This window comes from Camelus ferus, chromosome 2 (genome assembly GCF_009834535.1).
Source record: "Camelus ferus isolate YT-003-E chromosome 2, BCGSAC_Cfer_1.0, whole genome shotgun sequence".
NCBI lineage: Eukaryota > Metazoa > Chordata > Mammalia > Artiodactyla > Camelidae > Camelus > Camelus ferus.
The window spans coordinates 15,813,802-15,957,980 of NC_045697.1; the positions used below are offsets into that span (position 1 = coordinate 15,813,802).

At 39.7% G+C, this 144,179-nt stretch overlaps 1 protein-coding gene across 3 annotated transcripts; it reads left to right on the top strand.

Moving 5' to 3' along the window:
• Positions 1 to 17,391: 17,391 nt before the first annotated feature.
• On the top strand, positions 17,392 to 119,555 carry LOC102509016 (cytosolic beta-glucosidase). 3 transcript variants are annotated; one of them, XR_004325253.1, is made up of 6 exons: positions 17,392 to 17,595; positions 51,586 to 51,813; positions 63,455 to 64,251; positions 64,981 to 65,104; positions 67,649 to 67,886; positions 118,528 to 118,656. XR_004325253.1 is itself a non-coding variant. In XM_006185590.3 (5 exons), the coding sequence occupies exons 1-5, from the start codon at positions 17,538 to 17,540 to the stop codon at positions 118,728 to 118,730; spliced, it is 1,410 nt and encodes a 469-aa protein (XP_006185652.1). In that variant the 5' UTR covers positions 17,398 to 17,537; the 3' UTR covers positions 118,731 to 119,555. The 3 variants fall into 3 exon arrangements, 1 of the variants encoding a protein (XP_006185652.1); XR_004325254.1 differs by having other exon boundaries at positions 17,393 to 17,595; positions 67,682 to 67,886; XM_006185590.3 differs by lacking the exon at positions 67,649 to 67,886 and having other exon boundaries at positions 17,398 to 17,595; positions 118,528 to 119,555.
• The last annotated feature ends 24,624 nt before the right edge of the window (positions 119,556 to 144,179 follow it).

The window sequence follows — 144,179 nt, forward strand, 5'->3', positions numbered from 1 at the left end:
GTATCAATCTGAAGAAAATAAAAACACTAATTTGAAAAGATATTCACACTCCTACATTTACTGCAGCAGTTATTCACAATAGTCAAAATATGGAAACAAGATAGGTGTCCATTGATGGGTGAATGGATAAAGAAGATGTGGTGCATATGTAAGTAGTATGCAATGGAATACTACTCAGACATAAAAAACCCTGAAATCTTGCCAATTACAACAACATGGTTGGAGCTTGAGGGTATAATGTGAACTAAGTCAGACAGAGAAAGACAAATATCATACTATTTTAATTATATGTAGAATCTAAAAAACAAGACAGAGAGTAAAGAAGCAATCCCTTTTAAAATCATATCCAGAACAGTAAAATATTTAGGAATAAATCTGACCAAGGAGGTGAAAGACTTATACACAGAGAACTACAAAACATTGATTAAGGAAATTGGAGATGACTTAAAGAAATAGAAAGATAAAAAACAAGACAAGTCAAACCGAACCAAGTCAGACTCAGACTCATAGATACAGAGAACAGATCAGTGGTTGCCAGAGGGATGGGGGGTGGGATGGGGTGAAGTGAGTAAGCCAGGGTAAGGAAGTACAAACCTCCAGTTATAAAATAAATGTCATGGAGATGTGAAGTACAGCATGAGGAATACAGTCAATAATATTGTCATAACTTTGTGTGGTGATGGCAACTAGACTTACTGTGGTGATCATTTCACAATGTCTGCAAGTATTGAATCACTACGTTGTACACCTGAAACTAATATAATATTGTATGTTAATTACACATGTATATGGGAGGATGTCTTTCTTGGGCTTTTATCTCAGTGACCCCTACACTGAAAACCAGATAGTGTCCCCCCAACTCTGCATGGCATTTTTTTCACCCATCAATATAAATACACAATCCCAGCCCAGATGCTAAGCCTCCTCCTTTCCAGCCACCATTTGTTTAGAAGAGTCTGGATTTTGCCAAAATGAAATACACTGATATTTTAAAGATGCAGTTTCACAGGAAGAATGAATATGGCCCTGAGGCTTGTCCTCTTGCTTAGGAGTGAAGAGCTAAAATCTTCACACTTTGAAGATGAGCTTCAAGTGTCATGATTTGGGGCAAAGCCAACAGGTCTTATTGTCCAAGAAATCCCCATGCCATTCTTCTTCAGCTTTGAGCTGAGAAAGTTGCTGAACCTGGGTAACCCTCCATTTCTAAATATTTAAAAAGATAATGAGACTTGTTGGCTGTCAGGATTGCTGTGAAGAGGAACTACGTCTGCTTGGCCAAGTGGGTAGGATGATGCTTGGTCTACACCTGTTGCTTCTCTCCACGCTTTCCTCATCAGTCTCTCATTTCACCGTGCAGAATGGGAAGAGCTTTAAGGTGAAGTGCCTAAAGTAGGTGTGGGCTTTGTGAACCCACGTCATGACATATCGACACAGGACATCTTGCCAGAAGTCACTGAAGGAATGACATGTCTCTGTCTATTTTTCTGACCACTCCCCCTACCCCCAAACATCTGTAGTTTATTTATAAACTTTTTGCACTTATGTTAGGTATTGATGAGGAGAGAAAGATGAGGAAGGTAAATGGTCAGTTCTTGGCTTAGAAAACCTACTGTGTACTCTCATCCAAACCCGACCTTGTAACACAGGTTCTAGAATCAGGCTGTGTCCTGGAACATGAGGTACAAGCTGAAGGGAAACTTGGGGGCTGATCTGATGGAGGGAACCGTGACTTTCTTCCTCTCTGTCAAAGGCGAGCTATCTGGCAATCTTCAAAGAAGTATTATTCCAATCCACATAAATTTATCCAAGTATAGATTCTTTGTCTCTTTATAAAATCATTTATATCATGGGGAAAATTTTTAAAAGGCATTTTGGTGTTTGTTTTTTTTTTAAAGTGTGATGTTGATCCAACAAAATGGAGTGCCAGAATTCTGGTTGTATGTTGACCCTGGCAAGAGATACTTGTCCAAAATGTGCTGATCACTTGAACTCTCCTTCTCAGTTTGGAGGTCTGGTTCACTGTTTTCTCATCAGTGTGTTACCAATTCATTTCGGGTATGCCGCAAAAAGTTATGAGTTTCCTTTATTCTAGTGTGTGAAACTCAGTGCCAAGCATGTGTCAACACGTATTTTCAGATTTGTTTCTCCTCTTGCCATTTTTACCAGGGAGAGAGGGGGCAAGAGTAGAGGAGGTGATTAAAAAGTAAAGCATGTGGGGTGGGGTTCTAGCTCAGTGGTAGAGCGCATGCTTAGCATGCACAAGGTCCTGGGTTCAATCCCCGGCACCTCCATTAAAAAAAAAAAAAAAAGGCATGGAGTGAAGAGACTGTGGCCCAGAGTCGAATTTTCATGATCCTTTTGGTTATAGTTAGCTATATGCCTGTTGGAAAGTGGAACTACCAAGTAAAGATTAAGTGCCTGTAAAAAGCTAGAAAAAAATTAAAGAAATTTTGGGAAAAAAGCTTTGAGTACAGGCGCTCTATGGCACCAGCATATCCTGCCTTTGAGAGTAGTAATCAGTTGTATTGTCAAACAAAATGGAAATGCTGGAAAGAGACAGGACTTGGAATGGGAACACCTGGACCTGAGTCCTGGCTTTGCTGCCTTGTAACAGTGCTTTTCCAGGCAAGTCCCTGGCCCTCTTCTTTGTTTATAAATGATTGCATCTTTCTAAATGACCTTTAATATCATTTCCAGCTCAGAAGACTCTGTGACCCTGACTGAGGATTCCTCTGCAGACTCCATGAGTAGAGCCTTTTCAGTTCTCTGTTTCATGATTCTGAATGAAGGTCTTACTTTCATTGGACCACTGTGGAAAGGGAAGCGGGAGGTCTGGAAAGGGACTCTGGGTCCCTTTCTGTGATACCATCTGACACAAAGAGCAGCTGTACCACCAGCATTTCTGCTTCCTAAAAAAAGATGATGTGCTGACGTGGACAAAAAAATACCCAAGAATGAAGGGCCGAGGCCCCCGGAATGTTAGCTTTATTTAGCCCCCAAGACTGGCCGCCAGCTGTGACATTATTACTCAATGCATCTATGTGGCCTTTCAAAACAGTTGTTGCAAGTGCTCAAGAGAGAACAGTAGGCCTGTGTAGCTCATTTTCTCTCTCTTCCAAGGGATGGGGAGGAAGGCTCAAGCAACTTGCTTTGAAGAATATTAGTGGTTAGAATCAGGGTCTGGTGATGCTTGGTAGAATTTCTCTAAGTTCTCATGTGGTCTCATTTAAAGAAAAAATGCTTTCCCCTTTGTATATACTTATTGTCGAACAGATCATAACCTCAACACCAAGACATAACCGCATTTTGGAAATAGATCTTGTAAGAAATACATCAGTAAGAAGCCGAAGGAGCATGAGAGGTTGTAACTACATATGTACACGTATGGAAATAGACCTGGAGACATTAAGTTAACATTTGCAACGTGTACAGATTCTTTAGACTCCACCACACATCCTCAGGGGCTCAGCTAAATGATTCAGAAGAGTGAAAGCGTTGACGTTCAAAAGACAAAGTGAGGACTCATGATAAGGCAATTTTGTTCTCTATTTCTGAGAGAAGAAAAGAATCACAGTGCACACCAGGAAAATAATTTTGGAAACTCACTTAATTGTGAAGGTGATGCTAAGCCAGCTTGTGGTTCAATACAAAGGAAATATTGTTCACGTCCCGTAAATGATTTCCCATATGTAAAGTGAGGCTGATCCTAGCAGGTGACTTCAGAGATGTGGAAACATTTAACCGCATGTGAGTAAAACTTGCAAACCCTTTTAAAAAATGCAAAGTATGACTTTTAAACTAAATCGTGGCTGTCACATTTTGAGACTGAAAGCTCTGAAAGAACAGCTTGTTTATACCAACCACAAAGGCCAGGGACCTGTGGCTTTATTGGATTTCTCATCCCAAGAAAATATTTACACTTGGAGGAGATGATGTGTTTTTAACTATAAAAGCCACACGTAGAATATTTGTGCAGAACACTGCAAATAATTTTTTTTTCCTTTCAGCCTGGAAAAATTGACAGCTCTACTTAAGGCATCAAAAAATAGATAAAATAAAGAATCATAGTCCTTCTAAATGTGTGAAATCTAAAAATTCTTAGTGGGGAGGTATATGGGTGATTGCCACGAAGGAAAGAAGGTCTTTGGTGAGTTTTCTGCTTTCTACTGCCACAAAATTCTGGTCACTAGAGTTTTTGGAAACCCAGATACATGAGAGGGAGAGAAAACACCACCTCAAGACAGAATGAGGAAAAAAAAATTTAGTATAAACATACCTCAACAGACCAGAGACAAAATGGAATAAACGAACATTGTAGGGAAGTATAGGCGATTTGGGGGAATTTTAAAATGTTTTCCATTCCATCACTGACAGTCCAGTTAAAAACAGAAACAATGATTGATTTAGGGGTCACTTGGTTTGGGGAAAGAAAACCACTCTAAACTAAATGTTTGCCCTATGCATTTAGTCATTATGCCATAAAATGAAGTCTTTATTTTTAGCAGGAGCCTCCAGGCTTCTAAATAACAGAGGCAGAAATAAAACAAAAGCAGCAAGCTGGGGAAAGTGGTCCAGAAAAGGATGAGGCAACACATGCTGGTTTTTTTGTCCTAACAAAAGTGATGTCCAATTGCACTAGAATAGAAGGGGCCAGACCTCATCCTTAATATTCCCTATTGCTTCTCTCACTTTTATAGTTTCTGGCTGCCTCTCTAAAGAATATAAGGCCAACCTCATGAGAAAACTACATAGAAAACTTCTCAGACTGTATTGTTGGACTGAGATTTAATTATAGCGAATGTAGCAAATATTGCTTGGAATATAGAAATAAATGATCCCAAGGATTCAGTGTTTTTTAGATTACACTGATGTAAAATAAGGTAGACATATATATGTGTTTCTCTGGCTCCAGTTCCTGACACAGAGCTCCTACAGCCCTGTAACGCCCTGAATTTCAGGAGCATTTTTATCCTAATGGGGTGACTCTTGGTGGGCTTCTGGGTGGGGGCTGATCATGAGGAAGACCAAGCCATTCGTGAGGGAGGGGGGAGGGGCTGGAAGTGGAGATAATAACCGATCACACCCGTGTGATGAAACCTCCATAAAAATCCCTGCAGTATAGGGTCTGGAGAGGTTCCAGGTTGGTGAACACGTCCAAGCTGGGATCGTGACACACCCAGCGCCATGGGAACAGAAGGTCCTGCCCTGGGGACCCTTCTGGACCTCACTCTGTATATCTCTTCATCTGGCTATTCATCTGTATCCTTTATCATATCTTTTATTATATAGTACATTGATAAACACACGTAAGTGTTCCTCTGAGTCTGTGAGCTGTTCTAACAAACTGTTGAAACCAAGGAGGAGGGTGCAGGAGCCCCAGGTTACAGCTGGTCAGTGAGAAGTACAGGTGACAACCTGGGACTTATGACTGGCCTCTGAGGTGGGAGCAGTGTGTGGGAGCACCGACTCGTGGGATCTGATGCTAACTCTAGGTAGATGGTGGCAGAACTGGTTCCAATTACCAGACACCCAGGTAGTGACAGAGAATTAGGTGGGTGTGAGAAAAACTCACACATCTGGTGTCAGAAGTCTTGTGAGTGTGAGAGTAAAGGAAAACTGTGCGTTTTTCCTAGACAAATGAGATTTTATTTTCATAGTGTTTGTTGGACTACTATGCTGGACTTTGATTGGAATAACAAATGGCAAAAGGCCACAAGTCCAGCAAGAGGTGGGGCACCTAATGCCTCACATTAATCAGAAAGAGTTAACAGGGACATTTTCCTCTTTTTTCTTTTATTGAAGTAGAGTTGACTTACCATGTTGTGTTAGTCTCTGCTGTACAGCATAGTGATTCAGTTATACACATGTATATACTTTTTCATTATAGTTTAGTACAAGGTATTGAATACAGTTCCCTGTGCTGTAAAGCAGGACCTTGTTATCTATTTTATATACAGTAGTGTGTATCTGCAAATCCCAAACTACTAATTTATCCCTCCCCCACTTCCCCTTTGGTGACCATAAGATTGTTTTCTATGTCTGTGGATCTCTTGCTGTTTTGTAAATACGTTCCTTTGTATCATTTTTTAAGATTTCACATATAAGTGATATCATATGATATTTTTCTTTCTCTTTCTGACTTACTTCACTTAGTATGATAACCTCTAGATGCATCCATGTTGCTGCAAATGGCATTATTTCATTCTTTTTTTATTGCTGAGTATGTGTGTGTATATGTATATATATATATATATATATACATATATCTCACAGCTTCTTTATCCAGTCACCTGTTGATGGACATTTAGGTTGCTTCCATGTTTTGGCTGTTGTAAATAGCGCTGCTATGAACATTGGGGTGCATGTACCTTTTCAAATTAGAGTTTCCTCAGGGTATACGCCCAGGAGTGGAATTACTGTATCATATGGTAACTCTGTTTTTAATTTTTAAAGTAATCTTCATACTGTTTTCCATAGTGGCTTCACCAAATTACATTCCCACCAACAGTGTAGGAGGGTTCCCTTTTCTCCACAAGCAGGGGACATTTTTCCCTACACCCATGACTTCCGTTCTGCCTCAGTTCCTTTGCCAGATTTGTGTAAACAAGAGCAGGTGCTTGTAAAAGTGGGAGAATTCACTTCAGAGAAGCGGCGTCTAATGAGAGAAGCCCTTCACTCACCAGTGTGAGCCACGGAAAAATATTGCTCCCCTACACCTCAGAATTGTAAGTTTTAACACTTTAAGTCTGGAGATGTGTCCCTCCCACCAGACCCCCTCCCACTGCCAAGTTAAATTGACTGAGGGAATTAGCTTCGTTTGGATGTTATAGCTCAAAGGATCCCCGCCCAACCCTGCTTACCACTATCTTTGCAGCCCTCTGAACGTCCAATGGCTGCTTTGGATAAATAGCGATGTCTGAGCCAGGACTGTTGTTGGTGAAGTGTCAGCTGCGGGCCTGGCACTTTCTCAGGGCTTCACATCTATCATCTCATTTAATCCTCACAACCGTCCCGTGAACAAGAATGATCACTCATTCACAGATGGGAAAGCCATTGTTCAGAGGGGTTAACAGGTGCATTGCATGCAGCCTACGTACCTAGGACGCAGCCATGCTGTCCTTCCCTGGGGCCCGCTGGTTGACACCCAAGCCCACTCACCTCTGCTACTTGCTGTCTTGGAAAACAGGGATCCCCTGTAGTTTGGAAATACTCAATATTCCAATTTCCTCCCCAATAAAAACCCCAAAGGGCAAGCTGATCAACATCTTCCTTACTGTCAGAGTGCACGTACACAGACAAGAAATTCACGTGAATAGAGGGGAAATTAATCTTTGGCTGCAGGTTTAGAATGGGTGAAAATAATGGCCGAATGCAGAGTTTCACACATTTCAGGTATTTGGTTACCACTTTTAAAGTGATCGCCAGATACCTGCATTGATGCTTTCTTTACACGGACTCATTTTTATTTTTATTTAAAAATGTATTTATAAAGAAAAAACGTTTATCACAGTGATGTGCAGAAAACTAGCACAATGCATTATAAGTAAAAGGTAACCGGGAAAATAGATAATGAAAACGTGGTGATTTTATTCAATTTTAGCTCTTTCCTTTTTTGGATTTCCTCCCTCGGTTCCCAGTCCCTCTTCTCACTCGAGCTCCTTTTTGTCCCCCATCAGGCCAGGAGGACAGAAACTTTCTGCTTGAGTTCTCTGAGGTGTGTCCTCAGGGTAAACACCTTTAAAAATGGATCAGGCGCTGGTTCACTTCCCTTCTTTCATGGTCTGAATCTTCCCCAGTTGCTGCCCACTTTGCATCATCTTCAGCTCCTTCAGAAAGTTGCCTTTGATGTTATGTTGAGAGATTGCTATTGAAATTCACAATCAGATAATTCTGACATAGGTTACTCTACCATGATTGGAAGCTAGAACATCTGTTTTTATCATAGTTATAAATAGATTTTTGTGGGTTTTTCTTGTTTGTTTGCTGATTTGTGTGTATAGTGTCTGTCTCCTTGATGAAACTCTAAGCACATAAAGTGAATGTTACAAAAAGAGACCTTCAGGGAAGATCTTTGTCATAAGCTCCTTCTCACTGACCTGAACCTTCTCGGTATATTTCAATGGCCTCACGTTGATTTCAGGAATAATATTAACTATATCACTCATTATTTATGCATTTTGATTATTACACAGGAAGGTTACAATGCAAGAAGTCATTAGGCAGAATGCAATGCATAAAACTCACACATGAAATGAGAATATAATAATCTTTTAGAATCACTTAAAATGGGCAGAGTATATTTTTGCTTTAAATGTTATAAAAAAAACCCTAAGTTGAGGACCAGTGTTGTGCCATGTACCACTGTACCCAAGGAAGAGGGTCCCAGAAAAGGGAATGTGGGTACATACAGTGTTGCCTTCTGGAAGACAGGAAGGAGGGCTCTCTGGCTAGGTCAGGGGCTGAAAGATGTCCAGCGCCGTCAGTACACCACATTGGCTGGGTGGACATTTGTGCCATCTGTCCTGACTGAGAAGCTTCACAACTTTTATGATGGATTTCTCTGAGGAGCAGACTTACTGTCTGCTCCCTGAGCCTAAATCCTAAATCCACTTCCGCCAGTGGACCCAGAGGGTTCCTTTCTTCCTTGATGACTTCACAGGCAAACAAGGCGAAAGCAGCATCCCATGGTTTTCGGTATCCTTTCTCCTCCCCCCGTCCATCCCCTTTCTCTGCTCTGAATCTGTAAGGCATTGGGAGGACTGGCAGCAATACACTTAGGAAAGCTGCAGGTAACCTTTTACTTTCTCTTTGATTCTTCCCTGAGGATCTTGGGGTAGAAATGGGATACTATTAGAACAAAGTTGGTGAACTTTAATTAGTAGTTTGGAAGATGATTCAAACTCTGATTGTATGTTCAGGGACTGGCTTGGTTGGACTCATCAACCACTTTCTGTAATAGGGAAGAACAAATCTGAGCCTATATTAGATCTGTTTCTTTTACTTTAATCTTTATATTCTATTGCTTGTTAATCACTAAAGGGATTGTTGCCTATCAGCTTAAATTGTACATAATGGTCAATCTCTGGGAACGCTGCCTCCCAGGTAATGCGTGTTAAACTAAAATACCTTTGTTAGCTCACAGGAAACATCTTGATCAGGCCCACCTGCTAATGGCTGTAGGACGGAAGAAATTAACACTTTTTTTCTGGAGTCTGGCCTGAACCAGGACTATACCCCTTCCCCTTTTAGTATAAAAGAAGCCTGAATTCAAACTCGAGGAGGATGGATCTCTAGGACATTAGTCCACCATCTTCTTGATCTGCTGGTTTTGTAAATAAAGTCATCATTCCTTGCCCCAACACCTCATCTCCTGATTTATTGGCCTGTTGTGCAGCAACAAGAATGAGTTTGGACTCGGTAACATTTCCTCCTAGGGTTTGGTATAGTGCTTAGCTCATTATAAATGCTGACTGTTCATTTGGTGAATGAATCAATGGATTTAGGGAAAAAATAGACCAAATGAGCTTTTCATTCTTAGCTTTCCTGCTTAAGGCAATCCCTGCTCTCAGAAAAGTTATATGTTAACAGGAAAATCAGACAACTAAACACATTTGAAAATGAAGTACCATGAGTGTTGTGATAAGGGATGCACAAGGTCTAATGGGAACACGGGACAGGGGGACCTAACTGTTTTTGGGGAATGTGTCCTTAAAAAAGCATCCTTAATCTCACCAAAAGTAGGTGAGTAAGGGTTAGCCCAGGCAAAGGGAGAAAAAGTTCTAGGCAGAAGAAACATAATTTGCCAAGAATCATTGCTGAGAAAGAGCAAGGAGCATGGTGGCTTTGAAAGGCTGGAAAGGTTAGAAGAGCTTCTGAGAGGGACACTGTGTGAATGTGGATAGAAGGGAGGAAGGAACCAGGCTTTGCATAGATCATCAAGGTCGAACTTCGGGGTCAGAGAACAACCTTGGAACAATCTGTGTTTCAGAAACATGGCTCAGGCTGCAGTAGGATCGGCTGGATGGTAACACACCTGGAAGTTGGGAGTCCACTTGGAGCTTTCCGGGTTTGAGAGGATTCCCACCGACTTTGCACAGAGAAGAGGCTGCAGAGAGGAAGGTAAATGGACATATGGAAGGCATTTGTCAAGGAATGAGAGTCAGTGGTGTTTGGACACGGGCTGCACATGGCAGGAAGGAGGAGGTCAAGAGAAGGGTTTGATGTGGTACCCATGCTACGTGGTGGTCTTTGATTGAGGCTCCAAGGGAGAGAGGTCTGGGCAGTTTCTTCTAGACCGTCTGTCACAAGCTACACAGAGAGCAGTGCTTGCTCTTCCAATGTAGCTCATCTGAAATAATTTGATGATCATGGAAATTGTTCTTTTTCAGTCTGATTTTGTATTTTATTTGGCTCAATTCCACTCTTTAATGCGTCCTTTCCAGATTGTGGTCCTCCACTGCACCTCCTTTGTCACTATGGGAAGAAGATGCTTTTGAAGTTCCAAACCAATCCCTGAAAGGAGATTAGCAATCAGAGATCCTCTCATATGTGCAAACACTCACAGGATTTAGGTGGATTAGCTGCAGTCTGGTCCCGAGGCACGTGGCACACCTGCGCATTGCCACAGTTTGGAGATAAAACCTGCTCGTGATCTGCAGCGAGGCCTTTGAACCTGAGTGATTTCTTTCTGGTATTTAACACCACGGCCAGGGCTGAGAGAGAGAACCTTCTTGAATTTAGCACCCCACGCACCACGCTTGCTGCTCCCTAATCCCAGCTCCGTTTACCACTTCTCCAAAGAGTCTATAGGAATACAAGTGGTGTGTAGGTTGTCATGATGGAGGCATGTTTTTAGGAGGAAGATTTGGGTGGCTAAAGCTGAGTTGGTGGCATAACAATTCTGGTGAATTAAAATCACGTCGATGAGGTAGACAGACTCACTGGCAGCGACACTGTGAGTAATGTCCTGCGACAAGCTCCTGCTCCACTCTGACAGCACAGCTGCGGGTGTGCCCTGGAAGGCTCCCAAAAGGCATTCTGCGGGCTCTGCCTCTATGGACTGCCTTTCGTTCTTAGAACTCCTAAGCCCAGCGGCTGAGCTTTGAGTGTATTGAGTGCTTTTTGTGATTACTTGTCTGCCATTGTTAGTACCGGCCTGTCAGCACCTTGAAGGGCAGAACATCTTTTGTTTGTTTTGAAAATTACTCCATAGTAAATCCTTAATTATATAGCAGTATGGCTTTTGGAAATGTTGAGTGATGCACTGCTGCTGTCTTATATTGCTTTCATGCTAAATCTGATGGAGTCTATGGCCTTCAATCAATAAAAGTGAGTGATGTTTAACTGAATCCCACTTGAGCCGGCCATTAATTATCTCACATATATCTTCATGGCAGGGCTGGTGATATGGGCCAATATTCAAGACAGCTAGAAAAAACACTCGGTACGTTTCCTTTATTTGGAGGGGATTTATGCTATATAGATACACATATGAGTCAGGTATACGTATACACATCCACTTACATCTACACTCACATACATCTACATCAAACCACATGTGGGGATAAACAGATGTAAGCATGCAGATACATATAACAGATACGTATACATATGCATTTATATGTATGTATATACAGACATAGATACATGCACATACACCTCCAACATGTCTGCTTACTGTATATGCATCTTTTGGCTGCAACTAGCAGGAAGCCCAACCCAAATAGGCCTACACCATAAAGGGAATTTATTGGTTCTCAGAGGCTCAGTTTCTTCCATCTTTCCTCCATATCCCAAAGCTAGTCCTGTTTATGTTTATAACAGGCTGCCGAAACCTTCCAAATTCGTACATCGTAGGAAGAGCATGTCCTTTTTAGATAGCTCGCATGGAAGAGTGGGAACCTTCTTTCTCAGAAACCCTAACATCCATTTTCTCATGTCTCATCGTTTGATTGGGTTTCAAGCCCGACTCTAAATCCTGTACCCAATGAGATGAGATGTGAAGATGGCCTTAATTATTCCTTGGAGCTGATGGGTTGTTGGGTGGGGTGCAGTGTCAGCTTCTCCAGGAGCATATAGGCTGCACAGGAGAAAGGCAGAGACCCAAAGGAAGATCAGACTCCGTTACCAAGAGAATCCTGAGAGTTGACTGAATTCTAGGTGGCCTGGATTAATAAATGCCCTGACCCCGCTGCCTCCCACACACCTACACACACACACGTCATAGTTGTCAGAATCCTCACAATCAAAGATTCCTCTTACAACTGATTTACTTTCTGGACTTCATGTTCTGACAGATTCTATCTGCTAAGAAACTGAGAGCATTGTTATAACTAATTCATTTTTGCATTTGCATGCATTAGAAGCTGGTATTACCACAATGAGTTTATATAATTTCAGCTTAAAGCAATAAAATTGACATTTTAGATAGCATGGGAGACCTGATATGAAGTAAATGTACAATTACAATTAGAAATACTGAAATATTAAAATTAGCTTGATGACTCTCAGGAGTCAAGAGCCCTGTTTGGGATGCACTTTTGTAAAATATGCATCCTTAGGTCAAGATTTTTCTTGCAAAGGCAGAAAATCGAGGTGACTAGTCCACTGCACACACAACTGTGGATAGAATTGCCCTCTGGTTTGGCACATCCAACCCGGCCCCTTTCGCTTTCTCTCTCACTTCCTTTTTCCTCCAGGGATATGGTATCACCAGTGAGGCTCCCCTGGAAAAAAGTACTTTGAATTCACCAAATTTTTCCCTCTGGCTTTTTTTGGTTTAAAACATAGTCATTATTCAGTATTCAGAGAGTGTATTTATCAGCCACTCTCCAATCTCAGTGGCTTAGCAAAGTAAACATTTATTTCTCATTCAAACCGTAGAACAAAGTGGGTTGCCTCTGGGGTTGGTGCTGGGGCCTGCTCCGGGAGGTATTAGGGGGAACCAGGCTCCTTCCATCTAGGAAGTTCCTAGGACCTCTGAATTTTCCAGTGGTGCCTGTATATCAGGTCGGTGGATGTAGGGCAATGCTGACATATGGATGAAACACGGATGACTGTGTGGGCAGATTTCAGCGACCTAGCTTGGAAGTGGTGCACAGCCTTTCTGCCCACATTCCACTGGCCAGGACATGGTCATATGGCCACATTTAACTGCAAGGGAGATGACAAATGTGGTCTAATTGTGCGCTCAGATGGAAAAGGAACAAGGATTTGGCTAACACAGAGCAATCGTTGCTGCAGATAGAAAAATGCTTATTGATTCATTTATCTTCCCATTAAAAAAATTGAAGTATAGTCAGTTTACAATGTTGTGTCAATTTCTGATGTACAGTATAATAGTTCAGTCATACATGTACATACATATACTCATACATTTCATATTCTTTTTCATTATAGGTTACTACAAGATATTGAATATAGTTCTCTCTGCTGCACAGTAAAACTTGTTTATCTATTTTATACATAGTAGTCAGTACCGGCAAATCTCGAACACCCAATTTATCCCTTCCCACCCCCTTCCCCCCCGGTAACCATAAGTTTGTTTTCTATGTCTATGAGTTTGTTTCTGTTTTGTAAATACGTTCATTTGTGTCTTTTTTAAAAGACTCCACATATAAGTGATATCAAACGGTATTTTTCTTTCTCTTTCTGGCTTACTTTACTTAGAATGATGATCTCCAGGAACATCCATGTTGCTGCAAATGGTGTTATGTTGTCGTTTTTATGGCTGAATAGTATTACATTGTATAAATATACCTCAGCTTCTTTATCCAGTCATCTGTTGATGGACATTTAGGTTGTTTCCATGTCTTGGCTATTGTAAATAGTGTTGCTATGAACATTGGGGTGCATGTGAAAAATGCTTATTTAGAACCTTACTTTTCTCCTGATGCAGATACACAGGAAAATGTTGAATGCCAGGGGTTTTGAGTCTTGGCATTTTTACCTGGGAGGGTCAAAGTCTTGACTGATGGGGCTGACTCCACATTGAGTAACAGCTTGCTTTGTGGTTAACAATGAAAAGAGTTCCTGCAAGATTTATTTTTACCCCAGAGGGCACAGCATTTAGAGTGTCTTAGCACTCCAGGACTTGTAGAGCAAACTTGTAGAGTTTGACCTGTAGCCAAACTCATAATGCAAATAGCTTATATTTCCCTCCAGCTTAGAATGTGGCGGTCATGAATGGCAGGGTTTGGTGTGCTATTCTGTAGTGGTACCTTGGGGAGGTGGCAGGATCTCAAAGGGATTACTGTGTTTTGAAAGGGAGTTGAACCTAAAGCCTCAAATTTATACCCTTGGAAGATGCTTATGCCTCAAAAGCAGAGGGTCAGTGGACTTGAAGTGACCATGGCAGGCATGGAGCTTGGATATGGACATCTTGGCATTAACCAATAGGGACCAAATTGGGAGATGGGAGAATGGGGGCATCATTTTCTTCTAATTTCTTCTTCATAAGATCTAAATTTTCTTATATGGCCCTAAAATGGAGAGGAGGGGATTCAATGACAAATTAAATTATCAGCCAGTCTTACTAGACGGGGCCATGAAATCAGAATTCTTTTTGTATAAAGAAAACAAAAATTTAACCCAAGATTAGGGCTGCAAATTCATAAGTCTTTCAAAAAATTATTTTTTATTTTTATTTGCTTTTTGTGGGGGGTAGTAATTAGGTTTATTTATTTATTTAATGGAGGTATGAGGGACTGAACCAGGACCTCGTGCATGCTAGGTGTGCTTTCTACCACTGAGCTGTGCCCTCCCCCAGATTTATAGGTCTTGTAGCCATAAGGGCTTTAGTGTGGGGAGTGTTAGTAGAATGAGCTCTCTGCAAGGTGAGAATACGGAGAGACTGTAGGAAGCAATGGAAGGTACTGGAGAGAATGCCAGGAGAGCTAAGATTCCTCTGGGACCCTCGAGACCCTTTTGGGGGCCCATTTTTGTACTAAGACATGACTTGCCTTTTTCACTCTCATCTTTGTTCTTCTCTGAGTGTACAGTGGAGTTTTCCAGAGGCAGTGAATCAAATAAGAAGCAGATATAAACATCCAGCTGTTTTCTCTTAAGGCAGGCATAAAAGAGATTTGCAAAAATGCAAGACACTGTAAGTATTTTTTGCTTTAGATTATATGATTATTTTTCATAAAACATTTATTCTCACATGCTTTTTATTGCTATTTTAAATGAAGTCATAAGGAAATATTTTTAAAATCTCAGCTTCAATTTCAAAGAGAGTAAATATTGATAAATATCACCTATAATTAAAAAGGCTCTTTAGGGCCTTCAGTTCTTTTTAAGAACATAAAGAGGCCCTGGCACCAAATGCTTGGTTGGGGATGCTATACAGGAGAATCCCGTTAGAGTGAGAAAAATTAAATTCTGCCATTTGTGGTCAAATAATTTCAGAAAGTGTGGAGCGCTGAGAAGGCAGGTTCTTCTTTTTGGAGAAAAATCATTAGAAGGGCAGTAGCAATTAGCTAGGGGTAATGGGGTAGAAGGCCATTGGTGGGATAACTAAATTTTAACGACTCTTCATACATCAACTTGTAAACCTAAAAAAAATTGCAATACTGCCATCTAGTGTTCCATCATGAAAATATTTTAATATTTATTTTTTTCATTCAATTTATGATGATTGCTTCAGAACTGAGTGATTATAGAGGCTCAATTTAACAGCATGCCCTGTATTTTTGATGTTTATTTCACCAAACGTATACCCTTAAATGTCTTCCCTCATTTCCTTTTGTGGTTTACCTCTTCTTTTTTCTTAGGATTAGGATAAATGGAGAGGGTAGAATTTCGACCTAGCTACACCTCGTTCCAAGCTTGTGTTCCTGTCATTACACAGTGTAGGGTGATTTAGCGCTGTCTTGGGGGAACTGAATAAGTAACTTTCCTCACTTTGATTTTTCCTAACTCCACTCTCCACAGGCATTTCAAAAATAAACTTTTAATTCTGGATCAATTTTAGATGTGCAGAAAAGTTGCGAAGACAACTAGAGCTTTCCTGTTACCCCTCTCCCAGCTTCCCCCATTGTCAACTTTCTGCATTAACCACAGTCCACACACACTGCGTGGCTGGCAGAGTGGGTGAGAAGTTTCCCATCAAGGCACATGACTGTGAAACTTCAGGTGTGGGAGCTTGGGCAGCAGGGAGGGTGAGCTGGGGCACAAAACAGGTTACATATGAAAGGTCAGGCCTTGGAATGTTGTCCAGCATCTCGTGGTCATGCTGGAAGCTGGAAAGCCATAAACCAATGCTTTCAAAATTCTAGGTGAACATTATTTCCATCGTGAAATCCCATAGCAGCCAAACTACCTGTCAAATGTGAGCTTAGAATAGAGACAATTGCAGAACTACGGAGTTTCAAAAAAAAAGAAAATGTACCTCCCATTCCCCTTTCATCAGAAAGTTCTTCAAGGATTTGCTTCTTTAAAAGGAGAGAGAGAACAGCTGGGGGAGAGCCCAGGAGACCGGTGAAGGAGGCTGCAGACCCCATTGCTCTGCGGCTACCTAAGAAACCGACAGTGCGGGACGGAGCAGCAAAACAGAGGTGTCTAAACAACTCGGAGATTCGTGGCTCTATCAGACGGCTTGGGGATGATTTGGTGATAAGGATAGAGGAAGTTACAAATAAAAACCGGACAGTCAATGAATCCCAGAGAAAATAAAAAGTTGCATGTAAGCATGGTATTCCGCATGACTCAGCTCTGAACCGTACACAGTCACAGTGATGTAAATACTGGATATTTACTCAAACAGAAAAGATAGTCTTACCATGTTGGGTGGATGGAGGAGGGGAAGAGATCTCGGGCGCATGTGCTAGGGTTTTCCAGGCCTATATCCAGAAGTCAGTAGTTACTGTTTCAAACTGAAAAACAAATCAAGAAGCACCAGTCTCAGCCTATTATTTAGCCAACATAGGAATAAATACTAGAAGAAACAGTTGAAGATGGTTACCTTTAGGGAGTGAGGATGAGGAATTGGGTTTTTTTTTTCGTATGTGTGTTGAGGGGAGGTAATTAGGTTTACTTATTTATTTATTTATTTACTAGAGGAGGTACTGGGGATTGAACCCAGGACCTTATGCACGCTAAGCATGCGCTTTACCACTTGAACTATACCCTCCACCTTGGATGAGGAATTGGGAGGAATCAGCCAAGTGAAAGTTCTAGCAGGATTATGTAACTTTTAAAAACAATGTCCATGCATTTCGTTAAAAGGGAAAAGATTAGATAAATGGGTGTCCTGCCAAAGCAGGACTTGGTCAGCACCCGGGCTGATCCAGCTCTGTTAAGAATCAGAGAGTGCCCGGGGGAGAAAGTGCAAATTCTCACCCTGCACAAAGTGTCTTCGTATCAAGGCTGTAGCCAGTCTGGCAGGATCCTTTAACCAGGCTCCCTTGTTTGTATACTCGTTTGCTTTCCGAGACTTCAGGTGGTATGAAAGTTCACTTCCTGTTTGAGCAACTGCTGGGCAACTCTGATAAATTGTACAGCTCCGTTGTCTGTGTTCCAGTCGGCTGTCTTCTGAAAGCATGGCTTTCCCTGCGGGATTTGGTTGGGGGGCAGCCACCTCAGCTTATCAAGTGGAAGGTAAGGCTGGGATGGGTTACTTCTGGGGGCTTTGTACGCCTGGGGAAGAGGGTGGGGCCCAGGAGGCAAAAAGAAGAGAAGCCCAAGGATCCGAGTGCCTGTAACTGCATAAATGAAGCTGTTGCTTTTTGCAAAGGAGAGGCTTGAGCTCCCATGTCCCTCTCCTTAGGCACAAAGGTCGGGGTGGTGAGGGCTGAAGACCCAGCTACAGCTGTATTTTTGGTTAATTCCAGCTTATCTGAGACATTGGTGTACCCTGGACCAGCTGTTTTCATCACTGGTTTCTTGAACACATTTGCTGTGACCCCCCTAAAAAAGATAACAGTTTCTCCCATTGGCTAGAAAAGACTGCATAAATACCTTCAGAGGGCCCAAGGGACATCTTGAAGGTGGCTCCTCAGTTGAGCCCTGTTCTTTTTCTGGTGACCACAATGCACCTCCATTTCCTGGGCAGCTGGGAAGTAAAGGGGAACCCCTGAAAAAGCACTTAGAAGGGAGCTGGGCCTCTGAGTTCTCCATCCCACCATGAATGAGTGTGTGGCTCTGCCATCCTCCCCGAGCCTTCGTGTCTTCCCATGTAAAATGGGAAGATTAGATTAGCATTTCACATCTGTCTGTCTGTCTGTCTGTCTGTCTATCTTTTTCTACCCCAGATTGTTAATAGCTATCATGGGAGAATATTTATTTGGTCAAAATAAATGTGGAAAATACTTATTTGGTCAAATAAATGCGTTTAACCCAGAGTTAAACAAAGTGAAGAGAGTGTCTTGTAGCATTTTCCTTGGGCTGCTGTAGCAAATGACCATAAACTGGGAGGTTTAAAGACAGAGATTTATTTTCTCACAGTTCTGAGGGCCAGAACTAGCAGTTTGAAGACGTCATTAGCTAAGTGAAGATCAGGTCACACTGGAGTAGAGTGGGGCCTCAATCCAATATGACCGGTGCCCTTATAAAAAGAGGGAACTTTGGGCACAGACAGAAGTACATATGGAGAATGCCATGTGACAACAGAGGCAGGTATTCGAGGGGCACAGCAGTGAACCAAAGGCCACCAAGGCCCGATGGCCACCACTGGAAGCTAGGAGAGACAAGGAAGGGTTCTGTCTGGCATCTCAGAGGGAACATGGCCCTGCTGATACCTCGATTTTTGACTTCTAGCCTCTAGAACTGAGAGAGAATATGGTTTTGTTGTTGAAACCACCCCATTTGCGGTATTTGTTATGGTGGCCCTAGCAAACAAGTACATCCACTAAACCAAGTAAGTTAATAAATGAAGTAATTACCGCTTATGGTAAGTGCTACAGTGATAACAGGTTGTTTTGGGAAAGGGTTTTGTGAAAGAGGTTGGGTGATCAAGGACGGCCTCTGTGAGTTATTGTCATTTAATCTAAAACTTTAAGGATGAGGAGTCAGCCATTTGAAGATGGGGAAGATTTTTCTAGACAGAGTGCCGGTTGATCCTGGCATAATCCATGTTACTTATGATCCCCAGCCTCAGGTGCCATTTCCCAGACCTCCAGAAATGAGAATCAAGGAGCTCTGCTATAATAATTGCAGCAGCTGCCATGTAGAAGACATCTTCAGTGGGGACTGTGTACATTATGACGCATATATGCTCTGGGATATAAGGCACTTTCAAAAGCATGTCTGGGAATGTCCAGGTTAGCAGGGGTTCCATGTCACTTTGTCTCTCTTTGGCATCTTCTTTCATCTTTTCCCAGATAATTTCCAGTTGGTCATGGTGGGTGACTTGATGAGGCTGGCCCTCTAGGAGTGAATACAAGAGACACAATGTTGGCTAGTTTCCTTCTCAGAAGAGAGGGTAGGCAGAAGTGAGAAGGGGTAGCAGAGCCCTGGGATGGAGTGCACAGAATCAGATTCTAGAAGGAGCATAGCATGGAGACTAGGACATTGAGCTCTGGAGCCAGACTTCCTGGATCTGGGGTCCATCTCTACCTTTTCCCAACTCTGTATGACTCTAGGAAGGTTTCTCAAATTTCTCTATGCCTGCTTATCTGTAAGATGGGATAATTATGGTATCTACCTTATAATGTTGCTGTGAGGTTTATATAAAATGATATATGTTCGATGCTTGGTGCTTAGTAATTGCTCAATGTATGGTATTTATATTTAGGTAGGGGAAGTCACAAAAAGATTACTGAGAATGACTCACTATAGAACCCCACTGTTAACTTGTCTCAAATGCGCAATCAGTTATACAAGACAACACGGTGGGTTTCAGTTACCACCTTGCAGATCCTGCTCGCTCAAACCCTGGGGACAACATTACTTCCCTTCTGAGCTCCTCTCTTCACAGGGTCTCAGTGTTGCTGTGTCTCTTCTGTCTCCACTGGGCTTGCTGCTGCCTCATTTTAAGATCTTCATTTGTGGTCCCTAATATGCTATTGTGCTGTTAACTCTTTATCAACAGCTTTCAGAGGGGAAATTAATTCAATGTGCCTTTTCTTTTTGTCAACTCACAGATGCTTTTTGTATGTTTGCTTGGTTTCTACCTAAGAGCTCTTACCTATCCTTTTGTGCTGGGTTTGAATCCTAGCTCAGGCACTTCCTAGCTGAGTGACTTTGGGCAAGTAACTTCTTTAAGCCTCAGCTTCCTTATCTGTAAAATTTATGAAATGGTCATTGTGCTCTGTAGGTTTGTTCTGGGGATTAAAGAGGTCAGCATATACAACTGTCACACAAGCATGCTTGGCACGTAGTACCCACTCAATAGCAATTACAACAACAACAACGCTGTTAATTATAGTAATAGTAATAGTAACGATGAGGGCGATGATGCTGTTCTTTCTCCTGGCTGGATTCTCTCCCGCTCTGTACTGATAGGATCGTGTGCTCCTTTTACTGGGAGTGGTCACTTCTTCTTTGGACTGCAAATTAGAATTTACTCCCTTCTTGCTCATTCTTGGCCAGTTCTACCGGCAGCTGCTGGGAGAGTTACTGTTCAACTACCCCTTCCACCACTGCAAGGATCACAAGTGCGGGAGGTCAACACGTGGTTTTGTTAAATCAACATGGCCTGGGACTTAAAAGCTGAGGTCACCCTGTCGCTTTGTGATTTTGAGAATCTCTGAACTTTTGGGCTACCCTGGCCTTGAAAGTCTACAGAGCTGTTGGAAGTCATTGACACTCAGCAGGACTGAGGATTGAGCATGAATTGCATTTCTAAAAAAAACCCATCTATCTCTGTGATATATTATAAAACATCACTATGTATCTTTTTCCAGTGATTTTCAAAACACATTGTCTGTGTAGGTATCTTTGTTTTCAGACACCCTCTCTGGAGGAGCCCAGAGAAATAGCAGACTCCACCCTTTCCCCATCCCTCCCAGGCCCACGCCCCACCCCCACACAGAAATGGAGGTATTTTGACTCCGTCAAAGGCACTGGCCAGAAAGGGCAGGACAGGGGCACTGGGCCTCCGAACATACTGATTATTCACTTGCATATTTCACCAGATCCGTAGCTTTTCCTTCTTCCTGTCTTTGTCCAAGTCCCTTCCACCTCCATGCTGGCCACTCCTCTCGCTATGGTTTTTAAGACAAGTTTAATGTAATCTTTTTAATATCAGAGTTGACTGTGTGGTGCCTTGAGCCTTTTGAAGGAAAGCACAATATAAATCTAATAAATAAATAATAAACAATAAATAAATAAATAAGCAGGGGGAAAATTATGTGCTTCAGGTGAGTTGTAAAGAACATTGTAAACCCTGTAAAAATGAATTTGTTAGTCGAAGAGACAGGGAAGAAAATGCAGATAATCATCATTCGTACAGAAGGGAGTCAGTCTCCTGCAGTATTTTCAAGTACAGAAACAGTCCCATGATTTTTAACCCTTTGTGGAGCCGACTGTGCCAGTGCTTTTGGCTGGAGGGAACATGAGGCACAAAACAGCAGGAAGCTCAGTGGTATTTTGTTTACATCCTTGGTAGACCACAGAGGGACTATAAAAATAACATTTAGGACCTGATTCTACAGCTCTTAGGAGCTTATAACTCCCAGTGATTTCAGGGAAGGCTCTTAAGGGGTAGACATGCTCTGCAAAATCTCACAAATCCTAAGCAAAGTCTAAACTACCTGCTAACACCTCCTGTTGGGATCTGAGTTTGTGGTTCTTAAGGAAGCAAAAGTCTCAGTTTTATGACTGCCATTATCAACCCTTGACACTGCACTGTATATCAATGTAATGTTTATGCTTTGATTTAACGTTGACTTCGTTTTTATGTTGGTAGATATTGGGCTGGCCTCAAACTTTGACCATCTGTTTGCCTTGGTGTGGCAAAGATGAAATCCTATAGTTGAGGAACTTGGGGTTATTTTTGTAGTACACAAATGGGAACACAAACAAGGCAGCTGAATTCATTGGTTTTAGGCCCAGTTTGTAGTGATTTTATTCAGGCTGTTTCTTCCCTGTTACCTTTTAAAAACTCAACTGGTCCATACAAACCTGAGCTAGAGGCACATTTTATCCACCTGCTGTAGGTGTCAGCACAGACCCCGTATTTCTCTAGACTACTTCCTGTTTGCTTTCTCCATTCAATTGATTTTAGCTGTGTACCTTGTTTCTACTAAACCCCTTGGAGTAAACATCCCAGTTTGAGACTTGATCTCTTGGCTACCCTTGGTAATTTTCTAGAATGAGACTCATCAGATAGGTCTGCCCTTTGTGAGGACCACCTAAGAAAGGAGTGGGAACAGACTTAAAAGCATAGTCATTTAGTTCTTGATGTGTAAGGAAAAAGGAAGAAGAGAGGTGGGCATGTATCCATGAAATTTCTCATAGCTTAAAAGCTGAGATGACAGAAACTACCCTCATTTCTTTTCCCCAGTTAAAAATATGAGCTCCACAAAAACTCTATAGTTGTCCCCTATTTTGATTGTCCTGTGAAATTATGTAGGCATCATCGAACAAGTGCGGGCTTTGGCAGGGATGATATTCAGATATTCATTGGCTGATACACTGACCAGTCAGATGCTGGCAGTACACAATGGGTTAGGCTAGACTGGCACCTGCATTGACTATTGAGAGTGGATGCCAGTTATAAGCACCTGGCATGGGACAGACTAGCATCAGCATCTTCACTGACCATTAGGAGTAGAGGGGCTCTCACTAACTGATTTGACTAGCATGGCACCCACATTAACTAGTCAGAATGGGCGCCAGCTATAGTCAGGCCTTAGGGCCACCCTTCCACGTACTGACTGAATTTCAGCTTTGGGCTTACGAGTGGGATACATCTGGAATATATCACATTCTACCTGTGAACTGCTGGAGAGTCAATCACTTAACTTCTTCAAGGTTTAGATTTCTCACCTGCAAAATTCCTAATGCTCATCTCTTTTTTTGAAATTTCGTTGGATAAGTATTGGAGGATTTTTTTTTTTTTTTTTTTTTTTTTTTTACATTTTGTGCTTATTTGAATCTGTGTTGATTTCCTCCACTTTCTCTTCCAGAGTACTCATTTGGACATTAGTTTTGTTCATTCTATTTTTCATCCCCACTATTGAATATTTAATTATGGCAATCATATTTTAAAGTTTTAGTCTGGACTTTTGAAAATGAAGGTACTGGGGATTGAACCCAGGACCTCGTGCATGCTAAGCATACACTCTACCTCTGAGCTATAGCTTCCCCCTATTTTTAAGTTTTAAGAATGCATTCTTAATTCTTTAATTGCTTAATTTCCAGGAAGTCATGTTTTGTTTTTTTAAAAAAAATTAAGTTTTTTTCCTTTCTTGTATCACTTTGAAATCTTTGGGTTATTTGTTTATTTGGGTTCTTACCTTTCATGCTATTTGTTTTTGTCAAAAGGATGGTGATCCTTGAATATACATTTATGTTTCTGAATGAAAGAATATGTTGATATTAGTAGCTGAGCTAGGCTTCCTTTGAAAGTTAAGTAGTTCTATGAACTGAAACATCGCTGACTCTGTAAGCAGCAGGATTCTGTGTAAGCAGGTGGGACATGTTGACTGTCCGTCTTCTCCTAGAGGACCATGTGTGTGAGAGAAGGGAGCCAGGATTTGGGGAACCTCAACAATTGCCAGATAATGAGGACTTTTTAAAAAGTGTTTTTGCTTGCTTTTAAAAAATGTTTTTATTATGTCTTTCTTTTTCTTCAGTTTGAAATATAATTGATATACAGCACTGTATGAATTTAATGTGCAGTGTAATGACTTGAACTGTCAAATGATTACCACAGTAAGATTAATTAACATACATTATCTCCTTTAGATATTAAAAAAAAAGATAAAAAATAAAAGCTTTTTACTTGTGATGCAAATTTTTAGAATCTACTCTCTTAGCAACTTTCAAATATAGCACACAACAGTGTTCACTGTAGTCATCATGTTGTATGTGACATCCTCAGCATTTATTTCTCTTATAACTGGAAGTTGTACCTTCTGACCACCTTCATCCAATTCCCCTTCCCCCACCTCCCATCTCTGGAAGGCACAAATTCTTTTTCTGTAAGTCTGGCTTTTTCTGTTCTCTTAGATTCCACATGTAAATGAGACCATACGGTATTTGACTTTCTCTGACCGTTTGTTTTTGACTTTTGTTTCCCATCCCCACTCCCCTTTAAGTCTGTGTTTTGTTCTAGAGCTTGTTCGACTTTTCTTGATTGTCTCTGTACCCTTGAGAGGAATCCTTTCCTGTCAGCTCTTTCAGCTTTTGTTAAGCATTTCTTGGGACTTCCACATGGAGTGAAGGCAGCACCAACAGCTCTGCTTCTGGCAGACGGGAACCAACTAGGCCAGCAGTACGCCAGATAATCCTTTAATTAATTACTGATGATTGCTCTGAGGCTGCTCCACTCTCTGCAGTGGTGACCCGCAGATTCTCCAGGGTAACCCCTCTTAATCCTACTAGCCGTCTTCAGAGCGTGAATTTATGCTGCAATTCTTTGCTTTAATTTCTCAGACAATTCAGTCCTATTTTCTTTCTATTTGCCAGAAATACTTTAGTCATTGTGGTATTCTTTGGGGGCTTTTTTTTTTTTTTTTTTTTTTGGTTTGGTTTTGTTTTCAGCTCTGTTGTGAATCCTTTCTTTAAAAAATGTACTGTCATTTCAATGGGGTTGTGAGGGAGAGGAAATAACTATGTACTCTCCATTCCCCATCCTGAACTGGAAGTCCTTATTAACATATATTTATATAACAAAAGTGCTTTATAAACCATGTGGTATTATTCAAAATTAACAAATGAATTCCCTCCTCTTCTTCTTGCCCTTTTCATCCTCCTCATTATCACTAACACATCCAGCTTCTGGAAATTTTCTCGTCCTATGCTTTTTAGAAAGAGGATGAGATAACATGGAGCCGAGAATTTCAGACTATGAAACAAGAGAGTGAAATATTCAGACAGTGTGAGGACAGTCAAAGTGGAAGAAGGATGCTATGACCAGGAAAGGCTGTATGTCGAGATGCCTGCCTCTAGGGTCGGCTACCCTAAGCTGTTTACACTTCTCGTCATTTCTTACCTCCCTTTATTCTGGACACACAGATTCTCCATGTACCAACTTTCACAGTACCTCAGTCAGATTCATGGGCAGTGCTGAAAGGTTACCTGTTGCCATGGCAGTTGGCACATGCGGGTTATTTATTGATAACAGTCTGCCTGCCTGTGTATTCTTTTCTATCAGTAAAGTTCTAGATGCAGAATAGATGCCTATCACATATTTTTAGGAAAAAAAGCTTTATTTGTACTACGACAGTACTACAGAATAACTGTAGAACATTTAAAAGATAAAAACAAGCAAAAAAAAAAAATCAACCAGGGAGATATTTTCAGATTTTGAGTATGCACCTCTGTCTTTTTCTATACATTCACAGACTTTCATGGTATCACACACTGTTGTTCACCCTAATAGGAACGTTCTGGAAAAGGTTTTGGTTTCTGTAAGACGCAAATATCCTCATAAACTGTAACACGTCTGTCTCTTATTTCATTTTCTGGTGCCCTTTCTCCCTTTTCTATTTCTGTACACATGGATGTTACATAGAAAGCTAAACGTGAGTCAATATATTCAACTTTGAAAGACAAAAGAAAATTTGCTGCATCTCAATCATTTGTTTGGAGCAGGGTGCTATGTACTGTCCTGCACTTCCGTACATAAATTAATTTGTCACCGCCAAATTCATCAGTTAAGGTAGGACATATATTTACTTGGATGAGTATGTGCCAGTGTTGTACTGAAAAAAAAAAAAAAGAGGCGTTACTTGTACTGTTCCTTCCTGGGCCTGCCCATCTGGTAGGAGTTGCTTTCCAGGTAAGTTCACTGAAGCACAAGCTTAAGGGAGTCTTTAAAAATTATCAGGTCGTCACACAGTACCCAAGACAGAAATACGGAGCTCATGCTCGCCCCTTCCTCTTACTCTCTCCTTTAGCTAACCGATTACTTCTCATTCTGTCTCTGCTAAACCTCTTGGTCGCACCTTTTTCCTCTGTTACTACTCCCCTTCCCTGGCCTGGGGACTCACCATCTCTTGTCGTCTTAAACTCCCCTTCCCTCCCTTCACTCTCATCCAGTCTCCCCTGTACTTTGCTTCTAGCATGGTCTTTTAGAATTCTGACCACTTCGTTTTATTTCTTGAGAGACAGCATGAGCGTTGAAATCAGACAGACTAGGTTTGAACCCTGACTCCACCACTTACCAGCTGTGTGCCCTTCGGGGGGCATCTAAGCTTCGCATGCCTCATTGTCTCGTTTGTAAACTGGGAACAGTAAAGGTGCCTCTCTTGGGGTTGTCGTAAATATTAAATGTGTTTAGGAACATCAGATTTTCTGTATGTGTTCAATAAATTTGAACAATTATTTAAACTTTTTAAAAATTGTCTTTCTACAGAATAATTTCAAAACTTATTGCATGGCATAAAAAAAATTTGTAATTTTACCTTTGTAATTTTACATGCCCAGTTTCATCTCTTGTTTCTTCTTCATTTGTGTCTTATTCTTTGACCAAAAATGAAACACAGGTCATTCTCTAAATGTGCCATGACCTTCATGTACCGTTGCACGCACTGTTCCCTCTGCTTGAGTGCATACCTGACTTTTGGCATGAGCGCAGACCAGCAGAGGACAAAGATCCAGGCTTCCTAACTTCCAGGCTGCATCTTTTTTTCCTGCAGCACACTCCACTGCCTCTTTCATCTTCATCCTTCATGCTACTGTTCTGAGTGTGCTTTATGAACTGGGGAGAGACAGTAAGGGGCTGGGAGTGAGGAGTGGCAAATGAAACCCCCCAAAGAAGTTTTTAGTATATATGAACAATTTATTTTGATATCAACTATTTGGAACAACATGGACAATATGTCCTTTGACCTGGGGACATTTAGATGTAACTCCATGCTTTTAAAGACGTCTAACGTTATGAGAGGTATTGATATGACTATTGCGGCTAAGTGTTGGTATTTGGGATGGCCCGGGAGCAGCTGGGGCCCCCTTGTTTTCCTTCTACTATGCTGTGCGGGCCTCTGCCTTGAGGTGCCCTAAACAGGCTGAGCATTTCTGTTTTGGCCTTGGATCTTTCTCAAGGTGCCTGCCCTTCCTTTCATTAGTGTGAGTAATCAGAGTTTGATTGTAAAGTATGCCCGGGCCAGATACAAGGGCTTTTAAAATTGGCTGCTGTTTTAGATTATCCAGGCCACTGATCCCCCTTCCTTAGCATGGATAATTGAGAGTGGACCGGGCTGAAGAGTGTTAAGCAGAATCAATTGACAAAATAAATGAGATTTTAAAAAATCCTTTACATTTTAATAATAGAAAAAAAAAAAACAAGCTAGATTTTCTTCTTTTTTTTTTTAAACTAAAAGGGCCTATTTTATATTTTGAAACTGTAAATTCATTTGGTTTTAAGTTGATTCAAATTAGAAAAGTATTTCCTATGATGCACCCGTTTAAAGCCTATTTAAAATGTATACTAATCGTTTGTATCCTAAATATGTACTGAATGGAGTTAGGGGAAACACGGAAAATACAGACAAGAAGTTGGGCTGTTTCAGATTCAATGTCAAATCCTCTTATTACCATGTTTATGTTTCAACTAGATAGTGAGGAGAGGGGTGGGAGTTACTTCGAATTCTGAAAATTTCTCTCTTGAAAGAGGAGGCTATAATTCTTTGTCCCTAATGAGCAATAACCACGTGGAGAAGGGCAACTCTTGAATGTTTGTGTAAGATGAACAGGATTCTGATTTCTGGAAATACCCGATCTCAGTCTCCTCTCATTTTCATCCTTTCATCTTTCCTCATGCGTCCCTGAATGCAGGGAGAAATGAATTTACATGTCACCTGACTGGGAATTTAGAGGACATGCTCTCAAAGGAACAATCTTGTAAATAGGGGTTGGTGTCGCTGAATGCCCTTCAGGTGTGTAATGAGATAAATAGATTTTTGGGGGTTGGCCTGGGAATAATATAAGAGGCAATGGTGAGTGTCTGGGCAGGTGACTCGTAAACATGGTTTTTGAAACATTACCCATTTTTATATTGGGAATTGCCAAGCTAAGGCTTAAAGTCTCCCACAACACCCATGAATAATCATTTAAATACAGGCCCTGAGACTTGGGGAAAAAATGCATTATTTACTCTAAAGACAATACTCTTCCTTTGGAGTCACTGTAGTCCATCATACAGGCGCACACTGGGTGATCTTTGAAAGAGCAGTATTTCCTCTTGGTGGCCCATGCCTTCATAGATCCTATGAATTATTATCCAGGTCGAGCTGGCAGGCTCAGGTTAGGGATGCCCATCAGCCACTCTGCTCCAGCGCGTGGGAGACCAAGGCTCTTTCACAGGGTGGAGTACTGCAGAGTGGCTTTGGCCACTGCTTATTGTGTTTGTGTGAAGAGTAAGATGGCGACGAGGACTCTAGTGTGTCCTCTGGTTCCTCGTAGCACCAAGAAACTGGCAAAGTAGGCAAGCCATACCTTCTGGTTGCCCAGCTGATCTGACAAAAGGAGAACAGAGGAGTTCTCAGCATAGAAACTATACAGACATTCTCCAGGGTCATCCCAGTGAACTCTCTGTGGCTCAGAGAGAGACTGGATACAACTATACTAAAACTATAGTTTAGCTGGCTTGCTGTTTGAGGGTGGTTTTTCTCCTGGTTGGAGAGAAATTATGGAGGAAGATTCAGAAAAGGCGTATCTCCAGGTTGTACTTGGAGGCCTGGGTTCCCTGGCATGAATTAGTAATTAAATTGAATGGATATTTACTTGAATTAGTACTATGTAGTTCATCCCAATTGGATATTTATTTACTGTGGGTACTAGAGTCTGGAGGTATAAAAGGTAAATGAAACCATCATTTTAATCCAGCATTCTAGTGAGGGAGAGGGGCAGACGCATGGCTGCGATATGATGTGACAACTCTAACCGTAGAACAAACAAAATAGTTTTGGAACAAAGGAGGGGGGGGGAGATACAAGAATAAAGTTGGGGAGGATTGTATGGGCATCTAAATCAGGCTTTTAAGGGAAAGTTTGTTTTGTTTTCCTGGGAAAGACACAAGGAGGGGCATATTAGCAGAGAAAACCTTTTGAATCAAGGCACACAAGTATGAATGCTTATGTTATGTTTGGGTAATATTATAGTCACCTCTAGTAAAGTAGGTAAATGATTTTGAATTCTCATACTTTAGAATCTATTCGAATCACCTGGAGTTCTTGTTAAAAATATAGATTTCTGGGGTCTCATACCAGGTTAGGTAATAATGATATTTACAGATGGGACCCAGGAATTTACATTTATTTTTTTAAGTGCTCTGTATGATTGTGCTTAATTTGGCCCATGCTTTGAGAAAGCATGCTACAGGCTATGATTTCCGATGAGAGGGTGAATGGCAGGACCTGAAGCTAGGGAGGTAGGATAGGTCCATGTCGTGATGCAGATAAGGAACCAGGTTAAGGAGTTGGTACTGGGATCATGAGTGGTAGGTTCTTGGTAGCCATAATATATTCTGCAGCACAGGGAGTATATGATCAAGTCTGCATATTAGGAGAGTTTTGACAGCAGTGCGGAGGATGCCCTGAAGGAACGAGGTGGGGAAGCAAAGGGACAGCTTGCTAGTCTATTGCAGTCGATGAGGCAGATGATGACGAAGGCCTGAATTTGGGTGGCAGGGACAGAAAGGAGAAAAAAGCAGAAAGAGACATCATGGAGGGAGACCCTAAAGGATATGTTCATGAATACAGTGTAGGACGGGAAGGAAATAGGAGGAAGACAAAGGGGACTTGTGATAATAGTTTACGTAAGTTTTTGGCTGCTGTTGCTATGAATAGAAATAAAATACACAGGAGAGGGAGCAGGTTTGGAGTTTGTTTGGTAGAAATATAATTGGTTCAGTTTGGGTTTGAGAATCATTTAGGGTATTTAAATGGAAACGCCGGGAAGTGACTGGAGATGCATATCTCCATTTTGGGTTAGATTTCCCAATAGTTAGCAATGTAGAGCTGATGGTTCAGGTGATAAAAGATAGAATGCTTGAAATAGGGCTGTAGACGGAGACAAAAAAGGACGAAGTGGCAAAGTCAGGATTAAGTGCTGTCAAAGAATTCAAAAGACTCCGAAGAGCCCACAAGGAACTGACATTCTTCCTGAATATGAGAATGACCAGAACAAACTAGGAATCTTCTAGTCCAGTGGCTTTAAAACATTTTTAAGTGCAGCAGAACTCGGTTTTCAAAGAAACTCTAACTCAGAGCTTTAATAAAACAGATACAGATGGAGTTTCTCTGGTTGAAGGGAAGGGTGGGGAGAACCTGTGTCCATCCACCCAGTGTTCCCCTCATTACTGCTGCTTTCTCGCGTGCCAACTCCTGACTCCTCTCCAGGGAACATGGTTTTTAAAACATCGATGAACGTTCCTTATTTTGTAGAGGCTGGAGGATGATCGACATGGTCAATATCATGAGTGACAGAGGGGGAACATGATAGGATAAGGTCCACAAGAAAGAAAGCAACAAAAGGCAACATGGAACTCAGAGCCAGCCGAGTGATGCCAACAACAAGTGGTTTCAAGGTTGAGGAGTATGGTTAATATTCTGAGTTGTAACATTCAGGGAAGGGGTTGTGGAAGTGGTAGATTTTGAGAGGCTAAGAAAATATTTAGGGATTCAGTTTCTTGCCCATTTAAGAGTCAGAGCTAAAGGTTCGTGCTGGTTTAGAGAAAGTTAGAAAGTGGGTCTTTCCAGTTTTTACAAAATTGAGGCACTTGTCATATATGTTGCATCACAATTATTGCTCAGACCCCATCCAGATTCCAGTAGAAGCAGAATTTTAATGATGAGACAAGCTGACGAGTCAGTGAGGGGCAACAGTAACTTTCCTTTCATGCTGGAGGGTCTTTGGAAGGGACAACCTATTTGGGAGTGATGTCTTGATAACTTGTCTTAAAGTTCTATTTGCAAGGCAGGTGTGCTTTTCTTATTAGGATGCATATTTATGTAAGAAGACTCTTTTGGGAGGTTGCTGACAGAAGACACCTTTATACTGCCAACTGGCATACAGTAGAAACCATTTGTAGCAACTACAATCATTCTTTTACATGGAAACTCCAGAATACTCTCTATTCAGGGAGTTGTTTTAAGACATTAGCAGAAATCTGCCAAGACTGAAGACTGACCCAGTGATTCCTGGGGGACCTTGAAGAGAGTCAATTAGTTTATGAGTCAGAGGAACCTCAGAGTACTCTAAATGGCTTGTGCTGCCATTGGAAAGTTCTGTTCTGGAATTAGCAAGCTGCTACAATTTCCAAGCTGGTATCTTTTCTTAGAAAGACACTTATGGGATATAAATCCTTTTAAGTGCATTTTATTATACCAATTGTTTTCTTTAGAAAAAGCTGATTAGTTTTCAGAAAGTTCAAGTAAGAATACAATTTCTTACAAAAGTCTTAACTTACTACATTTATTATTTTGTGTATAATTATAACTATGTAATAACTATCCAGAAAAATTGTGCTGTGAAATATTAATACAGAGAAGTGATATAATGTAGGAGTCACTGGCACCAGTGCTTCTACACTTCACTGGCTTAGGAAAAACAAGAGTTCAAATTTGACTTTCACATGTCATGTGGTCTTGTTTTTGTTACTTAACCTTTTAAAGACTTACTTCCCTCAGGTGAGCAATATCTATATTTTGGAGGTTATTGGGAGTAGTACATGAAGTAATTTAGGCAATCTCTTAGCACAGGGCCTGATATTTTTTAAAAGAACTCAATAAATGTTAGTCCTTATCGTCGTTATCTTCACTACTGTCATGACTACCACCATCATCATCACCAGCATCACCACCACAACCATCACCATCACCATCATCACCATTAATGTTATCACCATCACCATCACTGTTATCACCATCACCATCATCATTGCAATCAGGTGATGTGTTAGTCTGGGTCCTCCAAGAAGCAGATGCCAGGATGCGATTAAATATGCAAGAAATTTATTAGGGGGAAATGCCCAAGAGAGAAACTGAAGTGGGAGCTGGGAGAGGCTGGGATGCAGGTCTGATGAGTAAAGGAGTGAGGGAAGGAAGAAGGGAAGTTAGAGTGAAGCATTTAGACTTAAGTGCGGCTCAAAGAATGTTCACAAAGGTCTCTGGGGAGTCCTTGATCCAAAGTCGCCTGTCAGAAGAGTCCTACATCTTCCTGGTCCAGGCTTGTAACACTATCCTTGCCACATTCATTAGTGACTGGGATCAGCCTGGCGAAGTGTGCCTCACAGCCAAATCCTGCACACGCAATGGAATTCAGGGCTCAGCAGCTGGGGCCCTCAGTCAATTACACTCCCTGAGATTGGGGGTTTGCAAAGTATGTTCTTATGGTGGTCACACTTGTGAGTAATTTATAAATCTTCCAAATTTTTGGTATTTTATTAATTTTTTTGTATGTCAATCATTTATTTTATTTTTTTGAACAATATAATATTTTTAATTGATTTATAATCATTTTACAATATTGTGTCAAATTCCAGTGTAGAGCACAATTTTTCAGTTATACATGAACATATATATTTTTCTATATTTAACCTGTATTGCTTTAGACTTGGGAGAAGAGAAGAAATAAAGAATTTAAAATATTTCCTTTTGCTTGAGTAACCTGAACTGTTTGAGACTTGCCCAGATCTCACAATAATTCCCAGCTTTTCACTTTGCTTGATTATTTTGGTACAGCTATGTTATTACTTCAAATGGATCTTTCTGTGAAAAGTTTTATTTTTCTGCTCCAACTTTAATTTCTATTTAGAAACCTGATTTTATTAAAGAGTGAAAGTTTAAGTGTTTGCAACAGGATTCAATTAAAATAGGTCATTCTTGGGGCTCTGAAAATGGTAACTGGCCTTGGGCAAATTGGAACAAAAGTTATAAAATTCAGTTGGATGCATCACAACATTTAACATCTTTAAGGAGGATGTTCTGCCTAAAAGATTCAATTTAGAAATATTTAGTGTAGGTCGTCAGCTTAAGCACCTAAAAGATGTGTTAGTTTGTTTTTTCTCTCGTTAGTTATAGCTGGGATCAGGACACCTGGACTCTAATCTACAAAATAAATTTGTGGTGGGACCTTGAAGAAAGTCAATTAGTTGCTGTGACTTTACCAGTAGGTTAAAAAGGAGATTGCAATATTGGTGAATAATGTGCTTAAGAGATGTTTGCATAAAAGATGCTTTGTCATTGTAAAGTATTATTGAATATTTATGGTCTACCAGACTGAGCCAAATGGCCCAGAGGAAAAAACAGTCAGATTTATGTAAACCTTGTTCAGTGTCCCAGATACTTCAGGATGGGTGCTCTATATATGAATGAATAAATAAATGGTGCAAACATTATTTTAAATTTTGAAAGTACATCAATATTATCTGGGGTGTTAGCCAGTGTGCCTGACCTTTGACATTGAAATGAAATGTCTGCCTCCAACTAACTATTTCAATCTCATAAATATTTTTTAAAGCCAGAGGAATTGACAGCAAGTAATATTTTCTTAGAATTTTGTGTCTGCAAATAAAGGTAAATTATATCTTTACCTAAAACCTACAAGAAATGATTGTCTTTCACCCACAGAGTTGCTCTGAGAATTCCCAGACTGAAATTGCATATCTTATACTTCTTTCCTTTTCTTTCTTTTAAAAAGTGTTTTACTCACTGTCTGCACAATAGTTTTCTATCAATTTATTGTGATAAATCTGAGCCTCAAAGAAATAAAAAAAAAAAAATTAGCCGTAAACACTGCCCAAGGACTTAATGGATCTCACTGAGCCACGCAATGCAGATGTATTGGGACATAAACAGGTAATAGGAGATAAGAGGCCCAGAAGCAATTTGTTTGGATTGGGTCACTGCTTAATCCAAATGGGTTCAGCCCAAGAATTCATGAAACTTGACAGTGGGCCAAGAGGAACTTGCTGTGACATTTCAGACTCCCCCACCTCTTCTAATTAACCATTTCAACTATAACAAAACTTAGATCACATAAAGATTTAGGAAGACCCATCGGTATCAAGTGTAGACCTGCCTGTGGGGGATGGATGGTTCTGCTCTCCTCAGGCAATGGACTATGACTCAGTAATACCTTAAGCTGGGCTTTTAATTTCTGTGATGCATTGATTCTGAACAGCATTTTTCTAAAAGACAAAAACCATAGCAGAGCTACCTTAGACACAGTCTGTCATTAAATGTGCTCGGATCTACTGCATGCATCTAAATATACCTTGGCAAGTTTCATGAGATATTTGAAAACCTAAATCACATATAGAAAAAGCTTACTATCATGGAGACAATGGGGATAATAACAATAACAATAATAGGTGCCTTTTTTAAAAACAACTACTCTTTGCTACCAGACCAGACATTTTACACATTTCCTATATAGTTATTCCTGGTTTAAAAATGAAGCCACAGATTTAAAGAAGTTTCATTGTTCAGGGTGAATTAGTATATGGGAGTTCTAGAATTTTTTAAAAAATTACAGACAAAAAAATAAACTCACATTCCTGTTTAGGCAGGTTGTCTGGAATACTTGCCCCAGTTAATTTGTGGGCTCTGCATTCTTTAGGTGCTAATATCTGGACATGACCCACCTCTCTTCAGGTCAGGCTCTCCAAGTCTGCCTACCCCCAGCTCCTCTCACTTCTCCTGGGAAACAGGAACTAGGATTTAATCCCCAGAGTCATGCCTTAGTATCTGCAGCATTGTATGATTCATAAATACTTGTTAATACGACAAAAGGCAGATCTGGCTGACTCTGAAGCTTGTGATATTTTGCTAGCTGAAAAGGATGCCATTTCCATGAATGCCAGATTTATATAGGTATTCTAGAAATGATACGTCAAAATGGAGTTAATTAAAATAAATCGTTTAAATTTAACTGACAAATAGAATTGATTTATCTGGCCCAGTTCGTAGAATAGATTTGGGGAGCCCATATTTTGCTTAGTTATGTTGTACAATGTAAATCTATAATTCGTGGCTGATAAGAAAATGAAAATCAGATTAGTGTTTATAAAATTCTTGGGTTGATTTGCTTCTGGAATTAGGCCAAATTCCCAGGAGTTGAGGTTTCCTGGTGTATTTGACGTCTCACACAGTGTCACTAGGAAATAACAGATAAAAGCATGCTGCTTTTTGTAATTTTCATACATCAGAGGCAAGAAAGAGTTAAAGGGTTTACTTAAGTCTTGCAAAGGGTGTTTCTTTTGGGCAACAGCGGTTTGAATGTAGGGCACTTTTTGCATTTTAAGCACTGTTTGATCCCTTATCCCATAGTTATGTAATAAGAGAATTTTATTATTACTATCTTTTAAAGGGAAACAGAAAAAAGGCAACTGGAAAAAATGCTTGCCTCCAGCGGGGCAGCTTTTACAGTGGATTCAGTCCAGGAGCCATTCCTTCTGCCCCAAAGTTCTGGAGCAGGATGAATGCCATTCTCAAGATGCTGAGAGGCCAGATGATGACGGACTACAGGATGAGGAACCGCAGAGCTGTGTGGGCAGGATTCTCTGGGCACAGCCAACACGTTGGGTGGTCACTGGCCTGGAGATCCAGCACAGCCAGGGGGTTAGCTAGTCCAGAAAAGAACCAGTGCTGTAGCCTTTGAGGAGGCCAGGAAGACAAGGTGGGTTCCCAAAAGGACTAGTTACTCTGAGATCTCTTCCTACAGAGAGCATATAGCCTGGAGTCATAGGTAAAACTACTGTTTATCAAAAACAACAATTAAACGCTGCCTCCAAGCTAGTCAGTTTTTTTTTTTTTTAAATTGAAATATAGTTGATTTACAATGTTGTGTTAGTTTCTGGTGTATAGCATATTGATTCAGTTATACGTATAAATTCTTTTTCATATTCTTCTTCATTATAGTTTATTGCAAGATACTGAATACAGTTCCCTGTGCTATACAGTAGGACCTTGTTTATTTATTTTATATACAGTGGTTAGTATCTGCTAATCCTAAACTCCTAATTTATCCCTCCATCCCACCTGCCCCACTCTTTTCCCCTTTTGGAAACCATGTTTGTTTTCTATGTCTATGAGTCTATTTCTGTTTTATTAATAAGTTCATTTTATCATACTTTAGATTCCACATATAAGTGATATCATATGACATTTGTCTTTCTCTGTCTGACTTACTTCACTTAGTACAGTAATCTCTAGGTCCATCTATGTTGCTACAAATGGCATTATTTCATTCTTTTTTATGACTGAGTAGTATTCCCTTCTATACATATATACCACATCTTCTTTACTTGTTCATCTGTTGATGGACATTTAGATTGCTTCCATATTTTGGCTATTATAAACAGGGCCCATCAAGTCCATTTTAAATGCCTTAACTCCAATAAGGCATTCAATAAATTTTCTCAGCAACACTGCCAAATAGGAAGAGATCCAGGTGTTATTATCATTCTTACTTTGCAGATAAGGAAACTGAGGCATGGAAAGGTTGGGTGAATTCTCTAAGGTCACAGAGATAGTGGGGCATAGATTTGAATTAATACGTAGAAAGTATGAATTGAAAGACCACTGAGTGAGTCAGATCACAGTCCTGGATCAGTTTACACCAGCTTACAGTTTTAGTTTCGCTGCTTAGTATCCCAGCTCTTGGATCTTCTCCAAATCCTTAAACTCAAGGAAACCTCAGATGCTTCATGTTTAAAAGGGGTAGAATCAGAAGGTAGAAAACACGTGATGGGGTTCAGGACACACTTGCCCAAAACATGGCACCTTGGAAACTGAAGGAGTTTGAGGAAGTGGCAGAAACATGAAGGTCGCTCTGACCTTCCCCCTCGGGAAGCAAGTCATAAAGCCTTCATGTGAGAGGTATTCTCCCTGTACCTGGAACGAAGGAGCACCCTTATCTCAGAAGACAGAGGGTCACTGAGAAGAATCTGAATAAGAAGCAGGCCTCGCTAGGTTCCCCTCAATTTAGTACACACAACTGTCCACACTTCATCAAACCTAGAATAAAAATACTGAAGTTTAACCATTTCATCTGGTTTCCATTTCCTTATGAAGGCTTCCATGTCATGTGAAGCTTTTATCAAGTAAATTTTGTACACTTTTTCCCCATTAATCTTTGTCAGTTTAATTTTTAGGCTCAGCCAAGGACCCTTCGAGGGTCATGGAAATTTTTTTCCTTCCCTACACCTGTAAAGTGCTTAGCAAAGCGCCTACCCCCTGGTAAGAACTTAATGAATGATAGCTGTTACTACGACCATGCTGCTTTTTCCAGTATACCATTTCATCCTCCCAGTGGATCTCTGATTAGCATAGTGACAATCAGAAGCTGAAGCCAGCCTAGATGAATGCAGTGCTCTGATGGATGAAAAGAAGAGTAGAGGTTTTCTTTCAAAGACAGAGAAGAGTGCCTTTCACTAGATAGAGTCATTCTGTGTATAAATGGCTGGATGCAAAGAGACTTAATTGAAAGATAAAAGAATAATTGCAGTAGAATAGCAGAGGCAAAAGCAGTGAAGACAAAAAGCTGCATGTGTTAAACAGGACTACAGTGAATGAAGAGGGAGTCTGAGAAGGCTTTGTAGCTGAAGACATTATGATTATGAGAAAACAAACAAGATGACAAGTACCTGGTTGGAGCCCAGGAGGTCGTGGCCCAGACCCAGGATTAAATTTCTTCTCACTATTTATTCCTAGAAGAATTGATCACTTCTCTGAATTACCAAGTCAGTAATTAACTTATTAATCACATTCTGTTATACATTATATTCATATAGTCAACAAGTATGACACTCAGGTCACCCTCATAAAAGTCAGTTTTATTTTCTTCTCACAGTCCCTTTACACTTAACCTAGTGGGGGTGGTTCTTCCCTTCCTTCTAGAAGAAAACACAGGTGGGTTTGGTTTCTCTGGTGGCCTTAAGTCTTACTGTGTACCAGATATTTTCTATTTGTCCATTGAGACCCACTCTCTACCTTTCCCTGCTCTTGGCCCTGGAAGCCAACCTACATGCCTAGCACTGACCTTTGGCTTCAGTTTGAACTTGATCAACAGGGAGCATTAGCAGGAGATGGTAGAGTCCAGATGGGAGGAGGGAGAAGACAAAGTATTTATTCTTCAAATCCCACCCCCCCCCCCATGCTGGATTGCAGCGTGCTGGCTCTACCAAAAGCTCCTCACCTGCCAGGCAGCACTCGGCAAGCCACTGCTCTCTCCAGGCTTTGGAAGCCAATTCTGCCCCCAGCCCCTTCCGGGGTGCTAACGACTCCATGCTTTTGCAAGCCTGGAGGTGCTGCGCCATCCCTTGCTGCTTTCCCCAAACCCTGCTCACATCGTGGTAGACAGTCCTGGTACGAAACTCTCCTCATTTACCCTGTTTGAGTGCCACCTGCTTCTTGCTGGGACCCTGGCCACTTCGATTGCAAAGCACGACCTCATTTTGATACTCAGAATAATTAATCTGTGAAATAGTTAAAACTCCAAATCAAATTCAACGTTCATTCTCTTTCTTAGCTTTCTTGGGGGAGAGGGCGTGGCCATCTTCTTTTTTCCCCCTGCTTCTCTTATTTCCAGTTGTTTACCAAAGCTTCTGACCTGGTTGAAGGCAAGTTGTTTACCAAAGCTTCTGACCTGGTTGAAGGCAAGGTATTGAAAAGCAAAGTTCTTAAGTTGGTTTCATACGTCTGATTTTGGCAGATATTTAGAGCTGATTCTTTTTCTCATAGACACATCTGTGGCTTCTTCAGAAACTTCCCCATGGCTGGGCAGTATCTTGGTACCCCAGATGCAGGCAAAGCTGTCTCCGCCAGCCCCCGTCTCTTCCTCTATTCAGCCTCAGCTCCCATCTGTTGAGGAAAAGTCTGTTCTAAAGCACTTAGCTGCATTAGAGATGTTTGTTTTCAGGTTTTTGCATTTTCTTAAGATAATTTTAATAACACATTTCCCCTTAAACCATTCTGCTTTATTTTCTATTTACTCCAAGATTTAGTTAGAATTAAAAAAAAAAACAAAAAACCAAAAACCAAGTGGATAGATTGGCTTATTCTTTGGTTGTTAAAAATCTTCCTCCCCTCCCTTCCTTCCTTTCCTCTTTTTTGTTTAATTGTCAGAGAATGTAGCCTGCAAGAATTCTAATATTTATGAATACTTCAAGGGTGTGAAGAAATAATTTTCTGTTGGTGAGTACCAATCCTTGTTTCTCTTGTTTGCATGTGTGTGTGTATCACATGTATAAATGTACATATATACATATGTACCTATATGCATAACGTCATACATAGACACCTAGCCATAGGAGAATAAGGGTATAAACTTTGTTAATCAAAGTCTTTGTCTTTGTCGATTTCTGAGAGAGTTTCTTACTGTGTTAATTAAGTTTCCAGTATATCCTGGCATTTGTGGGAGATTTTTACTTGTATATTTCAAGACTGTTGTTTGATGCACTAAAGTTCATGATTACTATGTAGTATTGGTGGACTATAATTTTATTAATATGAACGTATTATCTTTGTCCTATTTGATGTTTTTTCTTTGTACTCATTTTTATATCATATTAATGTTACTAAATTAATTTTTATCAGGGCTTACATGTAAATATTTTCCCCCTCTTAATCTTTACCTAAAACAGGACTATTTAATGGGCTTATAATTTTTATGATTACCAATATGCTTCAACTATTTTCTACCATTTTATTATTTTATCATTTCTAGTGTGATGGTTTCCTTTTGCTTTGTCCCCCCTCTTTTCTGTCTTTTTTCCTTTCTCGTTGTATTTTTCTTTACTCTTTTCTCCGTCTACTGCAATGTTTCCCAATAGGGATGCCATTGGCAGTTGATCTGGCCATTCCTTGGTGTGTGTGGCTTCTCTGTACTTGGCAGAACCTCTCTGTTGGCCCTGCCACTAAGTATTAGTAGCACCCCAGTCTCTGGGACAATCGAAAGCACATGTACCCATTTCCACCTGCCTCCTCCAGTGGCGTGCACTCCTAATTGCAAACCAGTGCTGACCAATTTGGGACTTCCATCTACCATTTCCTGTCTCTTGTGGTTACTCTTATTTTTCTAACTTGGCTTTTAGTTTTATCTTAGTAACCTATGTGCGTAGTTTGAAGACTCAAATAGTGCTGTGATAGTTACTGCGCCCAACAACAAAGATCTTCTACGTCACTCCTCTCGGCTTATTTATTTTCCCCACAGCCAACACTTTTGAGTCTTTTCACTTTTTCTAGAATTTACTTTTATGTTTCTGAATAGCGTGACTATACAGGTTATTATTTAGTGTCCTAGTTGAGAATATAACATATTGACTTCCTGTTGTGTCAGATTAGATTTTTTTTTTTTTTGGCCTGCTCACAGTATCTACTCACAAAGCAAACTTTCTCTTCTCCATTTTGCTAATGTGGTTATTTAACATTTTGTTTCAATTGTCATTTAGTTTTTGCATCAGAATTTATGAATATTGTGCACAAGTGAGCCACCTAACGTTCTATGATTGAGTTTCTTTTCTTGCACTGTTTTAATTTTCCTTAGAGTTAATACTTGTCTTTGTTTTTATTGGCTTCCTACTCTCAGATTCTTTCACTAATCAACCCTACACCATCTGCCAGAAATGTAGCTCACTTCTTGACATGTTCAAACACATCAGGTACTTCATCAGTTTCTTTTGTTCTTATTTTCTTGGAGACATCCCTTCTGGAACCTCCATCCTCCTGTGCCGTGACAGTGAAACGCATTTATTTCCATGTGGTTTGGTGGGGTTTTTTTGGTCACTTTTGAGGCCCTTGTTCCTTCTGGATTAGCTTCCAGCACTCTTTCTAGATCAGAGAGTCTTTGCTCTCTAAGACTTCAATGTTTCACATAGGATAGTTATATCTAATACTCTTAATGAACGCTAGTTGTAAAAATAAACGATTATTTTTATTTGAAAGCACACCAGATCCTAATTTATAAATGGCAGTTACTTAAATTTTAACTATATTTTCTCTTTCAAGTAAAGAATTTACAGTCACTTACAGACATGGAGATACGTTTTCCATATCTCTGTGAAGCAATGGCATAGTCAACACCAATATTCCTACTTACTATGTTTTGCATACCACACAGAGAGCATTTTAATCAGCACACAGTTTCCATGTGCCATTCTTGCTGCTGGAGAGACACAGATAAGTGAGTGAAAACTGGACCCTCCCTTGACAGAGCTCAAAGTGCAAAGGAGGCAAAAGATACTTTTAGTGATGACTCTACACCATGTGTTATTGGTCCCATGTGTACACTCAGGAGAGTGTGAGTATGGTGGAGAGTCAGAGAGTGCTATGAAGAAGAGGTAGTGTGGTAATGTCATGCTGGGGGTTTGAAGGAAAGTATACACATACACATACACAAACACACTTATCTATTTTTTGCTTGACATGATTTCCTTTGCACAGAGGACTGAGGTCTATTTAGTGTCTGCTAGACACTCAGTTGATTTTCATGAGAAGCCAAGGGAGTAGACACCATCCTCTCACTTTACATACAGAGATGTCAGGTAAGGGGTGGGGACAGAGCCAAAACTCACTGATGCTGGCTTTAGAGCCCACGCTTTTCCCATGACATTTTGTAGCCTTGGAAGTCTTAGATATTTAGGTTTGGAGGTAATATCAATATTTTATATTTTTTTTTGTGGGAATCCCTTCTATGTCCTCAGATGGTGAGAATTTCAGAGACAGTTTTATTTTCTTCCAAATTACTTTAAAAGCAAAATACAGGAGCTTGTCATTTCTTGCCAAAAATATTGCAATAACCTGTGAACTGGATTGGGGCTCCCAGTGCTCTCCTTCTGCAGTTCACCCTGGCATTGCCACCGAGTTACTCATTCGCTTTTCCCTTATCGGATCCACTGTGATAACTCCTACTCATCTCTCAGCACCTGCCTTAAAAAGTTTTCTTGTGGGCAAATCTGTCTGCCTCCCAATGATAGAAGTACATCTTAAGTGCTTACTTCTTAATTCTCCCGTAGTGTTTTTACGTTATTTTGTTACAACTCTTCTCTTAATGTAGTCTAAGACTTTATTTGTCTGATATCAACTAGACTGTGAGATCCTCAGAGGAAAGTGGATATGTAATTATTATTTGGGAAATGTGTGAAGGTGGAACAAAGCACTAATTCAAAAAGGAGGATTTCATTTTGCCCAAGATTCATCAAAGTTGTAGGTAATGAAGGAGTTTAAACTATTGATGTCGGTAAGTGTAGGACTGGTGTATCATGTTTAGATGTTCACAGTTATTAGCTATGTGATCTCGGAAAGTTACCCAGTCTTTGTGCTTTTGTTCTTATTGGTAATAATAGTACATCTTCTAAGGGTTATCTGTTTAAGGGACTACGGAGATCTAATTAATGCATAGTGAATGGCCTTTACTGTGAAAAATGAAATGTATTATAAAATTTGTTGGAAAAACAATAGATAAAATAGCATTTATAATTTATGTGTATAGAATAAGAAAAAAACGATATCCACATACTCACCATATTTCTAGGACCCCCTCCCTCCAGTATTGTCTCCTTACCCCCTTTCCCAGAGGTACCCACTAAAATGAATTCTGCATTTATTAATTCCTTGCTTTTCTTTATGGGTTTTGCATGTGAGAATATACAGCTAGACAATTTACTATTTTGCTTTACATGTTCTGAACATAATATAAATGGAAATAGGTTGTGTATATTTTTTTGCAATTTGCTTCTTCCCTCTCAATATTATATTTAGGAAATCTATGCATGTTCATCTGTACAAACGTAGTTCATTCATTCTTGCTCCTGCACGGTCTTTCACTGTATGACTGTTCTGTACTTTATTTATTCATTCACTGATTCATTGTCCTGACAAAGGAAATTTAGGCTGTTTCCAGTGTGGGTTTTTGTTGTTGTTGCAATCATGGCTGTGTATGTCTCCTGGTCTACATTTGTAGAAGCAGGGTATATGTTATAGTATGTGAATTACAGGGTTCTGATATATGTGCTCCTTCAACTTTACTAAATATTTCCATATTGTTCTCCAACCAGTAGTGTACAGACATTCCTGCTTTGCAACAGTCTCTCTTAGGCTCAATATTGCCCAACTTTTAAATTTTGTGCCAACTGTGTGATTGTAGAATGGTATCTTATTGTGGTTTTCATTTGCATTTCCCAGTTTTTACTGATCTACATGTTTTAAAATGTTTACTAGCCATGTGTTTCTCCTTCTGTGAAGGAACTGTTCACATCTTTAGTCCATTTTTTAATAGTCTTGTTGGTCTTTTTAATTGAAATATCTAAATATAATTGTGGATTTGTTTATTTTTTGTAGTTGAATCAATTTTTGCTTCATGTGTTTCAAATTTCTGTTATCAGGTGAATAAATATTTAGGCTTGTAAGTCCCCTTAAAAGATGGATCCTTTAATATTATAAAATGACTTTTCTTATACCTGGCGACATTCTTGCTCTGAAATCTACATTGGTATTAACATAGCTACTTCAGTTTTCTTTGATTAGTAATGGTATATCTTTTTTAACCTGTCACTATTAACATTCTTTTGTCTTTCTATTTAAAGTGGGTTTCTTGTAGGCAGTAAATAGCTGAGTCCGGTGTTTTTACCAATCTGGTAATATTTGCCTTTCAACTGGGTTGTTTAGGCTCATTTATACTTAATAATATTATTGACATGGTTAGGTTTAAATCTACCATTTTGCTATTTATTTCCTATTTGTTCTATCTGTCATTATTTTCTTTCTCCTTTTCTGTCTTTTTCAGATTTTTTTTTTTACAATTCCATTATATATTCTTTTGGCTTATTAGCTATAACTCTTTTATTATTAATTTATTAGCTGTAACTCTGGCTTTTTTCTAATACATGCATTAAAGCTTTATTTCTAAATATCACTTAAACTAGATCTCACAATGTTTTGATTTTTTTGTTACTTAGCTTTTGTTATTTTCTGGTGACCACTATTATGCCTTCTTTAATCCTTAACTATTCAGATGTAACTTTTCAGATTTCTGAAAGAACAAACTAATGTTCTTTACGTATTGAATTCTACCATGATTGGTCAGAGATTGGCATCTGTACTTCTCCAACCTTTTGAAATTTATGGTGGCTTTATTTATGGACCAATCCTGTGCCCGACTTTCATGATATTTTTCTCTGCATGAAGAGTTACATATTTTTAAATTGCAGCATTCATTGTTGTGTAATGCCATGTGTATCGATTAGATCAAGCTTGTTAATATGTGCCATCCTTATTTTCTCCTGTTTCAGTTGCTGAGAGACATTTTAAGGTTTTAGTATCAAGGTTATTCTAACCACATAAAATGAGTTGAGGAATTCTTTCTTATTTTTTGGAATAATTCCTGCAAGAGTAGAGTTGTTTTTTATTTGTTTGTTAAATGTTTGATAGAACTTGGGTTAATTGAAATCTCCCATTGTGGAGATAGATTATCTGTCAGCTTTACATTATGTCAGTTTTTGCTTCACGTATTTTGAAACCAGAGTCTAAGATGCATACATATTTATAACAGTGTGGTCATTATGTAGTGACCCATGTTACCTCCAGTAATGCCTTGAAGTCCTTTGCTTTTTTTAGGGAGGAGAAGGGCTATCTTTCTCTATAGTTTGACTTTCAATTTTTTAAATATTCTTATGTCTTAAGTGTGTTGGTAAATGGTATATCACTGGAGTTTTTAAAAAATACAGTCTGACAATCTTTGTCTTTTATCTAGGGAGTTTAGTCCGTATAATGTTAATGTCTTTCATCCCCTTCTAAACAGTATAAGAACCCAAGACACTTTAACTCTGATTTCTCACTTTGGTGCTTGCATATATCCATCCATATTTTTTGTCCAATATTTTAGCTCTATCTGGTTATTCTTTTTGATTCTCACAAAATAAGCATTTTATTATTGTTCCATATGTTAAAAGCTTGTTTAGATTACCCACATATTTAATAATGTATTTATTTACTATGCTGTCTTTTATAATGTTTGATATTATTTCATAAATTCATTTTCATGCTAATTAACATTAATATAGTAAAATAACTTAAAGAGTCAAAACAAGACTGCTTTAGAAACCATCAGCCCCTCATTCTCTCCCATGTTCCTCTCTCTAGAGGAAACCTCTTTGAATTCTTTTGTTTAATCGTTTTGGCATTAACTTCTATATCTTGAATAACATGCTTGTATTACTAGTTTTTGAGTTTTTTTTCATGTTATGGGTGTAATCTATTGACTTTACCCTGTGAAAGGTGAAGATGAACGCATTTGTCCACTTTGTCTCCCTCTCCCTTCCCATTTTCACTACCCACATCATAATTCCACTATGACAGAGAAGGGGAATCGTTGCTAAGTTGGTACAAAGTTTCAGTTTTGCACGATGAAAACTGTTCTGGAGATGGATGGTGACGGCCGCACAACACGGTCAGTGTACTTAATGCCATTGAACTGTACCCCTAAACGTGGCTAAGATGATAAGCTTCGTGTTATGTGCAATTTATCACAAATATTCTTGTCAGTTACAGTGTATACTGAAATGTTTACCACTGAATGAAGAAGCCTGGGTGGGACAGAGGTGAAACAAGATTGGCAAAAGGTTGGAAACTTCTAAAGCTGAACTACAGGTACATGGGGCTTCATGGTACTATTCTGCCTACTTTTGTGCAGGTTGACAATTCCATAGTAAATCTTAAAAAAAGAAAAACAAACTAGATATTCTAATAATATAATATTCTTGAAGAAAGATTTCCCATAGACTATGACATGCTTGAGTGGACTGGTTACTCCTTGGGTTTGCTGCACAGTGCCTTCATTCTAGAGATTTCTGCTGCTGAATTTCTCATTTTCTGGATCCTAGATCTTTATCTTCCTTGGTTTACATCATTGTTTTGGAAAAATTTATCCTCCAGTAATATCCAATGAGAGCCAAAATTCTTTCCAATATCCAGTGAGAGTGCTTGTATGTCTGCTAAAATCTTTTTCCACTCTCACACTTAATTAGCGGTTTGAGAGCTGAGTTGTGGTTACAAACATTGAGCCATAACTTTGAGTCAAGCTGCTTGTTTTGTTGTCTCTTCCCTAGGCAGAGCTTGTTTCTTGTTTATTCTGGCACAAGGTGTGGAGTCCTTGTGCCGTCAGATTTACGTGAGCGTCTCAACATAGGCTGCCCACCTTTGGTGAGCTTTACTCTTTGCTTCTTTTCGCTCTTGTCCTCCATGGCCATTAAAATGGAAGCTCACATCACCTGGGCTTCTCAGATGCTCTCAGGACAGAAGCCTGTATCACTCCTCACTGATGCCTCTGAATTACATCTCTCACTTTGTTTTGAGGTTGCCTAACATCCTGCCAGATCAATGGCACATTTAAAATATATACTTCCTGTATTTCACCCAGCAATCATAATTGTTTGAAGGATAGCTCAAGATATGTAGTCTCCCTGGAAATGGTAATCTTTTTCCTCATAAAGAACAAACTTTTACAATGTGGACATAATTTTATCCTGAGAAAATCCCTGTTGAACAAATAAGTTATTAATATCATTCATCCAGGAAAATGTACATTCAAGTTCTAATAATAATGGTCACTATATATTTTTTAATCAAAATTTCAATTATAATGGTTAATTTTCAAGTCATATTCTAGTTTCTCACAGAAACATGATTGCTTAGATATGCTTCATCTAGCTAGTGTACAGCTAGAATGAGCTACTGCATGTAAGTACATTTTCCTGCTAACTGACATTTACTTCTTTATTATTTATTTATGTTGAAGTATAGTTGATTTACAATGTTGTGTTAGTTTCTGGTGTACAGCATAGTGATTCAGTTTTATATATATATGTAGGTTATACTATATTAGGTTATTACAAGATATTGAATATAGTTCCCTGTGCTATACAGTAGGATCCTGTTGTTTACCTATTTTATATATAGTAGTTTGTATCTGCTAGCCCCAAACTCCTAATTTATCCCTCCCCACCCTTTCCCCTTTGGTAACCATAAGTTTGTTTTCTATGTCTGTGAGTCTCTTTCTATTTTGTAAATTAGTTCATTTGTATCACTTTTTTGGGATGATATTTACTTCTTAAAGTTGTCAAAACTTGTTTTAAGCACTTCAGATGGAGTGTTTTCCAAAATGTGTAAGTTGTTAGGCTTTGTAAATTGAGTAGCATGGGCATAAGTTGATTCTTCCTTTATCAGTCAGTCCTTGTTACTAGGAGCAGCATGGTCCAGCGGAAGGACTTGGACATCAACATTAGACAGATCTAGAGACGCATCTTGATTCTACTACTTAATAAGAGTGTGATCTTAGGTAAGTCACTCGTCAGTGATGTGGTGAAGCCAGCTTATAGTGACTCACCAGTGCCTGTTAAGTTTTCAGTAATTTTATGAGCTGATTCTTAAACACAGCCAGCACTAAAAATTCAACTATAGAAACTTGTAAGTAAATAATTTGGATTAGAAACAAAGGTAATAAATGCTCAAAATCACTACTCCCTAATTATTTTACTGCTTTTTTTTTTTTATTAGTTATGCCCTTAAGTTTATTTAGATTTCTGGTATCTGTATAGAAGAAATACTGTATGATGTGCTCATCTTTTCACGACTCTGCCTTCAGTGCTATCCCATTGGTTCCCTGAAACTGGTCATGTGGAGTGTTTACACCAAAGAAATTGGCAAGTGCTTACAATTCAGTATTTGATTTATTGTCTTGTTGGTTGTCTGGACCTAAGAAAGTGATAGAGAAAATATTAATAATGCAGAGTAAATGTATGTGTGTCAGGTCTGTAACTGTTACATTTCGAGTAGACAAAAGATTCTGGGCAGTATTTTACCAGTGTTTGAGAACTGTTGTCCAATTCGGCAAAGAAGTTGCTCAGTGTCACTGATAAACAAGTGAAATTCTGGTATATCTTTGTTATTTTCTTTTCACTGTGCCTGATAATTTAAGCAAAGACATTTGCCAACAGTTACGTAAGTGATAAATACTCCCATTTGTTAGGTTGTGTATCATAGGTTGGCTACCAATGTAAGAATTTGGCAAAAATGTAAACAAGCATTCTATGAGAGTCAATTGGCTGTATAGAATTTACAGTAAAGAGCATTGCATATTATTATTTGGAAATTGAATATTACACACCCCTTATATCAGTAAAGTTTATAATAAACGTATATATACATATAGGTATATACCTTTTAAAACATATAGCCAGTTGCTAATATTTATAGCACACCATTGCCTAAGCTCTCTGAGATTAAGCTTCTTCATTAATTTTAAATAAATTATCCAAAACTATGAGCACCATGCTTGACCAAAATTGTAGTTTAGTATTCATACCTATTTCCTTCTAAGATTGAAGACCAGTATTTTTTTCTCCCTCCCTCTAAACCCCATATATAGACATAACTTGAGAGCCATTGGGATATATAAAAATTTTGCTTCTATGACATGGCTCCAGAGTACAGTCAGCTTTATTATTCATGATTTCTTTGTGCAGATCTTTGGTACCCTACCTTGACATCAACTGTCATTTTTGCTTTTTTCAGATCTCCTCCTTTTAATAGCCTCTCCTGTCTCCCCAGGGTTCCGTTCCATAAGGTACAGCCCATCTTGTCTTTTTGCTGGTCTGGAGACTACACTTAATCCTAGGTATGGGTAAATAGATGCTAAGTGAGGACCTAAAGGGCTTTCTTGTAATTGCTTTAGTCTACTTGATTCTAGCTGTGACCTCTTTTCTTACATGAAAGTCATGAACTATTTTGGGTATAAAAAAAGGATTGTGTATAAAGTAATCAACAGCCGTTAGCCCACTTAAGGAATGAAACACAGAAGATGCAAAGGGCCCTCATGCTCCTCCCTGTTTCCACACACCTCCCTTTTCTCCCCAAAGGGAACCACTAGCCTGAATTGATCACCCCCAGACATGTTGTTACACATTTACTTCATACGTATCTGTTCAGAAAATCCAGGGATTGTTTCACATATTTTAAATATATAAAATATGATAAATGTACTATATATATTCTCTTAAAAATTAATAGCCTTTATATTTTGGAGCAACTTTAGGTTTATAGAAAAATTGAGCAGAAATTAGAGTTCTCATATATCTCACTTCCCCAGTTTCCCCTACTATTAACATCTAGCATTCGTGTGGGATATTTGTTACAGGTGGTGGGTGAATATTGATACAATATTATTAATAAAGTTCATAGTGTATGGCTGTTGACAAATAGATAATGTCTTGTATCCACCATGATGGTATCACACAGAATACAGCTGACCTTTGAACAATGTGAGGGTTAGGGCACTGACCCACCGCACAGGGTGAAATCCGCATACAATTTTAGCAGTTTCACTGCCCTAAAATCCTCCTGTGCTCCATGTCTTCATTCCTGCATACATCCTTTGGAATCTTGATTTTTTTTTTTGTTTGTTTAACATTATAGTTTTAAGGGTGTCGTAGTCCATTTGGACTGCTATAACAAAATACCATAAATTTGAGGGTTTATAAGCAACAGACATTTATTTTGCACAGTTCTGGGTGCTGGAAATTGGGGATTAGGATGCCAGCATGGTCCTCTTATGCATCACAGACTTCTTGGATTCTCACGTGGCAGCGGGAGCTAGGGAATGCTAGGGGTTCTCCCTTTAGGAGCCCTAATTTCATTCTTGAGGGCTCCACTCTCATGGCTTAAGCCCCTCTCCAGAGCCCCATTTCCTAAGACCATCACATTGGGCATTAGGATTTCAACATCTGAATTTAGAGGGACACATTCAGACCAGAGCAGAGGGTTATCTATGCTCTGATTCATTCACTGAATTTTTAAATTTTATTTTATTTTTTCTGTTTAATCCAAATCCTTTGCCAGCCTAGGAAGTTTTCTGACAATGAGCAGAGACTATAAAGAGCCAGACACTAAGTCAATGTAAAATCACGTTGCGGCTGGACATGCACATTTGCATGGGTTTAAATTTTTCGTAGAAGGCTGTCTAAACATAATTCTCTCATATGGACGCCATATCACAGGGCCCACCACACAGATTCTGGGCAAGCTTCAGTTCTCTCAATCCAGTGCCCTACTTGGTGGAACCTCTCCCTAACCCGTCTCATAAACAACACAAAGGTTGTCACGTGATGCGTTCACGCTAACTTGCTGATCAGCATTTTCTCTGTGGATGTGCCTCAAATTAAAGATCTGTTCTACTGGTGACAGGACATAGGTTGTTTCTAGGACTTTGCTATTACCAAAAACTCTCCTTCAATCATCTCATTTACTCTCTTTGTGAGAATACATGAGCGTTTCTCCAGGGTATGCCCTTAGAAATGGAATTAGGGAGTCATGAGATTTTTAAAATTAATCCTTTATACCATAAAGTGGATAATAACTACCATTTTAAATAACATTTCTATGTGAACAGATATTTCAAATCTGTTGTAATTTTTACTGTCTGTCCCTTTAACGGGTGACCCTCTCTCTTACCTCTTGGGCTTTTTCTGATCCTAGCTCTTTTTTTTTTTTTTTCTCCCTACCTCCCAGAAATTCACCTTGATGATTCAACATTTCCTTTATTTTTAAGTCTAGGAGTCACTTCTTTGAGAGTTCTGACTCCAGCCCACATCTGGATAAACACTCCTCCCTGGCTTTCTTGCAAGGGTCCTTATGTCAGCTGTTTTATAATTGCATGTAGCCAAGTTGTCCAAGGACAAAAAGCACGGCAGAGTGCACCCTTGTATCCCCTGTGCTTAGCATCCAGTCTGACACATACATAGCATTTGTTTGTTTGTCTTTGACGGGGAGGTAATTAGGTTTGTATTTATTTATTTATTTATTTATTGATTGATTGATTGATTGATTGATTGATTGATTGATGGAGGGACTGGGGATTGAACCCAGGACCTCGTGCGTGCTAGGCACACATTCTACTGCTGAGCTATACCCTCCCCCCGCATTTATTGAATTAAAGGAGATATGAATGAATGAATGTAGGATATCAGAGTCATCTCAACAATGGCAGAAACTAGTGCCCTCCCCACGGTAGCTGACTGGACCATCACGGGCTCCATTGTCAGATGACAGGCGGATAGGGTTCAAGTGTTGAGGGCCAAAGATAAGGTCCCAAGACTGCTTCCTACCCAACAAGGACAAGGCGTGTCAGTTATGGCTGGGAAAACGTGCACAAGGAGGAGATGTTTTCAACTCAGACATTCATAAGCGGAGTCCTGCCTCTGTCTACCAGCTGAGAGATCTTCAGATAATGAACCACGAAAGCCTGCTATGCAGCGGCCTTATGCAGTCATTTTTCATTTGCCACCAGTCAGCTTCAGGGATCAAGGACAGCTGTTATTTTATGCATATATGCCGCTCATGCATGTTATTTTAAAGGCATATTTTAAAGTTATAAATATGGTACATTGAGTTAATGAGGGATGTTCTTTTGGTGGCAAATATTTGCATTCCACATATGCCTCTTGATGTCAAGAGTGTAACCATTTCATTTTCTTCTTTTTCTCAGGAGGCTGGGATGCAGATGGAAAAGGCCCTAGTGTCTGGGACACATTCACCCATCAGGGAAGAGAGAGAGTTTTCAAGAACCAGACTGGCGATGTAGCTTGTGGCAGCTACACTCTGTGGGAGGAAGATTTGAAATGTATCAAACAGCTTGGATTGACTCATTACCGCTTCTCTCTTTCCTGGTCACGCCTGTTACCTGATGGGACGACAGGTTTCATCAACCAGAAAGGCAAGTGTTTCTTAAAAATAGAAGGTTGCAGCTTTAATTCAAGGTTATTGCTGCAGTCTGGCATAATTAATCCAGGATGCTATTCTGCAGTGTAGCTTTGAAATGGCAAGTTTTTAGAGTGATTATAGGATACATTTTTTGAAATGGGTTTGCATTAGCTGTCTCAGTACTGTTCTGGTTTTCCTCATCTGGGGCTCTTTGCTGGGAGAGGTGGAAATAGGGAGGGGGTTGGAGTAAGATGTTATTTGAGTGTTAACCTGAAGGTGAATTTCCAAATGTTGTGTATAAATTATTTGCAGTTGTGTTAGGCTGTGATGCGTCATGAAAAGCCCTGCAGAATTTGAGAAGATTCTGAGCTGAACTGGAGCAGAGTTAGTGGAGCTAATTAACTAGCACAGAGGCTAGTACCAAAGCCCCGGGAGTCTGTTTACTTGGGAGTAAGTGCCAGCAATTTCATTTACTATCTGTGTGAGCATCTCTTGGGCATTGCTTGGTGCCTCAGTTTCCCCGTGAGTAGAAAGGTATGCTGTAATAGTCTGGACTTCAGAGTGTTGTTGGAAGGTTAAATGAACAATCTTTCAAAGTGCTTTACACAGAAGCCTGTATATTGTAAAAGCATTCAGTCAGTGTTAGCTATTATTCATATTATGACTTGTGATTAAAAAGACCACCGCCTTATTTGAAAACCTATTATTTATGAGGCATTTTACATACATTTTTTTCTAATCTCCACAAATCAACGAGGAAGGTATCATTATCATATTTTACAGAGGTGCATGTTCAGATCGAGAGATTTTATAAATTTGTATTTTTTGATGGATCTGGAATGTAATCCTAAGGTTGGTTAGCTCCTTCCGAACAACAGAGTTGACAAAGTGTGACCCGAGGGCCAAACTTGGCCTGATCCTATTTTTGTAAACAAAGCTTAATCGCAGTGTGATCGTGCCCATTCCTTACAGGTGGTCTCGGGTCTCTGGTCTTTCCCACTACCACGGTAGAATTGAAGACAGCCTGCAAAGCCTGGTCCTTTGTAGGGAAATTTTTGTGACTCCTGCATGACAACGTAACGACTTCTTAATAAAGAACATTTATTTCTCCTTTGTTCTGGAAAAGAGCTTACATTCCTCCTAGGGTTGGGACTAGGGGTGACGCAAGGAGGTACCTAATGTACAAAATTCAAGAGGCCTGTACTCTCAGCATCTCACAGCTGCAAGCTGGGCACTTGCAGGGCCCTGTGTGAAAGCACCGGCCTGTCTCACCTCCCTTCCAGCTCAGAGGGCCCGCAGAGATACTCAGGGGTTCTTTTTGAGGCAGTTATCTCATTGCCTGCAGAGCAGGGGCAACCTGTGACAGCGGTTCCTGGGTGGACTTGTGCCCTTGCAGTGTAATCTCTGTACTGTGAAAGGGGACCACAGCTCATGGACTCCCCTGATAGCACGCGGCCTTAGCATGGCCTCCCCCAGATAAGGACAAGATCAGCAGGCCCTTTACTTGATTCTAAAGACTTTAGCCTCTGCGACTAACTGCTGTTGGTTAAAGGTCTACTTTCTTGGTATCACTGGCCAGGTTTTTGTTTTTGTTTTTTTTTTTTTTTGACTTTGAACAGTGAGTAATTTGTTGTTCAGTTTAAGAATTAACTCATAATTTCCTACCATGCTAACCCATCATCTGTACCCTCTCTTTTCTTTAGCATCATCGTAACCCTCAAGAGTCTAAAAACTAAGGGTAATTTTTGAATCTGCTGTTTTCTTTGCTTCTGATGTCTAATTGGTTGCCAGATACGATCCATTCTCTGTATGCCTCTTAAAAAAATTTTTTTTGGAGGGGGGAGGAGGCAATTAGGTTTATTTCCTTGCTTATCTATTTTAATGGAGGTACTGGGGATTGATCCCAGGACCTCCACATACTAAACATATGATCTACCACTGAGCTACACCCACCCCCTTCCTTATTTCTCCTTCACTTCTCCCCTCCTGGCTGTCTTTCTGTCCCTGCCCTGGTTCAGGTGCTTGTCATTCTCATCAAGGGCTTTTTGATATACCCTTGATAGGCCTACTTACTTTCATACTCTTTCTTTGTCCTTTAATCCTTTGTACAAAATGCCACCACAGCAATTTTCCGAATGCTTGGCCCAAGTCATGCTGGCCTGCATTGTCTTCTGCTAAAACAAAGCAAGATAAACATGTCTTTAGTTATCTAACTCCTTCATGTATCATTCCAGATTTTATTTGACTTTGTCTTAACTCACCTCTGAAACATTACAGGCTGGAATTAATTCCGCCGTGCATGTGGTCCATGCAGTTTCTCCACACAATGCCCTAAGCACATAGCCCACTTCTTATTAAACATACTATGCAGTTGTCCACCTTTGTAGAGATTCTCTTAAGCTCTTCCTTCTGCCTGTAATGCACCCCCCACCGTTTTTTTTAAACTCTCAACTATACCCGATGAATGTTTAGTCTCCTGTTAAAGTTTAGCACAGATGTTTCCTCCTCTTTAGAGTCCTTCCCTATTCCAAGACAAAAAGAAATCTTTTTTTTTTAATTCCCATAGCACTTTGAAAAACTCTTAGGTACTTCTTACATTCTTCACTCTTAGCATTATTACATCCCCTGTTAGATTGTGACCACTTTGAGTTTAATTCAGCTCAACAAACACATATTAAGTGTCTACTATGTGTCAGGGACTGTGCTGTGTACTAAAAACACAGTTGTAAGACAGTCCCTGAAATTGTTTGCAGAATAATGGGCAGATAATTCTGCCTTGTTCATCCCTGTGATCTAGTACAGTGTCTTGCAGGAGGAATTCAGTAAATACTTACTAATTTACTTGCATTAGGTCAATAACAACCATGAAAATCACCTAAGGGTAGCAATGGTTGTCTTTTACTGAGCACGTAGTATGTGCAGCTCACTGTGCCAAGTACCACACCTGCTTTTGCTGACTTAATGCTCCTAACAGCCCTGTGAGCAAGGGTCTTCTCTACACAGAGAGAATCATGGTTCTCTGGGGTATAAGGCTGGGGATAAATTTGCCAAGATGACACATTTAAGTTAGAGCTGAGTTCAGCCTAGGTCTGCCTGCTGTCAATAGTGTAGGTTCTTGTCCAGACAATTTACAACCTCCTCAAGCCGCTCATACCACTTGTGCCACAGTTTCCCTGATGGTAACGTGAAGGGGGCGCGCTGTGTTACTGAAACTCTTTCCAGTGTTCTAGCCTTTGGTTCTAGGAGTTGGAACTTTTCCCTGAGCTTCCATGTGGATACTAAACAACAACAACAACAACAAAAATTAAAGAAAAAATAAACCAACCTACCAACTTGTAATATAGGTACATAATCCCTTATCTGAAATTCTAAAACCATAAGTTTCTGAATATTGAATCCTTTTTAGTAAGTTTATTTCTGAAACAAACTTGGCAGCAAAAGCTGACCTGGGTTGATGTTAAACAACCTGGGTTGTTATCATCTCAGTTTATTCTGCTTGGTGAGAATATTTATATATTTTACTGCAGGAATATTAAGGGATACTGACCCAGACCTACCAGGGGTGTTAAACTTAATAGTATTTACTTTGTGTTTCTTTTCTAACCCCCCAATTCTGAACACTTGACTGCCAAGATTTGCAAATAAAGGATTATGGACCTGTACAATATGTCAGCATACCCAATTATTTAAAACCAACCTAAGATATACAGAAGTTCATGGAGAACACGTATTTTTTTAAATTTTTTATTGAAGTATATAGTTGATGTGCAGTGTTGTGTTAGTTTCTGGTGTATAGCATAGTGATTGAGTTATACACATACATATATTCTTTTTAATATTCTTTTTCATTGTAGATTATTACAAGATATTGAATATAGTTTCCTGTGCTATTCAATAGGACCTTATTGTTTATCTATTTTTATATATAGCAGCTAGTGTCTGCAAATCCCAAATTCAGAATTTATGCCTACCACCTTTCCCCTTTGATAACCATAAGTTTGTTTTCTATGTCTGTGAGTCTGTTTCTGTTTTGTAAATAAGTTCATATTTATACATATGAACGATATCACAGGATATTTGTCTTTCTCTGGTTTATTTTACTTAGTATGATAATCTGTAGGTCCATCTATGTTGCTGCAAATGGCTAATTTCATTCTTTTTAATGGCTGAGTAGTATTCTATTTATATAACACACACACACACACACACACATACACACACCCCAGTCTATATCTATTTATCTGTTGATGGACATTTCGGTTGCTTCCATGTCTTGACCACTGTAAATAGTGCTGCTAAGAACTTTGGGATCCATGTATCTTTCAAATAAGTGTTTCCTCTGGGTATATGCCCAGGAGTGGGATTGCTGGATCATATGGTAAGTTTATTTTTAGTGTTTAAAGATATCTCCATACTATATTCCATAATGGCTGCACCAAATTACATTCCCACCAACAGTGTAGGAGGGTGCCCTTTCTGCACACTCTTATGGAGCACACTGTAGATCAGCAATCCAAGAGCAGGGCAGCAGAAAAACTAGAGGGTTGTCATGGTGGTGGGGCTGGAGTCACTGGGGCCACCTGGACAACGTCGGGGGATCACTTGTGCATTTCTTGTGTAGGGGTCACGTGATCCCAGCACCGAGCTTTTTATGTTTGGCACCAACTTTTGTAAAGCCATATCTGATTAATATTACAGACTTTTCCACGAACAAGAGGGCACTGGAGGTGATTCCAGTAGGCAGAATTTCAATAAGTGGTTGCTCACTCTTGTGCAGTGATCTGTTGAAGCAATTGGAACTGTTTTAACTCAGAAAGGCCATCATTTGTTTTTTTTTCTGTTTAAACATTTCCTCAAAGAGCACATAAAGAATTAGAGCCCTTGTCACTATCCTTTCCAAGGAACCCTTGATTTTTTGTTTGACTCCTTATTTTAATGCTTGATGGGAGGATACTTGGAAACCTGTAACTAAAACCCTGTGCTCCCGAATTGGAAGAGTATTTTACAAAATGGAATTGTTATGCACCCTTTCTCTTTCAAATGTCACGTTTTCGTGGTTTAACAAGAGGAGATTGGGCTGGCAACTGAAATCACATACTTCTGTCTTTCTCAGCTGTTCAAGTGCATTTTCATATCTGCCACAAATGTAAGTTTTAGGGGAACAGAAGACCCAAGTATTGGAAACAAAGAGAAAAAGGAACGTTTATGCAGAATTTCTTTTTCACTTCAAGATTTAAAATATGAGCACACTTAGCAGGAATGGCAGTTCAGTAAACAACTAAAGAAGCATTTATTAATCTCCTGCTCCATGTGAGGCAGTGTGGTGGGCTGAATAATGGCCTCTCAAAGATGTCCACATCCTAATTCTTAGAAACTGTGAATAGACAATCTTAAATGGTAAAAGAGACTTTACAGATGTGATTAAGTTAAGGATCTCTGGATGGGGAGATTATCCTGGATCATCTGGAGGGTACCAGAGTAATCACCCAGATCCTTAAAAAAGGGAGGCAAGAGGATAAGAGTCAGGGAGAGAATATAGGACTGAAGCAGAGGTGAGAGGAGACGAGATGTTTCAGGACTGGCTTTGAAGGTGGAGGAAGGGACTGTGAACCTTGAGAAGCTGGAAAAGGCAAGGGAATGGGTTCTCCCTGGGAGCCTCCAGAAGGAAAGCAGCCCTGCTGACATCTTGATTTTAGCTCAGTGAGAACCATTGTGGACACCTGATGCCCAGAACTGCAAGATAATAACTCGGTGTTGGTTCAGGCCACTAAGTTTGTGGTAATTTGTCACAGCAGCGATAGAAAACAAACCCAGGCAGAGAAAGTGGTGGTGTGGGTCCACAGGGGCGTGGACATAGAGTTATCTTACGTTTGCCACATGGTAGGCACTTGGTCAAAATTAATCCTATGTTAAGACATTTACAGTTTGACTAGGAGAATTTCAGTGGTTATTTTCTGCGGTGAGACATCACCTTTGCAAATTTCTGCCGCAGCTTCTTTTGAGGGAATCTCCCCATTTCTTTGTTCTACATTATCCTGCTCCGCTCTTGGCCACAGCTGACTAGACATGGGAAAAATTTAGTTTCCTGTGACATATAATTAGTGTAACCTCATTAAAAAGCTAACCCTGCCCAATTGCCTTCCTCTCTTGGGGGTGTTTAGAATTGAGGGGCTGGAGGCTGAGTTCTTTGGTAACCGGCACTAGGTCTATGTGGTAACATTGTCAGATGGACTGGCCATTTTGAAACTGTAGCAAATTGGATGCATGAAGGTTCTTTGAGCAGGAGAGGAGTGGAGTAGATGTGTTGAGAGAAGCTGGAATGGGAGACACGAGTCTTTCCTGAGAGGCAAAGATTTTCTCAGCCCCCAGCTTCAAATCCCTTGAGTTCCAGTTGCAATTATTTTCTGCCACTGGGTACCTGGTGTCTCTCTATCATTTCAGATAGTGCCCACTGCCTCCCGTGCTGCTCAGCCTCTTGTCTCTAATGCTGTCTTTATATTTGAGTTAACCTGGGTGGGCATCTTTTCCCTATTTCCAATAGACCAAAAACTTAAAAATGTTTTCTATTTTCAAAGATCAAATAAGAAGAAAAGAGCTTCATTAAAATAAAGAAGGTGATAGTAACTATGAAAGAAAGCTCTGGAAATTTTAATACTTAAAACAATCCTGCCCTAAATATCCAGATGCAGAACAGGGTCCATATGACCTCTTAGGGCTTCAAGATCCCTAGATTAGTAACAGATGCTCATGTTAAAATACATATTTATGCATAGAATTAGTTACCCTGAATTGTCTGATAAAGCTGAAGAATCCTGTTTGTTCTCATTTGATATGCGCAACACTTGTGCGGTGGCACTATTAATATTCCTCTTTTACAGACGAGGAGACGTGGGTGTTGAGAGACCATGTGATTTGTCCATGGTTCCTTGACTGAATTTTCTGACTTCGGAGCTCTGCTCTTAAAAAATGGGAAAGTTTCATTACAGCACCAAATACACTGTACGGACCAGAAGCAAAGTGCTCAGTTCTGGGATGATAAATATTAACTATGCAATGCTCTGTTGCTTTGCCATGTTGATGAGGGGGAAAAAGTTTTACTTAACATTTTTTTTTATCTTCAGTTCGACTGGATCATCATGTTGTTTGAATTCCATTGATTGCCATCATCAATGCTCATGCCATATCTAATTATGCTTATGAATCATTAATTCCTCCAGAAATTAAACAAGAAACCCTCTGATATTATGAATCAGCTCCAAAGTAGGTGATTGTTAAGGCCAGTAAAACAGTCAGCATGTTTCTGTTTCTGAAACGTTCGTAAGTGTGAAAAGGGGAATGTTGTAGTGGGAACATTTCTGTCTTTGTAGTGAGACAGACTGGCTGTAAACGGTGGTGGTGTCATCGTACAACATTCTCACTTTAGGTCCATTACTTCCTTTCTGGATCTCAGTTTTTTCATATGCTTGTTGAGAATAAAAATGCCCACCTCTTGGGCTTAGTGCTTGGATTAAACAAATTGTGTGACATCATGTACATATAGTATGAATGCAATAAATGAAAGCTGTTGTTTTTATATTCAAAGCAAATAGAAGGAGTTGGCTATGAAAACCTTACACATACCAATCCCAAGATGATCCTGTACTGGTGATCTCTGGATATTCCACTTTATAAAGGAGGAAATGTGGGCTTACAGAGGCCCAGGGGTGGTGGAATGCCCTTTTATTGAGAGAGAAAAGAAAAGCTTTATAAACTTTACTGAGTGCATTAGTTTTCCATTGTTGCTGCAACAAATTAGGACATGCTTGCTTGCTTAAAACAACACACATTATTACCTTAAATTTAGGTGGGTCAGCAGTCTGAGGTAAGTCTCTCCAGGATAAAACCACAGGACTTACAGGGCTGCATTTCTTTTTCAAAGGTCTAAAGGAGAGTCTGTCTCTTGGCTCATTCAGGTTGTTGGCAGAATTCAGTTTCTGGGGTTGTATGACTGACGTCTCCATTTCTTGGATGACTGTCAGCTAAGAACCATTTTCGGCTTCTGGAGGCCACCTGCTTTCCTTGGCTTGTGGCTCCCTTCTTCCATCTTCAAAGCCAGCAATAGTAGGTTGAGTCCCTTTTATGCTACCATCTCCTGTGTCTCTTTTGTTGTTGCATCTTTTCAACCCACTCTTCTGCCATCCCGTTTCACTTCTGAGGACTCACGTGGCTAGATTGGGCTCACCTGAGTAATCTAGAGAAATCTTTGCATCTCAGGATCCTTTACCTGAAGCACATCTGCAAAGTCCCTTTTGCTGTGTAAACTCATGTTCTTCCATGGCTCATGGATTACCACATGGAGATCTTGGTCATGGGGTGGGAGTACTTAGTATGTCCACCCAGGGAGTAACAGCATACAGATGGGTCTTCCAAATATGGGCTTGCTTGGAGTGATTTCTATTTTGTTCCAGTTGCACAATAAGTGAACTGTTGTTAAAGTCACCCACTCTTCCAGACAGACAGACAGGCAACACAGGACCTTGCATAATTTGGCTTCTGCTTGCCTTGCTTACCACTCACTATTTTTATTCCTCTCCTGATGAGCTATACCCTCTCTTTAGAGTCAACTTGTAGTTCCTGGAAAGAGCCACTCTCTTCTAAGAGAATGCGTATGTAAGCAAACAATAGTCAGGCCATATATGACAGTGAAAGTCTGATCCAAAGGGAAGCCCGGGAAGCCAGACCACAAGCTCTGCAGCAGCTGGTCCAGAATAGTCAGAACGTGGCCAGAAACGGCCAGCTTCTCTGTTTTTCTGCTCCTCTGCCTCCTGCATTGAACTCAGGAACAACCAGAAAAAGCCAAGCATGCTCCCCAAACCAACTGCCTAGGATGCCCTGGTTCTAGTGAGCCCAACTCCGGCCTCCCTGTGCTAACAACAAGGTCAGAAGGTATCTGAGTCCTCCCCCTATTTTTTTATTATGAAGCTTTCCTTCTTCCCTGGCAGCCTTTGAGTATCTGCCAAATGCAATTGATGATGGCCGGCTCCTTGCTACAGCAAATGCTGTCTAAACAGACCATTCGCCTCTGGGTGGCCTTTATTTCCATTCCTCCTTTGGTCTTTGGCACATTTGTTTCCCCTTTTTCTCTTGCTGGATCACTCCTCCTTGCCTCACTTTCTATTCTTCTTTTTGAGTATCAGCTTGGATGTCACACTTGTGACAACAATAACTATAATAATTATTATTAGAATGATCACTAACTATGCCAAGAACTGTTCTAAGCCCGTTTGATTTATCAACTCCTTAAACTCTCACAACAATTATTGAAATAGGTTTCTGTTATTGTGCACAGTTTACAGGCAGGTAGAGATAATTCAGAGAGATGAAGTAACTTGCCCGAGGTCACTGAGCTAGTAGGGAAGGGGCTGGGATGGAACTTTGGCAGCCTGTTACCATAGTTCACTTTTGAAATTATTATGCTCCACTGCATTCAGAATAGGTTTTCAATTGCCCTCAGTTTGGGATGGGGACTTCTCATCATATATTTCAATAGCATTCTGTACTTTATCTTTACTAATAGTACTGTATTATAACTGTCTATGAGTTTATATGTAGTCCCTACTAAAATTTATGGTTCTTTTTAGGACAAAGACAGTGTTTATCTTATGTTTATAAGTCTGGCATATAGTGGCTTCTCTATAAATGTGTATTTGAGGACTGAATACTTTAGTGAATGAATGAAACACATGCAAAAGTCTGAATTATTACATTTAAAATGGGAGGATACTAAGTTTTAAAAAAAGAGATAAACAGACCCTACTCATTTGCAAACTTTGAGTGCAACACAATTCTACGTATGCATTTATAATTACTTTTCAGGAAACAACCTGTCAAAACAAAACAGCTTCTCCTTGGCTTAAGTTTTCTATACTCTTAGACATAAAATCATATGAAGTACTAATGTCAGTCTCAGAATGTCTCTTCCAAGTTCAGAGTCATTTTTAGGTTGGACCCAACATCTTCTTTTCTTCTTCTTCTTTTTTTTTTTTCTACATTCGTATGTATGTTTTTTTTCAGATTCTTTCCCATTATATGTTATTACAATAAACTGAATATAGTTCCCTGTGCTATACAGCAGGTCCTTGTTTATCTATTTTATATATAGTAGTGTGTATCTGTTAATCCCAAACCCCTAATTTATCCCTCCCCACCCTTTCCCCTTTGGTAACCATAGTTTGTTTTTTATGTCCCAACCCAACATCTTGGCATTGGTTTCTAAGGCAGAACATTGCCAACTTAGTAACATTCTTCTGAACCCTGCCACATCCTAAAAACTCTCTCTCAAATGCAGTGCTGAGAGAGCCAGCTGAGAGCCAGGGGTGGCTGTATATTCCCAAGGACTGTGTCAGAATTTAGGCCAAACTCCCCAACTCAGTGTTCCTTAATGTGCCAAGCCCCTAGCTCCCTGCCCTTGTAACCCACATCGTGGGACCAATGCTCAGCTCTCATTCACACTCAGTGGGTCTCCTTTCCTAGAGACTGATGGGTCCAGAGAAGCTCGAAGGCAGCCACTGGGTTCAGTGTCTTTATATTTAATACCATTGAGATCTATTCATTTATTCAACCAATATTTATTGAGTATCTACTAAATTTCTGGTATTGTTTCAGAATTTGGAGGATCCAGAAGTAAATTAGACAGACAAAGCCCCAATTGTCATGGGGCTTGTATTCTAGTAGGGTTGAGAGACAAGCCAAACACACAAACAAGCAGATGACATAATTTCAAGAAGTGTGCCGATGACATGAAGTTGTGTTGTAGTGACTTGCCCAAATGACTCCCTTTCAGAACAAACATCTTCCACAATTGTGTCATCCCCTCCCATTCCCCTCTCTGACCAGCTAGGCTTCCTTGGACGTCTCTGTGTTTCCCACTAACCTTTAATTGATTATAGGCAGGAAGTAATAAATCTTATTTGTTTTTAAGTTGAGAATTATGTTTTATTTGGGGCATTACTGAGGATTGTAAGTGAGGAAGGCAGCCTGTTACATAGCTTCTAGGGACGGTTCCCAATAGGTAAGGAAAAGAGTCAGGATATATAGGAGTTTTTGCTGAAAAAAACCATGTAGTCAAACATCGAAAGTTTATTGCTAATAACCAAAAAACCCCACCAAAAAACCCCCAGACATCTCTGTTTCTGGACTCTCTATTTTTCTTCTGTTGATCAATTCATCTCTTCCTTTACCAATACTACACAGTCTTGATTATTATAACTTTATAATAAGTCTTGAAGTCAGGTAGTGTCAGTCCTCCAACTTTGTTCTTCTCCTTCAATATTGTTTGCTGTTCTGGGTCATTTGCCTTTCTATGTAAACTTTAGAATCACTTTGTGAATTTTGTGTTACAGATTTACAGAAAAATGGAGTGGAAAGTAAAGAGAGTTCCCACATACTCCTTCATTCCCCCACCTACATTTTCTCCTATCATATCTTGCATTTCTTACAACTGATGGGCCAATATTGATCTGTTATTAGTAACTGAAGTACTTATTTTACATTAGAGTTGAGTAAGTCTTATTTTGATGGAAGTTATTTAGGAAATTATGATTCCTGATCCTTATGTATTATCAATATACTAAAAATAACTTTTCTTCTCATACTTTCTTTTGTTTTATTCCTAGGAATTGACTATTACAACAAGATCATTGATGATTTGTTAACAAATGGGGTTACACCCATCGTGACCCTCTACCACTTTGATTTGCCTCAGGCCTTAGAAGACCAAGGAGGTTGGTTGTCAGAGGCCATCATTGACTCCTTCGACAAATACGCCTGGTTTTGCTTCAGTACGTTTGGGGATCGAGTCAAGCACTGGATCACCATAAACGAGCCAAATATGTTGGCCCTGGTGGCGTATGAATTGGGTGCATTTCCTCCTGGTGTCCCTCAGGTTGGAACTAAAGTTTATCAGGCAGCTCATAATTTGATTAAAGCTCATGCCAGATCCTGGCACAGCTATGATTCCTTATTCCGAAAAGAGCAGAAGGGAATGGTGTCTTTATCAATTTTTGCTGGCTGGGTGGAACCAGCAGATCTGAACTCAGTGTCTGACCAGGAAGCTACTAAGAGAGCCATTGCTTTCCAATTGGATTTCTTTGCTAAACCCATATTTATTGATGGCGATTATCCTGAAGTTGTCAAGTCCCAGGTTGCCCTCATGAGTAAAAAGCAAGGCTATCCATCATCAAGGCTTCCAGAATTTACAGAAGAAGAGAAGAAAATGATCAGAGGCACTGCTGATTTCTTTGCTGTGCAATATTATACGACTCGTTTAGTTAAGTACCAGGAGAGCAAGAAAGGAGAACTGGGTTTACTCCAGGATGCAGAGGTCAAGGTATTTCCAGACTCGTCTTGGATAAATTTGGACTGGGTCTACGTGGTGCCATGGGGAATACGTAAACTGCTGAAATACATTAAGGTAAATGCACAATTTGTTTGCATCCATGTGCCCCCAAACATGGGAAGACAGGCAATATGTCTGTGTGTGTAAGAACCTGAAAAAAAGAATGACTTAGGCAACAGCATATACACTTGTTGACCTGGGAAGAGAAGACTGTATTTAAGTTGATGAGGAGGAACTAGCTGATAAAGGGCTTCAAAACCATGATTGAAGTTAAGAGGCACTGTTAAATTCAGTTGTGGCTACAGTAGTGGCTTGGACATATTTTTTCAGGTTAGGGTTACAACTGTGATTACTAAAAGGCAAAATGGCTGGATCCTTTTCGGGTCTTTTTCACTCTGGATGGCATTAAGGTAGCTGTCATTAAAATTTTTAAGTTACCAGTTTTTAGGATGCCCACTGTTGGAAGATAGAGAGTGTGGTTGCTGGGGAGGCGGGTGGAGACCAGGGGGTTAAGGAGCAGTGACAACCAGCAGATGCTGACGGAAGAAAGATATTTCTGTCTTCTCATTATTGCAAGAGTCATTTGACTGTCTTCATGCATATTTGCACAGTTTTTCTTCTCCATTGTTAGTTATAAAAGGTCAGCATGTGGAAAATTAAGTTAATAGGGTCAGTGCAATTTGATGAAAACTAGTTTTGGGGTTGTAGCTTAGAGAAGATAGAGGGTAAATGCACCTGATTTTATGAGATTTTTTTTTTTTAAATTTACTCTGTTTGGAATAAAACTTCTGCTTCTTATTCCAGGAAACGTATAATAACCCTGTAATTTACATCACTGAGAATGGGTTTCCCCTGGATGAGGCCCCATCTTTCGATGACACTCAGCGCTGGGAGTGTTTCAGACAGACATTTCAGGAACTGCTCAAAGGTACCATGTGAATGATGAAAGATCAATTGTGCAAACTTAATATGATTTTCCCATGTGCCGATTTGCATTCAGCAAAGACCAATGATGTTGAAAGCTGAAATTATGTAAATCAGTGTAAAGCCATGTAATTAAGAGAGAGAGGAGAAAAAAGCTGAGAATTTCAGCCTAGCTTCAACCTCCCGAAATTTAATCAAGTAAAAAGCGACTGTCTTCAGCATTTTGTGACTCCTGGGTGAAGGTGACATGAATAGGAGGAATGGTGGCTTTTGGGAGAGAACTTTAGTTATTACAAAAAGATCATGACTGACCAACTAGAGCAGGCTTATTTGCATATTTTAATATCCTAACTATCAAGAAATACATTGAGAGAATTCTTAAATGACCCAAATTAAGCATTCATGCAATAAACTTTAAAGGGGTATGTGTTTTCAATCAATGTATGTTTCATTTAAAACTGTAACCAAACAGCCTGGTTAGGAACTTTTTTTTTTTTTTGTCGTATAGAATCTATGAATTTTGTCAAGACAGTATCATTATTCTGGTAACTCCTTTCCTCCCTTGGAATTCTTTTCATGTTTGAAAACAAACATGAAGGAATAATCTTTAACTGGTAACACACATTTCTACACCAGTTAATATTAACTACCACTTGGAACACTGTTGCTTCATCAATTTAATTTCTCCTCCCTATAAAGGAATCATATCATGGCAACAAAATCCAATGCAAAATGAGACTTTCACTTGCTTTTTTTTTTTTTTTTTTTACCATGATAGGCACAGTTATTTCTCATCATTTTGTTTGAGAGGTCCTGGAATGATTCTTTCCAAAATAAATCAGTAATATACTGGAATCAGCCAGAAGGAATTCTGGAAAGTGACACAAAGTGATTTCTTTCCAAAACCTAAAATATATTGACTGAATCCCTCACCCAGGCCTGGAGTTTATTGGCAGAGGGTGATTGGATCCTTCCAATTTGATCCAAGAAAAAGAATTCTTTTGTATTAGGCACAAAACAAGTTTTTCCTCTCTGTTGAAATTCCCCTTCTGATAAGAAAGAGAAATCTCTAGTTTTCTAAGACTCCTCCTCACTTCTCCCTGTAAATGACCCTATTCATAGTTAATACACTGGTGTTCCCATCTTCATTCTGAGAGACAAGCGAGCAAGTTACCATCATCAGATTTACGGACCCCATAGGGACCACAAATGACCTGCCCAAAATTTTAGGGAAAAGAATGAAAAATAGGAATTGGCTTTTTTATTCCCAGCATGGGCTCTGTTTAGTGATAATATACAAGGACATTTCACTGCTCTTTGAAATCATACCAACTACTTTATAGAGTCCCTTAGCTCTTTAACACTAAAAACTCAGTGGTGGACCCACAAGCTAAAATCACTTAAAGACAGAAAAGTAACTGAAGGCGAGAGTAGAAAATGTGAGATTTGGGTTTCTAAGGGATAGGAGAGAATAGTAGGGTTAGGGACAAAATTCTGTTTTTGAACTTGTTGAATTTCTATTGCACTTTTGAATTGATGTAAAAAATATCATGCACATTAATTGTTCACAACATTACATTCTCTACTGATTCTTAACATTAGGTGATTTATATTCACTGTAATTAACACATAATATTGTATTTGTCTTGCTTTTTAAAAATATAGCCTTTCAAAATATGCAGACATCTACACATTGATACTTATATTAAGTGTATCCATTCTGGACTGGGTGGGGTGATAGCTGTTTTTCATATGCTGTTGTAGTGGACACTAATTATTTCATCTGTAGTAAAACTCTCTTTTCTAGTTACCCTTTTTTTCTATCAAATGCCCAGTTTCCCCTATCCTTAGGCTTGCAGACAATCGATTGGTCTAGATGTAGGCACATGACATGAGCTGGGCCAATCCCAGTTCTTTCCTGGGATTTAGAACTTGCACTAGTCAATTTGTTTGTCTCATATCGTGGCTTGGCAAGGGGATGTAACTTTGCCGGCCATTGGTGGCTATGCGTTGCCATGTAAAGCTTAGGAGTAGTGAGAGGGGAGCTGCAGGTGCCTCTAGGGAAATAGAGGCAAGTAGTGAGGAGACCTTCAGGGTGACACTTGCTCCTCTAATTCCAGTTTTCGTCAGACCCAGCTGTATGCGCATTCTTGAGAGATATTACTATTATTTGTAATTAAATGCACTTTCTGCTTCACCTGATTCCATTTCTATTGGATTTCAATCACTTGGAATGAAAAGTTTTAATGGATGCTGTCATCTCATTTCATTTTCAAAAGAGTGAGATGAGATCAGCACTCCTATTTTACAGATGGGAATACTGAGTTTCAAAGAGGCTAGGTCATTTGCCCCAGATCCACAAAGTGGCTAAGTAATATTTACTGGAACAAGGTAGAATGTGTATATTATTATTATTACTGCTACAACTAGTCCTATTTTTGTGTCTGTTTGGTAAGATCTGTGAGTCCACGGCTTTCTGACTCAAAGTGCTTGTTTGTCCCACCACATGGAAACTTTGTCTCACCTTTGGTGCTCTCGGCTTGCATAGATTCTTTGAAAGTGCTTCATGCTGCATCTGCAGGAGCTGACAGGTCCTCGGATGAAGCTAAGGCACCCCCATCCTGCCTCAAGTCAGAGGAAGAGAGCTGAAATCACTAATCGATTTCCTGAGACTCCTCCGAGGTAGAGCTGATCTTGATTGGCGAGAACTTTACCAGTAAGCAGCACCCTGTGAGCAATTCAGAATAACAGCAGGCCAAGGAAGACGCTGGTGGGAAGCGCCGCAGGTGAGAGCCCGCAGGAACCCGGGGAGTCAGGCGGATGATGGCTTTGTGATTCCCAGGAACAAAGCCTTCCTTCCAACAACACACATACAGACGGGCGCATAATGACACTAGAGTTGAATCAATGGTGTCTGCCTGGAGGTCTTACTAATCTCTTCAAGTAAAATCCCACAACAATGAATTGAGCAGTAAAAAGGAAGCTAATGTTTCGGTTTCCTTGTGGGAAAGGGGAAAAAAAAAAAGAGGAAAGATGTCATTTCAAGGAAAAAAAGATGCAGTGAATGCCTTTTTAATCATTGCATTATTCAAAAGCCTTTAAGTAGGTTGTGTTTTAATTAATGCAGCAATGGATAAGAGAAAAACAACGCAGTGGAGACACAAAAACTTGAAATAATATGTAACTGAGCTTGCATTCCAGCTCTGCAGGTAATTCAATGAGGGGCCTTTGGCAAACTGGTCAACCTCCCAAACTCTCAGTTTGCTCATCTGTGAAAATGGGGTATCATGTTCCCTGGCAGCGCTGTGCAGATTTCATTTCATAATGATTGTGTTAAACACCCCTGGCAATATCTGGCACGTAGCTGGCCCTCAACCAATGGAGATTATTATTGTTACAAAATACACCCTCAAGAATATATTTATCACCCCAAGTTATTTTCCTTGTTATTGAAAAAATAGAATCCCAAACCTTCTTTTTTTAATTCCATCCCTCTCAAGTCTCTGAATTATGACAGCATATTCCACCTTGTCTGCAGTTTTCTCCATCATTCTTTTTGGGAAGCCTCTGTATGAGTGTGGTATCATTGGCCTACTGGCTACTTACGATTGAATCTTATAGAGGAGAAAGCCGCCAGGACCTGCCTCCATTCATTATTTCCACGGGAGAGGTTGCCTGATGAGGTGAAAAGTCAAATCATTGGTGGCAGAAACAACCGAGTAGCTGGACTTGCTCTGCCACGTGAATTTTTGTCTAAGTTCAGGAAGTGGTGATCTTCAAAGGGTTAAGCTCCTTTCCCATGATACGACTCTTTGTCAGAGTCATAAAATTGCCACCCGTCCTTGCTGCTCTGGAGCTAGCAGGCAAGTTTAAGTTCTTAGGGAAATACACAATAATCTGAAGGTTGCTGAGGGGGTGAGGAAGGGTGGGAAGCCAGGGGAGGCTGTTCCCCACGGGCCATACTTGAGGGTTCATCCTGCTCCTCATCCAGACTGAGTATGCGCCTGCCTTTGCTCAGCCTGGAATGCCACAATCTTTTCCTTCTTCCTGGCCCAATCCTGTGCTTTGGAGTACAGAAACTAGCTTGAAGTCAGGCAAGACATGGGTTTGAAACCTGGTCCCGGCACTTACAAGTTTCATGATTTGGGGAAAAATCTTAAACACACACAACACTTCAGCGATCTAATCTTTACAATGGGGATAATCAGAACCCCTGTCTTCTAAAGAATGGGGAAAAATGAATATGGTGATGCTTAGAGAGCCTCAATACGGAGTGTGGCACATGACGAAGGATTCTGTCAGTGATGCTAATTTTGGGGGGCATCTCTGAACCTTCGGAGAATTGGAGCTGTGTCTTTTGTATAATTATATCTTCAGCCCCAAGCACCGTTTCCGTCAGATAGTGGCTGTTCTGAGCACGTTTGTTGAATGTGATTGTGTCTATCAGAGAAGAGCTAGTCAATGGATAATGGGAAATAAATGATTAAATGATGGGGAGCTATATTTTCTTTCCCTCAAGAAATAGAACCTACACAGGGAAAAAAAAAAAAAAAAAAAAAAAAAAAAAGCAGCCTTCTGGAAAGTTTCTGAGCCAGCCCAACTTTCGAGTCAGATCCATGCCTGAGTTAGCCCAGCGGTAGATGATTGCAGAGAAGGTTTGTTAATGACCAGCTTTAGGCTTTTAATGACAAAACCCCTCAGCAAGATGTCATCGAAGTTATTGAAGACTTCACTGAAAGTGTTGAAGCTGATGCATTGTAACGAGAAGGTTATAAATCTTGCAGCTCGGGTATACCACCAAGACGAGATGCTGAGCGGAGAATCACCCTGCTGTTGTCTGTCAGCGTTCCCCCTCCCTCTCCTCTTCCGCTTCCCACGGAGAGCCGGCAAAGGAGAAATACATCCATTTCCCAAAGTCAGACCTGGCAGCCACCTGCCTATGTCAATTTCAGATCACAGAAGCCCGTTTAACTGGACCAAAGGTGTTAAGCACCTGTGTTTTTCTAAATGTGCATTGAAAAAGAATCCTAAGAATTAAGGAAAGATCTCAAAGGTTGACACACTGACCTTTTGGAAAAACTCGCCAATTAAAAATCCATTGCAAGCTCAGAACAGAGGCTCAGTTACCTGAATATAGAGTCCCACTCCAGATCTATTGTTTTATTGCTTTTCAGAGTAAACCTTTCTCAACTTAGCCCAGTGGAGCAGTTCATCCCGTAGCTCATGGAGAGCTCACAGCTTTGGGTATGTGTGGGGTGGGATGTCAGATTCACTTGGGACTGTTGCTGCTGGCTGGACTGGATGGCAGCTAGCAAAGAGGAGTCAAGGTCAGATTTGAGAAGGATGAATGAGATTTGAAGGCTTTGCACAAGAATTGTTAGTGTGTGCCAGTGTATAATTTTGTGGAATTTGAAAAGTCATGAAGAAAATGATTTCTAATACGTTTGTATCTTAACAACCTACATACACAGACCACAGATAAACTCAGACAGCCAGAGTTTACACAGTTCACCTTAAACAGATATGCTAGATGACTTTCCTCTATTGCTTCTCCCCTACTTCTGTTCAGTGGCATACTCTCCTTTGTCTTCCATCCCCCATATGAAGTATGGCAGAGTGGAAAGTCTACAGGGTCTGGGGTGTGAAGACTGAGTCCCATGTTCTGAGGGTGTGCTTTTGGGGAAGTTCTCTCTGCGTGTCAACTTCCTCACCTGTTCGGTGGGACTGATGCTCACTTCCATTCTGCCTAACCCAAAGTCAGCTATGAGAATAAAGTAATTAATATATTTGCATGACCTGAACACCTTAAAATGTTAACTGTGATTTTTGTGTTTGATATAATTGCTTTATACCTTAAGGACATCCATCACTCTGGCCAAAATACATAATCTGGATCTTAGTGTTCTCCGCTGCGAAGAGAAGGGATTGGTGCTCATTATCCAGTCCTGTCAACTGCAGTTTTCAGATTCCATGGGTTTTATTTTCCTGCACATTTCTGTAGTGCTATGATGGTCAGTTTAGGGGGTTTAAAGAACATGTTCTATGATCAAGTGACTGGTGGAGTCACACACACACACACACATTGTTGTAGTTGAGCTACTTCACCAGGCTTACCCAGGGGAGACATGTTGATGTGATTAGGAAGATATAACATTTAGCAGGCACACCCTCTTAGAAACATAGAACCTGGTGCATCTGCTTCATGGGAACAGGTTTCATGGAGCTGTCCATGTCAGAAAAAGCTCAATCATAATCAGAGAATCTATCCTTGTGCTTCCTGATTGGAAACCATTCTTTATCATCTCTTTCCATAGCATTCTAGTGCACACTCTCTGCCCCTGCAGATGGACGTTCCTTTTGAGCTTCTTTTTAATTCAATCCCAACTGCTTTGAGGGGATAATGACTTAAGGTCCCCCATCACCCCAGGCCCAGTGAATTTTAAGACTGCTATACAGCCTTTAAAAAATTTTTTATTAGATGATTCCAAACTCACCCTCCATTTTTATGACAATCTGTCCAGTAGTTTTTTTTGTGTAGAGCAGCAAACAGAAGTGCAATTCTATTTTTATAACTATAATAGAGACCTGTAAAATAAGGAAGTATAATTTATCTGAAAAAAAATCTATTTTTTTAATATAAAGAGTGGATTCAGTAGAATCTCGAAAAAGGGGAAAAGAAGGATTTGATAATTTTTTAATGAAATTGATGACAACATGTTGATTTGAAACATTTATATATTATAATATCATTACCACCGTAGTGTTAGCTAACACCTCTATTAAGTTACAGAACTAATATTTCCTTTCTTTTTTTGGTGGTAGGAACAATTAAGATCTAGTCTCTTGGCATCTCTGAGGTTTGTAATACCTTATTGTTGACTATAATGACTACATTGTGATTAGCATTAGCTGTCCAGAACTTACTTATCTATTTATTAGTCCCCAGTTTGTACCCTTAAACAATATCTCCTCCCACCCCCAACCTCTCGTAAACACCATTCTACTCTCACTTTTTACAAGTTTGACTTTTTTAGATTCTACATTTGAGTGATTTTGTACAATATTTGTATTTCTATGACTTCTCACTTAGCGTAATGCCTTCAGGTTTCATCCATGGTGTTGCAAATGGCAGGATTTCCTTTTCTTTTTCTCATTGTAGAATAATAATCCATTGTGTGTGTGTGTGTGTGTGTATATATATCTCACAACTTCATTATTATTCATTCATCTGTTGACCTGTTAATCATCTGTTGATGGACACTTAGGTTGTTTCCATATCTTAGTTATTGTGAATATTCCTGCAGTAAACACAAGAGTTCACATATCTCTTGGCTGTCATCAAGAAGACAGGAGATAAGTGCTGGGAGGATTTGGGGGTAAGAGGACTCTTGTACACTATTGGTAGGAATGCAAATTGTTTTAGCCACCATGGAAAACAATATAGAGGTTTCTTGAAAAATTAACAATAGAACTACCGTATGATCCAGCAATTCTACTTCTGGGTATATATCCAAAGGAAATGGAAACAGGAGTTTGAAGACATAATGACTTTTGTTCACCTGTTCCAGGAGGGAGCAATGCTGGAATATTCAGGTGTTGAGAGGACTATTGGAATTGAAGGAGGGTGATGTCTCAGGTTTTCCCCTGGGGCTCAGGTGAAGTGTTCCTCACTTGAATGTCTGCCTACATTAGCTGTTATTTCCTGATCTCCAAAATAAGCTGACACCACCTGGCCTCTTAGTTATCTAAGAACTTGCTTTGAAACAAGGCTACTAGAATTGATCTTAATGTGATTGGCAGGGGGTGCCTGGATAACTGTGTTGAGAAGGATTCTGTCGGACAGCTGAGGGCTCAGGAGAGAAGGGGGAGAAGAGGATGGCCAGGGGTTAGACTTCACTACTCAAGAAACTCAGGAAACTTTTGGAAAAGGATATTCCCCACTATACATGATTACACTGACATTACATCTCGTAAGTCAAAGACTTGTGAGTTCATCAGTAGGGATTAGCTCTGGGTGCACTAAAGAAAAAATGCCTCTGGATTTGCAGTGTTGATAATTAGACCTTAAGCCGTGTTCATCTCACCAGTTCTATGGCCTTCCTCTCTATGGTCTTATCTTCCCTACTTATAACTTCAACATTACTTAGGGTGGACATTCACTCTACAGTGATATAAATACTGTTTCTAACAGCTTTCCCAGGCTTGTAATTGGGTAAATTACTGGTTAACTACATCCTAGATTATTTTTTCAATAGTGAGGCTGACACTGTATAGAAGAAAATCAACAATATTATGAATAAAACATTAAAAATAGATGCCATCACTGCTCGTGGGATCCTTGCACAACAGTGGCCCTGTCACAATTCAGTTCTTGTTGAGTAAGACAATTGAATACATGGAACTTGAGACACACTTTGATTCTTGATATTCCTTGAAAGGAAGTGAGAAAACCATTTTAGGAGAAAATGGAAGTTATTAAAATGTATAAGCACTCATAAGCAGAAACAATGTGTAGTAAGATTTTATTCCCCATTTTTTACAGACAAAATTCTGACTACAATGCAGTTTTGGAGTTTCAAACTCTATACTTAGCATTCAGTAAGTGCTCAGTAAATGTTTAATGGGTGACTGGGAGATCTGAGTCTAGATGGGCAGGAAAACGGAATTTCTCCCAGGAATTTCAATGAAATATTAGATTTATAACACCACTTTGCTTTTTAAAATTTTTTAAATAAATGGTAGATTATTTTTACTTATTTTGAGAGCAATTTTTATGCATCAGTATTATGCATGGTTGTTAAACTTGGGTTTGCTTTGCCAATAATTGAAATCTGCACTGAAGTGTTTTAACCTTCTTTCTAAATATGCACTTAACCTCTCTGTGCCTCAGTTTCTTCATTTAAAAAATAAAAAGGTTAAACTAGTTATTCTTTTGGGATCCTTCCAGTTTAAGAATTATGTGACCCTTTAAATATTCTTTCTAGGCAGGTATGTCAAGGATCATATTTTATTAGAACTCTTGATAATTTCTTAGGCTATAAAATTAAATCTAAGGAATTATAATTAATAGTCTTCTTTAAAAAAAAAAAACTTTCTTCATTCTTCTTATCCAGCCACTTAATTTGAAATGCGAACACCTTTTTAACCCGGACATAAAATTAGACCTTGCTCTTCAATGAACTGTTCCTATTGATATTGATTCAGTTTCCAGGTAACATTTTCTTGACCTTCAATCTGGGTGTTTCCTCTTTGATTCATTCATATTGAAAATGAATCTTACTTTTTTTTTTCCCCTGAGAAAGTTATGCCTTGGAGTTCCAAGTCAGAAGGGTCACCTCAGATTCAAGTTTAACAAAGTTACTGTGGAGGGAATAAAATCTCAGAGAGGAAGTTGAGTGAACAAATCAGTTCAAAACATTAGAGTAAAATTCCAACTGAACAACTTCACCACAGTTACAATCACGAGCAGTGAAATCACCTTTCAAAACACGATCATGGCAAGCACCACCTAATCTATCAAGTTTTAAGACAGTAAAGTATGATTCTCAAGCTTCGCTATCAACACATAATTCAATTCAGTTAGGCAGTGCAGTAATTTTAACTTTTCTTAAATTTACCTTGAGCACGAAACTTTTGTCTCTGGGCAGGATCCTGAATTAGAAGGAGGGATAAAATTTCAGAATTACCTTCCTGCCATAATTCTGTGTAGAGACTTCATGTATGGCAAACCTGTTTTTCTATTCTGAACTTTTGAGCAGAGACTTAACTCCAATCAGGACTCCTTTTATCTCCAGTTACTGTTTAAGTAGCATTTTCTTCAATACAATGAAAATATCAGCCAGGTGTTAGAGATGAAACTAGTTTCTTTTGCAATAGAAAGTAATTCTTTAGGCTTATCTGGAACTGCTGTGTGCAGAGGAGGGAGGGGAAGGCCAGTCTCTTTGACGAGGGTCGTCTCAGAACTGCAAAGTCCCTGTGTGTGAATGAGATTAGCTAATGAAACAGTACGGTGGCCTGAGATGATTCTGTGCCCTTCTGAAGTTCAGCTGCATTTCCCCGTTGTTTGTGAAGTTCCATTATAGGAATCACTGCCTGCTTTAAAGATTAGTGAAACCATGATGGGTGGAGGAAGAAAAGGCATCTGAGCCTTGAAGAATTCTAATTGGCATTTGTGAGCAGGTGAACAAGAAGCCACAAGTGTCTCAGGTGAAATCATGAGTGAGTTTGGGACTAAAGAGTAGATGATGGAAGAAGAATTGTATCACATCTGTTCATGAGATAACTTCTTTCTCCCCTAATAAGTGGAATTTATTGATTTTATAGATGTAAACCAGCCTAAAATCTTAAATAATTTTAAATGACTGTGTTCTTTTACCAGCAATAGGCAAGTCAGATATGTTTTAGAGTTTAAAATAAGTGGAAGAACACAACAGTTAGATCATTGAATAAAATATGAGCAAATTAATGCGTATTAAGTATATACATTTGCTGGTAAATTATTTCGTTATGTGGCTGGGGCTGTGCTTACTTAGTGTCTTAAAATATTTTCTTCCGAAGATGTTCAGGCTATGTTCTTGACCCTTTGAATGAGCAGTTGGCCTTTTGTTTAAAAAAAAAAAAAAATTTCGTGGCTAAAGTTTTCTGCTCTCGTAAATACATGGTTGCAAGAACGGCTCTGAAAACTTCTTCAGCACGTCTGGAAAAACAAACAGTATGACGCACCAACTCTGTGTAAGTTTTATACAGACAGGCAGCAAATTTTCTGAGTACTTTTACATAGCAAGGATTTGCTTGTTTGGCATAGTGCAAGAGCCTATTCCTTAAAGATACAGTTCTGCCTTCAAAATCTGGCTCTGACACCCTTCTGTGTTGTATAACCTTGGACAAGTTATTCTAACTCAATGAATATCAGTTCATCATCTGTCAAGTTTTATTTCTGGTGAGGATTAATGATATCCTTCATATCCTAGCAAAATGCCTGGCACAATAAATCCCCCAAAATGATAACGAATGCAGTGAATTCTTTGTTACCCAGCATCTATTAACCAGGATTTTAGAAAAACTGTGACTTCCTGCACAGTCATCAAGCACTGATAATTTATGCTTCTCCTGATGACCCTGAAATGCATTCTGAATAATTAGAGAAAGATTAAATTATAATCAGTTTAGTTTCAGTGTTAAGTGTATTTTAATTTATTCTCATTCTTTAAAAATTTGTAATCCTTCTGCATGTGGTAACAATTAACAAAAAATATTTGATTAGCTGGAGCACTCCGTTTCCTGACTTTCTGACTAATAGAGAGTCTGTTGCATATTGCTGGAATCCAAGCTCTGCCCTGTGGATCAACTGGGCATTGGCTTTGTGGGTTCACTTCACACTGGTATTATATTCACTCTTGGAGCCAACGTGTTGACTTTATTGGCTGATGGAAATTCTGAAATTAATCTTTAAATATTCTTAAACAATATCCTGAGTCTATACAAGGCCCTCTGCATATTTTTGTTCACAAGGTCGTAATGCTGGTCATCCAGTCTGATTTTGTGCAGATGAGTAACTAAATCTTCTAACCCTGAGAGTTGTCTCTTCTTTTCTTGTGGATTTCTAGAGATGGACATCTCGACTGGCATCAGTAATCCATCTATCTTGGTGTTTCATCAGCCTTTACTCTTATCCAATCATGTTTTCGATTTCTTTTCACTGGGCTTTTTAGGCTGTATAACCTTCCTAATGGAACTTCACTGTGCATTTAATCATTTCTGTGATTCTTCTTTGAATTTTCCACATTTTTTTCCATTTGTCTCTTCCCTCACATAACATCATAGGCTGCTTTAAAAGATGGCTTAACAGCTGACTTGTGTTAGAAATAAAGACTTTAAAAATTTATCCGTATTGTTGTTTCTTTGTGGTCTCAGTTAGTAAGGTAGGATCCTATTCAGGCAAGCAGATGATTTTAGTGGTTTAATTGAGCACCATCAGACACAGTAGTCATCTGTCCTCCTCTGTCTGGCCTCATTCTGCCTCCCCTTAAATCTCTGCCTCACCCTGAAATCTCCCCTTCCAACCCACAGTCTTCTCTTCCATAATATCTTCACATCCCAGTTGGTATCCCCAGTACTTAGTGAGTGCAATGGTGGCTGCAGAAGGAGGCTGACCGTTTCCTTTAAAGAGGGAGCAAGGACAGGGCAGCTGGTGAACAGTTAATTTTGCTTCTCAGGGATCAGGCAACTCTTGGTCCTGGTATGAAGCCAGGATTGGGTAGGGTGCTCTTGTCAAAATGTGAGGCCTTTCTCGGTGATGTCTGGGTTCATGCTCCTGGCCAGAAAGCAGCAGCTAGCACTCTACTGTAACCCTGTGATGTCTCTGAAACTAAACTCACTAGGTAGCCATAGTTCAGTTGATAAAGTAATTGCCTATTACTACTACTGTGTGTCATTTCACCCCAAAGTGATTTTTCTCATTATATAGACATATATTAGAAGCCAGCCACTCAGTGGTAATCTTATCACTGTTTCTTTAGCTATAGCAAACCCATGTCTGTTTGACTATTGCAAACATGTTTCATGTTTGACAGACCACACTTACATTATAGGGCTATGTTGAATATTCTGGGAAACATGATTTTGAACTTTGATATATTACAACAGTCAATTGCAGTGTTTTATTGAGTAGGCGTCTTTAAGAAAGTGTGACATTTTCCTAAGTATAGCAGCAGATCTCCTTGGCAGAACAAATGAATTTATGTTAACGTAAAATGTTATAACTTAACAATGTTCACAAAAATGAAGTTAAAATATCTTCACTAGCTTTCTGTACCAATACATTATTAGTCACAGAAATGTCATGTTGAATATTTGTATTGGTCAGTAGTTGAAGGAAGCTTATATGACGTTTCTTATTCTTTACCTTAAAATCTTGCTGTTGAGGCGTAATTGACATGTAATGTTATGTTAGTTTCAGGGGTACAATATAATGATTCAGTATTTGTATATATTGTGAAATGATCCCCCAAATAAGTTCAAGTTATTTTTTTTTTAACTTTTGACATTCCTGATCCTGGATTCTCTTATAAATATGGATAACTGCATTCAAGCCAAGTCATTTATTGCTTTCCTTTTATTTAAGGGAGATTCACCTTTAAAAAAATCATCTTTGTTTTGCATTTCTATCTTTAAAAATATTTTTTTGAATAACACAAACACTTAAAGCTCTGTCATTCAGAATAATGGTAGGGAGGATAGTTAAATGCCAGTGTAACTTGTGGAGAGGTATTCATTTTAGTCAGTTTTTGAAGATGGTCCATTTTATTACATTCAGGTTCTTGATGAAAAGAAATATCAGTTAGTAAGCCAGAACCAGGAGGGTAGGGAGAATGCAAGTGTCCTGACCTTGGATGTTGACAGAAAGCTTGAAAACTGGTGCATAGCTCTCTGGCATCTGGGTCCAAAGAGCTGCACCATTCGTTACATCAGTAGCGCTCAGAGTATGCACTGTGGAGCCTTGGGTTCTGCAGAGAGATCTTTGGGGACTGTTACATTGCATAGAGAGAAGGTGAGAAATCAGGGCTCCGGGGCACCTCAGCTTTCATTGGTTGTTTGTATTAGGAATCCATAAAAATTTTCATTTGAAAGCAAGACTCTGTTGCTAAAAAAAGAAAAATTGGAAAGCCACTGAATAATAGAGATCTCATTATCAGAGGGGAAAAGACATAGTAGCTCCTTTGGGGAAATGAAACTTCACTTCCTTTCTCCTTCACTTAAAAAAATGTTTTTCAGACATACAAAAAAAATGTAGGTACCCACATAACTGTGACCCAGATTTAACAAATGTTAATATTTTGCCACATATATTTTACATTAAAAAGAAATAAAATACTATTGACCCAGATGGAACCCCTTTGTGCCCTTCCCAAATCTCCTTTCTTCCTTCCCTCACCTGGGATGACTCTGATCCTGAAAATGATGTGTATAAACTTGTGCACTAGCTGTGCATTTTGCTACAAAGTACAGGCACCCATAACCTATTTATACATTGTTTTGTGTATCTTACTATTTATATCAATGGTATGGCACTATGCATAGCTGTTTTCAACATTACATTCTTTAAGATTTATCCATGTTGATACTTCTAGATTTAATTCATTTTTTAATGGATCTGTGGTATGCTGATATGTGACCAGACCACATTTATTTATCCATTCTCTTGCTGATAGACCTTTGGGGTCCAAATGACAGACTTTTTTTTTTTTTTTTTTTACACTTTTACAAACAGCACTGCACTGAATATCCTTGAGTAGCTCAGATGTTGGAAAGGCATTTCCTACATGGGAGTTTATAAAACAGCCACACAGTTAGTCCATCCAGGGCCTTTGTACCATTTACAGTGAGACTCCCTTTCCTCAGAACACTGCGTTTTCTGTAAAATGGTCCCAAAGTCTAAACAAATCTACAATGGCTTTATGTCAAGGGTGTTCCCTAGAGCCGTGCAAAGCACGACCTGTGTAATCATAAGCAGCAGTCCTGTATGTAGGGGGTGATGTAAGTGTGAAAACCTGTAGGCTAAATAGACTTTGGGTGAGTAAGTGTGTTTAATAGCTTGGCAACTGTAATCCGAATAGAAGATTTGTGCTTAGTATTTACTGGATGCTTTTCTAGCTAAGAGCAGAGGCTGGGGGAAATTGTACCTTCTTTGGAGATAATATGTTGCAAACAGAGAACACAGAAGGATGTAAAAGGCTTTTGCTTTCTCCAGGTCATGGAAGTTTGGTGGCAGGGCCAAGTGATAACCGTGTGGAGGCATTATCCGTATTTCCCCCTTTCCAGAATACTGCCCTCAAGCCCCTTCTATGTAGACACATGGACAGTGCAGCCTCTCCCTGGCTTCATTTGCTAACTCAACAGTGTGCTACCAAGGAAAGCTAGTTGAGCAGGGAAGGCATATCCACCCTTGCTCTGGGAAAGGAAGTTTGAATTGTATTGGGCTGAGAACCGAGCTGTGAACCTCTCACTGGGGCTGGTGCTACAATTGTCAATACATTGAAATGTGTTCATCTAAAGTTCCTTTGGTCCTCAGTAGGTGGCTTTGCCTGGAAAGGAAAGCAATCCCACAGCAGGCAGTGCAATGTGTCCTCTATTATTGATGGGAGCTTAGTAGGGGAGGAATTCTGCCCTGCTTTGCAAATCCTGAAAGCAGATTACTTGTTTTGCAAAGCCCTTGTAATCAGATATTGCTACAAGACAGTGGAGAAGGAAACTCCTAGGTATCTAAAGTTTCTTTCTTCTTGACCCTGCCCAAGGCAACATTATTTAACCAATGCTTGGGGTAAAGAGTTGAGGGAATGCGTTTCAAATTTGCAGATGACGAAAAGCTCGTTTGGAGAGAGCAAAAACATACTTTCTGCTACTTTGATGATGGTTTGTGCATTTTCATCAAATAGGTCTTAGCTTAAATTTCACCTTCGCACAGAGACGTTCCCTGTGGTTCTAATATATGGCCTCCATTTCCAATCAATTTTTACTTTTTTTTTTTTTAAAATCTGAAGTTGTATTTCTTGGTTGTTTACTGATTTTCTTGACACATCTTCATATGCTATAAGCTTTAGGAGAGAAGGGACCATGTTTCTCTGCTTGTATTTGGTGCCTCAGGATATAGAATAGTTCCTGGAACATGATAGGAACTTAATACATTTTTGTTGATTGGAAGAAAATTGTGGCAGTCATCAAAAATATTAGGCAATAAAGTGACATGATCAGATGCCTGGTTTAGAAATGAAACTTGGAATGAGTCAAACTAGAAGCTTGATAGAAACTGTTGAATATACTCTACGAAAGCAAACACATATGTTTTAGTCATTTACAGTTTTGCCTTACTTGCATTCGCAGTGTCACATCTCATGATTATAAGATGGAAGAGCATCACTCTCAGTTTATATCTGGAATGTTATCTCTTGTCCGTGACACTGTTAAGCATTAACGTTAATATTAACAATCTAAATCATACCCAGAAGAGAAAGTCCAGGATAACCTCATATAGGGAGAGCTCTTTAACAATTTTATTAAAATTTAACAAATATAACAATTTATTCAGATTGTTAAAGAGATATCATGTAAAAGACTACAAAGACTCATTTTGTGTTGTTGGAGAGGGCAGAGCTCAGGCCAGTGGGGAGCCAGGCCATGAAAGTAAGTTTCAGTTCAAAGTCAGACAGAGTTTTCTAACAATTAGTGGGGCTGAGTAAGGGAATGGATGTCCTCAGGAGATCATTAGATATCTGTCAATAGATGATGTGGAAGCAGATGCCAGATGCCCATCTGTCAAAGATGCCATTGAGAGGATGTCTGCCCCATATGGGACGGTCATTCCACAAGTGTGTGCAATCACCTAATATTTATTGAGTACCTATAGTGTGCCTGCTTCCGTGGGGGATACAGAAATATGTAAGGCACAGCTGCTGTCTGGACATGATCACCTTCCAGTCCTGAACTCTGTGACTCTCAGGGAGTTTTAGCCAAAACCTTAATATGATTCTCACAAATTCCACATTAGAGCAGTTGGAAGTTATGAGGTCTCAAAACACCACCAACGCACCAGTAATACTTACCCTTACGCCCAGCCAGGAAGAACATGGCTCAGAATACCACTTCACAGCCGAGTACTACTTTTGTTCCTCAATTTAAGCTCTGGCTTTGCCTTTTTCTTTTTTAATTGAAGTGCATTTGACACATAACATTGTGCAAATTTAATGTGTAAAACATGTTGATTTGATGCATTTATATATTGTAATACAATTGCTATTGTAGTGATAATTAGCTCCCCTATCACCTCACATAACAATTTCTTTTTAGTTTTTGGAACAATTAAAATCTAGTAGCTTTGCTTTCGTGACATGAAATATTATAGCATATAAAAAGTTGGTTTCTTTTCTTTGGTTCACTTCTCTTCTGGTCTTTAAAGTTAATATGAATTCTGAGCTCAGGATGATGTGTGTTGGTTTTCTTTAATCAAACTCTGTCGAGATAAATATTTTTGCATTAGAATTGGATCTCAGTGATTCTCATTGATGATAAAAACATGAATTATAAAGTAGAGACTTTCTGGAATTATAAGTAAGCACGCTTAATTCTTTAAAGTCAAGTCTGCCCCGATCAATCACAACGTGTTTGACTTGGAAACCTCCTTCAGTGCACGAGAGACGTTAATAAATAAATGGATGAAACAGTTTTGGTGGTTATATTTGTATGTCTTATTATAAAGCTAAAATTTCGGTCTCTGGGTTATACCAAAGACACGGCCTTGGCTGTTGCCTGGATCTGGCCTTTCTGCCTTCACACACTTCAGAAAGGAGTGTAAAGGGTCTCGTTAATGTGTTTCCTGCAGTCACTGAGCCACGTGCTCTCACAGTGACCTGAGAGATTGATATGCTTCCTTAGGCAACTTACCATGACCCTGGGAGCCACTTTGACCCTGAGTTGATTGTAGCCCCAGTATTTAATGCATGCTTTCATAATTGCATTAGCAAATATGCAAGATACTTGGGCAGTCTATAAAAATATTCCTTTGTCATATAGTCTGGGGACTTAGTTATTTCCTCTATTGGCCAAAGCCCCTCTGTCTGTCTCCTTTCCATTTGTTGATCTTGAAGTTAATCCAGTGTAAAACTATGTTCTCCAAATGTAGTTCAGATGAATGTGTTCTGAAAAAGGGATACAGTACTGAAGGAGTATGTGGTGGAGACAGCTTTCCTAAACCTTTGCTTCAGAGTCGCTAAGAATGATCAGTCAGCAGGGCCTGAAGTTTCCACTTAGGATGACATGCAAGTGTTTTAAGAGGATCTTAGCTGGAAAAGCAAAAAACTGAGAAAATTAAAAATACTAAAATGGAAGTTTGCATATTCTAATCTTACTCTTTTTAAAGTACTCTATTTTTTTTTTTTTTTTTGCTCTAATATAGAGCAAAAATTTTGAAGCATTGCTTCTTAATCTTGGCTGCACATTGGAATAGCCTGGGGAGACTGAGAAAAAAATACTGGTTTCTACCTGGGTTCTCTCTCCCAGTGATTACAATTTATTTTTTCTAGTTTTTTTTAAAGATATAATTGACATATAACATTGTGTAATTTTAAGGTGTACAAAGTGATGTTTAGATACATACGTATATTGTGAAATGATTACAATAGGATTAGTTAGCACTTCCATCACCTTTTTTGTGTGTTTGTGGTGAGAACATTTAAGATCTCCTGTCTTAGCAACTTTCAAGTACACAATGCAGTGTTGTTAATTGTAGTCACTCTGCTGTATATTGAGTTTCCAGAACGTATTCATCTTATAACTGGAAGTTTGTGTCCTCTGACCAACATCTTCCCATTTCCCCCACCCCCAGCCCCTGGTAACTACCATTCTATTTTCTGTTTCTGTGAATTCAGCTTTTTTGAGTCTGCATGTAAGTGAGATCTTAATATTTGTCTTTCTCTATCTGACTTACTTCACTTAGCATAATACCCTCAAGGTCTATCCATGTTGTTGCAAATGGCAGGATTTTCTACTGTCTTGTGGCTGAAAAATATTACAATATATATTGTATGTATATATAAAAATAGTGTATAATATACTCTCTGTATACATTGCCCATATATACACACATACGCATATATGTCTTATATATGAGATCTCTATCTATATTTATTTCACATCTTCGTTATCCATTCATATGTAGACAGACACTTAGGTTGTTTCCATATCTAAGCTCTTGTGAATAATGCAGCAATAAACATTGGAGTGCAGAAACAGAGATTCTAATTTAAATGTAGGGGGTGTGGCCTGGGCATTAGGGGTTTTACAGGTTCCCCAGGAGAGTCGAATGTGCAGATAATGCTGAGAATCACTGACTTAAGGGCTTTGATCTCCTAATATTAAAAAGACCTCTAAAAACTTCCATGTTATTATTTGTGGTGCATCGTTTGTGTAGAACATAGACTCTCTGTGGATCTGAGAATTGAAAGAGACCTAGTTTCTAAGAGACACTTCAGACCAATGTTCTCATTTATGCTGAGCTGTCGTGAGATGGTAGAATCTTTTCAAAAAATGCTTCAGGAAGAGTTTTATGCAGGTTTCATGTTTTCATAGCACTTCTGAAATGCTCTGTTTGAGAGTGCATTTTGTTTGCCCTTGGGTGTGAGTAGCAACTTGTATGCATCTAAAACTTCTCTTCCTTTCCTCCCCCTCCTCCCCCTCCTCTTCTTTTTTGAATTAAGAGATTGATCCGTTTTCTTCTGGATGTTACCGTTGTGGAAGTGACATTTGTAAACTGATTTGTGTTCTTTTGTGGGTGATTCAGCATCCACATGATGCTTTGAGAGCAGCCCTTTATTCTTTGAGATATGAAACCCAGGATTCCTGTCTCCTCATTAATGTAACCTGCCAATAAGCTGCTTGCAACTATAGTTTCAGGTTTTTCTTAAGCTCATAAAAATTTTATGGTATTGTATCTTTAATAATTAGGTCTGTCTCATCTGTACCATGGCCTCTAACTGATATTCTCATGTTTACAGACTATCAGCGTTTCTGAATCTGTTCTCCATGTCTTTTATTTTTTTCTCTTAGAGTTAAATTTTCTTGCCCTTCTGTGAGATTTGGGCAGATTTCCAATTGTGTCTCCACCTTACTAATTTGATTTTTAGCAGTGCCTGGTTATCTGATGTCCCGTGGCGATTTTTGGTTCAGCAATTTATTTCCTCCATGTGTTCTTTTCTGATCTCATGACTACTTACTTTAGTTTCACAGATACAATAAATCCTCATATGTTTTTGAGACAAAAGGGCAGACTTTTTTAAACACGCATACATTTCTTGCACTAAGTCTCTTTTAGAGTGAAGTGTTTTCTATAGTTTTCAGGAGTAGTTCTATTCTTATGAGAGGCAATACCTTTTCAAGAGTCTAACTGTTTTCCTCCTTGTTTAGGTGGAATCCAGCCTTTGGTCTTCCTGCTGGCAGTGTCCGTCTTGCAGAGGGGGGCCCCATATTGACTTCCTCCCCACACTAACCTGCCCTCTGCTCTTCCTTCAGACTAGAGCCATCTGCCCTCTCTCCAGCAGACAAACCAGAAACCATACATTTTTGAGCAAATGGAGCAAATCTTTTATGGTTTCCAGAATTAATGCAGGTTTTACCTATTGTATATTTTGAAATGTTTGTGGAATATGGAAATTGGGAGAGTTAGGTGCTTGTGCTCACATCGACAGGTTACATAAAATCATGATAAATCACTGGAAAATAATTTTTTGATCCAGCTTCTGTTTATGTCCTTAGAATAATGTTCTAGATGGAAAATTACGGAGTCAAAAAGTATGTACTTCAAAAAGTGTTTAAATGTATATTTTCAAATAGATTTCTGGAAATTAATTTTTTCTTAATACTCATTAGGATACCCGCTTTGCCACATCTTCGCCAATAGTCAGTATTATCTTTAAAACGCACTCATACACACAGCACGCAGTTTGCTAATTTGAAATGATGTTTACATTTGCATGTGGGTTTCTGTTGTTTTCATTTACATGTATTTAATTTTAGAGAAGATCATGTTTTACTTACTTATTAGTTGTCTGAATTTCTTCTGTGAAGTATCTAAGTCCTCTGAACATTCTATTGCTTAGCATGTGTTTTAAGAAAGCAATAGCCATTACAATAAGCTGAATATCATTTCAACGGGCAGTCCTCAGCATATAGAGATAAGGATGATTTTAAAATACGGGGCAAATTCTTCAGTTTTATTTATATTTTTTAACATTGAGTCCATTCATCGTATTCTTAGGTGCAGTTTTTCACATTTTTTTTAAAGCTTAAAGTGAGATTTTTAAGATGTAATTATATTAATGGCATCACATGAAGGTGTTCAAAAGAGGATAAAGTGAAGGAGGGGAGGAGGAGAGCTGCTCCCTCTGGAAAATGACACTCTAGTTCCATGAAGCAGTTTAAAAACCAGAGTTTAGAACTTTTCCTTTCCTATTTATGCTAATCAAAGTCTTGGGTATCATTTCATTGTAACTTTATTTACCTTCCATGTCAGCAAGTCAAGCGACATACCCCCTAGCTGCCTACTGCTACAGAGCTGCCTACAGCATGGACGCCCTTCATAAACTCAGTGATGATGATGAAGAAGAACACGCAGCTTGTTACATCCTCATTAAGCCCAAAGTTGTTTTTATGATTCCTTAAATCTAGGCCAAATTCCACTTTAATCTCACAGACATAACGCATATCGAAGGCAGACACAAATATATTGCATTATCCTTTTCTAGCTGGGCATGATGTGTGTCCTCTCCGGGTGAAAGTATGTTCATATGAGTTTGCTATTGTGATAAATTGAAGGTGTGATATTACAAACCAGGCTTTGCAACAACAAAGACTATGAAAATTAAAGTTTCTGTTAACATGCAAGATCCTTTTTTTTTCGGTTGTTATTGAAGTTTTTAGTCAACCATCAAGATGTCTCGGTATCAAAGATGTAAAAGTTCTGCAGTTTTCTGGAAAATGATAATTTTCCAAACCTCATTTTTATTTCCCTGCCTTATTTTACGACAAGACCTTTATTTCCTTGACGCACATTGTCCTTTTCCTCATTTACCCTTCTGTGTTCTCTGCTATTCTTTCACCCTTAATGGTCTTTCTATTTCCAAATGGGCAAACTATAAGGCTTGAGACTCAATTCAGCCTGGCTTGGAATAGCTTTGTATAAATAAGAGAATTGTGTTAGATGCTATTCAATCTTAAGGAATAAAAATGACTTTCACTTCAGTGAAAAGAAGCATCACCATGTTTTAAAATTATAGGCTTTTAGAACTGAGAGGAACCATGGAAATCGTCGAGTCCATCCTTCTTGTTTTGTGGATTAGAAGGGCTCGTGCAATCATTCTGTCATAGGGAAACTGCTCCCTGTCCTCGTGGGCCTGCTTCAGGTAGCTTCCCTGTCATTTCCTCAGGTTAAGATGAGCCAGAGTTAGACTCAAGTACAGAAGTTCAGAGGATAAGTTTGAGGTCAGGCAGGTACGGGTTCAAGCCAGTTCTCCATCTTTCTGCTCTTAGGCCTTTGGCAAGTCATCTCAATCTGCTGAGCTTCAGTTTGCTCATCTAAAAACAGGGCTAATTGTATCAACCACATGAGGCCATTATAAGGATTGAGTTATGTCATATTTGTAGAATGTTTAGTTCAGTGCCTGGTACAAAGTAAGTGTCGAAGAAAAGGAACTTGCTTTAACTGACATCTGTTTTCTTGTCCATCTCCTCGTTTAGACTGTAGGTTCTCAGGGCCACTGTGTCTTGTTCATCTCCGCATGCCTGCTATCTTGGCACAGCATCTCATTCATTGGTAACTCCCAGCTTCCGATGGCTTCAGCCCAAAATCATGGAGTCATTTTTGCCTCTTCTCTCTCTCTCTCTCTCTCTCTCTCTCTCTCTCTTTTGGTGCCCTCTCAGCCAATAAATCTGCAAACACCTAGGTTTAAGCCATCATCGTCTTTGCCTGGACCAATTAATGGGCCAGGCTCTTAACTAGTTTTTCATTTCTCCGTCTTACAGAAGCCAGAGTTATCCTTTAAAAGGATAAGTCAGATCATATAAATATTCTGCTTAGAGCTCTTCAGTGGCTTTCCACATCACACCGAGTAACAGTGCAAATCCTTAACCGATTGACAGGGTCCTACACAGTCCCCTTCTTACTCAGACTCTTGGACCTCATATCCTGTTACTCCCTCTGCCTCACTCCCCTCCAGCCACATTTTCATTCTTGCTGTTTCTCAACACTCCAGACCCATGACTTTCCAGAGTTAGGATCAGAGTCATATTTTTAAAGCAAGATGGTTGCTAATCCATCCACATATAGTTTGTGCATTACCAGTTACCTCCTACAACCGTCATGCATTTTTTAAATGGGTATTTTATACTTGGGCTACTTGCTTTCATATAGGAATAGATGGGGCTTAAAACAAAATTAACATACACAGTTACATTAGTGACAAAAGTGCAAAACTTAAGAAAAATTACCCTTTAGGAATCTAAGCTGGCCTGGGAAGCCAGTCAGTATAATCACAAGGAAGATGGCAGAAGGCTTGTGCTGAATTCACAGGAGTTTCGCCCTGACCAGTTCTTTTCTGCTCTAGATTTCATGATCTCTAGCCAACATGTGTTTCACTCCTGTTTTATTGTCTGCATTTTCTCTCCCCAGTGTGATACACTATTTGTCCTAATACCCTGTTTGTTTTTTTTTCATTTTGCTAAATTTTTATTTAGTTAGCTCATCCTGCAACATAGGCAACCCATCACTAGACTGTCCACTTTTCATGACCACTACATAGTTTCTCCTGGGGCAGCCCTGCCTGAATGTGGCTCGAGCCCAGCATAGCTGGCTTAGAGTGAAAGGCATGAATCTACCAAAACACTAGCCTAGCACAGTTCTTGCAGTCGAGCACTGTGTTTACTGCTCAGTCACCCAACAGCCAGGACAAAAAAGAAAATACTGTGAGCAGCATTATTTTCTTTACTCAATAGAAGGATGCATGCTAGTTCTTCCAGATAAATAACACTTGACAGCCTGTGAGTTTATCAGTACCTTACTGTGTGGTATGTAAGAATTAGAACACACTTGAAGCTGACAGCTTATTGAGATTAATATTTCACTTGATCTGCATTGACATTTTACATGAAATCTTAGGATCATGATAGTAAGGAAATGGAGGACATAAGGGAATTATAATTTAGTTACAAACTAGTTAGAGCATTTCACCTTTGAAACGCAATAAAATTTCTACACTGAGGGCATAGACTGGAATTGGCTATACTTTCAAAATTAATTCACTTAAAAATAACTATGAATGCAAAAGATGTAGAAACATGGCTTTTTGTGGATACGGTGGTAACTTTGATGGTCTCTGATCTTTGTGCTGCCATGGAAAGAATCTGAGACTTAAACCAAGAATCCTGGGTTCTGTTTTTGCCAAAAATGTGTGACCATAAACAAGTCATTTGACTTCTTTGAGATTTGTCATTACTTGTGAAATGAGGACTCACCTACGGCTCTTAAATTCTGTATCGTGTTTTGCCTTTTGGCTACTTTGAATAAGCTGGCCACAAAATTTCAGCCTACAAAACTCTCTCTTATATTTCTAATTAAAGTGGAGGCGAGTCCTTTGCCATGAAGTTGACTTTGTAGTTTGAAAGGTATGAACAAAAGGAATAAGATCTAGGGAGCCCAGCCAGACAGTTGAGCAAGGCCCTTTAGAGAACAGAATAGCCATACTCTTCAGCTTTGCTTGTTCAGAAACTTAAGTGTTGTCAGCATTTCCAGAGTGTATCAGTTTCTCATGGAATAGACTCACATGTAACAACTTGTAAGACATGGATATATAAACCAAAATGTCAATTTATTAATTTATTACTTGAAATATAAGTGTTAGGGACATGCAATATTTGTGTCAATTAGTCAACACATTCACTTTCTAGAAGACAGCTATAAGTGAAACATAGGAAAAGTTTAAAAGTGGCTAAGCCACTATGGAGGACAATATGGAGATTCCTTAAAAAACTGAAAATAGACTTACTGTATGATCCAGCAATCCCATACCTGGGCGTATATCCAGAGAACTCTCTGATTTGAAAAGATTCATGCACCCCAGTGTTCATAGCAGCACTATTTACAATAGCCAGGACATGGAAGCAATCTAAATGTCCATCAATGGATGACTGGATAAAGAAGTTGTGGTATATTTATACAATGGAATACTACTTAGCCACAAAAAGAATGAAATAATGCCATTTGCAGCAATGTGGATGGACCTAGAGATCTATCATACTAAGTGAAGTAAGTCAGACAGAGAAAGACAAATACCACATGATATCATTTATATGTGGAATCTAAAGAAAAGAAACAAGTTAACTTATTTAAAAACAGAAAGAGTCACAGACATAGAACACAAATTTATGGTTACCAGAGAGGGAAGGTGGGGGATAAGTCAGGAGTTTGGGGATTATCGTATAGAAACTACTATATATAAAATAGATAAACAACAAGGACCTACTGTATAGCACAAGGAACTACATTCAATATCTTGTAATAACCAAAAATGAAAAAGAATATGAAAAAAAATACATACAGATACATGTATAACTAAATCACTATGCTGTACACAAGAAGCAACACTTAAAATCAATCATATGTCAATTTTTTAAAAAAAGTGGCTAAATGGTCATTGCCTGGCAAGGACTAATGGCGTCATCACCTTTTCGCCTGACACACCCACCTGTATTGTAATGGTATTCCTACATGGGGGCACAAAAAATTGTATTTGGTCCTCAGGGCACTGATACTTGGATATGGTGGATACACATTGACTAATTCTGCTTAATTTTCTATGTTTTCATCACTGGACTTCTCCTTTCTCTTGCTCCATTCTGTCTTCACTATGGCTTTGGTCAGCCCTTTTCTGAACTGGGGGAACCTGTGTAGATGAAGAGGATTTCTGCACTGTCTGCTCTTCCTTTTTTTATACAGTGATGCTTTTGTAACACATTGAGCACTGGGTGTGCCTTTTGTTCCCCCTGTGTGCTGCCCACATTATACTGTGTGACTCTCCCTAATGTAAATTTTGGCAGTAACAAAAGGAATTCTCTCCAGGGTCTGCATTCCCACGGTATGAGATATCTCTAGGCTTAAATGCAAGGGGAGGGAACAGGAAAATTAGATGGAAGTGGGTGGAAGGAAGAATGAGGGGAGTGGGCTGCTCCCAAAGCCAGATAATTTGTCTTTGCTTTGTCCTTGCTGGGCTCCAGCCCTGGAGGATGAACATTTGGTATTTAGTAACACTTTCAGTAGTATGGGGCTCTCTTTTTGCAGACCTTGACTATTTTCCCCCCTCAGGGAAAACTGGATTCTCAAGAGTAAAGTGAATTATCTACTTGGCTAATTAGCTAGGACAAAACAAAATTCTCAGGAGGATTATCCCATCTGAGAATTTCTGTAACGTGGGCTTGTTTTTGCAGAGTCTATCTCTTCTCGTTTGGTAGCCTGCCTGTCCTATAGCTCATGCCTCTCAGAGAAGGCAAAATAGTCGAGTAGGCAAAATCTCCTCCTCTTTCGCGCACCTTTCTGCCTTCCTGTTCAGCCTCCACAACTCCCGATGTGCACGGCTGACCTACGGTGCTCCGTCTTCACGGTTTGACCTGCTTCTTGCATTTACTTGCTCTACCAATTTCCTGCCGCAGGAGGTGAAATGTGCCCACTGTCCCAACATCCACATGAACTGACATCTCCTGCACACTCTTCTCATTTCCTTGTACCGGGGAGGTGCCATGATTGGCAACAAATGAATATACCAATATCCTGATAAAGTATTAAAAACCTAAAATGGTTTTAGAACTTACTTTTTCCTTGTGGACATATGTTACCTCTTCTGACATTGTCTCACGTTTCCTCTGAGCATTTGGTCCCCATTTCAGCCATTTAATTTTGGCAAGAATGGCTCCACCCTAGCTTCAGAGGAGAGCTCTAATTAATTCAGGTCAGTAATAGACTCCCATCCTGAGACAGCCTGACTGGTGTATGGAAAGGGATGTCACCCAAACAGAGATAAAGAGATGCAAGAAGATGTCTGCGGGTGTTTCTGCAAAGATGATTTCTGTCCCTCCCACTGGAGCCATTAAAGGAGACACTTGGTCTTTCTTTTGTAGTGTGAGAAAAGAACGTCTGAAATTCTGGCCACTGTGTTCCACTCCCAAGAGGAGAGCCTGGAGCTTTGGGGGCACCTTGGGAATCCAGAAACTGAAGCAAATATCATGCAAGTCAGAACAGACAGATGGAGAGAACCTGGGTCCTTGGTCAGATCATCTGAGCTGCTGAATCAAACCTTACCTTAAGCCAGTATGTCTTTAGACTTTTAAATACTTAAGTCTAGATCTTTTATGGTATAGGTCTAGATCTTTGGCAGTCTCAAAAGGAAGAATTCTAGAAGATTCTCTGTTGCAATTTCAAAATGTTTAGTGGAATATAGCAAAGTCATGACTGAAAAGAATTCATTTTTAATGATGAAATTACATGCATTATAACAAAGTTTATAGCATCCCTCAGCTCATAATACGTAGGCCATATATAAGATTAGCCATGACCAAAAGGAGTGAGTCCTATATAGTGTATGTCCATCAGAGCCTATATGCAAGTATGCACCCAAACTCTACTAATTTGTGCCTTTGAGAAGGCCCTAAACATTACAGCAATCTTACCTTTAAATCCCCGCTAGGTTTAGATTTATTTAATGCCTATATTATGCACAGTCAGACAGTTAGCAATAGCATAGGGTGGTGGAGATATAGATTTTGGAGAGTATATTACAATTCTCTTACTTGCTGTGTTACCCAATCTCTCCTAAAAAGCCGTCCCCACTTAGATATGATGGGAACCATGTTGACTTCACAGAATTGTTTGGCAATTAAATGAAACAGTGTACAAAAGATGTGTACTTGTGTGGAGGGGTGCAGGCTGGGCCTGACGCATAGCTCTCTCAGAAAGCAGCACTTCCTGTGGTGATCGTTTTGTAATATATACACACATCAAAGCAGTACATTGTACATCTGAAAGTTACACAGTGTTACACGTTAATTATATCTCAGTAAAGATGGGAAAAAAATGGCATTTCCTTCTCTCCTCCCCTCTCCCCCCGAAACAGTAGAGACAGTCTAACTGAGTGATTAAAGGTGTGGGATGAGAGGAATTCTGCCTAGCTTCAGATTCTGGTCTCTCCAGTTAAAAGATCATGGGCGAAGGCAAGATAATGAAGCCATCTCTTCCTCAGTTTCTTCATCTATAAAATGGGGGTAATAATAGCCCATACTTCATGGGGTTCCTGAGGGGACTGAAGAGGTAAATCAGGAGCAGGGGGACCAGAGATGCTGGGAGCAGAGGGTAGCAGGTGGTGGTCAAGGGCTGACTGCAGCACACGTCTCACTGAGCAGGAGTCTTTTGAGGATTGGCTTGGAGGAGATGAGAGTGGAGACAGCGCAGATGTGGGAGAAGCTCCCAGGCAGAGGGAAGACCCAGGTGAGAACCTCTGAGCTGTGTTTGGCCTGGCCTGGCCCCCACGCAGATCAAGGTACCAGCAGGTTGGTTTGTGGTGAGGCCTCTCACCTTGGCTCACATAGTTGCCTTCTTGCTGTCCTCACATGGTCTTTCCTCTGTGCACATGGGGAAGAAAGAGAGAGCTCTCTGGTATCTCTTCCTCCTTTTATAAGTTTAATGAGATTAGGGCCCTATCCTCATGACCCCATTTTACCTTAATTACCTCCTTAAAGCCCTATGTCCAAATACAGTCACACTGGAGGTTAAAGCTTTAACATATGAATTGCGGGGGTGGGTAGTGGTGCTTTGAAATCTAGTCCATAACTAGTATGATGGTTAATTTTATGTGTCAACTTCGCTAGGTTACAGTGGCCAGATGTTTGATAAAACACCAATCCAGATGTTGCCGTGCAGGTATTTTGTCAGTTATAATAAACATTTAAACCGGGAGACTTTGAGTAAAGCAGATTACCCTCCATAATGTGTGGATGGGCCTCATCCAGTCAGTTGAAGGAATTAAGAGAAAAGACTGAGGTTTCCCTGAAGAAGAAGCTCTGCCTTCAGATTGCCTTTGGACTTTAGCTGCAGCGTCAGCTATCTTCCTGGGTCTCTAGCCTGCCCTGCAGACTTAGTACTTCCTAATCCCCACAATCATGTGAACCAGGTCCTTAAAGTCAGTCTCTCTCTACCCCTGCACCCCGGCTACTGCATCCTGCTGGTCTGTCTCTCTGGAGTACTCTGACTAACACAGGTGGCAGGGGTGGGATTAGGGGCACAAGTCAGGCAGCTGCTGTAGTGGTTGATCTAGACCAGGGTCAAGTGTGGTATCTTTCAACATTATGTTCTTAGAAGTAATTTGTATGATTTCTTATGCATAATTATATTATATCTAGATTTGTATTAAATTATCATAGTATGTAATATTATCTGAATATAATTTTTCAAATATGTATATCATATTATGATTTGGGACATTTATATAAGGTATTTTATAAAATTCATACTGTATTTTATGAAAGAACTGTATCCCAGCATGAGAAAAACAAAATGGCCTATTTTACCAAGTATGGCATGTACTTTGAGTTTTGTTCCTTCTGGGAGGTCTTCTTTTCTTTTCCTTCTTTCTTTCTTTCTTTTTTTTTGGGGGGGGAGAGGGGGGAGGTAATTAGGTTTGTTTGTTTGTTTGTTTATTTTTAATGGAGGTACTGGGGATTGAACCTAGTAGGTTGTGCATGCTAAGCATGCACTCTACCACTGAGCTTTATTCTACCCCATTCTCGGAGGTTTTAAAGGTATTAAAAAATATCGGTTGTCTATGCTTATAGCTGAAAACTATTCACTGAGCCACTGAAGATCCTTGAGCTGGAGAGTGAAATGAGTCGGACTGTGCTTTGAGTCAACCGTCCTGGGAGCCACACGCACAGTGGTTTGGAAGGATGAGGCCAAAAGAGGGGGACAGAGTGAGCAGGTTACTCTCAGCAGGGTCCTTAGATTAGTTATTTTACACTTGTTTAATGCCTTCCTTTGAAGTACTTCCAGTTGAGATTACTTCTACAAATCACATAATGCAAGATAAAATACCGTATATATCTGTCAGTTTTCTCTAAGACTGTTTGCTAAGTATTATATGTGCTCAGTTCATGGACTGGGTGTTCAGTTACTGAAAAAATAGAAATCACCCCATTAGTCATGCCTCTGCAAATTTCACGTTTTGTATTTCAGGTTTTGTAGCGTATGATATTTAAAGCCCTGTTTTCTGCTGGCTATTGTATCACTACAACTGTATGTAGCTCGTGGACATTTTGTGATCTCAGATCTAAGGAAAATGATGATGTTCCATTTGTTATCACTTTGAGGGAAGCACAAAAAGACCTTAAAGTGAGAAACACAGCTTAATTAGCACGTTGGTGATTTATATTACCCAGTGTGAAATCTCCACTGGCACCAAAAGCAGGATCAAAACAAAAGGCATCTTTTGGATTTTTAATTTTTTTTGGTCTTACTCAGAATTCACAACCTTATTTCCATGTCTCTAATCAGCAGAACCCACAATGCGACATCATTGTCTCAAAGTTATCACATTTCACAATACCTGGCAAAGGGACACAGCTGCTTAGTGATTAATCTCTGAGGACTAATGTCCCGGTATTATTTTATGAACAGATTTATACCTTGATTTATATAATGCAAAGGCTTTTAAACATCACGATGTTTTAGAACCTGAAGGGACTGCCGGAATCTCCTAATGGTACTTTTACTATATATTGATTGAGAAAATCCTAATAAAAACACGTAGAAAATTATTTTTATGCTTTCATATTTTATTTGGCTCATTATCTACATATATTATAAAAAATATTTGTATATCACTAAATTAGGCAGATAAATTATTCAACTTGTAGACTACGTATATTGGATACACCTCTTTCAGTTACAAAAAACTTGATAGAAATAAGGGAATTTATGTGCTCAAGTAACTGAAAGGTCCAAGGACAGTTCTTCAAATTAATTGGAATCAGAGGCTTAAGAGATCTATTTTTCTCCATCTCTTGCCTCTGCTTTTCTGTGGGTTTTTGTCAACTCCCAGAATCTCTTCTTGGGATGGTTGCTAGCAGATCCGGGCTTACATCCTCTAGGTTCAAGATCAAACGGAAGAGACTGACATCCTCCTGTTTCTCCAGCCAGTGCTTGGCTTAGCTCTGATTAGGCAACTGGAATCAGGAGTTTATCCTTGGACCAAACTCACTGTGACTTCAGTTTGGGAAAAGATGAATTGAGATAGCTCTTGTGTTCAGACCTGGACTCAGGGAATGGGGCCAGTCCCATCCAGAGCATCACGACTGAGTATGGACAGTATAATTTCTCCAGAAAAACAGAGGTATTCTTACCAGTGGTTGGTGGGAGGTAGATGCAAGGTAGGCAAAGCTAACAGATGCCCATGAGAAGTTCACAAGTGGATTCCACGATACCCTGCAGGATAGGAGGGAGAAGATAGTAGGAGAAACTTCCTCCAAAGGACTTCAAAGGATTTATAAATCCACAGATTGGGAACATTTCCTTTATTCTAACTCTTTCATGAGGCTATAATCTACATAAAAGAAAGTGACTTGTCCACAGAATCACAGTTAAAAAGATAGGGGCAGGCTAACACCATTCTAATGCTCTTCCCAAAAAGCTGTCTATTACTTCTTAAGTTAATCTTATATATGATTAAAAAATAGTCAATTTTTGAAAGTGATATTTTGCCTAATTTCAAAAATTTGGAAAACCCAAGAACAAGTGAGAATCCAGCTTTGTGAGAGAACTACTAAAATTTCCTGTGTTGAACTGTTTTGAGTTGAATTTTGTAAAAGAAGAATATATGTAAGCTCTATTTAATCAGTCTCTCATGATGGCGTTTTTTAATGTAGCACATTTTCACCGGCGTGTTTTCACAACTTAAACTCTATGCATTTGCAAATTCCTCAATGAGACTGCACCAAAATTACATTATTATCACATCAAAGGCAACAGTTTTTGGGTCAGAGGCTTTTCAGTCTTCCTTAGAGCCCTGTAGTCTGCTTCCCCTTGCCCACTGGCTTTCACTCTTCTGTGTGGCAAGTTCCTCAAGAGTTACGTCTTAAGGATGCTCATGGGAGAGCTCTCTTCATTCTTGCCCTACACAGCCTGCTGGCCCAGGAGACCTGGCTCCGTCTTGTTGTCTTCCTGCCAGCTTCAGCCTCTACTGTGGGCAGGCAGCTCACCACATGAACTCTTCCTGCAGAGTCTCATCATTTAATGAAGTGCTTAAATTCATCTATCTTCTGGCATCTGGTTGATTCATAGGAACTTTCTATATATTTGCCATGGAGAACCGTGGGGGGTGGGGTGCCAGCTGTGCCCCAATCCTTGCTTGTCTTGCCTTTGCCATCGTGCTCTTGCCCTTAGTCCTGCATCTTCGCAACACTGAACACTGAGGATCCCATTGCTTAGCCCTTCAGGCAAGAAATGATCCCAGGTCCCTGACTTAGCAGGGTTGGGGAAGGACAATATTACAGAAGGAGATGATGGAGAGGTCCAAGAAGAAAGGATGCTTGCTGCTCTATGAACTGTTATAAGATGACCTATTTCCCACGCTGATTCTATTCTTATCTAATGGGTTGGACGGAGGTGTTGGTAGTGATTGCCATGGTGGGTGATGAACTGGGATCTTGAATGAAGCAAGCTCTGTAGGCAAGTGGCTGCTACTGATTACCAGTAGCCCGCTAAACTTCTCTGTCCTTGCTTCCTAGTGGTCCATTCTCCACACAACAGCTAAGTTATATAATGTCACTTCTTTGCTCAAAACACTCTAATGACTTTCCAGCCCACTAGACTTGTATCCAATGTCCTTGCTGTGGCCTCCAAGATCCTACCTCACCTGGTCCCCATTCCCCTCTCCCTTCTGCTCTACTGCTTTTCTCTGCTTATTTAAATCTGGCCTGGCCTTCTCGATGTTCCCTGAACATGTCAAAGGTGCTTTCACCTGAGAGTTGTGCACCTGCTCTCTCCTTAGCCTAGAATGTCCTTATTTCATAGTCTCAGAGTTGCTCCCTTTCTTTTGTAAATCTTGTCCAAATATCATTTTATCAGTGAGGCTTTCCTTGACCACTCTATATAAACTAGCATCTTTTCACAGTCCCAGCTCTTACCCTGATTTCTTTCTCTTTATATCACCTATCACCACCTGATATATACACGTCTCTACTTGCTTACTGACAGCCCTGTCCCAGAGACTTTCTCTGCTTAGTTCATTGCTCTACCCCCGCAGCCAAGGCAGTGATACTTGGTAGCTCTCAGTAAATATTTGTCGACTTAATAAGTGAGTGCCTGATGAATTAATTAGAATGTCTATGATAAAACTGAGACAAAACAAAGAAATTTACTTTGATGTTTCAGCTGACTAGTTTTAACTAAATGCAAATTTCAACTCCCCAGCTAAAAAGCCAACTTCTTTCCTAATTTTGACACAATAGTTTTGGCTCCGTTTCTTGAAGAATAACCAGGTACCTACACAAACGTTGAGAAGCCCCATGGGCATTTGGCACAGTATATTCATTTCTTCTTTACCAGTGGGGAAAGTTTTTGCATTCCAATTTTGTACTCCCACACTCTCCTGTGATGGAAACTGCAAGACCAGACTAGGTAATCGGTAAGTTCTCTTTCTGCTCTAAAATATACACCTCATGCATTTCTTTTTCCTCTCTTCCATTCTGTATGCACTTCAGAGCCGACATTGTTCCTCTGCTTATTACGTGCAAGTGCGGCTATTGTGGTCCATGACTTGGGAGCTGGGTCTTGACTGTGTCTTTCAAATGTGAGCTAATGTGGCTGCGGAGGATGCTAATTTAGGAATAGGATTCAGGTATGTGGATGATGCAGTCATTGTTCAGAGTAGTGCTCTACTTGGGGTCATCAGTTTTCATCTACTGAGTGGTGTGTTGGGTTTTGAAGGCCATTAAAAATGGCTTCTCTCCCTTTAGTCAAGTAGATTTGTTGACATGATTTGACAGTTAGTTTCTGAAGCTGTTGACAGGAAACAAAGGGACAGACCTTTTCTATAAACATTTCTCTCTAGAATTCAGACTCTCATTCTTGGCATAAGATTTTGGTCCCACTTTTGCCTAAAATCAATACAGTTAAATTTGTCTGGGCCTAGTAGGATTATATGTGTGTGTGTGCATATTGTTTTTGTTTTTCTCTCCTTTGAATTCACATATGGTGAGAGAAAAAGGATTTTGTGGCTGGATTGACAGAATGTTTGTGTTGTGTCATTCCTAGCAAAGAAAAGAATGTAAAACAAAAGCCCCAACTTGGAAGGAGGAAGTTTGTTTAGAACTGGAATTAACCTGTCTTAAACATGATAAATGCCATACTTTTCAAAGGTTTCTTATACAATTGATTTCTTTCCATATGTTTCTGGTGGTTTAATTTGATTGGCATAGCAAAATATTGCTATTTGATGTGAGGGAAGTTATTTTTAATGCACAGGACTGTAGGTGTAAATTTTATTTGTGTTAATAATGTTGAATAACCTGCATTTATGTGTTGGGTTTATTTCTGGCTCCTGTGGTACTACGTAATTTGATTGTCCAATGTTCAGGCGTGGATTTAAATCTTTACACAGCTGGGAATCAGCTGGTCACATTGTATTTACTTCTGCTTGTGGAGTTAGGAAAATGACCACCCTAAAGACAGGAAGCTATTTCAGAGTTTTCTTCTCTTTTTAACGTACAAAGTTATTTCTATAGAAACTTGATAATTAAGAGCAATTTAACTCTTTACCCAAGTCTGTTTGAATGACAGGTCTACAAGTACACAGTTCTGACTTTTCCATTCAACAGCTACTCATGTTTAACAAAAGACGTGACATGTTTTTTCTTATTTTTCCTTTAAACAAATCAACATACTATTTTTAAGCTTTTAAAAGAGATTGAATTTTAAAAAGAGAGATTGAGTAGCAATCATTGGCTGTCACTACATTATGAAGTGATTCTTTTTAATATTTACCCTGACTACTATAATTTTCAATGCGTGATCAAGTCCTCAGGCCCACAAAGTGGTACCTGGGTTAATATTATTTCCGTAATACCAAGCATACTGTTCTCGTGTGTACCAAAACAGACTTCGCGTTTCGCAGGCAATAAAATTATTTGGTCAAGTCTGCACAGCTTCGATTACAATTACAGTTAACTCATGCAGAACTTCAGTGTGTTTTCGGAGTCTCTTCTACCTCTTAGGCTAACTGTTGGCCAACTAGAGTGGCACTAAGATCACAAAGGCTTTAGCCTTTAACTTTGTTGTGAAATCATCATAAAATAAACTACCTGTGTCTCAGGAGAAGTGCAAGTTCTTGCCTTGGCTTATCCTATGACCAGTCTGTTCTCTGGATCTGATTGTACGGATGTCTAATTTGACACCAAAACAGGGATAGAGGTTAAATTGATTGGGCCCTTTCAATCTTGAATAATTAAACATTCATGGTAGTAGAGCCAACAAACCAATATTCACTCCATCTGTTTTCATCAGGAATGACAGAAATGTACTCAAGAACATCAGTTGGCAAACAAATATCTATTGAGTGTTTGGATGGTACTGGTGGACATGAAGGTATGTGGAACCTGTCTTCAAGAAGCATAGAATCAAGTTGCTGAAATAACTGGTGCTTAGGTGTATGAAAAGTCACTCAGCAACACTGTGATGCAAACTAGTAATAAACTATATCTTAATTGCCAAATGAGGGGTGTAGCAGACACCACAGATGCCCTTAGTAAGTTTATCTACTTGAACCTGAGTAATCGAACTGGAGTAAATTTTTTCTCCCTCCTCTCTCTTTTTTATATTGCATTCTTTGGAACAGAGTGGATTTTTCTGCTTAAATAAGCAAGAGCAGTAAATAATATCAGCTAATATTTATTGATTAGTCCTTATGTGCTGAGCACAGGTGCATTACCTCATTTGAGAGTTCCAAATCCACCAAAATAGGTCCTATGATCCTTGTTTTACAGATGAGGAAACTGAGGCCAGAATAACTTGCTGAAGTCTGCCCAGCTGGACTAGAGCTGGGATTTAAATCTGGGCAGTCCAGGCTGAGAGCTTGTGGCTGCACCACCACACCACCTACCTCTCCAGTACCCCTGATTCCGGGGTGCACCAAGAGAGGCGTCTGGCTACAGAGAGATAGCTTCTCACTGCAAGTTTACTTTCACAGTGCTCCAATTAGTACACAGAAAGCTCATTTACTAAACAGGCTCTGAGTAATTGGCTAATAGGCTTTTGGTGAGCAGTGTCCTCCAGAGGGCTGTTTCCATAGCCTGATGCATTGGGCAGTCAAGCCCGGGGTTGTTAATCCCATTCTAGGATAGCAGAGCCGGGTACACTAAAGCTGCTAGAAAATAGTTCCCTACTGAAAATGCAAACCGGATCAGTAGAGCCTGGCTCTAGCTTCCAGAAGGCAACACTAGCAGCCCAGCCAGGAGGTCCTGGATATCTGCGTTGGTGTACTCAAGAAATTAAGGGTAGAGTGGGGCTCTCAACTTTCATATATGGGTTAAAGCAATGAGAGCCTGTGTCTGGAATTCCCCCCCGCCTCCCCGAGTCCATAGGCTCTGAAAGCACCATGAGGAACACGAAAATGGGTCAAGTCGCTGACTTACCTCTATGTGGTTCTGACTGTCGCGGCTCTAGATAGATCCTCCCTACAGGAGGGATGCCAACAGGCAGATTCTTTGCCCCAATGGATAATACTTAATGCTGACGCCTCTTTGTGCCTCATTTGCTTTAGCTATAAAATGGAGCGATAATACCTACTGGGTAGAATTGTTGTGGGGATTAAGTGAGTTGATAAATCTGAATTTCTCAGAAGAGGGCCTGGGTGTTCAATATGCATTCACTATCATAGTTATTATTTTGCTACTATTATTATGGGTATTTGATTTTGCAGTGGAAAGAAAATGAGATTTTGAAAGAGTTCTTCCCTCTGCTACTTGTGGGAGCTTGAGCAAGTCACTTGGTCTCTGTTCAGGGCTCTCATCTGAGATGAGGCTCCCGCAGCCTCATAGGGTTGTTTAAAGAAAGAATAAAATACTATCTGTCAATTTTATTTGTAAACTGTAAGGCCTCATGTGCGTTTTCATTTTTAATTTCCCCAGTCTGACTCTTCTATTGAATTCCATTTCTTATGAACCCAACTGACGCAGCTATAAAACTGGGAATCATATTAAACCCTTCCTCTCAATTAGTTGGCTATAAGATTTGACTCTTTTTCTTAGTATCTCTAGTATCTGGCCCTTCCCTCCTAACCATTGCAATTGCCTCACATTGTAAGGCTCTGGCAGCCTCCTAACTGGCCTCCCAGACTCCAGTCTTCAGTCTGCTGGCAGAATGATTGTCCAAAAGTGCAAATTCGTTTTTCCCATTCCCCTACTGAAAACTCCCTCATGGTTTCTCATTGCCTTCAGCATAAAATTCCAATTTATTAGCATAGTGAGCAAGGTCTCGCATGATATGGCTTTTTACACACTTTTGACACACTCCCCCAGGGTCACCCTTACCCTTTTGCCTTTATCGATGCCCTGTGTCACACCAAATTAGACAGAGTTCCCCATAATGTGTCCTTGTCTTTTTCTTGTGCTTTCTGGCCTTTTCCTCCTCATTATCTTCCACCTGCCTTCAAGATTATTCATTCTAGCATCAACTACTCCAAAGAAGCCTTCTCTGACATCCCTTTTCCCCAGTGATGCCCTGAGTTAGGAGGTCCTCTTCTGTGCCCCTATCATACATAGTGATTGCTCTGATCACATTGTTAATGGATCCTCTATGTTTTTCTCTTCATTATAAGAAAGAGGAACCCTGAGGATTAGGATCTCTGCTTGCTTCTGTTTTCCCAGTGGCTTAGAAAAAAATGTTGATTGAGTGAAAGAATAAATATTATGCTCAATGAAAATGAGATGATGTGGTTGTCCTTCAAGAATCATCTCCAAGTTGCTAATCTGCTCCACTCTACAAGAGTTTTCAAAGGAGACCATCCTTGAGACATGTTATCAGATGCATGACTTTGGGCAAATAACACAGCCTCCCAAGTCTAATTTTTCTCATCTTGTAAAATGGGAATAATGAGTATCTACCTTATAGTACTGCTGGGAAGGACAAAGTAAATATGCCTAGAAAACTCTTAAAACAGTGCTTGGTATCCAGGAAACACACAGTGAATGTAAATTACTACTATCTTATTGGCTCCAAATGGGAGTGATTTCACCCTATCGTTCATTCATGAAAGTGGCTCTTGGAGGTGGTCAATGAAAGTTTGGATGGGAGAGGTGGTCTGTAGGAGGTGGTCTATAGGTTTTCTTGACTTCAGTGAAGTAGTTGCTCATAAGAGGATGGATTTATTGTCATCCAAGCAAAGCCAATATCTATCAAGGAAAACAATGAAATTCAACAACTTGTAGAGGTCTGGCATAAGCAAGAGAAAACCAAATATCTGTTGACCCCATTGTCTCCTGGTTTGATGATTTTCTCTGCCCTGCTGTTTACAGTGAAAAGAGTTTTCTATTCTCTTGTGCATGCTCTGCTCTTTCTCTCTTACTGCTGATGTCTCTTAGGAATCTATGTTTTTTAATATTCAAAACTAGGAAAGATTAACTGATATATGAGAGACGGTGAGGTCAAATGAAAAGAGACACTGGTGGGACCGGCCCCTGCTTGGTGTCAGGCATCTGTCCAGAATTCCTTTGACACTTCATCCCCTATGGCCACCTACACAGCTGTAATCAGCAGTCTTCCAAAGCATAAGTAAAATGCAGGAAATAAAAGGTTCTTCTCTACTTCCTAAGCAGGAGTGTGAATGCTCTTGAAGATGAATCAGGGTCTTGGGAAGAACGTGGGCTTTGGAGGCAGACAGCTAGGTTTATACATTTTCTCTGTTACCTGTTCTCCTGATCACCTTGAACATGTTTACTTTCTCTGAACTTCACTTTCTGTGTCCATATAATGAACAGAACAGCATCTGTCTTTAAGAGTTGTTGTGAACGGTATGGTTTTTAGCAGTAAATCATAGCTGCTTCTTTTCCTATGTGCTTAGTGGTGTCAGATGTCAACTTGGGTAATCCTATGCTGTTCCCCTTGAGTCTGAAAAGTCTGGAAACATAATGCCCTGGCTGCATATTTGTGAATCATTGTTGAGAGCCTGGAGATAAAAACAGTTTAGAGATGCTGTTGGTTGCAGTGGGTAAATGTTTTTCCCTGCTGTCCTTCCTCCTTCCCTCCCTTTCTCTTGCCTCTTCTCTCCCTCTTTGCCACCTCTCTCCTTTATTCCCTTCCTCCCTCCCATCATCCCTCCATCTCTTCTTCTCTTTTGTACCCTCAATGCACTTGTGAAATAACAACCCCTGGTTGAAGAAGCTCGTCTTCTTGCATATTACCCATGGCATCATCAGACCTCTGGAAAGCAACAGTTACTTTTTCATGTCTCCAGGTCTACCCTGTCATTCCATAGTCAAAATAGTTCTTTCGTCTACCATTATTTGTGCTATGTTCTTCATTTCGAAGTCCGTATGATATAGTTCTTCTCTGATACAAATCCAAAGGTTCCCTGCGTTCCAGGGGAATAGGATAGGATGCTAGCAAGCAAGTCTCGGCCGCTCCGTCACTCTGACTAATGATTAGGCTAAGCCATCTTACACAAAAACCATTCCTAAAATCCTAAAATGTTCCTCTATATACTGTTTTGGGGGTAGAGAAATAAAAGACTTCTGAATTATACGTAGATTTTTAGTTTGGGAAGAACCCTAGAGAGATTCTAATGTCATAAAGACCTATAAAGATCACCCATTCCAAAGCCATCATTGGATTGTATACACAATATCAGACACACGTCTTATTTGTGCAGAAGCTAATTACAGGCAGAGACAGAAATAGGACTCTGGGCCTCAAACCATATCACATTGCCTGTGGCCTGGGGAAAGGCCTTGAAAAGTGACACATGGGCAAAGTTCCAACCCTGATATGGCTCATACCTTCTCTTTCTTGACTAATGAGTGAACTCATAGTTATCTTTCAAGTTTTGATTCAAACGCCTGTTCTTCTGGAAAGCTGTCCATGAACTTCCCCGGAGAGCTAAGTCAGCCCCTCTGTGTCCCCACAGGGTCTTTCTGTATTCCCCACCCAGTTCTTTGAGGCTCTGTCTTCCCAATGAGACCATCAGCTCCTGTGGGCAGACACTATATGCTACCTAATCTCTGAATCACCCCACTGGGCCTGGAGTCTGGCACATAATAGCTGCTCATTAGATGTTTGTTGAGTGAATAATGGACAAACTGTGCTTCTCAAATGTGGGGATCAGAGGTGGGGTCACAGGGCTCACCTGTGAGGGGAAGCTATTCATATCCCCCTCTGCCTTGGCCCCTGTTGATGCTCCTGTCAAGTGCTCTGCTGTCTTTGAGGAGCTGCATGACTGAACTGCTGCTTTTCTTTTCTGGCCGACTGGAGGGTTCCACAGGCAATAACGTTGGCAACTCCAAAATTTAGGAAGAGAGATATTTCATGGCCCTCACTTTGAGGTCTACAAGAAGTTTTATCTTCTGAATCCGTATTGATTGCAGCTTACCAAAGTACCGCAAACCTATATGATTAAAAAGAACGAGACCACTCATTGATGGGCAGTGCATGGCTGAGGGTAAGAGAAGACAGATTCTTCAGGTGCCTGGACTTTCTAATTGTACTGGCTGGGGAAGCTTATTAAAGCCTTGCAGGTGCAATGTTTCATCACAGAGTAGTGAACCTTTGAAAGATATGCATAATAAACAGAGTTTGAAATGTGTTTTTATTCCAGGCCATATGGTCCTGTCTGGAGCTTTCCTGGATCTTTGGGTCAGTTCATTGTTGAAAGATGGGCTTGCAAGCACTCACCTCTCGGAGCAGCTGTCAGAGCCCTATCAGAATGAATCTGCTTTTGCGTGATTATTTATTTTATGTGGTTCTGAAACGAGCCCAGCTTCGCTCGGTAGCAGAAATGTGCTGAGCAAAGTCTCTCCCCTGAACAGCTTGTGGTCACATCACCAAGCAGTGTCCTTCCTTGTCCTTAAAAAGCAGACCAGTGAGACTTGTCCGATAGGCCGGGACAGGCAGCCTGGGTGAGGTGTACTCACCTGGGCTTGAACTTGGTGCCAGCAATATGAAAACGTACACGGTAGCATTTTGTAGATGTGTCACTGTTCTTTCTTCCCAACTCTCTGCTGCTCACTTTCCTACATCTCTTGACTCAAGGCAATTATAGCAGCCACTGTGCACAAGCATTTGAAGTATTTTTGTGATGTTATTGTGGTGAGGAGGATGCTAACACTGGCTTTCTTTCCTTTGTTATTAACAAAAGGAGGCATTGACTTCTCTGAGAATGGCCTTTTGAGGGTTATTTAATATAATTTAGTCAATATTTATTGCATAGGTGTAGGAATATCAGTAACTGACAAGAGGCATGGTCCTGAAGTCAAGTGTTCACAGAAAAATACCCCAGCATCTGAAATGCACTGTGAGTTGATCAGATTGGAAGGAGATATTTCTTTCTCTTTATTTGCATAAGGTGAATTTGAAGTTGAATTTTGTCACCTTGGTCAAGAAAATAATCTTGCATTCTTGAGAATGATCTTTTCTCTCCTCTCCTCTTGCTAACATTATGTTCAGGATCCTCTATGTGTGGTCATTCACTCACTGAAGCAATGTCCACTAGACAACTAACCTGCACCGGCCACTGTGCTGAGCTTTGGGAATATAAGATCTGAGTGCTTCATGTCCTCATGGAGCTTTGAGTCTGGAGTAGAAGACAGACACTGAACAAATAGTTAATTTCATGCCTTATTCATGTTTCAAAAAGGAAGTTAATGGTGTTGAGTGAACTCAAGTAACAGAGAAGCGACATATGGGGTCTTTGTTCTTCTCCAGTTCTGCATTAGATTTCCACCCCCAACCCCTCCCAAATGAGAATCACTCCTCTAAAAAGTTACTTGTATATAGTAGATGCCATTTTGTACAAAGTATTTTGTGGCTTTAAGGGAGGAATGAAAGAAATAAATGAAGAAGGAAGTATTAATATTAAGCCATTTATTCGGGGCATGGTTTGACAAATTACAATTCCAAAGCCTTACATCAGTTTTAGATCAAAACAACACATTTTTATTCTGCCCTCACATGCAGTTACGCACTTTTTTATTTACCCATCGTGCCTATTTTTCCACCTCTAGAGCCACAGAACCTAGAACTCAGCTTTCCGCCTGTGTATAGAAACACAGAACTTTGATATTTCTATCTAGGGTACCAGCTACTTTCTTTCAGGGCAATTCTTAGATGGCTGTAGTTATTAGAGATGGGCTATTACTATATCCAAGTAGATCAACATTCTCATAGCCCCCCAAAATAATGGCTATTCCAAAGTGTGTACCTCAGGCCCAGGGATAAGGACATATGATGGGAGATGTTTTCTTCTGAAGATCTACTATGGTACCCTAGGGACTTCTGGGACCCAGGAGCCACCAGTCAAGCTTAGTACTGTGCCCAGGAGAGTGGAGTGACATTGACCAAGAGCACTGAGAGCATCCAGAGATTGTTCTCAAGAAGCAGAAAATACGCAAAAAGACTACTCCAGAAATGCAGCCAAAGGCCAAATGAAATGTTGGGAATCAGAGATGAAGTGTGGTAGCAGCAGATGAGGCAGCGGAGAAGCTTTTGGGAAATGTCAGAGAATGGGAAGCCAGTGGAAAGGGATGGCGAATCTTAGGTCTGAATGGGTGAAGAGTTGGGGCTGGAAGCAGAGGCTGGTTTCCCCTGGGATAGAAGCAGCTAGCTGTGCAGGAACAGGGATTCAGGTGCTGGGCAGGGGCTTGGCATCAATGGTTGTTGAAGTCTTGGTTGTTCAGCCTGGAGAGGATATGATTCTACTACCCAGATGGGAATAGTGAGACCAGAGCCCTACTAGGGTCATAGTAAGATGATTCCCTCCCTCCCTCCCTCCCTTCCTCCCTTCCTTCTTTCCTTCCTTCCTTCTTTCCTTCCTTCCTTCCTTCCTCTCTCCCTCTCTCCCTCTCTCCCTCTCTCCCTCTCTTCCTCCTCCCATGTCTCTTTCCCTTCCCCTCTCCTTCATTCCTTCAAGAAGTGCTTATTTAACCTCAGCTGTGTGTTAAGTGCTAGTCTCAGGGCTGTGCCTACTGAAAATAATACAGACAAAGCCCCTTTTATCTCATGGGAGTTTTAATCTTCTAGGAAAGATCAATCATAGAAAATAAGTAAATACATGAGCAAGACCTTTTCACTTAATAATAAGGGCCACCAAGAAAATAGTGCAGGATATGTGAGAGGGAATGGGGTAGTTGGGAATATAGACAGTGGCATGAAAAAAGGCCTCTTGTGGAGGCGAATTTGAATTAAGACCTGAATGGCAACAAAGAGCCGTCAGGTAAGGACCTAGAGGAGTGATCCAGGCAGAAGGAAAGTCAGCGTAAAGGCCATCCGATAACAAAGAACTCAGCACATTTTAGGAAGAGAAAGGAGCCCAGTTTGCCTGGAGAATGGCCAGTGGAGGGCAGGAGGGAGAAGACGTAGCTGGGCAGACGCCTGATCACGTAGGACCTTAAAGGTCAGCTAAAGATTTAAAATTTTGCACTAAGTGAAATAGGAAACCATTAAGTGGGGGAATTAAACAAGAAAAGGACATGAGGTAAATTGGTTTTTCAAAGATTTATGGTTTCTGGCTCCATTGTGTGCAAGAGTTGTGGCAGGGAGGCTGGCACGGAGGCTACTGCAGTAGTTTAGAGGGACAGAGAGGTGAATGAAGGCAGAGCCTGGGACAGATTGGCAGTGGGAGAAAATATGGAAAATGGAGAATCAGGCACAGTTTTTGGGCATTTGGTGGGAAGAATTGAGTAGATGGTGCCATTTGTTGGGATTTGAAAAGCTAGAGTGGATGCAGATTTGAGGAGTGGGTTAAGAGTCAAGAGTTGGATTGTATACCCATTAAATTGTATTTACTTACTTTAAACATTTAAAATAAAACTTAGAATTTTAAAATAAATTTTTAAAATTTCAAAATTAAAATACATTTAGAAATATTGAAATAAAATTTACCATTTTAACCATTTTCAAGCTTAGAGCTCAGTGGCATGAAGGACCTTCACCTTGTTGTGCAACTGTCCCCTCCATCCATCTCCAGAACTTGTTTGTTTTCCCAAACTGAAACTTTGTACCCATTAAACAGTAACTCCCCATTGCTCCTCCCTTCCTTCCCTGGTAGCTACTTTCCTACCTTCTGTCTCTGTGGATTTGACATTCTAGATACCTCATGTAAGTGGAATCATACAATATATGTCTTCTATGTTTGGCTTGTTTTACTTAGCATGTCTTTAACATTCATCCATGCTGTGGAATGTATCAAAATTTTATTTTTCAAATGTTGAATAATATTCCATTGTAGGTATATACTACATTTTGTTCATCCATTCATCCGATGATGGACATTCGTGCTCTTTCCATATTTTGACCATTATCAATAATGCTGCTCTGAACATTAGTGTACAAATAAACATGTTAAATTTTAAATTTCATTTAGGCCACAAGAAGAGAAGTAAAAGAATCAATTATGTATGGATTTTATAGGTAAGGGAGATGCCAGAGCTGGAGATACACGTTTTGCAGTCATTACATAGTATTTGACCAGAGGACCCATGAACTGAATTGGATTGTGGCCCCAATTCTGTTTAGAATTCTAGTGAGCTAAGCTGAACAACATGACAGCTTTTTGCCAAGGTAGAGGCAGGTTAGAATTAGTTTAAAGCCCATGTTAAAATAGGCTGAAAAGGCCACAACTTCCCCTAAATTCATCTTAGGATAACTGAACTTATCCTTCTAACAGGATAACACACACACACACTATACCACACTCCAGGAAATGGAACCAGAGCAACAGATTAGAGGAGAGGGTTCATTTACCCTGCTCCCCTCGCCCCACCAAGCCTGCCTCTCTTCTGGGCCTGAGCAAGTCCAGAAGCTCAAACAGGGAAAAAAGAGACTTTGAACAAAGTCTGCACATTGGCAAAATGTGCTCCAAGGGGAAAGCATCTGTGCCATCTTACCGCTCCGACTTTGAGAGCGCATGAAAGAGAGACCCCTACCTGTGCAGTTTATAGCTTCATAACCTGATCCCTTTAAAACTATCACCCTAGAAAAACTTGGATCAATTACTGAGTGCTCCTCTTTCTCATTGCTGCAAGATTTTTGGTTTTTATCTTGAATTTTCCCAGGAGAGATATAAGAAGATTACGAAAAGTGTGGAGAAGACTTGAGAATTTCCCCTCCACTATAAGCACTAGATTTTTGCTTGTAAGCAATTGATGAAACAGGTGCCACCCCCACTGACTTGTGATCTGACCACGTGATTCCCATGGTGGCTTTGACTCTTGCATGTCACCCACAGTCCTAGATTTGCAATTTTTCTAGACTTGCAATCTTTCCATGGTGTTCTGATAGAAGGATTATGAGCTCTCGAGTCAGACAACCTTAGCATTTGTTTCCAAATTTTCCCCTTTTAGTTGTGTGACTTTGGTCATATTACATCCACAGGAAGTGTCACCTATGGTTGTATCAGATCAAGAACATGGGGCATTTCTGGTCCTCCTTGTCATCTCTCCTTCCAGCTTATCTTTAAATGTTGGAATAACATAAAGCTTGTAACAAGTCTTGTTTTCTTATTCTCTAAATTCTATTCAACAACCATGATTTCAGTTACCACTTCTGTGTGATAACTCCAAAATTTACATTTCCATCTCAGACCCTTCTTTAAGCTCTTTATTTGTCTATCCAGTGGCCTGTTCAACTTTTCATTTGGAGATCAAAAAAGGCACTGAATGTCACCCAAAGCTTGATTCATTATTTTCCATCCCTTTTCTCCAAAACTTGTGTGTACCCAGTATTTCCTAACTTAGAGACCGACAACATTGTCCATCATATAGTGCTAACCTTGCTGCCTTATCTCCTTCACCCCTGATCTCCAGTAAATTTTTCAATCCTGCTGATTTTATCTGAGTATCTGTTGAATCCACCCTATTCTCTGTCTTCACTTATGCCGGCCCAGACCAAGTTCCCTTCACCTCTCTCATGATTTACTGCAATCGCTCTTAAATGCTCTCTTGGATTCCATTCTTGTTACATGCAAATCTATTCTCCATGGAGGTCATAGTAATCTTCTAAAAATGCAAATTAGCTAAACTTACTCCCTTGCTTAACTCCTTCAAAGGCTTTTCATTGCTGTTGAGATAAAGATCAAAACCCTTAAAGTCTTTATAAGGACCTGCATGCCTCAGTCTGCCTTCTGGCTCTCTCTGCTTCTCTCCCTGTATTTTTTTTCCCTCCGGTTTTTTGAGACGTAATGACATATAACATGGTGTAAGTTTAATGTGTTGATTTGAGACACTTAAATATTGTGAAATAATTCTCACTGTAGCATTAGCTAAATCCACCATCACCTCACATAATTATCACTTCTTTTTTTTACAAGAACATTTAAGATCTACCTTCTTAGCAACTTCCAATCTCATAATACACTACTGTTGACTACAATCACTACCCTGTACACTGGATTCCCCCAGACGTATTCATCTTATAACTGAAAGTTTGTACCATTTGAGCAACGTCTCCCCATTTCCCTCACTCCCCAGCCCTTGGTAACCACCATCCTACTCTCAGTATCCACGAGTCCCTGATGATGCTTTGTGATCCATTAAGCTATATTCTTTAAGCTCCTTAAATGTGCTGTAATGTTCGATCTTTCACACACGTTCGTTTTTATTAGAGTGTTCTAGTTCCTCATCGTTTAGTTTGGAGTGGAAGTCCGTCAGGCTTTCTGGCTGCCTATAGCACTTGCTGAATACACTCACTCTGTTTTAGGGATATCCAGACTTAAGAGTTTTATCTAGTCAAGGTAGAGAACATTCTCCAGGATTCTTTGGAGCCAAGGCACACACATGTGATCTAGTCTCCACCAATTGGACTTATTCATGTGAGAATTTAATCTGAAAGCCAGCAGCGTGAGGAAGGTGGAGCCTGTTGTGCTGGTGAGGACAGCAGCAGAGGCATCCAGCTTTTGAGGATGACAATTCTTATTATGAAGTCTACTTTCTGGTGCAGAAGTAGCTGAGATGCTGGTGGCTGCTGTGGTTGCAAGAAAGTTGAGTTTGGGGCAGCAAAGTCCAACGTCAGCTGTAGGACTTAGTGTTCGTTGGGTCATTAGCAGTTCAGGAAGTTTCTTCCACCCACCAGTTCTGCGGTATGCTTTTGGGCACTGTTCTGAGAGCTTCATTTGAGCCTAGTTTTCCAGCTTAACTCCTTTTATGATTAATTGTCAAGGTCAGCTTCTGTCAGTTATAAGTAAGAAAGAACCCTGACTGGTAGCAGTTGATGACTCCAGCTAATCCTTGAGTTTTCAGCTCTAGTTCACTCCAGGAAACTCTTCCACTTTCCCTGTTCTCCCACCCTCGCCGACCAAGATAGAGCTTCCACTGCCACGTGTTCTCAAGGCTCGGTACAGCGTCGTGGCTTGGCGTGCAGCCCCTGCTGCTGTCCTGCCTGAGTTCCAGTCTCAACTCCGCTACTGACTTGTATGAATTTTGCAGAGTTACTCGATCTCTCTGTACATCAATTCCCTTCTCTGTAAAATCGAGACAAGTTTTACTGTAAAGATTAAGCAAATTAACGGGTACGCGAAACCCGTAAAATGATACCCAAATGCTCAATAAACATCAGCTAATATGCTGTTCCTTCTCACAGTTCCCATGTCTTTCCTTTCATAATGCTTTTCACAGATTGTAATTAAAGGCTCACAGGGTGGTAATTTGATTAAGGTATGTCTTCCACATAGGCTGTTAAGATCTTTAAAATGAGAGGCTGCTTTTTTTGGTTCACCCTTCTATTCTCAATTCCTAGCATGATATATATTTATTTAATACATGGAGGATGGATGTAGGATCCCAGCGACCTTATGTGATGCTGTCTCCGCCTCCAGGCACGACGACGCAGAGGAGCTTCAGCTGCATCCGTATTCCCAGCAGCCTCACCCTAGGTCCTTGTCTTTAGTGATTTATTTTTTTGTGACCCACAGCTGACCCTTTCCCGCTGAGCACAAACCCTGCCCCAGATGCTGCACTTTCCCTCGATGCCCTGATTTTCCTGGTTCTCAGCAATGAGGGTTTTGTGCTGATTCTATACGCTCTGAAAGCTGTTTGGAGCCAGATGGGAGGAAGAGAGAAAACAGGTTTCATTCATTGCCCTTTGAGACTCAGAGAAGTAATAATAACAGTACCAACAAGTAGTGCATATTGAGTGTTTACTATAAGCTAGGCATTATTCATAGAGCTTTATATGTATTAACTTATTTAATACCTGCCACCTTCCTAGGGAGAAGATTCTATTACCCCCATTTTACAGAAGGGGAAAGTAAGTCCCAGAAGGAAAGAAAGAAAGGAAAGAAGAGAGAAAGAGAGGGAAAGGAGCAAGGAAGGAAGGAAGCTTTTCTGGTAGAAGAGAGCTTCATTTGCTGAGAACTTTGATTCTTATAAGAACTTCCCCATTGCAGCAGGAGTAACCTTTAAAGTAAAACTGATGGAGAGATTATAGAAGATAACACTGAATGTGCACCTATCTTCCCATCTGCTTTATAATTAAATAAAATATGATTTTACATAATACCTTTCAGCTGCTTGCTATTTGCACCTCCCCCCGTCCCCCACCCCCAAATCTAATGTATGTAATAGGAGCAATACAGGTAGTTAAGAAATCTTTACAGCTCATTTTGTATAGTTGGCATTTTCCTTTAAATATTTACAAATTAGCCTTTGGTTTTCAAAGTCTCTCTTTTCAGAGAGGCATAGTTTTTGCTCCTAGGAATTCCCACGTGCAGGCGGGGCCTCCTGCTTTGGGGTTATTTGGACATTTTCACAGATGCTGTCCAGCCACTGATATTTACCTGGGGTTGTGGGGTGGGTGCGGGGGGAGCTTACTGTGCATTTTCTTTGTTTAGCTCTTCCTCATGTTGTTTTATTTTATTTTATTTTCCAAAGAAAGGGGGACGCAGCCGGTGTGCCCGTTCTCTGCAGCAGCTGTCACTTAGCTGAAACTGTCCTCCAGTTGTTGCATCCTTGCATGCTTCCACCAAACTCAGAAAAACATGTTTTCAAACTTCCTCTGGGTGGCCAACTGCTGGAAAATCTGCTTCAAACCGTGTCCTGGGAAGGCTTTTTCTCTTTGGCTTTGCAGGTCTTGAGAGAGGTTCTCACCAACACTCAGCAAATCAGGTGGATGGCTTGGGATTCAGAATCCAGTAGCCCAGTCGGCATCCACCCCAGAGAGTCTGATGCATTTGTTTCCTGTGGCTGTGGTAACAAATTACCACCAACTTGGTGACTTAATCAACTGCAATTTATTCTTTCAAAGTCCTGGAGGCCAGTAATCCAAAATTAACATTTATCTGTAGGATTGTTTCCTTCCAGACACTCCGAGGAAGAGCCTCTCCACCAGCTTCTGGGGGTTGCCTTCGCATTTCTCAGCTTGTAGACATCACTCCCATCTCTACCTCGTCTCCACTTTTCCTTCTTCCCTGTACGTCTTCTCCCCTTCTCTTCTCTTCTGAGGACACTTGTCATTGGGTTTAGGGCTCCCTGTTACATTATGCAGGATGATCTCATCTTGAGATCGGTCACTTCATTATATTCGTAAAGGCCCTTTTTCCAAACAAGGTCACATTCATAGGATCTGGTTGGACAGATCTTTTGGGGGAGTCCACCCAGTCCACATGTTGCATTGAGAGGATTTCTCATGATTCACGGGGATAAGGCTAGGCTTCGACTAAGGAGGGGGGATGAAAAGGCATTGGAGCCTCCTGGGGACACGGCCTCTCCCCCTCAGTCTGTTGAGGGTCCTACATGTCTCAGAGCGGTGGGACCTGGCCTGCACGTAGCTGTGTCTCTGCACAGAGCTCTCCGGCTGCCACTGTTGAGGAGAGGGGCTCAGGGAGAGTCTTCAACACTAATAGCACTAATAAGCCTCTTGAAGGGTGCCTCTGGGTTGGAAGTTGTGTTCAAAGATTCATAGATGACCGTCAGAGATTATCCTATGCCTGTGAGTCTCAGACTTGATCCAGTATAAAAAGCACTGAGGGAGTTTATTAAAAACAGAAATTTTCAGTTCTTAGCCGGTATTAGTTTGCTAAGGGCTGCTGTAACAAAATGCCCCAGACTGGGTGGCTTAAACAACAGAAGTTTATTTTCTCACAGTTCTGGAAGCTGCAAGTCGAACATCGAGATATCAGCAGGATTGATTTTTCCCTAAGGTCTCTTTGTGGCTTTCAGGGAAACCCTTTCTCACTGTGTCCTCACTGGTCTTTCCTCTCTGCACATGCGTCCTCTTCTCATAAGGACACCGGCCTGGGTCTTGAATTGAGGTGATCCCAGACTAGTAGTACCAAGTAGGAGGAAGATGCACATTCAGATTCTTTCTAAAGGGAGATACCTGTATTCTAAACCTCCAATTATTATTACAAATATTTTTAACAGTAATCATCAGCACACAAATATAGCCAGATGGACATGGAGAAATGATGACCCCCAAAATCACCAGAATCAACAGACAGCAGAAACAAACCCAGGATGATCTCAATTAGAATGCTTATTAGAGATAATCATGTTCATTATGTTTAAATCATAGAGACAAACTTGAAATACCTTTCAGAAAAGGAATAAGCCTCTGCAGGTCTGAGTGTGAATCCCAGGTCCAGCAGTCACTAGCTAAAGAGGACTCTCGTTTCTCCAGGGTACAGTGGAGACACTAGCATCTACTCCTAGGGTTGTTGTAAAGACAAAACAGGATGGCGTGGACTCCAGTACAGTGCTGAAGTGTAACTGTGCATATCCGAGGCTTCAGTGAGCTCTGAGAGTCCTAGCAAATTACTGACGCAACCTGATTTGGGGGATCTTTTGAACTTGAACTTGGTGTCAGAAGTGAGGGCAATCTGGTGAAGGACTGTTTCCTCAGCCTTTTCAGTCTAACACCAGACAGTGAGTGTATGTGTGCATACATCTGTGTGTGTGTGTGTGTGTGTGTGTGTGTGTGTGTTTGTGTGTGTGTGTGTGTGCACGCGTGCATATGCAGTATGACACTGGATGGAATTCTTAAATGAACAGTTTGTCTAAGGCTATAACATATAGCAAGTCTTAGATATTTTTCTTCTTGCATCTTTATATTCAACCTGCTGACTATGAGACCCTTCCTACTGACCTTTTGATCCAAAACCAAACTCTCACTCCACAATGGGTGTCATATTCACCCCCATGTACTTTGTATCCATCCACAGTTCCTGTCAGTCTGTGTTTACTTTGCCTGCAACTCTGCTTAAAGAAAGAGTGAATTCACAGAAGTGTTTTTTCCCTACTAAGATTTGGGACCTCATAAGTCATGGTGAAAGAAATGTGATGATGGTCTCTTTCTGTTCTCGAGGAGATTGAAACAGGAAAGGCATGCAGGTTCCAGTACGGTTTTGTAATTTTTCCCAGTGGCGGCACAATGAGAGGGATTCCAGCAGGCTAGTTCCTCAGCCCTAACTAGGTAATTCTCTACTTGAATGTTCCTGCAGTGAAAACGCAGAGACATCCACCAGTGTCATTCGGGCCGTTTAGTACCTGCTGCGGAACTCCTGGCAGTTAACAATGAAATTGTCAAGATTTCCTTTTTGTTCCCTTCCAAGCAGGCAGGGCATCGTTTTTATCCCCTGGTTTAGCACATGAATCAATCGTTCTGTACGTGATCGGTGGCACTGTGCATGTTGTCAGAAGCTGTCTGGCTTTATACCTGGCAGACTCACTTGTTGGGCAGTAGTTCTGCAAATGAGAAAGAAAATATGCAGAACCTCATATGTTCCCAGATTGAATTACAAGACAGTCAAAAAAGATTGTTGTTTTTCTGGCCTGGTATTTGGTTTTGGTCATTTTCATTCTTAGACATATGCCATCCCGAAATTAAAATTTAAAAGATCATTTAAAATATTGGTATTTTGCAGATTGAGGTTGACAGAGAGGAGGGGAGATACACGTGGCCAGGTGGACAGGTAGAAGAAGGAATGCCTAGTAAATGTTTTAATTCCTGCAAAGCTTGATGTGCTCAAATAGTATATATTTCATTTTCTGAAAGTACTTTATTTAAAACGAGCCAATCCAGCTTGGCTCAGTTCCTGCCTTGAGGCCATTCATAAGGCTTTTTCCAAGTAAAACACTTTGTGTGCACTGTGCACAAAGGTAGAGGGGTTATGCATCAATTAACCTGTCAGAAAACTTTCATCTATGGAATATCCATAGGCAAAAAAATTCCAAGAAGATTTGGAGATCAACACATGTATAGTGGTATATGGGTATAGCACTTTTGAGATATCTGAGAAATACAGATTTATAACAGAAAAAAATTAAAAGGTGGGTCTTGCTGTGCTGCAGCTAGAGGAGTCATTTGGGTTGAAAGCAATCCCTAGTAAAATGAAAATTCGACTTATTATATAAAAGCTCATTTTCCCCAAGCTTATTTAGGAATATATCTATCTCATAAAGAAAACTTGCCTTTTAACTTAATTTATGCACCATGAAACAGGTATCAGTGCATCCCGTAGATTAAGTTTACTTGTTATAGTGTTATAATTTTATTTTTATTTTTATTTTTAGATTTATAGTGCTGTGTTAGTTTCTGATGTATAGCACAGTGATTCAGTTATACACACACACACACACATATACATATATATATACACATATTCTTTTTCATTACAGATTACTACAAAACATTGAATATCATTCCCTGTGCTATATAGGAGGACCTTGTTATTTATCTCTTCCATACATAGCAGTTTGTATCAGCCAATCCCTGTACTCGTTATGGTTTTAAAAAAGAAAATGTTCAAGGCAAAGATTCACACAACCTCAGAGTTTTGCCAAACTTAAAATACTAATAAAAAATGTGCTCAATTCCCTGACTAAAGTGATAGAAATCAGTGCAAACCTACTTGGAGAATTCTCCACACTTTGCGCATCTGCGCTTGTGGAGGGGAGGGGGTCTATTGTTTTGGCTCTTAGAGGGCTTAAGCACCACTCTGAGTTTAGATGTGGGGCAGAGGAGATGCTGTAGCATTTCAGTGCCTACCCAGTGTGGGATTAAAGACACAGCCAGACCTCTGTGCTGACGCTTTTCATTCTGGAAGTTCTATTTCCAGAATTAAGAGAGATACCTTGACTGGGTCATGGGGACACAAGGTAAGTGCTGGGGCTTCCTCAGCTGTGTAATTATCACTTTTTCTAATTTAAAAATGGGGTTTTCTGGATTGTCTGGAAATTGTGTTTAGAAGCTGGGTCGTGTTTTTACTCAATACAATTTTATGGTACTGGGAGAATTCTGTGTGTGTGTGTGTGTGTGTGTGTGTGTGTGTGTGTTTGTGTTTCTTTGTGTCTGAAAAGGTAGTAGGTATTGAAAAGATACGTGTACTGAGTAAATGAATGAATTAATAAAATGAATGTCAAAATGAATGACTAACCAAATATTTAGAATTATGTAATTTAACTTCTTGCATGAAGCCCCTGCTTGGTTGAAACAGAAGCTTGGAAAAAAGGGATTGAGACAAGGTGTTTTTCTGTTCCCACTGTGATCCTCTGAAGGAGAAAGATACCCACCCACACTGGTCATGGATGGTTTTGTCTGTATTCTCATAAAACCTTCTGGAAAATGGTAATTTTTTGTTTTTTTTTTTTAAATTTCAGCTATCCAACTTGATAAAGTCCATCTTCAAGTATATTGTGCATGGTCTCTTCTGGATAACTTTGAGTGGAACAAGGGGTACAGCAGCCGGTTTGGTCTCTTCCACGTGGATTTTGAAGATCCAGCTAGACCCCGAGTCCCTTACACATCAGCCAAGGAGTATGCTAAGATCATCCGAAACAATGGTCTGGAGGGAGGTCAGTAGAAGAGACGGCTGAGCAGTATCACCTGGAGAAGAGGCTTCTGCTCTGCTCTCTGAAGGGAAATCTGCTCTGGAGTTCCCCCAGACAACCTCAGGTTGCCTTGGGAATCAATACATCCTACCAGATGACCCATGATCACAAAGTCTGAATATGTGATGCCTGAACTTTTAATGATGGCTCTTACTCTATTTGGATTTTGATCAATGAGCCTTTAAAAAAAACAAAATAGAAATGCACCAAAATTAATTTTTATATTAAGAAATCAAATGGACTTGGAAACTTCAGTGTTAATCCTTAGAGTTTTTCTGGAAAAAATAAGGCAAAATCATAAAGACAGCACACTCACGATTTGCAACTCTAACAGCAGACCACTTATTATAAGAATACTTGTTTCTGATCCTATTTTTTCCAATCACGTAAGCTGTTGTTTGCTTTAGTAGATCCATTGTCATGTGGTCCCTAACTTCCTACATTTAATCTAGTATAAAAATCAAAATTAGAAATTAGTCATGTTACATAGTTATATATTCTGTTCACCAAAGGGATTAATTGATAACCTACCTAATAAAATGGATTTGTTGATGTATTTGGCACATATTTCATCTATGCATGAACAGTTACATCTTTCTCTTGCCTGATACACACTTTTGGAAAATAACAAATTAATAAAATAAATGCGATTGTGAATGACGAAAAGTATTTGAGGGTTGATGTTTATCAGAAATTGGATTCCTACTCTAAAGTGACACCAAATTAAAAGCAAAATACTAAGCAGAGCATGGTCTCTACTTTTGAGTATTTTTAAATATTAAAGATCCGTAAGAACATTGGTGGAAATTTTTCATTCTTTTTTATGGCCGAGTAATATTCCTTTGTGTATATATACCGCATCTTCTTTAGCCATTCATTTATTGATGGACACTTATGTTGCTCCCAGACTCAGGTAGTATTTACTAAACATTCATGTGTATATCAGGCTTGAAACAAAGAGTACTATTACCCCCATTTTGCAAATGGAGAAACCGAGGCCACACTGATGTGCATGTTCCTCAAGTTACATCAGTGCTTGTTTACTGTACCTGGCACCTCTTTGTCTTCAGTTCTGTTCTCTGTCCAGCACAGTGGAAGTTGGGGTGCCATGGAAGGCTTCTCTGCATTTTTTTGAACAAGGAAGAAAGAAACAAGGATGGGGAGTTACTTCATGCAGGAGGACATGGGGAAGGTGGTTTTCTGTATTCTCCTGATTGGCTGAGGACTCTGCACTTACTTTGCCAGTCTCCTAAGGCTTTGGCTCTGAGCAGACACTTTGTCTTTTTTAAAAAACACTGGTCAATTTCTGGATCATTTTCATGTTCATAATTGGGGAATTACTTACAGCAAAGCACGGTCTCTCAGTAACTTTGGATCGAGTGAGAAAGAAATGGTCATAGTAGTTCAATAATCTGGATGCACTGGGGAAAATTATATTAAGATTAAAATGGTATACATAGGAAATTCTATCACATCTTTACCACTGGTTTGTTATTTTTATTGTTCAGTGAGACATTATCTCACAATTTGTGTTCATTTAAAAAGCACATTTCCAAATCTTATTTCATTCCTCTCCTATCCAGCCTGTCTTTTTCATTTTTACCATGCATCTTATTTACAGTTTATGTGTCCTCCTTACATTATCTTGCAAGACAACTGAGTTTTCCTTTTAATTAGGATGTTGCTTTGAATATTACTTATCCTACAGGGCGTATTTACAAGTTTTACAGCAATACAAATGAGCACTGTATTTTCGTTACCAAAACCAGAGAATTAATATTCATGCTGTAAGTAAAACGATCTGTCACATTTGGTACCAGGTGAAACAAACAATCTAGCTGCAGCGCCCAGGCTGCCTCACAGCGCGGTGGCCTTGCGTGGTTCTCTGCTGTGTTTCAAAGGCTGGCTCTTTGCCCCAGTGACGAATCAAGCCAAGGGTGCTTCCCTAGTTAGCTCTGCAAATTAGAACTGCCAGGAGGTTAGGGCGAGGACAAAAAAAAAAAAAAAAAAAAAATCTACCATCCAAAACCCTAACAGCCCCAACAGTATTTTAATTAACGTTATTTCTAATTGCTAGTATTAGCATTTGAGAACAAAATTGATTGGCTTTTCCCCGTCAAGAAAACAGAACTTGGATTCTTTCAACGGAAAAGCAGGAGTTGTTAATTATACTTAAAAATCCATAGATACTGTACTTAAATGTCTTGAAGGTCATCTGGGGCTTGTACAGCACGTATTTTATGTCTGTTTTATCTAAGGAGAAACTTGGGTATGACCGTGATGGATTGGATCTACTTGTATTTCTCTCTACCTTCCTTCTTTGATTTTCCTTTAAAAGGGATTGTGAGCACATGTTATTAACATCCTGGGGATCATTTTTAAAGTATTGGTTTTTTTTTTTTTTTGATAGTTTTCATTTTAGGGCAAGTCAGTTCTGAATTGCTAAAAACATGCAGAAAGCAACAATTTTGATGTTATTTTCTTCATGTTACTTTTTGATAGGGCTTTAGTTTTATAACTCCTGCGAACACCACCAGGAAATGTCCACTAAAGCCCTTTATTGAACAAGAAGGTACGAGTTCTCATTAAGAAAGCCATGAACTAAGATGCCGGCAACCTTGGTGCTTGGCGGTGGAGAGCCAATCAGGCTTTTGTGGTCTGGGAATTTGTGTTCAGCCTGTAGTTTTTAATTATTTTCATGAATGAGGGAATAATGAATACATTTGTAATATATTGAAAAAATTCCTCAGTACTGACTGACCAAAAAGTAGATTTATACGATAATCCTTAAGCACCAGTTGTATTGCTCAGTGCTGAGTAGAAAGCAGAAGACTGAAGTGCGTTACTGAGAGAGCAGAGTAAATCAGAGCTGATGGGATTAATACTGTCTAATTACTAGCAAGACACCTTACATGGAGAACGCATATTCATCAGTGATCACAATATTTTAGGCTCTAGTTGTCCCAAGACGGATATAGTACAGAGCACAAAGCGTGATGCGCCCCAAAGAATGAAATTAGAAGACACTGTGACATAGAGACACTTTATGGTGGCCTTTAGAATTATGAGTCACAGCAGTACAAGGGGAGAAGAAACCTTATAAATTGCAGCAGTTGGTGAGATGGAGGGGCAGTGGAAGTGGTGGGTTAGGTTCCCAACGGTGAAGGTTAGTGAGCGGCTCTTGTGCAGAGTAAACAGAGCCTGTTGTCCCAGGCTTTCCCAGTGCTATGTGTCACTGGACCTGTGACTGGCTCATCTGACCTTGCCTGAGTGATATGGGTACCTGGCATGACAAATGTAGTGGAATCATTAAGAACACGGACTCTGGAGTCAGTTCACCTGCATTTAAATCCTGGCTCTGACATGTACTAGCTAAGGGACATTAAGCAACTTACTAAGCATCCCTGTACCTCAGTTTCCCTGTCTGTAAAATGGGCTCTTCACAAGGCTGTTGTGAAAGATAAATAAGCTGATAGATGTAATGTGTTCAGAGCAGCTGGGCTCGAGGAGTGTGAGCTGTTATGTTTAACTTTCAAACTTGCTCACTGTTTCTGGCTCCTGCAGAGGCTTCTGCTCTGGTAGCTTGGGATTCACTGTCTCTTCAGTTTTTGTCGTAGCATTTTCCCCTGGGGCCTCAGTCTTTAACAGATCTAAGAAGAATTTTAATTATCAGTTTGCTTAGCTTTATTTTGGACCGGAGCAATGACTTGCAAGCTCCTTACATATTGGACTGGAAACTGGAAGTTGCCATTATTTTTATAATCATTAGAATTGAAGGTTTCCAGCAGCCTAATCAGTACACAATTTATTAAACTAAACTGTGCAATACATTGTAGAGGTGCAATACTGCAGGCAGGACTGTACTCCAAAGAAGCTCATGGTCTGGTTAGAGAACTTGGATAGAGACATGAAATAACAAACTACACCAGGTGAATTTTCCAGATGTTAAGAGAGGAGAGTGTAAATCAATGAGGCTAGAACACTCCCTCACACCATACACAAAAACAAACTCAAAATGGCTTAAAGACTTAAACATAAGACAGGACACCATAAATATCCTAGAAGGAAACATAGGCAAAACATTCTCTAACATAATTGTAGCAATGTTTTTCCTAGGCCAAGCTCCCAAGGCAATAGAAACAAAACAAACAAATGGGACCTAATTGAACTTATAAGCCTTTGCACAGCAAAGGAAACCATAAACAAAACGAAAAGATAACCTACAGACTGGGAGAAAATATTTGTTAACGATGCGACTGACAAGGGCTTAACTTCCAGAATATACAAACAGCTCATACAACTCAGTAACAAAAAAAAAAAGCAATCTAGTCAAAAAATGGACAGAAGACTGAAACAGACATTTCTCCAGTGAAGACATACAGATGGCCAATAAGCACATGCGAAATGCTCAATATTGCTAATTATCAGAGAAATGCAAATCAAAACTAAGATTCTACATATAAATGATATCATATAATATTAGTATTTCTCTGACTTACTTGACTTAGTATAATAATCTCTAGATCCATCCATGTTGTTGCAAATGACATCATTTCATTCATTTTTATGGCTGAGTAGTATTCCTATATATATATATATATATGTGTGTGTATATATATATATATATATATATATATATATACACACACACACCACATCTTCTTTATCCAGTCATCTGTTGTTGGACATTTAGTTTGCTTCCATGGCTTGGCTATTGTAAATAGTGCTGATATGAACATTGGGGTGAATATTTCTTTTTGAATTATAGTTTCCTCAGGATATATGCCTAGGAGTGGGATTACTGGATCATATATATGGTAAACCTATTTTTAGTTTTTTAAGGAATCTCCATACTGTTTTCCATAGTGGCTGCACCAAATTTTATTCCCACCAACAGTGTAGGAGGGTTCCCTTTTCTCCACACTCCCTCCAGCATTTATCATTTGTGGACTTTTTAATGATGGCTATTCTAACTGGTGTGAGGTGATATCTCATTGTAGTTTTAAAAAAGTGACACAGATGAACTTATTTACAAAACAGAAACAGATTCACAGACATAGAAAACAAGTTTATGTTTACCAAAGGGGAAAGTGGTGGGGGGAGGGATAAATTAGTAGTTTGGAATTAACAGATACAAACTACTGTATGTAAAAAATAAGCAACAAGATCCTGCTGTGTAGCAGAAGGAACTGTATTCAATAGCTTGTAATAACCTATAATGAAAAAGAATATCTATATGTGTATAGGTGAATCACTATGCTGTACACCAGAAACTAACACCACATTGTAAATCAACTGTACTTCAATTAAAAAAAAAAAAGAGGGGAGAGAACTCTAGGCTAGCTGAGGTGAGCAGATATGACTCTATGGGCAAGGAAAAATAATATAATATAAAAATAAGGTAATAAAAAAATATATGTAAAAATACAGAAGTAGAAAGCATAAAGCTTGTTGGCAGTGGGAGGCAGCATTTAGACCAGAAGAGAGCGGGCAGGCTGGGACCAGAATGTGAAGATTCTCTAATGTTCTTTAAAAACATTCTGGTTTTCTCTTAGAGCAAGGTTGAAGATTTCTGGGCAGGATGGTGGTGCTTTAAAAGCAACAGGTAGAAAGATGGCATAGAATCAGGGATATAGGAACCAGATAGAAAGCTTTTTGTAGCAAAATTTAGTTGATGTGTTAAGACCTCTTGTTAGGTGGGAAATGCATATAGGAAGAGTTGAAGTATAATTATAATTAATGTATCAAAAGTACTTAAGAACTGAAATTCAACATGGTCCCTTTGTTGAATCCTGGAACAGAAGAAAGGACATTAGTGGAAAAACTGGGACATCCAAATAGATTCTTAAGTTTAATTAATAGTACTTTACCATTGTTAACTTCTTAGTTTTGATAAATACTCCATGGTTATGTAAGAAGTTACCCTTAGGGGAAGCTGGGCCAAGTATAGATGAAATGCTCTGGACTCCCTTTGTAACTCTTTTGAAGTATTCCCCCCTAAAAAGTTTTAAAAATTGTGTATGGGAAGAGTCAATAATATATTCAGAGAATATATGACATGTAGACATATATAATAATCTACATGTATGGAGACAAAAGAAAAAAAATAACCCATGTTAATGTCTCAATTTTTCCTTTTTTCTTTCTCTGGATTGTGGTATGACAGCTAGTTTTTTTTTCCTTCTTTATAATTTCTCCCAAATTTTCTTACTTAGTCTCTGTTTTATTTTATTATTAGAAACTAATTTTAAAGACAAACTTCAGTGGCCAGGGTGAGTCATTGGGTGTTGGAGAAAAGACAGGTAAGTCAGCAGTAGCTCTGTAAGGAGACAATGTTTCAACAGACAGAAATTGACAAGTACGCACATTACTCCATCTAGGTGATGCTTTAAACGCATCATGGCAACAAATACTCTTTAAGTACTTGTCACGCTTTTGAGATATTTAAAAATTAATTGCTACCTCTGGTCTATAATCACCAATTTGTTATATCTCCATCAAACATGTTTTTTTGTTTGCCTTCTAGATGGCCCATGACTTGAGGTCTTATTCATCTTAATACTTCCAGTACTTAGCATGACATCTGCCATATCTAAGCAACTTATAAATGTGTAATAAATCACTGATGCAGTGGATGTTAGGTAGTCAAATTCTTATTTGCAATGGAAGCTTAAGATGTAGACAGACTCATTTAATCCTTTATTATGAAGTAAATTCTACAATTATGACCCCCATTTTCCAGATGAGTAAACTGAGGCAGAGAGAAGATAAGTAACTTGTCTAAACCGTAGAGCTAGTAAGTAGTGGAGTCAGCGTGGCAACCCAGTCTGTTTCTAGACATCAAAATGCTACTTCATATTCTTTCTGATAAGGTTATGGCAGAGTCAAGCGTGGCACCCAGTTATTTTCAGTGACACATGATTTAGCAAAACCACATTTGAGCATAAGATCGTCTAGGTCTCTAAAGCTTCAGCTGATTTTCCATATTTCACAAAGTCATGGATGTGCAGTTTCTGTCTTTCCTAAGACTTCCATTGTCCACAACAAACACCATTTTCTTTGCTTCTGCATTCATGCCGGCAGCTTTGTTTTTGAGTTTCTCTTCCAAGAAGTGGCACTGACCAAACAAAAATTATTCCCATGATAAAAGTGCTTCATTTCTGGTCAGCAACAGCACAGATGTGGTTAACCACAGATGCGGTCAAGCACGTGACGTGGATAGTGTCAGATGCAGCTCGGGCGTTTATGGAACGTGCACCCTCCAGTGACTTCCTCAGGTCTCTGGGTTCTATTTCCCTCCTCTGTAAAGTGAGAATTAAAATAAAACTACCTCCTTTATAGGACTGGAGTAAGAATTTAAATTAGATGATATGTGTAAGATAACTTAGAACACTCTCCACTCAGTGGTAAATACCATGTCCATTATGTGGCAGCTATCGCTATTTTTTTTCTGTTAATAGTAGTGTGAAGACTCTAAAATCAGGGAAATAATGTCAGGCAATCACCTCTTGTTGCAGCCTATCTTGCTTCCTTATTCCTTTCACTTGTACTGAAGCAGTGGTTCGGTGAAGGGCACCCACTGGCAGCTCTAAGAAAGCAGCTCATCCTTCTGGCAGTGGACTGTATTCTTCCCTGGGCTAGAGTTTCAATCAGTGCTCAATTCCTCCTTTTCTTTCCCAGATCCACCCTGCCCTGGGGATGGGGGACTGCCTTCCAGAAGAGTCACTTGCCTTCTTAAAGCTGATGTCTGCTGAGTGATTTAGGAGTGTCCTGCTTAACACAGGATTCTGTGCTGGGCTCCATGTGCCTTTTGTGGGTTCAGATTCCAAGTCAGGCAGAACCAAAAACATTTTATTTACTACTAGCATGGCAACAAAGAAGACCTGTGTAGAAATAACACCGTGTTTTCCATTGTCTCTCTTTTTTTTTTTTCCCTCTACGTGAATGACAATACACGGTTCTTATTACTTTAATAGACCATAAATTGATTTGCATGCAAGATGGAACTAGTGAAATGGTTTGGCTGAGAAGGAAAATTTTGTTCTCTTCTCCGTGTTTCATTTTTACAGTAGAATGTGCTCTGAAAACCTTCCAGATCCTCTACCTTCCAATCACACTGTCTATTATAATTCTGCCCGATGGCAAACTTCTCCTTATTGACTCTAAATTACATTTAATCCTGTTAGGATCACTTTTTATTGAAAGGCATGTGTTCTGATGGCATTGATGGGAGTCCAGAAGCCAAGATGCCCAGCCAGAGGAAAATAAACTCTTGGAGTTTTCTAATGCTTGTCATTTTCATGCTGGGCCCAGCTGTGTAGCCTCTTGAAGGATGCAGAGGATTGGGGTTTTCGATGCAGAAAACAGTGGGCTCCCGGATGGTGTGGAAAGCTCTCCACCACAAGAAAATAATCTTTTGAGTCCAGTGGACTGAGAACTAAAGGCCATTTTGAGCTAAGATAGTATAATTCTATTAGTGAAAGACCCTTGCGGGGGGAAATTGCCTGTGCTAAAATCTGTGCGCAAATTAAAATAGCAGGGCTAAGGGGGGAAATATCTCTATAAAAGGCTTTATGACTTTAGTGATAATGATATCCTTGTCACATTAGGATCTGGGGACCTAAAGATATAGGAATTTTTTACATAGCATATGTGTCTTCTTTACTGAACTTCAGACTGCGCAATACATCTGTTCTTGGGTGCTTATTTGATGAATTTGAATGCTGTGCCGAAGCATACTTTTGTTCTTATCAAGGAAAAGGAGAAAGTAGGGACTGAATATCATTGCTGTGTGTTGACACCTTGTGGGATTGATGTCATCCAAAGGCCCCATTTTGGCTAAATGTATTGCATGTGGAAGTTCCCTGTAATTTACACGGGGTATTTTTTTTGGCAACAAATTCTCTTAATATTGCTGTTTTGATATGGCTTGTAAAATGTATTTAAATGTACGCCTTGGTTTGGAATAGATTCATTAGGAAGGGATGAATTGAGGGGGAAAAAAGCCGTCAGCACAAATGCTGTTCATTTTCCCGGGTGACAGACATCAAGAGTCCCAAGGACTGTAACAGTTGAATAGCCGACTGCATGTATCACGGCGCTATCTGCACAGCGGGCCCTCCTCACTGACTGGACAGCAGCTGCAAATTTAAAGCTTATGCTACATTTCCCTAATTCCGTGACAAAGACAACGTGAGCAACGGGCTGTCACGTATTTGAAAATAGTGCCGTGTAAGTAAATAAAGACACAGGTTCATAATTCTATAAAAGGATGAGGGCAACATTTATTCTGCAATTAAGCAATAATGAAACAGACAATTCTTGGATCTCTAACAATGGACGAGACAGTTTAGAACCAGCACATCTCTTTCCTAAACTATAGTAAAATTAAGATAGGAACCAACTGGTTTTATTTCCTCCTAGCCTTCTTCCCTCATTCTCTCTCCCTTCCTCCTCTCTACCCACCTCTTTTCCTTCCCCACTCCTTCCCTCTCAGTCATTTTGTCTTTTCTGCCTGATTCTCTTCTTCCTGTTCCATCTGCTCACTCTCTTATCCTTTCATCAGCCATTTATTAAGAACCTGTCTTACCTCAGGCATTGTAGGACCACATTGTGACCAAGACAGATACAGATTTGGTCCTCAGGAAACTCACAAGTTATGTGGACCTGGTGCTGAATGACCCAAACGAAGACCAACTCATGTGTTGGGCACCAGCAAAGCAGCCACCCTCCTCCTCTCTATTAAAAATTAAGCTTAGTAGGTGGTATTTAGAGTAAAGTCTGAAAGCAGTCATGCTGGGAAATAAAACTTTGCTGGACATATTAAACTTCTTTCAAAGTTTTAATTCTTTTCTTAATTTGAAAATCCATATGGTGTTGGAGGAGACACCATTATCCTGTCAGAGCTCAGGGCCTCTAAAAGTCTTACTAGGGAACATGTGGGGAACAAGTAATTAGACAGTGACATTGAACAAGTAATTAGAAGTGTGATGAGCACAGGAAAGGAGAAACACAAAGTGTTCCAGCACATATGATGGGGGCCTCACCTCCCTTCTTTTTGCTTGATGAAATCTAAGACATGTACATTTTAAACTACAGTGGAATAAAGCCCTTGAAAGGGCTTGTGTGTACAGAGTGTCTGAAGTGGGCAAGGGGTGGGAGAAGTAACCACTCCTGACTGCCTGTGAATTGAATAAAAACACAGTCTGGGCAGACTGAGAAGGAATTGAAGACCCTGGAGAAAGGATTTGCATAGGTAGGATAAAGGTTTTTTCACTTTGACAAAATGGAATAATTGGATGATCTCGATGTCAAGAAACAAATTCTTTATTTGCAAATGGTAGGGATAATGGGAAGAGAAGCTACAAGTAACCACCATGTCACCTGCACTGTATGGATAAGCTTTAGACACTCTGCTCCTTGTGGCTTTGAGATCTTCTGGAGGCTTAACATAAAGGCTGTTGATATACGGATTAATTCCTGGGATGGTTTCATGATACCATAAGTAGGAACATACTGTGTGGTCCTTAAGTAGTATGATGGAAAATTGTATGGCAATCATAGTATTACGTAGGCTACGATGTTTAGCATATGCCAGTAGGCATCAGTTTCACCTAGAGGTCTTGTTAAAACGTGGATTGCTGGGCCCCATCCCTGAATCCAGCACTTCTAGAGAGAGGCCTGAGAATCTGCATTTCTCAAGAATTGCCAGATGCTGCCTGCTTCAAGAGGCCTCGGTGTTTGCCAGCAAGCCAGTGAATTGACTAATTAGTGGGGGTGAGGTGGAAAGAGTGTTAGCCTAAGGTTCAGAAGACCAGGCAGAGCTCTTAGTGCTGCTGTTTAAATGCCTTGATCATCTCAGTCTTGGCATTGAACTTCTGTAAGTTTCTCCCCTCATTGTAGAAAGCATGTTCTTAGAACAAATCAAATTATAGATCTGAAAGCATTTTGTAAACCGAAAAAAAAAAAAAAAACACAAACTCCCTGAGATGTAAAACTTCTTAGCTCTCATTATGATCATCTCCATCTAGCGTGTCCAATGAACAGACACGCAAAGATTAGGAAAGTCACCCCAGCATGTGGAGAGACTAAACCTCTGACCCCAATAATCATGCGGGTCACAGAAAGATGCAGTGCAGACTATTGATAGGGTACAAATCAGACGTTACAGAAAAGTTGGGTGAGAATAATTCTGTGGTGTTTCTAGAAGTTCCTGTTTTTGGTTCATTTGGCAAACTTTCATTTTTTTGGGAGCTGCCAGTTTTCTCTGTTAGATCCAGTTCTGGGTGGATGGATGAAGCTTGTTGGCCAAGAGTGGCTGTACCTCCTTCAAGAGTAATAGAGTCAGGAAAGAATGTTATAGTTTAAGTATTTAATGCTGTGAAAAACAAAACAGAAACAGACAACAGACAAGGTATTTTGGCTGTATGAGGCAACCTATCTCTGTTAGTTGAAGAATCCCAATTGTCATTTTTTATTTTCTGGCATGTTTACCCACTGTACAGTTCCTATGATTCAAATTTATTAAGGCTTAAAAAGTTAGACCTTAAATAAAAAGCCTTTCTATGCCCATACGATAAAACCGAGGCTCCATATTACACAGATTGTCAACCTCCTAAGATGCTTTATCTTTCCTCTCAGCTGAGCTCTGCCAGTGTGAGCTGGTCCAAGGGAAATAGACGATTCTGAACCCTGGTGAAAATTTGAACACCAGTGTGTCCTCGAAGCATGTGCTGGGAGCACAGCAAAATTGAGAATCCCCTCCCTAGGGTATCCAGAAATCCTTTATTTGGCCGTTAAACTGTTCATAGAACTTATCACTTTCAAGTGGTGACAGAAAATCATTGAGAAAGGTCCTTCCTGTCCAGCAATGACAAAGCAAACATCCCTGAGTATCAGTTGTCCTGGTGGTGGTGCTTCTGAGCCCTGGGTACATGTAAAGTGGGTTGCCAGGCAGCCCTGAAGGTTTTATTTGAAATATGGCTTCCCCTCAAGTTTTAGGGGTACGTGTTTACTTGAGTTTTAGTAATTATAGCTGGACTAATTCCTGTAGGAGGCTCAATTTTCGTTCTATAACACTTCTACGGGAGAATAACAGATAAATGAAGAAGACATACTAAAGAGTCCAGGACTGAAGGACTAGCAGGAGATCACTGAGGGCACGCCTTAGCTCTCAGAGAAGCAAAGCATCAGCAGCTGACAGATGCAAATAAGTCCAAGTTAACAGCCCAGACTCCAGAGTCAGACAGGCAGGGTTGAATTCCTTGTTGCACACTCTCTGTTTCTCGGTCCTTGGGCAAACTCATCTTTTAGAACCTCAGTTTCCTCATTTACAAAATGAGCTTAAAATATTTCCTCCTAGATGTGGTATCTATACACAATGGAATACTATTCAGCCATAAAAAGAATGGAATAATACCATTTGCAGCAATGTGGGTGGACTTAGAGATCACCATACCAAATGAAGTAAGTCAGAAAGAGAAAGGCAAAGACCATTTGATAGCACTTATATGCAGAATCTAAAATACAACACAAATGAACTTATTTACAAAATGGAAACAGAAACTGACTCACAGACATAGAAAACAAACTTATAGTTACCAAAGGGGAAAAGAGGGTGAGGGAAGGATAAATTAAGAGTTTGGGATTAGCAGATACAAACTACTATATATAAAATAGATAAACAACAAGGTCCTACTGCATAGCACAGGGAACCATATTCAATACCCTGTAATAAACCATAATGGAAAAGCATATGAAAAAGAATACACATGTGTATAACTGAATCACTATGCTGTACACCAGAAAGTAACACAACATTACAAGTTAACTATACTTCAGTTAAAAAAAAAAAACCCTTATTTCCTTCCTCACAGATGTATGGTGAACATTACATGAGAGAATGCTAATCCCAGCTAGGTTCCCTTAGGGAAAAAAATAAAGACTCGATCCTTTTATTTAAAAGATACTGTATTCAGCAACTACTATATGCTGGGCAGTGGGGATGTCTTTCTCCAGTAAGTTACCTCACCCTATTGTGATTAGTTTCATGCTGACAATACAGTTAACACTTAAATATACTTCCTGAATTAACTGAAAGAAATTTCCCTATTTTGCTCCTTGAAAGAAATGGTGTAGCTTGGGTCAACTGCTTTGTTCACCTCTCACACCCTCCTTAAAATATGTGGGACTTTTGATTTGGACATTCTATTATTAAAAAGATGAAATGGTAAAATGTCTTCCCAGGTCTTCCATGTCAAAATTTTTCCTGGGGACATGCTTGATTAAGACTTGACACAAGGGAAGTTTTATTTTATACAGGATGAAATATATGCAAAAGACCATGACCATGTTACCATCATAGTTTGTATTCTTGAAGTTTGGATCTAATTTTTGATTTAGGCACTTTGCCCCCACTGAAATATTATATGTTATAATGTAGCAGCTAATAAGATCTGATACAGTGACTTTAAATTGAATTTCATTAAAAAAAATAAGAGCATAAAATGTCTTCCTAATAGTCTTAATTAGGGAAAATGGAAGATCATAGTATTTCTATATTAATGCACCAACTTAGATAATTGGGATAATGTGAAATGCACGGTGAGAAAAATAGGAAGTTTGGAAGCCAAGGGAAAAATAACCCACCACTTTCCAGTTTCTAGTATTTTTCTTTTTGGACCAAGGATGCTCACCAGATGTCGAACATAATTTCTTAAAGTAATTATTCTCTTTCGCGTGGACAAGTCAGTATTGTCCTACTGCAGCCCGTGTTTTGTAGTGACTACTTCCCTGGGAAAGGCATTGTTCCAAACCCACTGCTTCGTAAAACTGCCACTTGTCCTCCTGATTAGGGCATTGTATGAAAACAGTGCATTCATTGCAGGGTTCTCACTAATCTCTCTCCTTTCATCCAGAGCCTCCCAGTTTGTCAGAGAGCTCTGCCTTTGCATTTTTAATTGAATGCTCCTAAAAGTTGATATTCATGTATTCTGCTTGCCTGAAATCTCTGTTCATACCTCACTGCGAAGGCCTTATCTGTCTCTTTTATATTTCAGTCTGGTTGGGGAGTGAAATTAGTCCGGATTCCCTAATTGGAAGCCACATGGGGCATCCGCATGATGATAACCATACCCAGAACTCAATCTACCCGGCACTCCGAAACAGAAGGTCGCCATTTTGTTAAACCATAGAAAATGCTACTGGGCATTTTACAGAATTGTCAATCAGGACAGAATGGACACTAATTGCTTTTCCCACAGCTGTTAACATTCCTCATCAGTGGCCAAGCAACCCTTAAGACAGGAACAAACTTTCTTAGGCATGTGAAAATCTCCTACAAACCTAAGTCTAGGTTTCCAAGGTGACATCTGTGAAGAGCTGTCTAATGACTGACATGAATGAAGAGCTAATATTTCTGAGCAAATAAAGTACTTTAGATGGAACAATCTGATCCTATTGAAAGGACTTAGTGGTCAGAAAAATAAAATTCTATGTTTATAATTTTGGGGAGTATTTGTGTTAGTATGATATTATATGTTACTTTACACAGTGCTCTCCAAAGTAGACATAAAATGTGGGCATATCAAGGGATGGATAAACAAAGCTAGTATGGTCCAGACCCATCACAAGTTATTAAAACATCCTCCCATATTTTTTTCTATCTAAAAATTAGGAAATAATGTAAGCTTACTAGTATTGAAAGTAAAAATTTGCAGTAGTAGGTGTTCATAATTCATGAGTAAAAAGACATATATTGGGACTGCATGCTCTGAAAACTTTTACTAATGGGAGTGTATGCTAGTTATCTATTGCTGGGTAACAGTTATCCCAGAACATAACATCTTAAAACAGCAAACATTATCTCACAGGTTTTATGGGTCAGGAATCTGGGTGTAATTTCGCTGGCTGTCTCTAGCTCAAAGTCTCTTATAAATTTGAAATAAAGCTGTTGGCCAGGGCTGTGGTCACATTTGAAGGCTCAACTAGAGGAGAATCTGTTTCAAGCTCATTCACCTGGTTATTGGTAAAATTCAGTCCCTTGAAGACTGTTGGACTGAAGGTCTTAGTCCTTTACTGGTTATTAGCTGGAAACCTTTCTCTCTTCTCGCCGCTTTATAGGGTAGCTTGCAATGTGGTAGCTGCCTTTCCTCAGGGCAGCTGAATGAGAGACGGAGAGACCGTATCCAAATCAGAAGCCAAAGTCTTCAGAACTTAATCTTAGAAGAGGCATTCCATCATTTTGCCATATGCTATTCAGCAAAATAGAATAGCAGCAAGTCTGTTCAGTAGAATAGAGTAGAAGTGAGTTGCTGAATCTAGCCTCTTCTCAAAGGCAAGGCATTATACCAGGACTTGAATTTCCAGGATGTAGGGCTCTTTGGGGGCTACCTTAGAGACTGCTTACCACAGAGCACATGATCAAAAGGTCTGGAGACAACTTCTTTAGAACACAGGTTTACAGACCCCTTTGTAAAAGTCTAGAATGTAAATATTTTAGGTTGGGTGGGCCACATATGATCACTGTGCATATTTTTCTTCTTATTTTTTTCAGTCTTAAAAAACACAAAAGACATTCTTAGCTTGAGGGCCATACAAAATTAGGCCATGGGGCAGATTTTTCCTTCCAACCACTATTTGCTCACACATGCTGTCGTAGACTGTAAGGCGGATTTCAGCTCAAAACTCAAAAGATTTCTAACAAATAAGGCTATCCAATGATAGAACAAATTTTCTCAAAAAAATGGGACAAATCCCTTATGCACTGAATTCTTTAGGCAGAGTTACAAAGTTGTCTCTCACTGGATTAAAAGTGGTCAGAATTAAGGGGAAAAGCAAGGAAAATGGACCAGCTGAGCCCTTTTCCAAAGTCAGAATACTAGTTTCACAATGAAAGTGCCTGCTGGATAAATAAGGTTGGAAATGCTATGTGCTATATCTAATTTTGAGAGAAACACAGAATTTTAGCACATCAAACTCTCTGGGAAATAAATAAATTTGTTTGATTCTGTTCTCTCCAAAATTATTTGATCAAGTATTCTCTCACCTCCTTTAACTTTAATAACATCCATTACTTTCACTCCATGGAACAAATGTAGGAAACATTAGATTCAATGACAAGATCTCCTCCAACTTTTCCATTTTATTTTTAATTTGAATTTTTTCTTTATTTTTTTATTGAAGTATAGTTGATGTGCAATATTATATGTTACAGTGTATAACAGAGTAAGTCACAATTTTTTCCAGGTTATACCCCATTTATAGTTACTATAAACTGTTGACTATTATAAGTAAAGATTGTACAATATATACTTATAGCTTATTTTATGCCTAATAGTTTGTATCTCTTAATCCTCAGCCCCTACATTGTTCCTCCCCCACTTCCCTCTCCCCACTGGTAACCTCTAGTTTGTTCTCTAGATCTGTGAGTCTGTTTCTTTTTTGTTATATCCACGAGTTTGTTGATGTTTTAGATTCCACATATAAGTGATATCACACAATATCTGTCTTTGGCTGTCTGACTTATTTCACTTAGCAAACTGTTCTCTAAGTCTATCCACGTTGCTGCAAATGGCAAAGTGTCATTCTTTCTTATGGCTGAGTAGTATTCCACTATGTATATTATATATCACATGCTCTTTATCCATGCATCTGTTGATGGACATTCAGGTTGCTCCCATATCTTCAATTTTCTTAGTTGGAGGACACTGTAAGATATTATTTGGTTCTTCTAGCTTATAGTTTTAGGTATATCTGCCTCCGTAAAATGTTTAGTTTAACATTTATCAGCTACTTATATCAGGCCAGACCCTCTTGCTAGGCATGGAAAGGAAAAGATCATATAGTTTGTCCTCAAGAAGCATATTAATTTCTTCTAGGCTCTGAACTTTAGCACAATGTTTTCACACAGAAAATACTTAGGAAAGGTTTGTTAAGTAAATGGAAAAAATTTTGAACCATTTGGGATTATGAACATGCGGAACTCAATAAATGTATATAAAATGAATCAATGAATTCTGGGTGAGAAGTAACAATGCACTTAGTTATCCCTATGTTGCCACACGTCTGGGTATGTGTTTCTGAGCAATCAAACTAAGTTTATCACTGTTATTAATTAAGAAGCTTAAACTAAACCCGCACCCTGGAAATTCGGATTCGTATTAGAATCTGCCACTTTAAAAATAACCCCTTGCAGATTCAGTTGACGTCTTTCCGCTAGATGGTTTGATATGGCCGTGGCTTTCATCTTTGTATAATAGAGTATTATCTGGTTACAACACTTAATTCAATTAACATTATCCTTTAAATTTCTCCATCCTTTGTTGAAATGCTTCAATTTATTCCTCTTTTATCCTTGCCTCTCCTTTTTCAATCTTAGAAACTACTGTCATTAATCTACATCTTTTGAGGTTATCACTTCACTTTAGCCAGGAACCATTTCATTCTTATCATCCACAGCGCATCGTCCAGGCTGTTCTTCTCTGTGCTGCATATTGTCATCAATATTCCATCCTTATATATTTTTAATCTCAGCCAAGAATGTTGTATCATCTTCAATTCTGGTCAGATAAAATAAATGTTCCATTGGATATGTAAATGATCCTCTAAGCCAGATGAATTAGGAGGTTTTGCTTTCAGTGTTGAAAAAAGATCTTTATCCTTAAATCAGACATTATGGAAACAAACGAAATGTTACATGCTGGCATATTTTTAAATGCTAATTTTTTTACCTCCCCATGAAGAAAAAAATGGCATTTGCGGCTCAGGATTTGCTCTGGAAAATGAACTCTTTTCATTTATTTACCAAAAAAAAAAAAAAAAAAAGAAAGAAAAAAAAAGAAAAAGAGAATCAGGGGCACTTAGGGAAACTTTTATTCTTTGTCTGTCTCTCCAGCTGTCAGGTTATAATAGGACTGGCCTCTGCTTGTTGGAGCTGGAAGCGAATGGATGCTACCCAAAGTAGCCGGAGAAATCAAATCCCAGAATGTTTTAACTGGAAGGAATCTAAAATGATATCTGGTCCAACTCTCTGTTTTTATAGTTGAGGAAACTGAGGCTTAAGGAAATTAAAGGAATTATTAAAGGCCACAGAACTCTAAAGACTGTACTGGAGGCCACGTTTCTCGATTCTCAACTCAGTTCTTTTTCTCCATGTCAAAAACCAACCTCTGCACAGTGAGTAAAACAAATCAAAAAGATGAATTTGTGGAAAAAATTTCCATCAGCCAGCCAGGAAACTCAAGGCTATGGGAGCAATGGCTCTGAGTTACTCAAACTGAGGGATTTTGTGTAAATGTGGGTAAATGTGGAACTCATTTGGCTTTTTCAGCTGATTCATTGCCTAGCAGTCTTCTTCCCTGTTTGGGTCAGGGTAGCTGAGTCAGGAGAACAAGGAAGTCTGGAGGTGACATGAACAGACTTGGCTTTTGGGGCATAGCTGGCGTCCTCTGCTGATTTCTGAGACCAGCTGTAGGTTCCTTTAGGGTTAAGTTTCCACTATATGCCTGCGTTGACTGTCTCCATTTTGTTTCCCTGATATAAGTGACTCCATTAGCTTGGTTCTGTAAATATCATCACGCCATGGTACTTTCTCTTCATCACGATTTGCTGAATATTTAAGTGAAGACTTCATGAGCAAATCAGAGTCCTTAACAATAGATGTTCACTGGGAATATTCCCAAGTGGGAATATCAAAGCAAGGTAGACCTTAAAATAAACAATAAATGGAATTTTGATTTACAGCTAGGTAATCCATGGTAGAGGCAGAAATAAGAGCATGGGAATTATTAGTGTCTGGGTCTCCCATAGTGTTGAAATAACTAGTTGTATCAAGACATAAAGTCTACAGAAGGGGAAAGCGTAAATGAGAGATGGAATGTTTGGAAGTTTTAGATCAAAACAAATGGTTTGGATGTAGATCTATCTGAAGGATGCCTTCCTTTATTACCTTTAAGTTTATTTATTAAAGATCCAAAAGGAAATTCGGATAATTAATGGAATACAAAACAAAATCTATGAAGATCAGCAATTAAAACAAAATCAATAGAAATCGTTCTGATATTGAAAGCCAAATTGTAACCAAAAATTCAGATGATAACAAATCCAGTGACTGCCATTGTGATTAGCTGCATCCTCTGTTAATGATTTTGGACCATGAAGTTGTTTCTTGTGTCTTACACTTTAAACCTTGTTCCTTCCTACAAAATTCCAATTACGGGTGCCTAAGCTCATTGTGATTTGGCCCTGGGGCTCTGTGTTAGTGACCACACAAAGATACAGAAGACCCCGTCACTGCCTTCCAGCGGGTGGACGCCTAGTTGGGGAGGAAGGTAAAATCACTTTTATGTCAAGAGGTCAGGTTAATCTGAATTTCGTGTTGTAAGAGTTCCTTAAAGCCATCCTTACAGCCTAAAGACTATCAATAACTCAGCTATATGTGGATGTGACTTTGAATGGAACCATGAGAATCTGCCCCCCTGAATCCAGACTAAATGTGTCCCCAAACAACTTTCCCATTTACAAAGAAAAGTAGAGACCCAAGGAAATAAGTGACATGGCTTTGATCACCTGCTGATCAGTACACAGCTGGGAGAACCCACATCTCTGGGTCCTAGTCTGGTGACATTTTTACCGACTTCATTCTTGTATGTCTGGGTTTTCCTGTGTTTCCCACTACATTTCCCTCTTGGCACTGGGACCTTAGGAATCTCCCCAGTTTTCCAAGTGGATGATTGTCAACGTTTCCTAAAAAACAAATGTTTCATTAGATTCTCCAAATGGAGGATATTCGATGGATTCCTGAACCTTTGATGATACAGTTGCAGAAAGATCCCTCTTTATGGAAACAGACTTTCTACAGCCTGACCCCTGCCTTGCTCATCAGTCTTCTCTCTTGCTATTCTCCGAGGTGCACTACAAATTTTCTTTGCTTAGGAATTTTTGCATCCCTCTGATTTTTTCCCTCCTGTTTTTATAATTGTGTGTCTCTGGGTGGAATGCCCTTCTGCTTTTTTTCCTGCCTGGCTAATTATTCCTAGGTTCAGGTTGGGATATATATGGATAAAAAAATTGTATATCTCTCACCAGTTTTTCAGTTTCCAGCAATCCCTGAAACAAATTACATGCAGCACCATGTATCTACAAAATTACCTTCAGATACAGCAAATGGTTGCTTTATAGTATCACCTCTTAGCCCTAAGAGGGGACTGCACAAATATTCCAGAGGTGTAGTTTGTAGTTAGCAGGCAATACAGTGCAAGCCAGTTCTTGTTTTTAAATGTTATGCCCAGAAGAGATCTTTGAAATTTTATAAACAGATGGATTCTTTTTGCTTGATTCACTAATGTTTTATAATTAACTAATTAACAGGTTTATTGCCAAAATTAGCAATAAAAAGTGTTCAGGAGCTTCGACCAAAGCAGTCTTTTGCAATTACATAGATACCAAACAATCTGCATGATAGTTGGAGGCTAAACGTTGCCCACATCAGAATTTCACCTGCTGTTTTCAAATAAAAGTTGACAAATACGAAAATGAACCCTGCAGATTTCCACGCTCCTTTCAAATACACCAGACTCTACCTTAATTAATAATAATTACAGGTAACACAAACGAGAGTGAGAGGGCCTAAATGTGCTCATATTGCTTTCAAGTGTGCAAAATTGCCTAGCACACACGGTTCTGAAGGACAATAAGGAACTGTTTTTATGTAAAGTCCATCTGTTCTTCTTCACCTAATGGAACCTTAGATGACCTATTCAACCTTGTCTCCTACTGTCCCCACCATGGGCCAGGTCCATCTCCTGTCCTGTGAGTCATCACCACACCGCTTCTCTGGTCCTACAGCTCACTCCTCTCTAGCATGACCCAAACTTTGGCTATAGTCAAATCCTCATGTTTCCTTAAATAGGCCACATTCTGCACTTCGCTTCGGTGTGAGCCATTTTTCTGCCTCGAGTACTTTCTGGGCTCCTTTGTCATCACAAAGTTTGGGCATCACCTCTTTTGGGATGTATTCCCTGATCAATCCTCTATTCCTGTCTCCAGAAGATGGAATTCGATTTAGGAGGGGGAGGAGGGCAGGATATGTTCTCTTCTTCGTGGTGTCCCTTCACTGAACTCTAAGCAATTTCCAGTGAGGGAATATGGTTTTGATTTTAAAAATAATTCCAGATTCAATAAATATCTATTGGAAGAAGGAAAGAAAGTAGAAACGAGTGAGTAAGGGAGGGAGGGAAGGAGAAAAGAAACTTAGGAAGAAAAGAAAGAAGGAAGGAAGGAAAATGAGAAAGACATGCTCTTGCTAATTCCTAGGCCCTCTGTTCAGCGTATTCCCTCTGTCTGGAATTTCTCAGTTCATCTCTCAGAATCCCCATGGAAGTTTCAGTTTGTACCATATCACTTATTCCTACACTTTTTTTTTTAATTCCTACACTTTTATAAGCCTTGTTTTAGACTTTCATTTTTTTCTGGCATAAAAAATATCTGCTTCATCAATTAGGTTATAAATTCTTGCTGGTAGCAGAAATGGAACCTCATTATTCAAAAGGACTTCATGAACTATGACCCACCCTAAGCCCCTTCCCATAGTGAGAATCCCGTTGGTCACAGTTCTGGTACTTCTGAAAATTCTCCTGAAGCTTTTTTGGTGCCTAGCTCTTGGTAAACACTCTCTGTTCATGATGAATCAATAAAACTGTCTTTGTGCTTAATAAGATCAAATGCTACTCATTATTTTATTGATTTATAAAATTAACTGCTTTTATATTTATACCCTACCATGTTCCCAAGAATACACGTGATTGGATAAGAATCAGTGATGATCTCTGAGCCTTCTAGTGTAGCCTGAGCAGTGAGTTAAAGTACAGCATATGTGTCTTCATTTCCTGATTTTCTAGGCTCAGTTCAACTGACACTTCCTCCTGGAAGCCTTCCCTGATTTCTCCACCATGAGGTAAGTAGTCCTCCTGTGTAATTCCAAAGCACTACTGTATATAAATTCATCACAACACAGCCTTGTATAGCAATTATTCATCCCCTAATTTTATCTGCCTCCCCAACTAGGCGTCCACTCCCTGGAAGGCAGTGACAAGGTCTTCTGTATCTTTGTGTGGTCACTAACATAGAGCCTAAGACATGGCATTCCTCTCCCAAGCCATCCTCTATTATGCTACAGGAGCTCTCCTCTTTATAGACACAAGCCTGCATACATACTCCCCTGCAGAAAATCCTCTGAAGACTTCTTATTTTTTGTAGGAGGAAATATAAGCTCTTTAGTTTGGAAAAAACATCTTTCATCATATGGCCCAGTCAACCTCCCAGTCCCATCTCTACCCTCATCTTGTGTTCTAGGCGCTTTGAACCTTTCAGGAGTTACATGTCCGTTGACTCCTGCATTTCCTTACATTTTGAATGGAAAAAACAATCTTTCTTTCCATTGATCTCTGCCAGCTGAATATTTCTCTTCTTGGAAATGCCCCGTCCTTCCTTAAAGACTCAGCTCAAACATTACCTACTTACTGGTATTTGGAAAGCACTTTGACCCAACATACCACACAGCCATCATTCAACAAGCACCTACTAAGAGAAACAGAGAACTGGGAATCAGAGACTCACTATGTGAACATGGAATCTCTTTACTTGTTTGCTTCACTCACCCCACTAGGCAGGAACCCTGATGGTTTTGCCCTCCTGTTTCTCGCTAACAAGGCAGTGTCTGGCCAATTAATGACAGTTTGGATGAATACATTTTCGGGCATTTCTTGGTTGTTGATTCATTATCAAACTAAACTCAATATTGGGTTTTAACAGCTAGTCATTTTACATATCATTTATGAAAATGTAAATGACTAGAGGTGGAACTTCCAAGAGTGAATTTTTTTTTCGGAGAGCTACTTTGTAAAACTCTCTGTATTAATTCTAGAAGAGACAATATCTTAATGCTACCATCTTTCTAATCTGTTCGTTTAGAATTCCATTTTTTCACTTTCATGCTTTCCTGTAGTTAACTTTTGCATTAACATCATCTTTGACATTGTATTAGATATAATGCTTTAATTTTCCAGGATAATGTATAGAGAATTAGGTATACAACTTCTCTACTGATAATGGTAATGCTGATAATGACAGTTTTACTGTTCAAATTCCTTGCATATTTTATTAAAATGTATACAGTTATTTCATCCGAGTTTCTTGGAGGAGCTGGGCGGACACTATTCATGCAACTTTATAGGAAATCCAAATCTTCTTAATTCTCATCTTTTTTTTTTTTTTTTGTTCTTGTTGTTGAGCAGTAACCTAAAGATGTACTTTTCATGAAGGAAAAAAATGCAGTACAGACATATAGCCTAGAAAGAGTGACATTCAGTGTGTACACCACACAAATGCAGTCAACACATGTAGAGTCTTTTTAAATTTTTAAAATTTTTATTTATTTATTTATTTTTAACACTTTTTATTGAGTTATAGTCATTTTATAATGTGTCAAATTCCAGTGTAGAGCACAATTTTTCAGTTATACATGAACATACATATATTCATTGTCAAATTTTTTTTCGCTGTGAGCTACCACAAGATCTTGTATATATTTCCCTGTGCTATACAGTATAATCTTGTTTATCTATTCTGCATATGCCTGTCAGTATCTACAAATTTTGAAATCCCAGTCTGTCCCTTCCAACCCTCCACCCCCTTGGCAACCACAAGTTTGTATTCTATGCCTATGAGTCTGTTTCTGTTTTGTATTTATGTTCTTCTTCTTTTTTTTTTTTTTTTTTTTTTTTTTTTTTAGATTCCACATATGAGCAATCTCATATGGTATTTTTCTTTCTCTTTCTGGCTTACTTCACTTAGAATGACATTCTCCAGGGACATCCATGTTGCTGCAAATGGTGTTACATTGTCATTTTTTATGGCTGAATAGTATTCCATTGTATAACTATACCACATCTTGTTTATCCAGTTATCTGTTGATGGACATTTAGTCTGTTTCCATGTCTTGGCTATTGTAAATAGTGCTGATATGAACATTGGGGTGCAGGTGTCTTTTTTGTAGAGTTCCTTCTGGATATATGCCCAGGAGTGGGATTCCTGGGTCATATGGTAAGTCTATTCCTAGTCTTTTGAGGAATCTCCATACTGTTTTCCACAGTGGCTGCATGAAACTGCATTCCCACCGGCAGTGTAGGAGGGTTTGCTTTTCTCCACAGCCTCTCCAGCATTTGTCATTTGTGGACTTTTGAATGATGGCCATTCTGACAGATGTGACGTGGTACCTCATTGTAGTTTTGATTTGCATTTCTCTGATAATTATTTTTTGGGGGGGTAGGTAATTAGGTTTATTTATTTATTTTTTGGAGGAGGTACTTGGCATTGAACCCAGAACCTCATGAATGCTAATCAGGCTCTCTACCACTTAAGCTATTCCCTCCCCACTATAGAGTCTTATTAAAGTGAGCATCAGTTGGTTAAACCCACAACGGAGGCCCAGAACAGTTTCCAAGAAACCAAACCAGGAACAATGAATTCTACGATGTCTTCTCCCCTGGGAGAGCACACCCAAATCTGGATGTATTTACCCAGAGTGGAATCATGCTCATCTGATCTCTACTTAATCAAATTGCTGGATTAGTGCTTTTCTGGACTGATTTACTTCATTAATTGACAGTCTCTATTCTGTCTCTAAAATCTGTGTGCTGACAGCCCAAACTGTCCCTCATGGCCTGTGTGCTGATAGGCCACATATTTCAAAGTCAATTTCCTTGTATATTTATTTTTTGATGAAATGTATCCTGTGTGTAAAAGAGTATTTAAAACATTTATGATTCCCTTAAGAGAAAATAATAAAATCAATAGCTGGGTATCCACTGTCTAGCTTGAAAAATGGAAAGGTGTGTGCCCTTCCCTTAATGTATCCCTCTCACCGCTCTTCCTCCCGCCCCCGGCACTCTCCCCAGGGTAAACAGTGTGCTGACTTTCCCCCAAATTACGCTCTAAATTTCCTTTATGGCTTTATTTGTACACCTGAAAATATGTTGTTTTCTTTTTATCTGTAAGTAAGTAAAATAATATGACACATCTATATCTGTATCTTCTGTGACATATTTACTTGGCTAAATATTATTTCTTTCCCTTGTTTTATTTTTTCCCTTTATATGTTGAGATGTTACGTGCTCAGTGGATTTGTTTTTTTTTGTTGTTGTTGTTACCCAAACACCTGTAACAGAGTTATTTGACCACCATCGCCATCTCTTTATTGTCCTTCCAGATATTCAGGACCTTAAAAATCTAACCTTAATCACCCCTCTTTCCAGTTTAAATCTTAATATTATTTTGTATTTTAATTCTCTCCTATTTTCCTCCAACAAGTAAAATTTCTTATTGTTATTTTGCACAGTCAATGTTGATTTAAATTTGCCCACATT

Coding starts and splice junctions, on each gene's coding strand:
- LOC102509016 (XM_006185590.3), top strand. CDS start 17,538: ATGGCTTTCCCTGCGGGATTTGGTTGGGGGGCAGCCACCTCAGCTTAT. Junction 64,252..64,980: donor AACTGCTGAAATACATTAAG/GTAAATGCACAA, acceptor TTCTTATTCCAG/GAAACGTATAATAACCCTGT. Junction 65,105..118,527: donor ATTTCAGGAACTGCTCAAAG/GTACCATGTGAA, acceptor TTTAAATTTCAG/CTATCCAACTTGATAAAGTC.